This window comes from Leucopleurus acutus, assembly GCF_964270905.1.
Source record: "Leucopleurus acutus genome assembly, chromosome: 10".
NCBI classification, from domain to species: Eukaryota; Metazoa; Chordata; class Mammalia; order Artiodactyla; family Delphinidae; genus Leucopleurus; species Leucopleurus acutus.
The window spans coordinates 80,687,619-80,831,797 of record NC_139153.1 but is presented as its reverse complement, the minus strand read 5'-3'; the positions used below and the strand labels follow the sequence as shown (position 1 = coordinate 80,831,797).

The following is a 144,179-nucleotide window of genomic DNA, read 5'->3' as shown; positions in this document are numbered from 1 at the left end:
TACCCCGAAACTGTTGTCGTACACTAATCTGTACCCTAAACCGTCCCCGTTCCTGAACCCTATCCCTAACCCTAAACCTGACCTGAAATCTTACCCTAACCCGTCCCCTAATCCTAACCCGTACACTAACACTAAAGCGTACCCTAACACGTACGCTTACTCTAAACCATTGTCGTACCCTAACCTGTACCCTAAACCGACCCCATTCCCTAACCCTAACCCTAAACCTAAGTCTTACCCAAAGCCTTACCCTAACCCGTCCCCTAATCCTAACACGTACACTAACCCTAACCCATACCCTAACATGTACGCTAAACCTAAAACTGTGTTGCACCCTAATCTGTACCCTAAACCATCCCCGTTCCTTAACCCTAACCCTAACACTTACCTGAAGCGTTACCCTAACCCGTGCCCTAATCCTAAACCGTACACTAACAATAACCCATACCCTAACACATACACTAACCCTAAACAGTTCTCGTACACTAAACTTTACCCTAAACCATCCCCATTCCCTAACACTAAACCATACCCGAAACCTTACCCTAACCCATCCCCTAAGCCTAACCCGTACCCTAACACTAACCCGTACCCTAACATATATTCTAACCCTAAACCATTGTTGTACCCTAATCTGTACCCTAAACCGTCCCTGTTCCCTAACCCTAATCGTAAACTTAACCCTAACCCTTACCTGAAGCCTTACCCTAACCCGTCCCCTAATCTTAACCAGTATACTAACCCTAAACCATACCCTAATACGTCCACTAACCCTTAACTCTTATCGTACCCTAACCTGTACCATAAACCATCCCCATTCCCTAAAACTGACCCTAACCATAACCCTAACTCTAACCCTCACCCGAAGCCTTACCCTAACCCGTCCCCGAATCCTGACCCCTACATTATCCCTAACCCGTAATCTAACACCTATGCTAACTCTAAACCATTGTCGTACCCTAAACTGTGCCCTAAATCGTCCTCGTTCCCTAACCCTAACCCTAACCCTTACGTGAAACCATAACCTAAACAGTCCCCTAATGCTAACCCGTACACTAACAGTAATCCAAACCCTAACACGTACGCTAACCCTAAACCTTTGTCATACCCTAACCTGTACCCTAACCCGTCCCCGTTCCATAAACCTAACCCTAAACCTAATCCAAACTCTAAACCTTACCCTTAACTGAAGCCTTACCCTAACCCGCTCCGTAATCCTAAACTGTACACTAACACTAACCCATACCCTAATACGTACACTAACACTAAACCGTTGTCATATCATAACCTGTACCCTAAGACGTCCCCATTCCCTAACCCTAACCCTAACCCTTACCTGAAGCCTTACCCTAACCCATCCCCTAATCCTAACCCGTACACTAACCCTAACACGTACGCTAACCCTAAACTGTTGTCGTACACTAAACTGTACCCTAATCCGTCCCCATTCCCTAACCCTAACCCTAAACCTAACACTTACCCAAAGCCTTACTCTAACCCATCCCCTAATCCTAACCGATACACTAACACTAACCCATGCCCTCACACGTACGCTCACCCTAAACCGTTGTCGTACCCTAACCTGTATGCTAAACCATCCCCGTTCCATAACCCTAACCCTAACCGGAAGCCTTACCCTAAACTGTACCCTAATCCTAACCCCTACACTAACACTAACACTTACCCTAACACGCACGCTGACCCTAATCCGTTGTCGTATCCTATCCTGCACCCTAAGACGTCCCCATTCCCTAACACTAACCCTAACCCTAACACTTACCCGAAGCCTTACCCTAACCCGTGCTATAATCCTAACACATACACTAAACCTAACCCATATCCTAACATGTATGCTAACCGTAAACCTTTGTCGTACACTAACCTGTACCCTAAACCATCCCTGTCCACTAACACTAACCCTTAGCCTAACCGTAAACCATCCCTGTTCCCTAACAATATCCCTAACCCTAACCCTTACACTAAACCATACCCTAACCTGCACCCTAATCCTAACCCATACACTAACACTAACACATACCTTAACACGTACCCTAACATTAACCAGCTGTCGTACCCTAAACTTTACCCTAAACCGTACCCATTCCCTAACCCTAAACCAAACCTAAGCCCAACTCTAACACTTACTCTAAGCCTTACCCTAACCTGGACCCTAATTCTAACCCATACACTACTACTAACCCATACCCTAACACGTACCCTAACCCCAACTTTTTGTCATACCATAACCTGTACCCGAAGCCATAACTGTTCCCTAACCCTAACCCTAACCATAAACCTAACCATAACCATTACCCTTACCCGTACCCTAATCCTAACCCATACACTAACACTAACCCATACCCTAACACATACCCTAACCCTAACACACTGTCGTACCCTAATCTCTACCCTAAAGCATACCCATTCCCTAACCCTAACCCTATCCCGAAACATAAGCCTTACCCTAAGCCAACATCACTAATTATTAGAGAACTGCAAATCAAAACTACAATGAGGTATCACCTCACACCTGTTAGAATGGACATCATCAGGAAATCTACAATAACAAATGCTGGAGAGGGTGTGGAGAAAAGGAACCCTCTTCCACTATTGGTGGGAATGTCAATTAATACAGTCACTATGGAGAAGTTTATGGAGGTTCCTTAAAAAACTAAAAATAGAATTACCTTATGATCCAACAATCCCACTACTGGACATATACCCAGAGAAATCCATAAATCAAAAAGGCACATTCACCACAATATTCTTCGCAGCACTATTTACAATAGCCAGGTAATGGAAGGAAACTAAATGCCCAGAGACAGACGAATGGATACAGATGTAGTACATATATAAAATCGAATATTACTCAGCCATAAAAAGCAATGAAATTGGGTCATTTGTAGAGACGTCGATGGATCTATTGACTGTCCTACATAGTGAAGTAAGTCAGAAAGAGAAAAACAAATATTGTATATTAATGCATATATGTGGAACCTAAAAACTGGTACAGATGAACCGCTTTGCAGGGCAGAAATAGAGACACAGATATAGAGAACAAACGTATGGACACCGAGAGGGTAAAGCCGTGGGGTGTTGGGTGGGAGGAGTTGGGAGATTGGGATTGACATGTATACATTTATATCTATAAAATAGATAACCAATAAGGACCTGCTGTATAAAAAAGTAAATAAAAATAAAAATTAAAAAAATAAATAAAGTTTAAAGAAACAGAAAAAAGTTATTCCCTTCACATACATGTATTTATAGGAACGAATTATTTCCATGCTTATATCTATAAATACAAAAAGGAGGAATAAAATCTAGCTTGAGCCAAAAAAGAAAAAAGAAACAAAAAGAACCTACCAGTTATACAGAGGAAAACCCTATCAGGGCACTTGCTCCAGTGGTAAACAATTCTGAAGTTGGTCAGAGATGGGGAATCGTCTCCCATGCAGCCAGCAGCACCCCCGCAAGGAGCATCCTCATTGCAAAGCTAGGGGACCGTGCCGAGGCGTCTGTGAGTAAACGTGAGCTGAGCCCCAGGCCAGCTGCTGCTGAACTGTTCCCACCCTTCCCAGGTAAAACACCTGAATATGTACAAGGACTTAAAAGCCTAGAGGAAGGGCCGTGGAGCCACACCAGCGACAGCACGCCAGCTGACTTGGTGCCTGCAGGCCAGCCAGGATTGTCCTGGCCCCGGGTGCTCTTCTGGAAGCTTTCCATTTCCCTGCCTGAGATACCCCTCCTGTCCAGGCCCCCACTGCTTTTTTCCTTCCTCACCTCTGCCCAGGGAGAAATTCCAGTGGCAGCTACGGGTGACACATCCTCTTCTTTAACAGGTAGCAACTTGGCAACTCCTGGAGAAAGTCCAGCAGAGCCCCACTCACACCAGGCCACCAACAAAGCCGTAGCCCCTCACTCCCACCCACCAGCCCGGCCCCGACACTGCTGACGGGGCAGAGAACATGGCGTCAGGCACAGCTGCAGGGGCTCTTGCTGCCTGGAACAGTGATTATATTGACCTCAACCCAGGCACACCTGGGGAGGGCTGGCCCGCATGGTCAGGCTGCCCAGTTCAGCCAATCCTCACCCCTCAGGGGCTCACAGTTGCAGGAAATGGACCTTGCTGAACTGGCTAAGTCCAAGGAACAGGGGTGGCTCCTGAGAGTCAGGATAGACAAGAGGCTGCAGCTCTGGTTTGTCTTGTAATCATTTTATCTGGCCCATGAGTGGGAGACAACTTCAAGAAGACCCTCTCCTAATGAGAGGAACCCAGGAGTCAGGGAGAGGAGGGGTGGTGGGTGGAGACAGAGGCCTGGTGCCCCAGCTGCATTGAAAGTCTCTGGAAGGCCAGGCGGAGGGAGGCCACACAGAGGGATGCCCAGGGTTACAGACCTGTCAGAGCTGCTGTTTGTTAGTTCAAGTCCTGCTCTGAGGTGTTCTGTGTCAGCCCTGAGTGACAGGTGAGCTGGGGTTGCTCTGCAATCAGGGCTATGTTCACAGTTCCTGTGTGCCCAGCCCTGCTGGGATACCTTCCCAGGGGAGCTCTGTATCCTGGGAGGGGCATGACCACGAGAGCCTCGTGGGCTGCTGGGTAGCTGCACAGGTGAGCTCCATATCCTGAGAGAGGCCTGACCACGAGAGCCCCGTGGGCTGCTGGCAACCTGCCACGGTGAGCTCCCTATCCTTGGAGGGGCGTGACCACGAGATCCCTGTTGGCTGCTGGGGACCTGCCAAGATGAGCTCCATATCCTGGGATTGGCCTGACCACGAGAGCCCCGTGGGCTGCTGGGGACCTGGTAAAGGATGTCAGAACAGTCAGTGAAGCCACCAAGTATACACATCCAGTAGTTCCTAATTCCTACACCCTGCTGGTCATTCTACCATCCACCAGGACATGGTATTCTGTATTAGACTTCAATGATGCCTTCTGTATTCCATTAGTCCCAGAGTCACAAGAAATTTTGGCTTGTGAGTGGCAGGACTCAACATACAACAAAAACAATACTGCTGGGCCGTCCTGCCCCAAGGGTTCAAAAACTCCCACAGCATCTTTGGGGAAACTTTAGCTAAACACCTAAAAGTTCTACCTCTGGAAAAGGGAACCCTCCTTCAATATGCAGATGACATTCTTATTGCCAGCCCTACTAAGGAGGCCTCTGAACTACCTAGCCAATAAAGGATAGAAGGTGTCCAAGAAAAAGTCTCAAATATCACAGACTAAGGTGACCTGCCTGGGCTTCATTCTCACAGAAGGTCGGAGAAGCCCATCCCAGGAAAGGGAAGAAGCCATTTGCAGCCTTACCCCTTCTAAAACTAGAAGACAACTTAGGGGTTACTGGGGAGGCCAGGGTTTGCTGCATCTGGATCCCTAACTACAGTCTAATAGCTGGGCCTCTATATGAAACACTGAAAGGAAAAGATGATGATCCTTTTGAATAGAAGCCAGAAGCGGCCTTTCAAGAATGGAAAGAGCAGTCAATTCAGTCCCTTGCCCTGGAACTCCCTAATTTAGCTAAACCCTTTGACCTTTACATCCGCATAGAAGGTGAATCACCCTTGGAGTATTAGTGCAAAAACTGGGACCACTTGAAATGGAACAACGCAAGAATGCCCTCCAGGTAGGATAAACTATGGTCACCAAGGGCTTGGCCCACTGCCCCATCCGGCCAGGGTACTGGGGGTATCTAAAAACCTGGAAATCAGCAGCCCACAAGGCCAGCTCCCTCCTAAGGGAAAAGGACCCCACGTGGTGATCCTAACCACCCACCACGCCCTGAAGTTGCAGGGGTCGCTCCCTGGGCACACTGACCTCGAGTGAGGAGGCCCTCCAGCTCCAACCTCCAGAGAGACAACCGGGGGCAACGGGCCCCCATGACGACTCGTGTGACCATCACATGACCTGGAGCTTCTCTCAGAAAACAACAAGAGTGTGCCCCAAAAGAGCAGACTACTGCTTGCAGGACTTACTGCACCCAGAGGGGAGCTAATAAGCTTGGCGGAGGAACCGTATATCACACTGTCACCATAGAAAAGCCTACAGACACCGCAGTGACGGCAGTCAATGAGACCAGCTGGACACCTGGTTACTTCAAAAGGCCGTTGATTCAGTGGCCGTCATGGTCGTGGATCACCACCGGGCCTGGACTGTCTGGGAGTTGAGTGGGCAGGGCTCTGACATCTGGTGCTGTTTGTACGTTAATTTAGGGGCCTAATTGATGAAAGCACAGACTACTGGTCAGAGCATCTAGGCTGGCAGAAACCGTCAGCCTAAGGTGGCCGAACAAATGTGGGGTGGGGTAAAACCGGCCCCCGCAGCGTCTCTGCGCATCTCTTTCCTGCACCCTTCAAGGTCATTAGAATCTATAACACTTCCAATGCTGGCGCTCAGGCGGACGAGCAGTGAGGCAGGAGGCCTGGGGACAATCAACCTCACCTGGAGGCTGCTGGGGAGAAGTTCTGCCCCTCCCCACGTGTATGAGGACTCCCAACTCAGCACGAAGCAGTTACAGAAGAGGGGTCTGCACCCACAGCGCACCAAGAATTAGGAATGGGACAAAAGGCAGAGGAGGGGTTTGTTACCGCCAAAGCCCATGAAAAATTCCTGGGAGATAAAAATAGAATCTGGGCAATAAACTAAAGTCTAACCTCTTTTTCCTTTGTGCTTTGTCTAATTTCACGTGCGCCTAGGGTTCCGCAGGCTGAGGCCCCACACCCGGCGCTTCAGACCCGATTTCCTAGTGCAGAATGGCTGGGTCGACACTTCAGCTCCCGGGGCTCCATGCACACTCCGCGACACAGAGCCTCAGCTGCAGCCAACCCAGCCCTCGAGAGCTCCTCCCCCTCCCTCCCGCTGACGCTGCTGCGATCCCTAAACAGCAGCTCAGCCCACAGCACGCGTGGGAGCGCACGCTCTCATCTCTCCATTCTCTGATCAAAATATAAAGTTTCCCTTGCTTCTGAACCAAACTCAGTCTCGATCTGTTGGCTCCAATGACACTGGGCAAGGGGAACCTTGTTGGGGCCCACTCTAGAGGATCAGTAAGAGAAATTGAGAACATTGTAACTTCAATGAACAGATGTGTGAGCCACACTGTAATTAATATATAGCAGTGTATAAGGCTCGGGTAAAATAAGATGTTTCTAACACTTCCATTGGATATTTCCATCACTTTATATGGAGCACAGGGGCACTGCAATTCACCTGTTCCCTAACCCTAACCCTAACTCTAACCCTAAGCCTAAGCCTAAGCCTAAACCTAACCCTTACCTGAAGCCTTACCCTAACCCATACCCTAATCCTAACCCGTACACTAACACTAACACATACCCTAACACATACGCTAACCCGAAACCATTGTCATACCCTAACATGTACCGTACCCATTCCCTAACCCTAACTGTAACCCTAACCCTAACACTAACACTAAACCGTACCCATTCCCTAACCCTAAACCAAACCTAAGCCCAACTCTAAGCCTTACCCTAACCTGGACCCTAATTCTAACCCATACACTACTACTAACCCATACCCTAACACGTACCCTAACCCCAACTTTTTGTCATACCATAACCTGTACCCGAAGCCATAACTGTTCCCTAACCCTAACCCTAACCATAAACCTAACCATAACCATTACCCTTACCCGTACCCTAATCCTAACCCATACACTAACACTAACCCATACCCTAACACGTACCCTAACCCTAACACACTGTCGTACCCTAATCTCTACCCTAAAGCATACCCATTCCCTAACCCTAACCCTATCCCGAAACATAAGCCTTACCCTAAGCCAACATCACTAATTATTAGAGAACTGCAAATCAAAACTACAATGAGGTATCACCTCACACCTGTTAGAATGGACATCATCAGGAAATCTACAATAACAAATGCTGGAGAGGGTGTGGAGAAAAGGAACCCTCTTCCACTATTGGTGGGAATGTCAATTAATACAGTCACTATGGAGAAGTTTATGGAGGTTCCTTAAAAAACTAAAAATAGAATTACCTTATGATCCAACAATCCCACTACTGGACATATACCCAGAGAAATCCATAAATCAAAAAGGCACATTCACCACAATATTCTTCGCAGCACTATTTACAATAGCCAGGTAATGGAAGGAAACTAAATGCCCAGAGACAGACGAATGGATACAGATGTAGTACATATATAAAATCGAATATTACTCAGCCATAAAAAGCAATGAAATTGGGTCATTTGTAGAGACGTCGATGGATCTATTGACTGTCCTACATAGTGAAGTAAGTCAGAAAGAGAAAAACAAATATTGTATATTAATGCATATATGTGGAACCTAAAAACTGGTACAGATGAACCGCTTTGCAGGGCAGAAATAGAGACACAGATATAGAGAACAAACGTATGGACACCGAGAGGGTAAAGCCGTGGGGTGTTGGGTGGGAGGAGTTGGGAGATTGGGATTGACATGTATACATTTATATCTATAAAATAGATAACCAATAAGGACCTGCTGTATAAAAAAGTAAATAAAAATAAAAATTAAAAAAATAAATAAAGTTTAAAGAAACAGAAAAAAGTTATTCCCTTCACATACATGTATTTATAGGAACGAATTATTTCCATGCTTATATCTATAAATACAAAAAGGAGGAATAAAATCTAGCTTGAGCCAAAAAAGAAAAAAGAAACAAAAAGAACCTACCAGTTATACAGAGGAAAACCCTATCAGGGCACTTGCTCCAGTGGTAAACAATTCTGAAGTTGGTCAGAGATGGGGAATCGTCTCCCATGCAGCCAGCAGCACCCCCGCAAGGAGCATCCTCATTGCAAAGCTAGGGGACCGTGCCGAGGCGTCTGTGAGTAAACGTGAGCTGAGCCCCAGGCCAGCTGCTGCTGAACTGTTCCCACCCTTCCCAGGTAAAACACCTGAATATGTACAAGGACTTAAAAGCCTAGAGGAAGGGCCGTGGAGCCACACCAGCGACAGCACGCCAGCTGACTTGGTGCCTGCAGGCCAGCCAGGATTGTCCTGGCCCCGGGTGCTCTTCTGGAAGCTTTCCATTTCCCTGCCTGAGATACCCCTCCTGTCCAGGCCCCCACTGCTTTTTTCCTTCCTCACCTCTGCCCAGGGAGAAATTCCAGTGGCAGCTACGGGTGACACATCCTCTTCTTTAACAGGTAGCAACTTGGCAACTCCTGGAGAAAGTCCAGCAGAGCCCCACTCACACCAGGCCACCAACAAAGCCATAGCCCCTCACTCCCACCCACCAGCCCGGCCCCGACACTGCTGACGGGGCAGAGAACATGGCGTCAGGCACAGCTGCAGGGGCTCTTGCTGCCTGGAACAGTGATTATATTGACCTCAACCCAGGCACACCTGGGGAGGGCTGGCCCGCATGGTCAGGCTGCCCAGTTCAGCCAATCCTCACCCCTCAGGGGCTCACAGTTGCAGGAAATGGACCTTGCTGAACTGGCTAAGTCCAAGGAACAGGGGTGGCTCCTGAGAGTCAAGATAGACAAGAGGCTGCAGCTCTGGTTTGTCTTGTAATCATTTTATCTGACCCATGAGTGGGAGACAACTTCAAGAAGACCCTCTCCTAATGAGAGGAACCCAGGAGTCAGGGAGAGGAGGGGTGGTGGGTGGAGACAGAGGCCTGGTGCCCCAGCTGCATTGGAAGTCTCTGGAAGGCCAGGCGGAGGGAGGCCACACAGAGGGATGCCCAGGGTTACAGACCTGTCAGAGCTGCTGTTTGTTAGTTCAAGTCCTGCTCTGAGGTGTTCTGTGTCAGCCCTGAGTGACAGGTGAGCTGGGGTTGCTCTGCAATCAGGGCTATGTTCACGGTTCCTGTGTGCCCAGCCCTGCTGGGGTACCTTCCCAGGGGAGCTCTGTATCCTGGGAGGGGCATGACCACGAGAGCCTCGTGGGCTGCTGGGTAGCTGCACAGGTGAGCTCCATATCCTGAGAGAGGCCTGACCACGAGAGTCCCGTGGGCTGCTGGCAACCTGCCACGGTGAGCTCCCTATCCTTGGAGGGGCGTGACCACGAGATCCCTGTTGGCTGCTGGGGACCTGCCAAGATGAGCTCCATATCCTGGGATTGGCCTGACCACGAGAGCCCCGTGGGCTGCTGGGGACCTGGTAAAGGATGTCAGAACAGTCAGTGAAGCCACCAAGTATACACATCCAGTAGTTCCTAATTCCTACACCCTGCTGGCCATTCTACCATCCACCAGGACATGGTATTCTGTATTAGACTTCAATGATGCCTTCTGTATTCCATTAGTCCCAGAGTCACAGAAATTTTGGCTTGTGAGTGGCAGGACTCAACATACAACAAAAACAATACTGCTGGGCCGTCCTGCCCCAAGGGTTCAAAAACTCCCACAGCATCTTTGGGGAAACTTTAGCTAAACACCTAAAAGTTCTACCTCTGGAAAAGGGAACCCTCCTTCAATATGCAGATGACATTCTTATTGCCAGCCCTACTAAGGAGGCCTCTGAACTACCTAGCCAATAAAGGATAGAAGGTGTCCAAGAAAAAGCCTCAAATATCACAGACTAAGGTGACCTGCCTGGGCTTCATTCTCACAGAAGGTCGGAGAAGCCCATCCCAGGAAAGGGAAGAAGCCATTTGCAGCCTTACCCCTTCTAAAACTAGAAGACAACTTAGGGGTTACTGGGGAGGCCAGAGTTTGCTGCATCTGGATCCCTAACTACAGTCTAATAGCTGGGCCTCTATATGAAACACTGAAAGGAAAAGATGATGATCCTTTTGAATAGAAGCCAGAAGCGGCCTTTCAAGAATGGAAAGAGCAGTCAATTCAGTCCCTTGCCCTGGAACTCCCTAATTTAGCTAAACCCTTTGACCTTTACATCCGCATAGAAGGTGAATCACCCTTGGAGTATTAGTGCAAAAACTGGGACCACTTGAAATGGAACAACGCAAGAATGCCCTCCAGGTAGGATAAACTATGGTCACCAAGGGCTTGGCCCACTGCCCCATCCGGCCAGGGTACTGGGGGTATCTAAAAACCTGGAAATCAGCAGCCCACAAGGCCAGCTCCCTCCTAAGGGAAAAGGACCCCACGTGGTGATCCTAACCACCCACCACGCCCTGAAGTTGCAGGGGTCGCTCCCTGGGCACACTGACCTCGAGTGAGGAGGCCCTCCAGCTCCAACCTCCAGAGAGACAACCGGGGGCAACGGGCCCCCATGACGACTCGTGTGACCATCACATGACCTGGAGCTTCTCTCAGAAAACAACAAGAGTGTGCCCCAAAAGAGCAGACTACTGCTTGCAGGACTTACTGCACCCAGAGGGGAGCTAATAAGCTTGGCGGAGGAACCGTATATCACACTGTCACCATAGAAAAGCCTACAGACACCGCAGTGACGGCAGTCAATGAGACCAGCTGGACACCTGGTTACTTCAAAAGGCCGTTGATTCAGTGGCCGTCATGGTCGTGGATCACCACCGGGCCTGGACTGTCTGGGAGTTGAGTGGGCAGGGCTCTGACATCTGGTGCTGTTTGTACGTTAATTTAGGGGCCTAGTTGATGAAAGCACAGACTACTGGTCAGAGCATCTAGGCTGGCAGAAACCGTCAGCCTAAGGTGGCCGAACAAATGTGGGGTGGGGTAAAACCGGCCCCCGCAGCGTCTCTGCGCATCTCTTTCCTGCACCCTTCAAGGTCATTAGAATCTATAACACTTCCAATGCTGGCGCTCAGGCGGACGAGCAGTGAGGCAGGAGGCCTGGGGACAATCAACCTCACCTGGAGGCTGCTGGGGAGAAGTTCTGCCCCTCCCCACGAGTATGAGGACTCCCAACTCAGCACGAAGCAGTTACAGAAGAGGGGTCTGCACCCACAGCGCACCAAGAATTAGGAATGGGACAAAAGGCAGAGGAGGGGTTTGTCACCGCCAAAGCCCATGAAAAATTCCTGGGAGATAAAAATAGAATCTGGGCAATAAACTAAAGTCTAACCTCTTTTTCCTTTGTGCTTTGTCTAATTTCACGTGCGCCTAGGGTTCCGCACGCAGAGGTCCCACACCCGGCACTTCAGACCCGATTTCCTAGTGCAGAAGGACTGGGTCGACACTTCAGCTCCCGGGGCTCCATGCACACTCCGCGACATAGAGCCTCAGCTGCAGCCAACCCAGCCCTCGAGAGCTCCTCCCCCTCCCTCCCGCTGACGCTGCTGCGATCCCTAAACAGCAGCTCAGCCCACAGCACGCGTGGGAGCGCACGCTCTCATCTCTCCATTCTCTGATCAAAATATAAAGTTTCCCTTGCTTCTGAACCAAACTCAGTCTCGATCTGTTGGCTCCAATGACACTGGGCAAGGGGAGCCTTGTTGGGGCCCACTCTAGAGGATCAGTAAGAGAAATTGAGAACATTGTAACTTCAATGAACAGATGTGTGAGCCACACTGTAATTAATATATAGCAGTGTATAAGGCTCGGGTAAAATAAGATGTTTCTAACACTTCCATTGGATATTTCCATCACTTTATATGGAGCACAGGGGCACTGCAATTCACCTGTTCCCTAACCCTAACCCTAACTCTAACCCTAAGCCTAAGCCTAAGCCTAAACCTAACCCTTACCTGAAGCCTTACCCTAACCCATACCCTAATCCTAACCCGTACACTAACACTAACACATACCCTAACACATACGCTAACCCGAAACCATTGTCATACCCTAACATGTACCGTACCCATTCCCTAACCCTAACTGTAACCCTAACCCTAACACTAACACTAAACCGTACCCATTCCCTAACCCTAAACCAAACCTAAGCCCAACTCTAAGCCTTACCCTAACCTGGACCCTAATTCTAACCCATACACTACTACTAACCCATACCCTAACACGTACCCTAACCCCAACTTTTTGTCATACCATAACCTGTACCCGAAGCCATAACTGTTCCCTAACCCTAACCCTAACCATAAACCTAACCATAACCATTACCCTTACCCGTACCCTAATCCTAACCCATACACTAACACTAACCCATACCCTAACACGTACCCTAACCCTAACACACTGTCGTACCCTAATCTCTACCCTAAAGCATACCCATTCCCTAACCCTAACCCTATCCCGAAACATAAGCCTTACCCTAAGCCAACATCACTAATTATTAGAGAACTGCAAATCAAAACTACAATGAGGTATCACCTCACACCTGTTAGAATGGACATCATCAGGAAATCTACAATAACAAATGCTGGAGAGGGTGTGGAGAAAAGGAACCCTCTTCCACTATTGGTGGGAATGTCAATTAATACAGTCACTATGGAGAAGTTTATGGAGGTTCCTTAAAAAACTAAAAATAGAATTACCTTATGATCCAACAATCCCACTACTGGACATATACCCAGAGAAATCCATAAATCAAAAAGGCACATTCACCACAATATTCTTCGCAGCACTATTTACAATAGCCAGGTAATGGAAGGAAACTAAATGCCCAGAGACAGACGAATGGATACAGATGTAGTACATATATAAAATCGAATATTACTCAGCCATAAAAAGCAATGAAATTGGGTCATTTGTAGAGACGTCGATGGATCTATTGACTGTCCTACATAGTGAAGTAAGTCAGAAAGAGAAAAACAAATATTGTATATTAATGCATATATGTGGAACCTAAAAACTGGTACAGATGAACCGCTTTGCAGGGCAGAAATAGAGACACAGATATAGAGAACAAACGTATGGACACCGAGAGGGTAAAGCCATGGGGTGTTGGGTGGGAGGAGTTGGGAGATTGGGATTGACATGTATACATTTATATCTATAAAATAGATAACCAATAAGAACCTGCTGTATAAAAAAGTAAATAAAAATAAAAATTTAAAAAATAAATAGTTTAAAGAAACAGAAAAAAGTTATTCCCTTCACATACATGTATTTATAGGAATGAATTATTTCCATGCTTATATCTATAAATACAAAAAGGAGGAATAAAATCTAGCTTGAGCCAAAAAAGAAAAAAGAAACAAAAAGAACCTACCAGTTATACAGAGGAAAACCCTATCAGGGCACTTGCTCCAGTGGTAAACAATTCTGAAGTTGGTCAGAGATGGGGAATCGTCTCCCATGCAGCCAGCAGCACCCCCGCAAGGAGCATCCTCATTGCAAAGCTAGGGGACCGTGCCGAGGCGTCTGTGAGTAAACGTGAGCTGAGCCCCAGGCCAGCTGCTGCTAAACTGTTCCCACCCTTCCCAGGTAAAACACCTGAATATGTACAAGGACTTAAAAGCCTAGAGGAAGGGCCGTGGAGCCACACCAGCGACAGCACGCCAGCTGACTTGGTGCCTGCAGGCCAGCCAGGATTGTCCTGGCCCCGGGTGCTCTTCTGGAAGCTTTCCATTTCCCTGCCTGAGATACCCCTCCTGTCCAGGCCCCCACTGCTTTTTTCCTTCCTCACCTCTGCCCAGGGAGAAATTCCAGTGGCAGCTACGGGTGACACATCCTCTTCTTTAACAGGTAGCAACTTGGCAACTCCTGGAGAAAGTCCAGCAGAGCCCCACTCACACCAGGCCACCAACAAAGCCGTAGCCCCTCACTCCCACCCACCAGCCCGGCCCCGACACTGCTGACGGGGCAGAGAACATGGCGTCAGGCACAGCTGCAGGGGCTCTTGCTGCCTGGAACAGTGATTATATTGACCTCAACCCAGGCACACCTGGGGAGGGCTGGCCCGCATGGTCAGGCTGCCCAGTTCAGCCAATCCTCACCCCTCAGGGGCTCACAGTTGCAGGAAATGGACCTTGCTGAACTGGCTAAGTCCAAGGAACAGGGGTGGCTCCTGAGAGTCAGGATAGACAAGAGGCTGCAGCTCTGGTTTGTCTTGTAATCATTTTATCTGGCCCATGAGTGGGAGACAACTTCAAGAAGACCCTCTCCTAATGAGAGGAACCCAGGAGTCAGGGAGAGGAGGGGTGGTGGGTGGAGACAGAGGCCTGGTGCCCCAGCTGCATTGGAAGTCTCTGGAAGGCCAGGCGGAGGGAGGCCACACAGAGGGATGCCCAGGGTTACAGACCTGTCAGAGCTGCTGTTTGTTAGTTCAAGTCCTGCTCTGAGGTGTTCTGTGTCAGCCCTGAGTGACAGGTGAGCTGGGGTTGCTCTGCAATCAGGGCTATGTTCACAGTTCCTGTGTGCCCAGCCCTGCTGGGATACCTTCCCAGGGGAGCTCTGTATCCTGGGAGGGGCATGACCACGAGAGCCTCGTGGGCTGCTGGGTAGCTGCACAGGTGAGCTCCATATCCTGAGAGAGGCCTGACCACGAGAGCCCCGTGGGCTGCTGGCAACCTGCCACGGTGAGCTCCCTATCCTTGGAGGGGCGTGACCACGAGATCCCTGTTGGCTGCTGGGGACCTGCCAAGATGAGCTCCATATCCTGGGATTGGCCTGACCACGAGAGCCCCGTGGGCTGCTGGGGACCTGGTAAAGGATGTCAGAACAGTCAGTGAAGCCACCAAGTATACACATCCAGTAGTTCCTAATTCCTACACCCTGCTGGTCATTCTACCATCCACCAGGACATGGTATTCTGTATTAGACTTCAATGATGCCTTCTGTATTCCATTAGTCCCAGAGTCACAAGAAATTTTGGCTTGTGAGTGGCAGGACTCAACATACAACAAAAACAATACTGCTGGGCCGTCCTGCCCCAAGGGTTCAAAAACTCCCACAGCATCTTTGGGGAAACTTTAGCTAAACACCTAAAAGTTCTACCTCTGGAAAAGGGAACCCTCCTTCAATATGCAGATGACATTCTTATTGCCAGCCCTACTAAGGAGGCCTCTGAACTACCTAGCCAATAAAGGATAGAAGGTGTCCAAGAAAAAGTCTCAAATATCACAGACTAAGGTGACCTGCCTGGGCTTCATTCTCACAGAAGGTCGGAGAAGCCCATCCCAGGAAAGGGAAGAAGCCATTTGCAGCCTTACCCCTTCTAAAACTAGAAGACAACTTAGGGGTTACTGGGGAGGCCAGGGTTTGCTGCATCTGGATCCCTAACTACAGTCTAATAGCTGGGCCTCTATATGAAACACTGAAAGGAAAAGATGATGATCCTTTTGAATAGAAGCCAGAAGCGGCCTTTCAAGAATGGAAAGAGCAGTCAATTCAGTCCCTTGCCCTGGAACTCCCTAATTTAGCTAAACCCTTTGACCTTTACATCCGCATAGAAGGTGAATCACCCTTGGAGTATTAGTGCAAAAACTGGGACCACTTGAAATGGAACAACGCAAGAATGCCCTCCAGGTAGGATAAACTATGGTCACCAAGGGCTTGGCCCACTGCCCCATCCGGCCAGGGTACTGGGGGTATCTAAAAACCTGGAAATCAGCAGCCCACAAGGCCAGCTCCCTCCTAAGGGAAAAGGACCCCACGTGGTGATCCTAACCACCCACCACGCCCTGAAGTTGCAGGGGTCGCTCCCTGGGCACACTGACCTCGAGTGAGGAGGCCCTCCAGCTCCAACCTCCAGAGAGACAACCGGGGGCAACGGGCCCCCATGACGACTCGTGTGACCATCACATGACCTGGAGCTTCTCTCAGAAAACAACAAGAGTGTGCCCCAAAAGAGCAGACTACTGCTTGCAGGACTTACTGCACCCAGAGGGGAGCTAATAAGCTTGGCGGAGGAACCGTATATCACACTGTCACCATAGAAAAGCCTACAGACACCGCAGTGACGGCAGTCAATGAGACCAGCTGGACACCTGGTTACTTCAAAAGGCCGTTGATTCAGTGGCCGTCATGGTCGTGGATCACCACCGGGCCTGGACTGTCTGGGAGTTGAGTGGGCAGGGCTCTGACATCTGGTGCTGTTTGTACGTTAATTTAGGGGCCTAATTGATGAAAGCACAGACTACTGGTCAGAGCATCTAGGCTGGCAGAAACCGTCAGCCTAAGGTGGCCGAACAAATGTGGGGTGGGGTAAAACCGGCCCCCGCAGCGTCTCTGCGCATCTCTTTCCTGCACCCTTCAAGGTCATTAGAATCTATAACACTTCCAATGCTGGCGCTCAGGCGGACGAGCAGTGAGGCAGGAGGCCTGGGGACAATCAACCTCACCTGGAGGCTGCTGGGGAGAAGTTCTGCCCCTCCCCACGTGTATGAGGACTCCCAACTCAGCACGAAGCAGTTACAGAAGAGGGGTCTGCACCCACAGCGCACCAAGAATTAGGAATGGGACAAAAGGCAGAGGAGGGGTTTGTCACCGCCAAAGCCCATGAAAAATTCCTGGGAGATAAAAATAGAATCTGGGCAATAAACTAAAGTCTAACCTCTTTTTCCTTTGTGCTTTGTCTAATTTCACGTGCGCCTAGGGTTCCGCAGGCTGAGGCCCCACACCCGGCGCTTCAGACCCGATTTCCTAGTGCAGAAGGACTGGGTCGACACTTCAGCTCCCGGGGCTCCATGCACACTCCGCGACATAGAGCCTCAGCTGCAGCCAACCCAGCCCTCGAGAGCTCCTCCCCCTCCCTCCCGCTGACGCTGCTGCGATCCCTAAACAGCAGCTCAGCCCACAGCACGCGTGGGAGCGCACGCTCTCATCTCTCCATTCTCTGATCAAAATATAAAGTTTCCCTTGCTTCTGAACCAAACTCAGTCTCGATCTGTTGGCTCCAATGACACTGGGCAAGGGGAGCCTTGTTGGGGCCCACTCTAGAGGATCAGTAAGAGAAATTGAGAACATTGTAACTTCAATGAACAGATGTGTGAGCCACACTGTAATTAATATATAGCAGTGTATAAGGCTCGGGTAAAATAAGATGTTTCTAACACTTCCATTGGATATTTCCATCACTTTATATGGAGCACAGGGGCACTGCAATTCACCTGTTCCCTAACCCTAACCCTAACTCTAACCCTAAGCCTAAGCCTAAGCCTAAACCTAACCCTTACCTGAAGCCTTACCCTAACCCATACCCTAATCCTAACCCGTACACTAACACTAACACATACCCTAACACATACGCTAACCCGAAACCATTGTCATACCCTAACATGTACCGTACCCATTCCCTAACCCTAACTGTAACCCTAACCCTAACACTAACACTAAACCGTACCCATTCCCTAACCCTAAACCAAACCTAAGCCCAACTCTAAGCCTTACCCTAACCTGGACCCTAATTCTAACCCATACACTACTACTAACCCATACCCTAACACGTACCCTAACCCCAACTTTTTGTCATACCATAACCTGTACCCGAAGCCATAACTGTTCCCTAACCCTAACCCTAACCATAAACCTAACCATAACCATTACCCTTACCCGTACCCTAATCCTAACCCATACACTAACACTAACCCATACCCTAACACGTACCCTAACCCTAACACACTGTCGTACCCTAATCTCTACCCTAAAGCATACCCATTCCCTAACCCTAACCCTATCCCAAAACATAAGCCTTACCCTAAGCCAACATCACTAATTATTAGAGAACTGCAAATCAAAACTACAATGAGGTATCACCTCACACCTGTTAGAATGGACATCATCAGGAAATCTACAATAACAAATGCTGGAGAGGGTGTGGAGAAAAGGAACCCTCTTCCACTATTGGTGGGAATGTCAATTAATACAGTCACTATGGAGAAGTTTATGGAGGTTCCTTAAAAAACTAAAAATAGAATTACCTTATGATCCAACAATCCCACTACTGGACATATACCCAGAGAAATCCATAAATCAAAAAGGCACATTCACCACAATATTCTTCGCAGCACTATTTACAATAGCCAGGTAATGGAAGGAAACTAAATACCCAGAGACAGACGAATGGATACAGATGTAGTACATATATAAAATCGAATATTACTCAGCCATAAAAAGCAATGAAATTGGGTCATTTGTAGAGACGTCGATGGATCTATTGACTGTCCTACATAGTGAAGTAAGTCAGAAAGAGAAAAACAAATATTGTATATTAATGCATATATGTGGAACCTAAAAACTGGTACAGATGAACCGCTTTGCAGGGCAGAAATAGAGACACAGATATAGAGAACAAACGTATGGACACCGAGAGGGTAAAGCCGTGGGGTGTTGGGTGGGAGGAGTTGGGAGATTGGGATTGACATGTATACATTTATATCTATAAAATAGATAACCAATAAGGACCTGCTGTATAAAAAAGTAAATAAAAATAAAAATTAAAAAAATAAATAAAGTTTAAAGAAACAGAAAAAAGTTATTCCCTTCACATACATGTATTTATAGGAACGAATTATTTCCATGCTTATATCTATAAATACAAAAAGGAGGAATAAAATCTAGCTTGAGCCAAAAAAGAAAAAAGAAACAAAAAGAACCTACCAGTTATACAGAGGAAAACCCTATCAGGGCACTTGCTCCAGTGGTAAACAATTCTGAAGTTGGTCAGAGATGGGGAATCGTCTCCCATGCAGCCAGCAGCACCCCCGCAAGGAGCATCCTCATTGCAAAGCTAGGGGACCGTGCCGAGGCGTCTGTGAGTAAACGTGAGCTGAGCCCCAGGCCAGCTGCTGCTGAACTGTTCCCACCCTTCCCAGGTAAAACACCTGAATATGTACAAGGACTTAAAAGCCTAGAGGAAGGGCCGTGGAGCCACACCAGCGACAGCACGCCAGCTGACTTGGTGCCTGCAGGCCAGCCAGGATTGTCCTGGCCCCGGGTGCTCTTCTGGAAGCTTTCCATTTCCCTGCCTGAGATACCCCTCCTGTCCAGGCCCCCACTGCTTTTTTCCTTCCTCACCTCTGCCCAGGGAGAAATTCCAGTGGCAGCTACGGGTGACACATCCTCTTCTTTAACAGGTAGCAACTTGGCAACTCCTGGAGAAAGTCCAGCAGAGCCCCACTCACACCAGGCCACCAACAAAGCCGTAGCCCCTCACTCCCACCCACCAGCCCGGCCCCGACACTGCTGACGGGGCAGAGAACATGGCGTCAGGCACAGCTGCAGGGGCTCTTGCTGCCTGGAACAGTGATTATATTGACCTCAACCCAGGCACACCTGGGGAGGGCTGGCCCGCATGGTCAGGCTGCCCAGTTCAGCCAATCCTCACCCCTCAGGGGCTCACAGTTGCAGGAAATGGACCTTGCTGAACTGGCTAAGTCCAAGGAACAGGGGTGGCTCCTGAGAGTCAGGATAGACAAGAGGCTGCAGCTCTGGTTTGTCTTGTAATCATTTTATCTGGCCCATGAGTGGGAGACAACTTCAAGAAGACCCTCTCCTAATGAGAGGAACCCAGGAGTCAGGGAGAGGAGGGGTGGTGGGTGGAGACAGAGGCCTGGTGCCCCAGCTGCATTGGAAGTCTCTGGAAGGCCAGGCGGAGGGAGGCCACACAGAGGGATGCCCAGGGTTACAGACCTGTCAGAGCTGCTGTTTGTTAGTTCAAGTCCTGCTCTGAGGTGTTCTGTGTCAGCCCTGAGTGACAGGTGAGCTGGGGTTGCTCTGCAATCAGGGCTATGTTCACAGTTCCTGTGTGCCCAGCCCTGCTGGGATACCTTCCCAGGGGAGCTCTGTATCCTGGGAGGGGCATGACCACGAGAGCCTCGTGGGCTGCTGGGTAGCTGCACAGGTGAGCTCCATATCCTGAGAGAGGCCTGACCACGAGAGCCCCGTGGGCTGCTGGCAACCTGCCACGGTGAGCTCCCTATCCTTGGAGGGGCGTGACCACGAGATCCCTGTTGGCTGCTGGGGACCTGCCAAGATGAGCTCCATATCCTGGGATTGGCCTGACCACGAGAGCCCCGTGGGCTGCTGGGGACCTGGTAAAGGATGTCAGAACAGTCAGTGAAGCCACCAAGTATACACATCCAGTAGTTCCTAATTCCTACACCCTGCTGGTCATTCTACCATCCACCAGGACATGGTATTCTGTATTAGACTTCAATGATGCCTTCTGTATTCCATTAGTCCCAGAGTCACAAGAAATTTTGGCTTGTGAGTGGCAGGACTCAACATACAACAAAAACAATACTGCTGGGCCGTCCTGCCCCAAGGGTTCAAAAACTCCCACAGCATCTTTGGGGAAACTTTAGCTAAACACCTAAAAGTTCTACCTCTGGAAAAGGGAACCCTCCTTCAATATGCAGATGACATTCTTATTGCCAGCCCTACTAAGGAGGCCTCTGAACTACCTAGCCAATAAAGGATAGAAGGTGTCCAAGAAAAAGTCTCAAATATCACAGACTAAGGTGACCTGCCTGGGCTTCATTCTCACAGAAGGTCGGAGAAGCCCATCCCAGGAAAGGGAAGAAGCCATTTGCAGCCTTACCCCTTCTAAAACTAGAAGACAACTTAGGGGTTACTGGGGAGGCCAGGGTTTGCTGCATCTGGATCCCTAACTACAGTCTAATAGCTGGGCCTCTATATGAAACACTGAAAGGAAAAGATGATGATCCTTTTGAATAGAAGCCAGAAGCGGCCTTTCAAGAATGGAAAGAGCAGTCAATTCAGTCCCTTGCCCTGGAACTCCCTAATTTAGCTAAACCCTTTGACCTTTACATCCGCATAGAAGGTGAATCACCCTTGGAGTATTAGTGCAAAAACTGGGACCACTTGAAATGGAACAACGCAAGAATGCCCTCCAGGTAGGATAAACTATGGTCACCAAGGGCTTGGCCCACTGCCCCATCCGGCCAGGGTACTGGGGGTATCTAAAAACCTGGAAATCAGCAGCCCACAAGGCCAGCTCCCTCCTAAGGGAAAAGGACCCCACGTGGTGATCCTAACCACCCACCACGCCCTGAAGTTGCAGGGGTCGCTCCCTGGGCACACTGACCTCGAGTGAGGAGGCCCTCCAGCTCCAACCTCCAGAGAGACAACCGGGGGCAACGGGCCCCCATGACGACTCGTGTGACCATCACATGACCTGGAGCTTCTCTCAGAAAACAACAAGAGTGTGCCCCAAAAGAGCAGACTACTGCTTGCAGGACTTACTGCACCCAGAGGGGAGCTAATAAGCTTGGCGGAGGAACCGTATATCACACTGTCACCATAGAAAAGCCTACAGACACCGCAGTGACGGCAGTCAATGAGACCAGCTGGACACCTGGTTACTTCAAAAGGCCGTTGATTCAGTGGCCGTCATGGTCGTGGATCACCACCGGGCCTGGACTGTCTGGGAGTTGAGTGGGCAGGGCTCTGACATCTGGTGCTGTTTGTACGTTAATTTAGGGGCCTAATTGATGAAAGCACAGACTACTGGTCAGAGCATCTAGGCTGGCAGAAACCGTCAGCCTAAGGTGGCCGAACAAATGTGGGGTGGGGTAAAACCGGCCCCCGCAGCGTCTCTGCGCATCTCTTTCCTGCACCCTTCAAGGTCATTAGAATCTATAACACTTCCAATGCTGGCGCTCAGGCGGACGAGCAGTGAGGCAGGAGGCCTGGGGACAATCAACCTCACCTGGAGGCTGCTGGGGAGAAGTTCTGCCCCTCCCCACGTGTATGAGGACTCCCAACTCAGCACGAAGCAGTTACAGAAGAGGGGTCTGCACCCACAGCGCACCAAGAATTAGGAATGGGACAAAAGGCAGAGGAGGGGTTTGTCACCGCCAAAGCCCATGAAAAATTCCTGGGAGATAAAAATAGAATCTGGGCAATAAACTAAAGTCTAACCTCTTTTTCCTTTGTGCTTTGTCTAATTTCACGTGCGCCTAGGGTTCCGCAGGCTGAGGCCCCACACCCGGCGCTTCAGACCCGATTTCCTAGTGCAGAAGGACTGGGTCGACACTTCAGCTCCCGGGGCTCCATGCACACTCCGCGACATAGAGCCTCAGCTGCAGCCAACCCAGCCCTCGAGAGCTCCTCCCCCTCCCTCCCGCTGACGCTGCTGCGATCCCTAAACAGCAGCTCAGCCCACAGCACGCGTGGGAGCGCACGCTCTCATCTCTCCATTCTCTGATCAAAATATAAAGTTTCCCTTGCTTCTGAACCAAACTCAGTCTCGATCTGTTGGCTCCAATGACACTGGGCAAGGGGAGCCTTGTTGGGGCCCACTCTAGAGGATCAGTAAGAGAAATTGAGAACATTGTAACTTCAATGAACAGATGTGTGAGCCACACTGTAATTAATATATAGCAGTGTATAAGGCTCGGGTAAAATAAGATGTTTCTAACACTTCCATTGGATATTTCCATCACTTTATATGGAGCACAGGGGCACTGCAATTCACCTGTTCCCTAACCCTAACCCTAACTCTAACCCTAAGCCTAAGCCTAAGCCTAAACCTAACCCTTACCTGAAGCCTTACCCTAACCCATACCCTAATCCTAACCCGTACACTAACACTAACACATACCCTAACACATACGCTAACCCGAAACCATTGTCATACCCTAACATGTACCGTACCCATTCCCTAACCCTAACTGTAACCCTAACCCTAACACTAACACTAAACCGTACCCATTCCCTAACCCTAAACCAAACCTAAGCCCAACTCTAAGCCTTACCCTAACCTGGACCCTAATTCTAACCCATACACTACTACTAACCCATACCCTAACACGTACCCTAACCCCAACTTTTTGTCATACCATAACCTGTACCCGAAGCCATAACTGTTCCCTAACCCTAACCCTAACCATAAACCTAACCATAACCATTACCCTTACCCGTACCCTAATCCTAACCCATACACTAACACTAACCCATACCCTAACACGTACCCTAACCCTAACACACTGTCGTACCCTAATCTCTACCCTAAAGCATACCCATTCCCTAACCCTAACCCTATCCCAAAACATAAGCCTTACCCTAAGCCAACATCACTAATTATTAGAGAACTGCAAATCAAAACTACAATGAGGTATCACCTCACACCTGTTAGAATGGACATCATCAGGAAATCTACAATAACAAATGCTGGAGAGGGTGTGGAGAAAAGGAACCCTCTTCCACTATTGGTGGGAATGTCAATTAATACAGTCACTATGGAGAAGTTTATGGAGGTTCCTTAAAAAACTAAAAATAGAATTACCTTATGATCCAACAATCCCACTACTGGACATATACCCAGAGAAATCCATAAATCAAAAAGGCACATTCACCACAATATTCTTCGCAGCACTATTTACAATAGCCAGGTAATGGAAGGAAACTAAATGCCCAGAGACAGACGAATGGATACAGATGTAGTACATATATAAAATCGAATATTACTCAGCCATAAAAAGCAATGAAATTGGGTCATTTGTAGAGACGTCGATGGATCTATTGACTGTCCTACATAGTGAAGTAAGTCAGAAAGAGAAAAACAAATATTGTATATTAATGCATATATGTGGAACCTAAAAACTGGTACAGATGAACCGCTTTGCAGGGCAGAAATAGAGACACAGATATAGAGAACAAACGTATGGACACCGAGAGGGTAAAGCCGTGGGGTGTTGGGTGGGAGGAGTTGGGAGATTGGGATTGACATGTATACATTTATATCTATAAAATAGATAACCAATAAGGACCTGCTGTATAAAAAAGTAAATAAAAATAAAAATTAAAAAAATAAATAAAGTTTAAAGAAACAGAAAAAAGTTATTCCCTTCACATACATGTATTTATAGGAACGAATTATTTCCATGCTTATATCTATAAATACAAAAAGGAGGAATAAAATCTAGCTTGAGCCAAAAAAGAAAAAAGAAACAAAAAGAACCTACCAGTTATACAGAGGAAAACCCTATCAGGGCACTTGCTCCAGTGGTAAACAATTCTGAAGTTGGTCAGAGATGGGGAATCGTCTCCCATGCAGCCAGCAGCACCCCCGCAAGGAGCATCCTCATTGCAAAGCTAGGGGACCGTGCCGAGGCGTCTGTGAGTAAACGTGAGCTGAGCCCCAGGCCAGCTGCTGCTGAACTGTTCCCACCCTTCCCAGGTAAAACACCTGAATATGTACAAGGACTTAAAAGCCTAGAGGAAGGGCCGTGGAGCCACACCAGCGACAGCACGCCAGCTGACTTGGTGCCTGCAGGCCAGCCAGGATTGTCCTGGCCCCGGGTGCTCTTCTGGAAGCTTTCCATTTCCCTGCCTGAGATACCCCTCCTGTCCAGGCCCCCACTGCTTTTTTCCTTCCTCACCTCTGCCCAGGGAGAAATTCCAGTGGCAGCTACGGGTGACACATCCTCTTCTTTAACAGGTAGCAACTTGGCAACTCCTGGAGAAAGTCCAGCAGAGCCCCACTCACACCAGGCCACCAACAAAGCCGTAGCCCCTCACTCCCACCCACCAGCCCGGCCCCGACACTGCTGACGGGGCAGAGAACATGGCGTCAGGCACAGCTGCAGGGGCTCTTGCTGCCTGGAACAGTGATTATATTGACCTCAACCCAGGCACACCTGGGGAGGGCTGGCCCGCATGGTCAGGCTGCCCAGTTCAGCCAATCCTCACCCCTCAGGGGCTCACAGTTGCAGGAAATGGACCTTGCTGAACTGGCTAAGTCCAAGGAACAGGGGTGGCTCCTGAGAGTCAGGATAGACAAGAGGCTGCAGCTCTGGTTTGTCTTGTAATCATTTTATCTGACCCATGAGTGGGAGACAACTTCAAGAAGACCCTCTCCTAATGAGAGGAACCCAGGAGTCAGGGAGAGGAGGGGTGGTGGGTGGAGACAGAGGCCTGGTGCCCCAGCTGCATTGGAAGTCTCTGGAAGGCCAGGCGGAGGGAGGCCACACAGAGGGATGCCCAGGGTTACAGACCTGTCAGAGCTGCTGTTTGTTAGTTCAAGTCCTGCTCTGAGGTGTTCTGTGTCAGCCCTGAGTGACAGGTGAGCTGGGGTTGCTCTGCAATCAGGGCTATGTTCACGGTTCCTGTGTGCCCAGCCCTGCTGGGGTACCTTCCCAGGGGAGCTCTGTATCCTGGGAGGGGCATGACCACGAGAGCCTCGTGGGCTGCTGGGTAGCTGCACAGGTGAGCTCCATATCCTGAGAGAGGCCTGACCACGAGAGTCCCGTGGGCTGCTGGCAACCTGCCACGGTGAGCTCCCTATCCTTGGAGGGGCGTGACCACGAGATCCCTGTTGGCTGCTGGGGACCTGCCAAGATGAGCTCCATATCCTGGGATTGGCCTGACCACGAGAGCCCCGTGGGCTGCTGGGGACCTGGTAAAGGATGTCAGAACAGTCAGTGAAGCCACCAAGTATACACATCCAGTAGTTCCTAATTCCTACACCCTGCTGGCCATTCTACCATCCACCAGGACATGGTATTCTGTATTAGACTTCAATGATGCCTTCTGTATTCCATTAGTCCCAGAGTCACAGAAATTTTGGCTTGTGAGTGGCAGGACTCAACATACAACAAAAACAATACTGCTGGGCCGTCCTGCCCCAAGGGTTCAAAAACTCCCACAGCATCTTTGGGGAAACTTTAGCTAAACACCTAAAAGTTCTACCTCTGGAAAAGGGAACCCTCCTTCAATATGCAGATGACATTCTTATTGCCAGCCCTACTAAGGAGGCCTCTGAACTACCTAGCCAATAAAGGATAGAAGGTGTCCAAGAAAAAGCCTCAAATATCACAGACTAAGGTGACCTGCCTGGGCTTCATTCTCACAGAAGGTCGGAGAAGCCCATCCCAGGAAAGGGAAGAAGCCATTTGCAGCCTTACCCCTTCTAAAACTAGAAGACAACTTAGGGGTTACTGGGGAGGCCAGGGTTTGCTGCATCTGGATCCCTAACTACAGTCTAATAGCTGGGCCTCTATATGAAACACTGAAAGGAAAAGATGATGATCCTTTTGAATAGAAGCCAGAAGCGGCCTTTCAAGAATGGAAAGAGCAGTCAATTCAGTCCCTTGCCCTGGAACTCCCTAATTTAGCTAAACCCTTTGACCTTTACATCCGCATAGAAGGTGAATCACCCTTGGAGTATTAGTGCAAAAACTGGGACCACTTGAAATGGAACAACGCAAGAATGCCCTCCAGGTAGGATAAACTATGGTCACCAAGGGCTTGGCCCACTGCCCCATCCGGCCAGGGTACTGGGGGTATCTAAAAACCTGGAAATCAGCAGCCCACAAGGCCAGCTCCCTCCTAAGGGAAAAGGACCCCACGTGGTGATCCTAACCACCCACCACGCCCTGAAGTTGCAGGGGTCGCTCCCTGGGCACACTGACCTCGAGTGAGGAGGCCCTCCAGCTCCAACCTCCAGAGAGACAACCGGGGGCAACGGGCCCCCATGACGACTCGTGTGACCATCACATGACCTGGAGCTTCTCTCAGAAAACAACAAGAGTGTGCCCCAAAAGAGCAGACTACTGCTTGCAGGACTTACTGCACCCAGAGGGGAGCTAATAAGCTTGGCGGAGGAACCGTATATCACACTGTCACCATAGAAAAGCCTACAGACACCGCAGTGACGGCAGTCAATGAGACCAGCTGGACACCTGGTTACTTCAAAAGGCCGTTGATTCAGTGGCCGTCATGGTCGTGGATCACCACCGGGCCTGGACTGTCTGGGAGTTGAGTGGGCAGGGCTCTGACATCTGGTGCTGTTTGTACGTTAATTTAGGGGCCTAGTTGATGAAAGCACAGACTACTGGTCAGAGCATCTAGGCTGGCAGAAACCGTCAGCCTAAGGTGGCCGAACAAATGTGGGGTGGGGTAAAACCGGCCCCCGCAGCGTCTCTGCGCATCTCTTTCCTGCACCCTTCAAGGTCATTAGAATCTATAACACTTCCAATGCTGGCGCTCAGGCGGACGAGCAGTGAGGCAGGAGGCCTGGGGACAATCAACCTCACCTGGAGGCTGCTGGGGAGAAGTTCTGCCCCTCCCCACGAGTATGAGGACTCCCAACTCAGCACGAAGCAGTTACAGAAGAGGGGTCTGCACCCACAGCGCACCAAGAATTAGGAATGGGACAAAAGGCAGAGGAGGGGTTTGTCACCGCCAAAGCCCATGAAAAATTCCTGGGAGATAAAAATAGAATCTGGGCAATAAACTAAAGTCTAACCTCTTTTTCCTTTGTGCTTTGTCTAATTTCACGTGCGCCTAGGGTTCCGCACGCAGAGGTCCCACACCCGGCGCTTCAGACCCGATTTCCTAGTGCAGAAGGACTGGGTCGACACTTCAGCTCCCGGGGCTCCATGCACACTCCGCGACATAGAGCCTCAGCTGCAGCCAACCCAGCCCTCGAGAGCTCCTCCCCCTCCCTCCCGCTGACGCTGCTGCGATCCCTAAACAGCAGCTCAGCCCACAGCACGCGTGGGAGCGCACGCTCTCATCTCTCCATTCTCTGATCAAAATATAAAGTTTCCCTTGCTTCTGAACCAAACTCAGTCTCGATCTGTTGGCTCCAATGACACTGGGCAAGGGGAGCCTTGTTGGGGCCCACTCTAGAGGATCAGTAAGAGAAATTGAGAACATTGTAACTTCAATGAACAGATGTGTGAGCCACACTGTAATTAATATATAGCAGTGTATAAGGCTCGGGTAAAATAAGATGTTTCTAACACTTCCATTGGATATTTCCATCACTTTATATGGAGCACAGGGGCACTGCAATTCACCTGTTCCCTAACCCTAACCCTAACTCTAACCCTAAGCCTAAGCCTAAGCCTAAACCTAACCCTTACCTGAAGCCTTACCCTAACCCATACCCTAATCCTAACCCGTACACTAACACTAACACATACCCTAACACATACGCTAACCCGAAACCATTGTCATACCCTAACATGTACCGTACCCATTCCCTAACCCTAACTGTAACCCTAACCCTAACACTAACACTAAACCGTACCCATTCCCTAACCCTAAACCAAACCTAAGCCCAACTCTAAGCCTTACCCTAACCTGGACCCTAATTCTAACCCATACACTACTACTAACCCATACCCTAACACGTACCCTAACCCCAACTTTTTGTCATACCATAACCTGTACCCGAAGCCATAACTGTTCCCTAACCCTAACCCTAACCATAAACCTAACCATAACCATTACCCTTACCCGTACCCTAATCCTAACCCATACACTAACACTAACCCATACCCTAACACGTACCCTAACCCTAACACACTGTCGTACCCTAATCTCTACCCTAAAGCATACCCATTCCCTAACCCTAACCCTATCCCGAAACATAAGCCTTACCCTAAGCCAACATCACTAATTATTAGAGAACTGCAAATCAAAACTACAATGAGGTATCACCTCACACCTGTTAGAATGGACATCATCAGGAAATCTACAATAACAAATGCTGGAGAGGGTGTGGAGAAAAGGAACCCTCTTCCACTATTGGTGGGAATGTCAATTAATACAGTCACTATGGAGAAGTTTATGGAGGTTCCTTAAAAAACTAAAAATAGAATTACCTTATGATCCAACAATCCCACTACTGGACATATACCCAGAGAAATCCATAAATCAAAAAGGCACATTCACCACAATATTCTTCGCAGCACTATTTACAATAGCCAGGTAATGGAAGGAAACTAAATGCCCAGAGACAGACGAATGGATACAGATGTAGTACATATATAAAATCGAATATTACTCAGCCATAAAAAGCAATGAAATTGGGTCATTTGTAGAGACGTCGATGGATCTATTGACTGTCCTACATAGTGAAGTAAGTCAGAAAGAGAAAAACAAATATTGTATATTAATGCATATATGTGGAACCTAAAAACTGGTACAGATGAACCGCTTTGCAGGGCAGAAATAGAGACACAGATATAGAGAACAAACGTATGGACACCGAGAGGGTAAAGCCGTGGGGTGTTGGGTGGGAGGAGTTGGGAGATTGGGATTGACATGTATACATTTATATCTATAAAATAGATAACCAATAAGGACCTGCTGTATAAAAAAGTAAATAAAAATAAAAATTAAAAAAATAAATAAAGTTTAAAGAAACAGAAAAAAGTTATTCCCTTCACATACATGTATTTATAGGAACGAATTATTTCCATGCTTATATCTATAAATACAAAAAGGAGGAATAAAATCTAGCTTGAGCCAAAAAAGAAAAAAGAAACAAAAAGAACCTACCAGTTATACAGAGGAAAACCCTATCAGGGCACTTGCTCCAGTGGTAAACAATTCTGAAGTTGGTCAGAGATGGGGAATCGTCTCCCATGCAGCCAGCAGCACCCCCGCAAGGAGCATCCTCATTGCAAAGCTAGGGGACCGTGCCGAGGCGTCTGTGAGTAAACGTGAGCTGAGCCCCAGGCCAGCTGCTGCTGAACTGTTCCCACCCTTCCCAGGTAAAACACCTGAATATGTACAAGGACTTAAAAGCCTAGAGGAAGGGCCGTGGAGCCACACCAGCGACAGCACGCCAGCTGACTTGGTGCCTGCAGGCCAGCCAGGATTGTCCTGGCCCCGGGTGCTCTTCTGGAAGCTTTCCATTTCCCTGCCTGAGATACCCCTCCTGTCCAGGCCCCCACTGCTTTTTTCCTTCCTCACCTCTGCCCAGGGAGAAATTCCAGTGGCAGCTACGGGTGACACATCCTCTTCTTTAACAGGTAGCAACTTGGCAACTCCTGGAGAAAGTCCAGCAGAGCCCCACTCACACCAGGCCACCAACAAAGCCGTAGCCCCTCACTCCCACCCACCAGCCCGGCCCCGACACTGCTGACGGGGCAGAGAACATGGCGTCAGGCACAGCTGCAGGGGCTCTTGCTGCCTGGAACAGTGATTATATTGACCTCAACCCAGGCACACCTGGGGAGGGCTGGCCCGCATGGTCAGGCTGCCCAGTTCAGCCAATCCTCACCCCTCAGGGGCTCACAGTTGCAGGAAATGGACCTTGCTGAACTGGCTAAGTCCAAGGAACAGGGGTGGCTCCTGAGAGTCAGGATAGACAAGAGGCTGCAGCTCTGGTTTGTCTTGTAATCATTTTATCTGACCCATGAGTGGGAGACAACTTCAAGAAGACCCTCTCCTAATGAGAGGAACCCAGGAGTCAGGGAGAGGAGGGGTGGTGGGTGGAGACAGAGGCCTGGTGCCCCAGCTGCATTGGAAGTCTCTGGAAGGCCAGGCGGAGGGAGGCCACACAGAGGGATGCCCAGGGTTACAGACCTGTCAGAGCTGCTGTTTGTTAGTTCAAGTCCTGCTCTGAGGTGTTCTGTGTCAGCCCTGAGTGACAGGTGAGCTGGGGTTGCTCTGCAATCAGGGCTATGTTCACGGTTCCTGTGTGCCCAGCCCTGCTGGGGTACCTTCCCAGGGGAGCTCTGTATCCTGGGAGGGGCATGACCACGAGAGCCTCGTGGGCTGCTGGGTAGCTGCACAGGTGAGCTCCATATCCTGAGAGAGGCCTGACCACGAGAGTCCCGTGGGCTGCTGGCAACCTGCCACGGTGAGCTCCCTATCCTTGGAGGGGCGTGACCACGAGATCCCTGTTGGCTGCTGGGGACCTGCCAAGATGAGCTCCATATCCTGGGATTGGCCTGACCACGAGAGCCCCGTGGGCTGCTGGGGACCTGGTAAAGGATGTCAGAACAGTCAGTGAAGCCACCAAGTATACACATCCAGTAGTTCCTAATTCCTACACCCTGCTGGCCATTCTACCATCCACCAGGACATGGTATTCTGTATTAGACTTCAATGATGCCTTCTGTATTCCATTAGTCCCAGAGTCACAGAAATTTTGGCTTGTGAGTGGCAGGACTCAACATACAACAAAAACAATACTGCTGGGCCGTCCTGCCCCAAGGGTTCAAAAACTCCCACAGCATCTTTGGGGAAACTTTAGCTAAACACCTAAAAGTTCTACCTCTGGAAAAGGGAACCCTCCTTCAATATGCAGATGACATTCTTATTGCCAGCCCTACTAAGGAGGCCTCTGAACTACCTAGCCAATAAAGGATAGAAGGTGTCCAAGAAAAAGCCTCAAATATCACAGACTAAGGTGACCTGCCTGGGCTTCATTCTCACAGAAGGTCGGAGAAGCCCATCCCAGGAAAGGGAAGAAGCCATTTGCAGCCTTACCCCTTCTAAAACTAGAAGACAACTTAGGGGTTACTGGGGAGGCCAGGGTTTGCTGCATCTGGATCCCTAACTACAGTCTAATAGCTGGGCCTCTATATGAAACACTGAAAGGAAAAGATGATGATCCTTTTGAATAGAAGCCAGAAGCGGCCTTTCAAGAATGGAAAGAGCAGTCAATTCAGTCCCTTGCCCTGGAACTCCCTAATTTAGCTAAACCCTTTGACCTTTACATCCGCATAGAAGGTGAATCACCCTTGGAGTATTAGTGCAAAAACTGGGACCACTTGAAATGGAACAACGCAAGAATGCCCTCCAGGTAGGATAAACTATGGTCACCAAGGGCTTGGCCCACTGCCCCATCCGGCCAGGGTACTGGGGGTATCTAAAAACCTGGAAATCAGCAGCCCACAAGGCCAGCTCCCTCCTAAGGGAAAAGGACCCCACGTGGTGATCCTAACCACCCACCACGCCCTGAAGTTGCAGGGGTCGCTCTCTGGGCACACTGACCTCGAGTGAGGAGGCCCTCCAGCTCCAACCTCCAGAGAGACAACCGGGGGCAACGGGCCCCCATGACGACTCGTGTGACCATCACATGACCTGGAGCTTCTCTCAGAAAACAACAAGAGTGTGCCCCAAAAGAGCAGACTACTGCTTGCAGGACTTACTGCACCCAGAGGGGAGCTAATAAGCTTGGCGGAGGAACCGTATATCACACTGTCACCATAGAAAAGCCTACAGACACCGCAGTGACGGCAGTCAATGAGACCAGCTGGACACCTGGTTACTTCAAAAGGCCGTTGATTCAGTGGCCGTCATGGTCGTGGATCACCACCGGGCCTGGACTGTCTGGGAGTTGAGTGGGCAGGGCTCTGACATCTGGTGCTGTTTGTACGTTAATTTAGGGGCCTAGTTGATGAAAGCACAGACTACTGGTCAGAGCATCTAGGCTGGCAGAAACCGTCAGCCTAAGGTGGCCGAACAAATGTGGGGTGGGGTAAAACCGGCCCCCGCAGCGTCTCTGCGCATCTCTTTCCTGCACCCTTCAAGGTCATTAGAATCTATAACACTTCCAATGCTGGCGCTCAGGCGGACGAGCAGTGAGGCAGGAGGCCTGGGGACAATCAACCTCACCTGGAGGCTGCTGGGGAGAAGTTCTGCCCCTCCCCACGAGTATGAGGACTCCCAACTCAGCACGAAGCAGTTACAGAAGAGGGGTCTGCACCCACAGCGCACCAAGAATTAGGAATGGGACAAAAGGCAGAGGAGGGGTTTGTCACCGCCAAAGCCCATGAAAAATTCCTGGGAGATAAAAATAGAATCTGGGCAATAAACTAAAGTCTAACCTCTTTTTCCTTTGTGCTTTGTCTAATTTCACGTGCGCCTAGGGTTCCGCACGCAGAGGTCCCACACCCGGCGCTTCAGACCCGATTTCCTAGTGCAGAAGGACTGGGTCGACACTTCAGCTCCCGGGGCTCCATGCACACTCCGCGACATAGAGCCTCAGCTGCAGCCAACCCAGCCCTCGAGAGCTCCTCCCCCTCCCTCCCGCTGACGCTGCTGCGATCCCTAAACAGCAGCTCAGCCCACAGCACGCGTGGGAGCGCACGCTCTCATCTCTCCATTCTCTGATCAAAATATAAAGTTTCCCTTGCTTCTGAACCAAACTCAGTCTCGATCTGTTGGCTCCAATGACACTGGGCAAGGGGAGCCTTGTTGGGGCCCACTCTAGAGGATCAGTAAGAGAAATTGAGAACATTGTAACTTCAATGAACAGATGTGTGAGCCACACTGTAATTAATATATAGCAGTGTATAAGGCTCGGGTAAAATAAGATGTTTCTAACACTTCCATTGGATATTTCCATCACTTTATATGGAGCACAGGGGCACTGCAATTCACCTGTTCCCTAACCCTAACCCTAACTCTAACCCTAAGCCTAAGCCTAAGCCTAAACCTAACCCTTACCTGAAGCCTTACCCTAACCCATACCCTAATCCTAACCCGTACACTAACACTAACACATACCCTAACACATACGCTAACCCGAAACCATTGTCATACCCTAACATGTACCGTACCCATTCCCTAACCCTAACTGTAACCCTAACCCTAACACTAACACTAAACCGTACCCATTCCCTAACCCTAAACCAAACCTAAGCCCAACTCTAAGCCTTACCCTAACCTGGACCCTAATTCTAACCCATACACTACTACTAACCCATACCCTAACACGTACCCTAACCCCAACTTTTTGTCATACCATAACCTGTACCCGAAGCCATAACTGTTCCCTAACCCTAACCCTAACCATAAACCTAACCATAACCATTACCCTTACCCGTACCCTAATCCTAACCCATACACTAACACTAACCCATACCCTAACACGTACCCTAACCCTAACACACTGTCGTACCCTAATCTCTACCCTAAAGCATACCCATTCCCTAACCCTAACCCTATCCCGAAACATAAGCCTTACCCTAAGCCAACATCACTAATTATTAGAGAACTGCAAATCAAAACTACAATGAGGTATCACCTCACACCTGTTAGAATGGACATCATCAGGAAATCTACAATAACAAATGCTGGAGAGGGTGTGGAGAAAAGGAACCCTCTTCCACTATTGGTGGGAATGTCAATTAATACAGTCACTATGGAGAAGTTTATGGAGGTTCCTTAAAAAACTAAAAATAGAATTACCTTATGATCCAACAATCCCACTACTGGACATATACCCAGAGAAATCCATAAATCAAAAAGGCACATTCACCACAATATTCTTCGCAGCACTATTTACAATAGCCAGGTAATGGAAGGAAACTAAATGCCCAGAGACAGACGAATGGATACAGATGTAGTACATATATAAAATCGAATATTACTCAGCCATAAAAAGCAATGAAATTGGGTCATTTGTAGAGACGTCGATGGATCTATTGACTGTCCTACATAGTGAAGTAAGTCAGAAAGAGAAAAACAAATATTGTATATTAATGCATATATGTGGAACCTAAAAACTGGTACAGATGAACCGCTTTGCAGGGCAGAAATAGAGACACAGATATAGAGAACAAACGTATGGACACCGAGAGGGTAAAGCCGTGGGGTGTTGGGTGGGAGGAGTTGGGAGATTGGGATTGACATGTATACATTTATATCTATAAAATAGATAACCAATAAGGACCTGCTGTATAAAAAAGTAAATAAAAATAAAAATTAAAAAAATAAATAAAGTTTAAAGAAACAGAAAAAAGTTATTCCCTTCACATACATGTATTTATAGGAACGAATTATTTCCATGCTTATATCTATAAATACAAAAAGGAGGAATAAAATCTAGCTTGAGCCAAAAAAGAAAAAAGAAACAAAAAGAACCTACCAGTTATACAGAGGAAAACCCTATCAGGGCACTTGCTCCAGTGGTAAACAATTCTGAAGTTGGTCAGAGATGGGGAATCGTCTCCCATGCAGCCAGCAGCACCCCCGCAAGGAGCATCCTCATTGCAAAGCTAGGGGACCGTGCCGAGGCGTCTGTGAGTAAACGTGAGCTGAGCCCCAGGCCAGCTGCTGCTGAACTGTTCCCACCCTTCCCAGGTAAAACACCTGAATATGTACAAGGACTTAAAAGCCTAGAGGAAGGGCCGTGGAGCCACACCAGCGACAGCACGCCAGCTGACTTGGTGCCTGCAGGCCAGCCAGGATTGTCCTGGCCCCGGGTGCTCTTCTGGAAGCTTTCCATTTCCCTGCCTGAGATACCCCTCCTGTCCAGGCCCCCACTGCTTTTTTCCTTCCTCACCTCTGCCCAGGGAGAAATTCCAGTGGCAGCTACGGGTGACACATCCTCTTCTTTAACAGGTAGCAACTTGGCAACTCCTGGAGAAAGTCCAGCAGAGCCCCACTCACACCAGGCCACCAACAAAGCCGTAGCCCCTCACTCCCACCCACCAGCCCGGCCCCGACACTGCTGACGGGGCAGAGAACATGGCGTCAGGCACAGCTGCAGGGGCTCTTGCTGCCTGGAACAGTGATTATATTGACCTCAACCCAGGCACACCTGGGGAGGGCTGGCCCGCATGGTCAGGCTGCCCAGTTCAGCCAATCCTCACCCCTCAGGGGCTCACAGTTGCAGGAAATGGACCTTGCTGAACTGGCTAAGTCCAAGGAACAGGGGTGGCTCCTGAGAGTCAGGATAGACAAGAGGCTGCAGCTCTGGTTTGTCTTGTAATCATTTTATCTGACCCATGAGTGGGAGACAACTTCAAGAAGACCCTCTCCTAATGAGAGGAACCCAGGAGTCAGGGAGAGGAGGGGTGGTGGGTGGAGACAGAGGCCTGGTGCCCCAGCTGCATTGGAAGTCTCTGGAAGGCCAGGCGGAGGGAGGCCACACAGAGGGATGCCCAGGGTTACAGACCTGTCAGAGCTGCTGTTTGTTAGTTCAAGTCCTGCTCTGAGGTGTTCTGTGTCAGCCCTGAGTGACAGGTGAGCTGGGGTTGCTCTGCAATCAGGGCTATGTTCACGGTTCCTGTGTGCCCAGCCCTGCTGGGGTACCTTCCCAGGGGAGCTCTGTATCCTGGGAGGGGCATGACCACGAGAGCCTCGTGGGCTGCTGGGTAGCTGCACAGGTGAGCTCCATATCCTGAGAGAGGCCTGACCACGAGAGTCCCGTGGGCTGCTGGCAACCTGCCACGGTGAGCTCCCTATCCTTGGAGGGGCGTGACCACGAGATCCCTGTTGGCTGCTGGGGACCTGCCAAGATGAGCTCCATATCCTGGGATTGGCCTGACCACGAGAGCCCCGTGGGCTGCTGGGGACCTGGTAAAGGATGTCAGAACAGTCAGTGAAGCCACCAAGTATACACATCCAGTAGTTCCTAATTCCTACACCCTGCTGGCCATTCTACCATCCACCAGGACATGGTATTCTGTATTAGACTTCAATGATGCCTTCTGTATTCCATTAGTCCCAGAGTCACAGAAATTTTGGCTTGTGAGTGGCAGGACTCAACATACAACAAAAACAATACTGCTGGGCCGTCCTGCCCCAAGGGTTCAAAAACTCCCACAGCATCTTTGGGGAAACTTTAGCTAAACACCTAAAAGTTCTACCTCTGGAAAAGGGAACCCTCCTTCAATATGCAGATGACATTCTTATTGCCAGCCCTACTAAGGAGGCCTCTGAACTACCTAGCCAATAAAGGATAGAAGGTGTCCAAGAAAAAGCCTCAAATATCACAGACTAAGGTGACCTGCCTGGGCTTCATTCTCACAGAAGGTCGGAGAAGCCCATCCCAGGAAAGGGAAGAAGCCATTTGCAGCCTTACCCCTTCTAAAACTAGAAGACAACTTAGGGGTTACTGGGGAGGCCAGGGTTTGCTGCATCTGGATCCCTAACTACAGTCTAATAGCTGGGCCTCTATATGAAACACTGAAAGGAAAAGATGATGATCCTTTTGAATAGAAGCCAGAAGCGGCCTTTCAAGAATGGAAAGAGCAGTCAATTCAGTCCCTTGCCCTGGAACTCCCTAATTTAGCTAAACCCTTTGACCTTTACATCCGCATAGAAGGTGAATCACCCTTGGAGTATTAGTGCAAAAACTGGGACCACTTGAAATGGAACAACGCAAGAATGCCCTCCAGGTAGGATAAACTATGGTCACCAAGGGCTTGGCCCACTGCCCCATCCGGCCAGGGTACTGGGGGTATCTAAAAACCTGGAAATCAGCAGCCCACAAGGCCAGCTCCCTCCTAAGGGAAAAGGACCCCACGTGGTGATCCTAACCACCCACCACGCCCTGAAGTTGCAGGGGTCGCTCTCTGGGCACACTGACCTCGAGTGAGGAGGCCCTCCAGCTCCAACCTCCAGAGAGACAACCGGGGGCAACGGGCCCCCATGACGACTCGTGTGACCATCACATGACCTGGAGCTTCTCTCAGAAAACAACAAGAGTGTGCCCCAAAAGAGCAGACTACTGCTTGCAGGACTTACTGCACCCAGAGGGGAGCTAATAAGCTTGGCGGAGGAACCGTATATCACACTGTCACCATAGAAAAGCCTACAGACACCGCAGTGACGGCAGTCAATGAGACCAGCTGGACACCTGGTTACTTCAAAAGGCCGTTGATTCAGTGGCCGTCATGGTCGTGGATCACCACCGGGCCTGGACTGTCTGGGAGTTGAGTGGGCAGGGCTCTGACATCTGGTGCTGTTTGTACGTTAATTTAGGGGCCTAGTTGATGAAAGCACAGACTACTGGTCAGAGCATCTAGGCTGGCAGAAACCGTCAGCCTAAGGTGGCCGAACAAATGTGGGGTGGGGTAAAACCGGCCCCCGCAGCGTCTCTGCGCATCTCTTTCCTGCACCCTTCAAGGTCATTAGAATCTATAACACTTCCAATGCTGGTGCTCAGGCGGACGAGCAGTGAGGCAGGAGGCCTGGGGACAATCAACCTCACCTGGAGGCTGCTGGGGAGAAGTTCTGCCCCTCCCCACGAGTATGAGGACTCCCAACTCAGCACGAAGCAGTTACAGAAGAGGGGTCTGCACCCACAGCGCACCAAGAATTAGGAATGGGACAAAAGGCAGAGGAGGGGTTTGTCACCGCCAAAGCCCATGAAAAATTCCTGGGAGATAAAAATAGAATCTGGGCAATAAACTAAAGTCTAACCTCTTTTTCCTTTGTGCTTTGTCTAATTTCACGTGCGCCTAGGGTTCCGCACGCAGAGGTCCCACACCCGGCGCTTCAGACCCGATTTCCTAGTGCAGAAGGACTGGGTCGACACTTCAGCTCCCGGGGCTCCATGCACACTCCGCGACATAGAGCCTCAGCTGCAGCCAACCCAGCCCTCGAGAGCTCCTCCCCCTCCCTCCCGCTGACGCTGCTGCGATCCCTAAACAGCAGCTCAGCCCACAGCACGCGTGGGAGCGCACGCTCTCATCTCTCCATTCTCTGATCAAAATATAAAGTTTCCCTTGCTTCTGAACCAAACTCAGTCTCGATCTGTTGGCTCCAATGACACTGGGCAAGGGGAGCCTTGTTGGGGCCCACTCTAGAGGATCAGTAAGAGAAATTGAGAACATTGTAACTTCAATGAACAGATGTGTGAGCCACACTGTAATTAATATATAGCAGTGTATAAGGCTCGGGTAAAATAAGATGTTTCTAACACTTCCATTGGATATTTCCATCACTTTATATGGAGCACAGGGGCACTGCAATTCACCTGTTCCCTAACCCTAACCCTAAGCCTAAGCCTAAGCCTAAACCTAACCCTTACCTGAAGCCTTACCCTAACCCATACCCTAATCCTAACCCGTACACTAACACTAACACATACCCTAACACATACGCTAACCCGAAACCATTGTCGTACCCTAACATGTACCGTACCCATTCCCTAACCCTAACTGTAACCCTAACCCTAACACTAACACTAAACCGTACCCATTCCCTAACCCTAACCCTAACCTTAACCCTAACCCTAACACTAACCCTAATCTGTAACCTAACCTGTACCGTAATCCTAACCTGTACACTAACTCATACCCTAACCCTAAACATTTGTTGTACCCTAACTTTTACCCTAAACCATACCCGTTCCCGAACCCTAACCGTAACCTTAACATTAACCCTAACACTAACCCTAAACCTTACCCTAACCCGTATCCTAATCCTATCCCGTAGACTATCACTAACCCGTTCTCTAACACGTATGCTAAACCTAAACCCTTCTCGTACCCTAAACTGTAACCTAAACCATACCAGACCCTAAACCTAAGCGTAACTCTAACTCTTACACTAACCCGTACCCTAATCTTAACCCGTACACTAACACTGAACCATATCCTAACACCCAAATCCTAACCCATTGTCGTACCCTACCCTGTACCCTAAATTGTACTTGTTCCCCAACACTAACCCTAACAATAACTCTAACCCTAAATCTTACCCTAACCCATACCCTAATCCTAACCCATACACTAACCCTAAACCGTACCCTAATACATACCCTAACCCTAAACATTTGTCATACCCTAACTTCTACCCTAAACCATACCAGTTCCCTAACCCTAACCTTAACCCTAACCCTAACCCTTATCCTTAACCTATCCTGTACCTTAATCCTAACCTGTATACTAACACTAACCCGTACCCTAACACATACCCTAACCCTAATCTGTTTTCGTACCCTAAACTGTACCGTAAACCGTACCCATCCCCTAATCCTAACCCTAACCTTAACCTTACCCTAAACCATTCCCTAATCCTAACCCATACACTAACACTAACCCATACCCTAACAAGTACTCTTACCCTAACCTGTTGCTGTACCCCACCTCTATCCTAAACCGTACCCATTCCCTAACCCTAACCCTAACCCTAATGCTTACCCTAATGCACGCCCTAATCCTAACCCTTTCATTAACACTAAACTGTCCCCTAACATGTACCGCAACCCTAACCCTTTGGCATACCCTAAACCATACCCGTTCCTTAACCCTAACCCTAACCTTAACGCTAACCCTAACACTAACCCTAAACCTTACCCTAACCTGTACCCTAATCCTAACCTGTACACAAACACTAACCCATACCCTACCACGTACCCTTACCCTATCCCCTTGTCGTACCCTAACCTGTACCCTAAAGAGTACCCATTCCCTAAGCCTAAGCCTAACCCTAACCTTAACCCTAAACCTTAACCTAACGCATACCCTAATCCTAACCTTTGTACTAACCCTAAACCATACCCGTTCCCTGACCCTAACCCTAACCCTAACCCTAACCCTAACCCTTACACAACCCGTACCCTAATCCTAAGCCTAACACTAACCCGTAGCCTAACATGTACCCTAAACCCAACCCATTGTCATACCCTAACCTGTACCATAAACCATACCCTTTCCTTAATCCTAACCCTACCTTAACCCTAAACCTAACACTAACCCTAAACCTTACCCTAACCCATACCCTAATCCTAACGTGTACACTAACTCTAACCCATACCCTAACATGTACCCTAACTCTAACTCGTGTCATACCCTAACCTGTACCCAAAACCATATCCATTCCCTAACCCTATACTTAACCCTAACCTTAACCCTTACCCTAACGTTTACCCTAATCCTAACCCATACACTAACACTAACCCATACCCTAACAAGTAACCTAACCCTAACCTGTTTTCATACCCTAACCTGTACCCTAAATCATACACCATTCCCTAACCCTAACCCTAACCCTAACCTTAACCCTAACCCTTTCCTTTGAATACTGGGTTGGGGATGAATTACTTGTTGTCGGTAATTTGTTGGGGGATTGCTACACTGACTTGGAGCTGGAATGATGTGTGGCATATCCAGTGTGTCAGCTGTCATGTTGACATCAAAGATAGGGTCTGTGAGTCAACATCCATTGAAAATAGCTCCCTCTGAAAGTCATCTTCAGTCTGGTGCTTGGGTTTGTCAGGTGATAATCTTTATGTCTTCTTCTTCTTTCTCTGGTTGCTTCCCAAGCACATTTCCATCCGGGGTGCACCAGAAGAGGAATTCTGCCTTTCTAAAGTGCTGCTTCCATAAAGGGTTGAGAAATCCTGGGCAGGAATATCTTTAAGAAGATTCATGAGCTTCGGGTGGTTCTTGGTGTTTCCAGCCTTCGAAGAGACAGGTGGCGGCATGTGATGAGGAGGGTCAGACTTGAGCCAATGGTAGACACCCCGTTCCCTGTTATTTGCAACAAACTGGTAAGAACTTGGTTCTGAGACACCTTGCTGAAGTCCTCCCCATGGCTCACAGACTCATGCCTATCTTTGATATTCATGCTCATATTAAACAAGGTAATATGGACCCCCAGAAATGTGTTGGTTGGTGTAGTGGTACCACTCATTGGGTTGTTGCCTGTGGTCATGCCATACCCTGGGCTGCTAGCCAGGGGCAGGTTCTTTTTCACCATGTCTTCAACTGTCTCTGCAATGAGGGACAGTGCTGGGGTGTTGGTCTGAATGGTTTCAGCTTTCTTCCAAATAGCCCTCATTGTTACAGGGATGGACATACATATTTGAACAACTTTGGCAATGAAGTCATCTGTGAAGATGAGTGCATCTGACAGTCCCTTGTAGAGTTTACAGCTCACATGTTTTGAGTCCTATATATCCATTACCACAGACACCAGGGAGTCATTTACAGGGTGCTGAAAAGATATGCTGAAACGGGACTCTGAGAGCGGACACACTTCAAATTGGAGGAGCCCAGGAGAATCTTCTTTCAGAATAGTTCTTTTGACACAGCTTCCAATTAGGGTGTATTAAGCCCCTTGGTGTCTGATCAGATTCAGGATAAGGGGAACCCAGCCAGTGTGCTGAAAGGTGATTTTGCTAACAAGGTTCCTGGTAGATTTCTACCATCTGGAAGTGGAGCATCCTTGTTGAGGAAATAGCAGTGTGGCTGACCTGGAACAGCAGCATAAAATCACATGTTGTGATTCAAAGGTACAAGGCCAGGGTCCTTTGACATCTCAAAGTGAGTGATCGGTTCATAGATGGGTACATAAGTTGCCTGGGTTTCAAACAATGGAATTCCTGTGCAGTTCTGAAGTTTCTGAACAAATGCTCTAGATACTGGGATTGGCTGGGGAAATTTCAAGAAGAAACAGGCAGGAAGATCCACACTCTTCGCACTGGTGATTGAGGAGAAGGAGGGAGTCCATTTGTTGTCAACTGGATGTGACCCCATAATTAATGGTGCAGTTGGGAGTTTATACATAATAGATGTTCCTTCAATTGTCACTGATGCATTCATGCCCAAAGATCAAGGAACATTATTCTTGTGCAAAACGATAGGGGATGTAGTCTTATCATCCAGCATGTCAGAAGGAGAGGCATAATACTTCAAGTTAATTAAATGACCCCCACTTCTTGGAGTGAGATAGCCAACAGTTCCATGAAGAATCTTATCCAAGGGACCAGCATTCGTTACTTTCCAATACATAACTGCCGTTTTAGATAGATCTTGTTCTAGGGATTGGAGAGCCAAGAACATTTGGTCTTCAGTTTGTTATCCCCTGGAAGAATATAAAGATTAACAAGACCCTTAAGTTGCTTAGAAAATTCATCAAAATTTTTCCCCCTTAGCTGCTGTACAAACTCTGGACAGATCACAGGATTCTCTCCATGGTGAGCCACTTTTACATCACAAACCTGTCCTGTAGGATCTAACTGCACTTCCACATAGAACATATCTGATGTGATGTAACATTCAGTGTCACTGGCACTGAGATGACAGCCCAGTCCATTCTGGCTTGCTATAGACTCCAGTCAGTCATTGCTGGTAAAGATGTTACATGAATTGATGCACAAGCTTAATGGTTTCACTCCAAGTTCTACTTTGGTTAAATTTTGCATGGAGCCATTCCAAGAGAGAACTCATCTTACTCACACTTTCGGACTCCTCGGTTTCCCCCTGAGCCCTCATCCTGACAGCAGGGAGAGCCTGAGTCCTACACAAGAGGATATGCCCTTCCCCACCACTAATTGAGGAACCAAGTTGGTTAGGGCTCCTGGGATGCAGGGCGCCTGCAGTCACCGCTCTTCCCGGGAAGGCTCAGTCAGAAGTCCCTGGCCGCAAGAAGAGAAGGGTGCTCTTGGCCGCTGCCGTCTTCCCCAACAGAACCTGTACCACATCTTCTTTATCCATTTGTCTGTTGATGGACATTTAGGTTGCTTCCGTGACCTGACTATTGTAAATAGTACTGCAAAGAACATTGGAGTGCATGTGTCTTTTTGAATTATGGTTTCTCTGAGTATACACCCAGTAGTGAGATTGCTGGGTCATATGGTAATTCTATTTTCAGTTTTTTAAGGAAACTCCATACTGTTCTCCATAGTGGCTGTATCAATTTACATTCCCACCAACAGTGCAAGAGGGTTCTCTTTTCTTCACACCCTCACCAACATTTTTTTTTGTAGATTTTCTGATGATGCTCATTTTAACAGGTGTGAGGTGATACCACATTGTAGGTTTGATTTGCATTTCTCTGATACTTATTGATGTTGTGCAGTTTACATGTGCCTCTTGGCCATCTGTATGTCTTTGGAGAAATGTCTATTTAGGTCTAATGCCCATTTTTGGATTGGGTTTCTTTTTTTTTTAATATTGAGCTGCATGAGCTGTTTATATATTTTGGAGGTTAATCCTTTGTCCATTGATTCCTTTGCAAATACCTTCTCCCATTCTGAGGGTTATCTTTTTGTCTTGTTTATAGTTTCTTTTGCTGTGCAAAAGCTTTTAAGTTTCATTAGGTCCCATTTTTTAATTTTTGTTTTTATTTCTATTTCTCTAGGAGGTGAGTCAAAAAAGATCTTCTGTGATTTATGTCAAAGAATGTTCTTCCTATGTTTTCCTCTAAGAGTTTTATAGTGTCTGGTCTTACATTTAGTTCTTTAATACATTTTGAGTTTATTTTTGTTTATGGTGTTAGGGAGTGTTCTAATTTCATTCTTTTACATGTAGCTGTCCAGTTTTCCCAACACCACTTATTGAAGAGGCTGTCTTTTCTCCATGGTATATTCTTGCCTCCTTTATCGAAGATAAGGTGACCATATGTGCATGGGCTTATCTCTGGGATTTCTATCCTGTTCCATTGATCTATATTTCTGTTTTGTGCCAGTACCATATTGTCTTGATTACTGTAGTTTCGTAGTATAGTCTGAAGTCATGGAGTCTGATTCCTCCAGATACTTTTTTTCCCCTCAAGATTGCTTTGGCTATTCGGGGTCTTCTGTGTCTCCATACAAATTTCAGGATTCTTTTGGTCTTGTTCTGTAAAAAATGCCATTGGTAATTTGATAGGGATGGCATTAAATCTGTAGATTGCTTTGCATAGAAGAGTCATTTTCAAAATATTGATTTTTCCAATCCACGAACATGGTATATCTCTCCATCTGTTTGTATAATCTTTGATTTCTTTCATCAGTGACTTAGAGTTTTCTGAGTACAGGTCTTTTACCTCCTTAGGTAGGTTTATTGCTAGTTATTTTATTCTTTTTGTTGCAATGGTGAATGGGATTGTTTCCTTAATTTCTCTTTCTGACCTTTCATTGTTAGTGTATAGGAATGCAAGAGATTTCTGTGCATTAATTTTATATCCTGAAACTTTACCAAATTCATTGATTAGCTCTAGAAGTTTGCTGATGGCATCTTTAGGATTATCTATGTATAGTATCACGTTATCTGCAAACAGTGACAGTTTTACTTCTTCTTTTCCAATTTGTATTCCATTAATTTCTTTTTCTTCTCTGATTGTCCTGGCTAAAACTTCCAAAACTATGTTGAATAATAGTGGCGACAGTGGACATCATTGTCTTGCTCCTGATCTTAGAGGAAATGCTTTCTATTTTTCACCACTGAGAATGATGTTGGCTGTGAGTTTGTCGTATATGATCTTTATTATGTTGGGGCAGGTTCCCTCTATGCCCACTTTCAAGAGAGTTTTTTTTTTTTTATCATAAATGGGTGTTGAATTTTGTCAAAAGCTTTTCCTGCATCTATTGAGATGATCATATGATTTTTATTCTTCAGTTTGTTAATACGGTGTATCACATTGATTGATTTCCATATGTTAAAGAATCCTTGCATCCCTGGGATAAATCCCACTTGATCATGGTGTATAATATTTTTAATGTGCTATTGGATTCTGTTTGCTAGCATTTTGTTGAGGATTTTTGCTTCTATGTTCATCCGTGATATTGGTCTGTAATTTTCTTTTTTTGTAGTATCTTTGGTTTTGGTATCAGCATGATGGTGGTCTCCTAGAATGAGTTTGGACGTGTTCCTTCCTCTGCAATTTTTTGGAAGAGTTTGAGAAGAATGGGTGTTAGCTCTTCTCTAAATGTTTGATAGAATTCACCTGTGAGGCCACCTGGTTCTGGACTTTTGTTTGTTGTAAGATTTTTAATCACAGTTTCCATTTCATTACTTGTAATTGGTCTGTTCATATTTTCTATTTCTTCCTGGTTCAGTCTTGGAAGGTTATACCTTTCTAAGGATTTTTCCGTTTCTTCCAGGTTTCCATTTTATTGGCATAGAGTTGCTTGTACTGTTCTCTTAGGATGCTTTGTATTTCTGTGCTGTCCATTGTAACATCTCCTTTTTCATTTCTAATTTTATTGATTTGAGACCTCTCCCTCTTTTTCTTGATGAGGCTGGCTAAAGGTTTATCAATTTTGTTTATCTTCTCAAAGAACCAACTTTTAGTTTTATTGATCTTTGTTATTGTTTTCTTTGTCTCTATTTCATTTATTTCTGCTCTAATCTTTATGATTTCCTTCTTTCTACTAATTTTGGTTTTTGTTTATTCTTCTTTCTCTAGTTCCTTTAGGTGTAAGTTTAGATTGTTTATTTGAGGTTTTTCTTGTTTCTTGAGGTAGGCTTGTATAGCTATAAACTTACCTCTTACAACTGCTTTTGCTGCATCCCATAGGTTTTGGATCATTGTGTTCTCGTTGTCATTTCTCTCTAGGTAATTTTTATTTCCTCTTTGATTTCTTCAGTGATCTCTTGGTTGTTTAATAGTGTATTGTTTTGCCTCCATGTGTTTGTGTTTTGTACAGTTTTTTTTCCTGTAATTGATATCTAGTCTCATAGCGTTGTGGTCAGAAAAGATGCTTGATATGATTTTGATTTTCTTAAATTTACTGAGGCTTGATTTGTGGCCCAAGATGTGATTTATCCTGGAGAATGTTCTGTGTGCACATGAGAAGAAAGTGTATTCTGTTGTTTTTGGATGGAATGTCCTATAAATATCAATTAAGTCCACCTGGTGTAATATGTCATTTAAAGTTTGTGTTTCCTTATTTATTTTCTGTTTGGATGATCTGTCCATTCGTGTTTAGTGGAGTGTTAAAGTCACCGACTCTTATTGTGTTACTGCTGATTTCCCCTTTTATGGCAGTTGGCATTTGCCTTATGTATCGAGTAGCTCCTATATTGGGTGCATAGATGTTTACAATTGTTATATCTTCTTGGATTGATCCCTTGATCATTATGTAGTGTCCTTCCGTGTCTCTTGTAACAGTCTTTATTTTAAGGTCTATTTTGTCTGATATGAGTATTGCTACTCCAGCTTTTTTTTTGACTTCCATTTGCATGGAATATCTTTTTCCATCCTTTCACTTTCAGTCTGTATGTGTCCCTAATTCTGAAGTGGGTCTCTTGTAGACAGCATATATGTGTGTCTTGTTTTTGCATCCATTCAGCCAGTCTGTGTCTTTTGATTGAGGCATTTAATCCATTTACATTTAAGGTAATTATTGATATGTATGTTCCTATTACCATTTTCTTAATTGTTTTCGGTTCGTTTTTGTAGGTCTTTTCCTTCTCTTGTGTTTCCTGCCTAGAGAAGTTCCTTTAGCATTTGTTGTAAAGCTGGTTTGTTGGTGCTGAATTCTCTTAACGTTTCCCTGTCTGTAAAAGTTTAATTTCTCAGTCAAATCTGAATGAGATCATTGCTGGGTAGAGTAATCCTGGTTGTAGATTTTTCTCTTTCATCATTTTATATATATCTTGCCACTGCCTTCTGGCCTGTACAGTTTCTGCTGGAAGATCAGCTGTTAACCTTATGGGGATTCCCTTGTATGTTATTTGTTCCTTTTCCCTGCTGCTTTTAATATTTTTTCTTTGTGTTTAATTTTTGTTAGTTTGATTAATATGTGTCTTTGTTTCACCTTGGGTTTATCCTGTATGGGACTCTCTGTGTTTCCTGGACTTCATTGACTATTTCCTTTCCCATGTTGGGAAAGTATTCAACTATAATCTCTTCAAATACTTTCTCAGACCCTTTCTTTTTTTCTTCTTCTTCTGGGATGCCTATATTTCGAATATTGGTGTGCCTAGAGTTGTCCCAGAAATCTCTAAGACTGTCCTCATTTCTTTTCATTCTTTTTTGTTTATTCTGCTGTGTGGCAGTTATTTCCACCATTCTCTCTTCCAGCTCACTTATCCATTCTTCTGCCTCTGTTATTCTGCTATTGATTCCTTCTAGAGTATTTTTAGTTTCAATTATTGTGTTGTTCATTACTGTTTGTTTGCTCTTTAGTTCTTCTAGGTCCTGGTTAAATGTTTCTTATATTTTCTCTATTCTATATCCAAGATTTGGTATCATCTTTACTATCATTACTCTGAATTCTTATTTTTTAAATTAATTTATTTTATTTTATTTTTGACTGTGTTGGGTCTTCATTGCTGCATGTGGGCTTTTCTCTGGTTGTGGCGAGCAGGGCCTACTCTTTGTTGCAGTGCACAGGCTTCTCATTGCAGTGGCTTCTCTTGTTCTGGAGCATGGGCTCTAGGCACACAGGCTTCACTATTTGTGGCACATGGGCTCAGTATTTGTGGCTCACAGGCTCTAGAGTGCAGTTTCAGTAGTTGTGGCACATGGGCTTAGTTGCTCTGTGGCATGTGGGATCTTCCCAGACCAGGGCTCAAACCTGTGTTGCCTGCATTGGCAGGCAGATTCTTAACCACTGTGCCACCAGGGAAGTCCCCGAATTCTTTTTCAGATAGCTTGCCTACTTCTTCTTCATTTAGTTAGTCTTGTGAGGTTTTACCTTGCTCCTTTTTCTGTAAGATATTTGTGTGTTCTCATTTTGTCTAATTTGCAGTATTTGAGGTCTCCTTTCCCTAGGCTACAGGGTTGTAGTTCCTTGTGCTTCTGTTCTCTGCCCCTGGTGATGGGGTTCTTCTAGTGTCTTGTGTAGGCTTCCTGAGGGGAGGGACTGGTGCCTGCGTTCTGGTGGGTGGAGGTGAGTCTTTTCCCTCTAATGAGCAGGGTCATGTCAGGTGGTGTGTTTTGGGGTATCTGTGAGCTTAGTATGACTTTAGATAGTTTCTGTGTTGATGGGTGAGTTTGTGTTCCTGTCTTGTTTGTTGTTTGGTGTGAGGTGTCCAGCACTGGGAGCTGCTGGCAGTTGGGTGGAACTGGGTCTTGGATTCAGATAGAGGCCTCCATGAGAGCTCTTGGTGGTTAGTCTTCCCTGGGACCGGGTATTCTCTAATCATCCAGCATCCTGGACTTGGTGCTTCCACTCCAGAGCCTCAGGCCCGACTTCTGGTCAAGGTACCAAGACAACACAAGTGGCTTGTCCTGGCAATAAAGGGGATTAAAAAAAAAGACTAACAAAATCCCAGGCAAGTGGTAAAAAGTAAAATCAAACAAACAGAAACAGAAACAAGGAAACACACACACACACACACACACACACACACACACACACACACACAAGAAACAAAAACAAAACCAAAAAGTCAAATAGCAAGGGAACAACCAGATAAACAAAAGAACCTAAGAATGAAATCAAACAATTAAGAAGAAAGCTGACAAAAACTCAAAATCAGAAACAAGACCAAAGCAGAGTGCCAACTGAAGAATGAAGCAAAGAAACAAAACTGACAAAAATGATATAAAAGAAAAAGAAATAAAAAGAGAAAGGGGAAAGAACACAGAACAACAGAAAAGCAATGCAGAAACAGAAATATAAAGATATATAAAATATATTGAAGAAAAAAAAAGATAAACCCCCAGAGAAATGGTGAAAACAAACAAACAAAAACAGAAACAAGGAAACACCACACATGTAAAAGAAACAAAAACAGAGCCAAATACAACAAAAAGCAAGAGAACAACCAGACAAATAGAAGTCAAAAATGAAATCAATAAGGATTAAAACTAACAAAGACACATAACCTAAAAACAAAACCAAAGCAGTGTGCTTACTGAAGAATAAAGCAAGGAAACAGAACAAACCAATAAAAAAGATTAAAAAGATAATAATAATAAAATTAAATTAAATTTTAAAAAGGCAGTACAACAGAAAAGCAAAGTAGAAATGGAAATTTAAAAAAGAAGAGAGAAATATATTAAAGAAAAAGAGGAAGAAAAAAATAAGGGAAAAGAACACAGAATGACCAAAAAGCAAATTAAAAATAGAAATGTATAAAAATATGTTATAAAACATGGAGATCCCAAAAGACTAAATTAAAAAAACTAAAACAATGACAAAAGAAAGAAAAAGAAACCCAAAAAAAGCTAGAACCAACAGCAGAATGAATCAAAACATAATAAAATTAATAGTCATAATTATCTTTCCCTGGGGTCTCCTCTCTAAGTGTCCTTGCACATGCTGTGAGCCACAGCCCACCTCCGCCTCCCCAAGAGGTTCTCCTCTGCCTCTGGGCTGGTCTCTAGATCTGTTGTGGGCCTGTGGGGACCACTCAGACTCTGATCTGGCCCAGTTCCTGTGTGTACTTGCCCCCAAAGTCCACAGCTGCCAGAGCTAGACCATTTTCATTTGTGGGAACAGTCATTGTCTACTCAGATATTCCATAGACACAGGGTCTACTTAGCTGATCATGCGGATTTAATCTGCAGCTTGTACAGTTGATGGAAAGATTTTCCATCCTATTCCTTAGTTGCCCCATCTCTGGGGTTCAGCTTTGGTTTTATCCCTACCTCTGCGTGTGGTCCACCCACAGGAGTCTGGTCCTGAGGCTGCCTTGGAGCTCTTGGGTCCGCCCCTGTGAGGACCGGGCACAGAGGTGGTATGACCGCTTGGATCGCAGGAGCCCCGGTGGCACCAAATGCAGAGGCAAACCGGTGGCCACAGACACAAGAGATATGGCCTGAGTGAGGGCCTTTTCTGGTGCCCAGCATTAAGGCACGTGAAAGCCAGCCCTGTCCGTGGATTTTTCTGGCACCTGGCAGAAGGCATGTGGGGGCCAGCCCTGAGGGAGCTTTTTTTTATTATTATTGCCCTGCAGGCAGTGTGTGAGGGCCAGCTCTGAGGGGACTTTTTTATTGCTGTCAGCCGGCTCACAAGAGCCAGCCCTGAGCGGGCTTCCTTTATTTTCATCAGTAGGTACCGGCATGTGGGGAGAGAGAGGCTACAATAGTGGCTCCTCCCCCTGCATGTGACTCAGCAGTAGCGCCCTTCTTCCATGGCAGTCCAGTCTTCCTCCATAGGCATGCCCTACTGCAGATGTCCTCCCTCCCGTCCCCTCAGTCCATCTCCCCACAGCCAACGGCAGTTCTCACTCTGGGCCTGTTCTCCAATTCCCACTCACCAGCTCCCAGCCCCTTTGCACACCTGTGAACACAAGTCCCAGTCCAGTAGGGTCGTGGTACGGACCATCTGTGAATTTCTTGTGTTTCTCACTCTGTCCCGTCTGCTACAGATCGGCTGCTTCACCCTATTCTGACCGCCTCAAATGCTTCCCTTCTGTACCAATCAATTTCCCCATCAGATAGGGGGTTTCCCTGAATTCGGGAATCTCTCCTCTGTTTCAGCTCCCCCGCCCTGGGGTTCAGGTCCCGTCCCACTTCCTCTCCTCCTCCTTCTCCCTTCTTTTTTTCCATTCTACCCAGTTATGCAGGGATATTTACAGTCCTTTCCTGTGTCCAACGTCTTCTTCTAGTTTTCAGCCAGTGTTCGGTGAGAATTGTTCCATCTATAGATGTATTCCTGATGCATCCGTGGAGAGAGATGAACTCCACATCCACCTACTCCTCTGCCATCTTGAATCTCTCTCTGTAATATCCTTTAATACAAACCTTTCCAGCTAAAACTTGCCAGAAATAGATTCTTTAATTCCAATTTATAATTTTGATGGAATCACAGTTTCCCCAGTCTTGAACACTTTTCTTTAAATCTCCTGCCCATTTTTTTACTTTGGAATTCTTTTCACTATTCAACTGGACTGAATCCACTTTCTTAGTTTAGGCTCTCATTTCTGTGGAGTATTATCTTCAATATTTTCCTAAGAGAGTGTGCAGTAGGAATAAATTTCTGAGACCATGCATATCTTAAGTATTATTTTTCTAAAATATTATTTATATTTTAGCTAAATATTAAATTCTTTATCGCCTCAGAAATTAGAAGGCATTTTTATTCCACTGGTTACTATTACACAATGCTGCTGATGGGAAACGAGATGCTAGTTTGATGCTAGTCCTTATACAGGTGATCTTTTCTTAGAGATTTATTTGAAGATTTCTTCAGGTTCTCCATTATTTTGACCAACTATCAACCCTTTTTAATCTGAAGAATCCTTTATTTTTCCTCATATCTGGAAGATTCTCTTCTGTTAGTTGTTGAATAACTCTTCATATTTCCTCATATATTTGTATCTTTTCATTGTTCCCATTTTCAATCAATTCTTTCTTGATTTATAAATAAGTTAATTAATTTAAGAATTGCAGACTCCACTATGTATGTGTTTATTTATGTATACATAAAAAAGTGAAAAGTGAAAAGTTCAATGGAATTCTTGCGATAAAAATAGAGTGTATTCATTTGTTATGGCTGCTGTAACAAAGGCAACAAACTAAATGGTTTAAAAAACAAATGTTTAGCCTCTTCAATAAGTGGTTCTGGGAAAACTGGACAGCTACACATAAAAGAATGAAATTAGAACACTCGCTAACACCATACACAAAAATAAACTCAACATGGATTAAAGACCTAAATATAAGGCCAGACACTATCAAACTCCTAGAGGAAAACATAGGCAGAACACTCTATGACATAAATCACAATAAATGCTGGAGAGGGTGTGAAGAAAAGGGAACACTCTTGCACTGTTGGTGGGAATGTAAATTGATACAGCCACTATGGAGAACGGTATGGAGCTTCCTTAAACAACTAAAAATAGAACTACCATACAACCCAGCAATCCCACTACTGGGTATATACCCTGAGAAAACCATAATTCAAAAAGAGTCATGTACCAAAATGTTCATTGCAGCTCTATTTACAATAGCCAGGACATGGAAGCAACCTAAGTGTCCATCATCAGGTGAATAGATAAAGAAGGTGTAGCACATATATACAATGGAATATTACTCAGCCATAAAAAGAAACGAAATTGAGTTATTTGTAGTGAGGTGGATAGACCTAGAGTCTGTCATACAGAGTGAAGTAAGTCAGAAAGAGAAAAACAAATACCATATGCTAACACATATATATGGAATCTAAGAAAAAAGAAAAGGTCATGAAGAACCTAGGGGTAAGATGGGAATAAAGACACAGACCTACTAGAGAATGGACTTGAGGATATGGGGAGGGGGAAGGGTAAGCTGTGACAAAGTGAGAGAGTGGCAGGGACATATATACACTACCAAACATAAAATAGATAGCTAGTGGGAAGCAGCTGCATAGCACAGGGAGATCAGCTCGGTGCTTTGTGACCACCTAGAGGGGTGGGATAGGGAGGGTGGGAGGGAGGGAGATGCAAGAGGGAAGAGATATGAGAACATATGTATATGTATAACTGATTCACTTTGTTATAAAGCAAAAACTAACACACCACTGTAAAGCAACTATACTCCAATAAAGATGTTAAAAAAATTTTTTTAACTGGAAAATTCACAATTATTTAGAAATTAAGCAACACACTCTTAAACACCAATGAGTTAAAGAAGAAGTAACAAAAGAAAATTTTGCAAATATCTTGAGTCCAATGAAAACAAAAATGCAACACATCCAACGTCTGAGATACAGTGAAAGCAGGGAAATTTATGGCTGTAAGCTATTAAAAGAAGAATTAACATACCAAATCACAATTAAACTTCACAATTTAAGGGGCTTTTAAAAAAAGAACAGATTTATCCCACAGCTAGCAGAAGAAAGAAAATAATAAATATTAGAGTGAAGACAAACAGTAGAAAAACAATAGTGAAAAGCAATGAAACAAAAAGTTGGTTCTTTAAAAAAAAAAGCTATTCACCATTTGATCTAAGATGGCTATTTTAACATTTTCAGTACTTATTCTGATTGCTGAATGTTAAGGACTTCCAATATATGAAAACAGCTTTTACCTTCTCCACAATTTTCTCCATTCAAAGCTAAATGTCATTAGTCCCTTTAAATTTTCAACTTATTCCAAGTGTTCAGACCCTTCACAATTCTGTATATTATACCTTTGACATACTCCTTATTAAATTTTTTTCAAATTCAATTTCCCAGCACTAAGCAAAGAACTCTAGCTAAAAATATGACCATAGAAAAGTACATTGACATCTCTTGCTTGGAGATTACTTCCGCACTGAGAAGCTCAGAATATGCTCACCTCTGTTCTCAACTCAAGGGTAAATTATTTTAAGGGGGGGTATTCCCTTTAGATCACAAGATGATTCTGACTTAACCATTTTCATGTGGCTTCTAATACATGAAATAACATGTGATTGCTATCAGGATTTATATACATATGGCCAGACTGATATTGCATAAATTATTCCAAGATGGATATCTAAAAAAATCCACTTCAGATGTGTTTATGGTGGACTCACTGATCAAACAATGTTACTTCTTAGTTCCTTCCTTTCAAGGACACTCTAGATACACAGCAGAGCTTGGGCCTCCCCCAGAGTTCAGGCAACCCCCATCTCTCTCCAGAAAGGAGACATTGAATTGATACTGGGGAGAGCTTGGGTAAATTGATTTATGAATTTGTGTGGCTATGAAGGATACTCTTGCCTTGGTGGACAATGAGTGTGTTACATCATGTGGACCAGAGTAAGTGAAGATAACATGTCTACTCTCAGAGGAAGCATCAAGCAGTTCACAGTGATAATCATATCCATAGAAGCAAAAAAAGTGTATAAATCTTATGTGAAGGTAACTTGAATGCCACCCCATTAATGGCAAGAAATAGCTTTTCTTATTTGGGTAAACCTTTCCTCATTCACCAGTTGTGCATGAACAGACATTGGTAACCTGTAAACTTTGTCAAATCGTTGTTTATCTTTCAAGACAGAAAAGGTTAATCATTTATTCAAAGTCTCATTTTATATACTTTTTCACTACTTAATATGAACTGGAGCTATAATCACTAGAGACTGGATTTCCACTCCACCCTTAGAACCTCCAAATAGTGCACATTAAAATGTTTTGATCATGCATATTAATATCCACTTAAAATTCCATATCAATATATTATTTTAAAGGTTTGATTTCATTATTTTGCAAGGTGCCCAGTATGAGAGTATTAGTTTTCAATTTTACAAGGTGATTTTTTTCCTACTTTTGGAATATAAAAATGAATGGATTAAAGTGAGATTACTCAAGGAGTTTGAATTGTGAGTCTGGAGTAGAGAGAAGATTCAGAATATGCAGGAAGCATATTACCAGAAGCATCACAGATATGAAGAGGAGAAATATGGGAAGAGTGATAGTATCCACAAATTAAAGTGTACTGAAAGAAGTGAGGTAGAAGAAAGAGGTGGAAGAAAAATCAGTATATAATGAGAGATAGATTGGTGAGGTAAGAACTATTTAAAGATGGCTAATTAGGGAATGAGAAGACAGGCTGACCAGACCTCAGAGTAACAGCTCCAACCCCTAGGCCTTGTACCCTGCGGTCTGCTCTATCTTTGTGGCCCAAATACTTTTACAGAGACTCTAGATACATAGATTCATATATACATATAAAAACAAACAATAACAGTAACAAAAAATCAAACTTAACTCTCAGAGTTTGTAAACAGTTTTCTAAACCAACTCATTGAGTCAGAAGGGCATTTGTTTCATGTCTGTCACTCTTGGTCCACAGGAAATTCCCAGCTTTATTCTGATCTGGATTGCCAGAGTTTGCAATGTCTTTGTGCTTCCTATACCAATACAGAAGAGAGGGACTATATCACCCAGGGCAGTATCCTTGGGGCAGAGAGCTTCAGACACGTGAAGCACGTTTCTTGCTCCTGAGCTCTGTAGCCAGGTAGAGTATGGAGTATCTCAGAAGCAGGGAAGGAGATTCTGGACTTTTGCCCTTGTAGGGTGATAAAACAATATTTTAGTTGAAGGTATCCATTTGCTCACTTGAATGCACAGACAAATTATCACATATACACACAAAGTTCAGTTGATAAGTGGCTTTTTTTTCCCTTCATGCAGATAAAGCCCAGTGAGACTATCTAGTGCTGGAAAAGGAAGAAATTTTATGTTCACTTGACAATCTATGAAAACCAATAAAACTTAAGCCAGGATTGTTACAGAGTAGGCAGTGATTCTGGGTTCCTTTCCTTTTTCCCCAAACTTTATCTGTTGATTCCAGTCCTTGCTCCAGGATTATACTTCTGCAGTCCAAATTTAGGACTAACCTCTATCTTTCTCAAATTCTGCCTGTAAATGTAAACCTAGACTCTGCTTTGTATATTTCTAATCCTTACATGGGTCCACATTAATTTTATGGTGGAAAAATGTGCCATTGTGTGGCTGTACCACATTTTGTGTATGCATTGATAGACATTTGGGTTCTTTCCACTTTTTTGGCCGTTGAGAAAAATGCTGCTATGAACATTTTTGTACACATTTTTTGTGAATATATACTTTAATCTCTCTTGGGTATATAACTTGGAGTGAAATTACAGAGTGATGGTAGTTCTATGTATAACTTTTTGAGAAATTTCCAGACTGTTTTCCACAGTGATTGTGCCATTTTTCATGCAACAAGCAATGTATAATTTTTTTTTAATTTTATTGGGGTATAGTTGATTTATAATGTTGTGTTAGTTTCAGGTGTACAGCGAAGTGAATCTGTTATATGTATACATATATCCACTCTTTTTTAGATTCTTTTCCCATATAAGCCATTACAGAGTACTGAGTAGAGTTCCCTGTGCTATACAGTAGGTCGTTACTAGTTATCTATTTTATATATAAAAGTGTGTACATGTCAATGCCAATCTCCCAATTTATCCCTCCCCTCCTTACCCCCTGGTAACCATAAGTTTATTTTCTACATCTATAACTCTATTTCTTTTTTGTAGATAAGTTCATTTTTGCTCTTTTTTTAGATTCCACATATAAGCGATATCATATGATATTTGTCTTTGTCTCACTTAACTTCACTCAGTATGACAATGTCTAGGTCCATCCATGTTGCTGCAAATGGTATTATTTCGTTCTTTTTTATGGCTGAGTGATATTCCATTGTATATACGTACCATATCTTCTTTATCCATTCCTCTGTTGATGGACATTTAGGTTGCTTCCATGTCCTGGCTATTGTAAATAGTGCTGCAATTAACAATGGGGTGCATTTATCTTTTCAAATTATGGCTTTCTCCAGATACATGCCCAGGAGGATCATACGGTAGCTCTATTTTAGTTTTTTAAGGAATCTCCATGTTGTTCTCCATAGTGGCTGTACCAGTTTACATTCCCACCAACGTTGTAGAAGGGTTCCCTTTTCCTCACACCCTCTCCAGAATTTGTTTGTAGAATTTTTGATGATGGCCATTCTGACCAATGTGAGGTGATACATCATTGTAGTTTTGACTTGCATAGCTCTATGAGATTTCTAATTTCTCCACATCCTTTCCAATACTTGTTATTTTCTTTTTTTTTTGCGGGGGTGTAGGGAGGGCATAGGACAGACATTCTAGAGGGTATGTGTGATATTACATTGTGGTTTACATTTCCCAAATGACTAATTGTGTTGTACATTTTTTCATGTGCTTATTGACCATTTGCACATCTTCTTCAGACGAATGTCTATTCAAATCATTTGTTAATTTAAAAAATTGAATTGCTTTGCTTTTTATTGTTTAACATTAAGAATCTTTATATATTCTTCATACTAAACTCTGATAAATAATTTGTAAATATTTTTTCCCTTTCTATGAGTTGCCTCTTCACTTTTTTGATAGTCTCTTTTTCAAAAATCTATTTATTTTATTTATTTTTGGCTGCATTGGGTCTTTGTTGCTGTGCACAGTCTTTCTCTAGCTGCAGCCAGTTTGGGCTACTCTTTGTTGCAGTGCGCAGGCTTCTCATTGTGGTGGCTTATCTTGTTTCAGAGCACGGGATCTAGGCACGCAGGCTTCAGTAGTTGTAGCACGCGGGCTCAGTAGTTGTGGTGCACAGGCTTAATTGCTCCTCAGCATGTGGGATCCTCTTGGACCAGGGCTTGAACCCGTGTCCCTGGTGTTGGCAGGTGGATTCCTAACCACTGTTCCACCAGGGGAAACCCCTGATAGTATCTTTTCAGACACAAAACTTTAAATAAAGTCAAATTTATTTATTTTTCCTCTGTTTGGTTGTGCTCTTGGTATAATATCTAAGAAGCCAGTGCCTAAGTCAAGATTTACACGTATGCTTACATTTAGATCTTTAATCCATTTTCAGTTGATATTCTATATATGATGTGAGATAGAGGGCAACTTTATTCTTTTGCCTGTGGATGTTTATTGTTTCTTCACTATTTATTGAAAAGGCTATTCTTTTCCTATCAAATGGATGAAGTGATTTTTTGATGCTTGTCAAAAATCAGTTGACCATAAAATTATGAGCTTATCCTGGACTCTCAGTAAATTCCATTGACTTATTTGTTTATCCTTATGCCAGAACCACACTGTATTGATCACTGCAGCTTTGTAGTAAGTTTTGAAATGGAGAGATGAGAGTTTTCCAACTTTGTTCTTCATTAAACCATCTTGAGATGGTTTTGGCTTTTCTGGGTCCCTTGAACTTTCATCTGAACTTTATAATCAGATTGTCTATTTCTTCAAAAAATTTGTTTGGCATTTTGACAAAGATTGCATTGAATCTGTAGGTCACTTTGGATAGCATTATCATCTTAAAAATATTAAGTTTTCGAATCCATGCACACAGAATATCTTTCCATTTATCTATGTCTTTGTTAATTTCTTCCAACATATTTTGTAATTTTCAATTTGTAATCTTACACTTCCTTGATTATATTTATTCCTAAGTATTTTATTATTTTGATGCTGCTATAACTAAAACTTTTTCTTAATTTTATCTTTGGATTGTTCATTGCTAGTGCGTAGAAATACAACTGAATTTTGTGTGTTGATCTTAAACTTTGCTGAATTTCTTTATTATCTCTAATAGTATGTGTGAGTGGGGATGTGTGTGTGCATACTGTATGTATTGTCTATATAAGAGGCTTTGAGTCTATAAATGATGTAGACTTCAGGAAGCTTTTTCATGTGCCAGGAGCTGCTCTGTAGTCCTTCCAGGTGCATAAGGCACAGGTAATATCTGTCACTGTAAAAGGATACTTCTGAATATATTCAGCTTAACAAGATGCATGTTCAATTTCAACTTAAGGAATTTAAAGAATTCTTATATTTAATAAATACATTATCTAGACTCCGCAGTTTTTATGAGGCCTCAATTGATGACCATAGATATTTTCCATATATTTTAAAATGTAACAATGTTTCAACATGTGGTTGTGAGATTGTAAAACTTTAATTCTTGTTCACCTTAATGGGATGCCTTCCTAGCCTCTAGAACTGTGAGAAATAAATTTACACTGTTTACAAACCACTGAGTCTATGGCGGTTTTTGTTATAGTATAGCAGTCTGAACAGACTAAGAGTGATTTTTTTTCTTTCTTTCTTTCTTTTTTTTTTTTTTTTTTTTTGCTGTGTGGCTTGTGGGATCTTATTCTCACAACCAGAAGTTGAACCTGGGCACCATGCAGTGAGAGCATGGAGTCCTAACCACTGGACCACCAGGGAATTGCCCTAAGAGTGATATTTGGATCTTGAGTTTATAATGATCAAATTTAGAATATATTTTAGACTCTCATTTTCTCAAATCTTTTTTCTGTCCACACACCTCTCTCTTCAAGGTCTCTAATTACTTTTGTTTTAGGCCCTTTAAAGTTTTTCATCAAATCAGTGATACTCTTCATTTTTTAAATTTTTTTGTGTACATTTCATTTTAGATAGTTTGAATTAATGTCTTCAAGTTCACTAACCATTTATTTATGCAATGACTAATCTACCATTAATCATATCCAGTGAAATTTTCATCTCACACATTGTACTTTTCATTTCTAGAAGTTCAATTTGGGTCTTTCTTTTAAATGTATATCTCTAGTGAATTGTTTGAACATATTTTAAACTATTTGGAATACAGTTATAACTTCTGTTTTAACATGTCTATAAATTTGAATACCTGTACCAGTTCCATGTCAATTTTAACGTATTGATTTTCTGTTCATTATATGTTGTATTTTCTTGCTTCTTTCCTTGCCTGGTAATTTTTGATTGAATGTCAGACAGTGTGATTTTTTTATCCTGTTGAGCTTTTCTCTGGAATGAATTTAAGATACTTGTAAACAATTTGGTCCATTAGAATCTTGCTTTTAAATTTGTTCATCAATATTGGATCAATATTTAGTCTAGTGCTAATTATTCCCCATTACTAGGGAAAGATTTTTGTGGGTACTCTACACAGTGTCCACTGCATTTACAAGGTTTTCTAGTCTGGGTGATAGGATGACATTCCCTTCTCACCCTTGTTTAAGTATTAGTTACTGTTTCCTCTAATCATTTCATTTTAACCCAATAGATAGTTTTGATTGGGGGGAGAGGAAGGGCCTTTCCTTACCTTTGCTGGTGGACATACTTAGAATTCCCCAGAATACAAAGCAGTCATTCTCCTTATTAACATCTTAAGCAAAGCAATCACCTTTCTCTCTCATCATTCAATAGGATAAATACCTCAATTTGCTCTCAGTTGATTCTGGTTTTCCCAGACCTCCATCATGTTCACATCACCACATTAGTTAGAATTGGATTGTGATTGATATTTATTTTTTTCTTTCTCAAATTATCCTTGCATTTAAGATATAGTTTAGCTTGTTATCAAATTACAGTTTAACTTTTCTACTTCAACATTTGAAAATAGAACTCTTTTGTCATTTTTATTCAGTGTTGAGAAATGTGAGGAAGTGTATCTAATTTTTATTCCTTGAGCAGTGCTACTAAAGTGTGATCCTCAGACCAGTGCATATTTATAAAACCTTTCTTACTAGTTCTTTATGAAACAAATACAGAAATATAGTATTACAAAACTTTAGAGCAAATTAACAGAAAACATTAATTATATTTTATCTAAAAATAAAATTACCACTTGTATGTCTGTTTTTAACTCACTTCATTATTTCCAGTAATTTATTCAGAAAAGTATGTCTGTGATATATAATGCAAGAAACATTTACAACAATAACCAAAAGAAAAAAAAAGATTCTTCTCTGTAGATTGTTTGAGAAACACTGCCTGATGTGGTTAGAAACTATGGTCATGCAGTTTCATGGAGCCTTAAGCCAAGAGGCCTCATAATCAGTGGTCCTAGGGCTTACAGAGAATGGGCTACTGTCTTCATGGTTTATAGGTTCTTCTTCTAGATCACTTAATATTGTACAGATGGGGAGAGCTCCATGGATTTAAGTTTGAAGTAAGGATAGAGTGACTCAAAGAAGTTGGCCTGGGTGAAAGAGAAGATGTGGGTTCTGTCAGTCATGTTATAGAAAGAAATGTCACTATCCTCATAATCCAAGAAAATCACAATCTTTCGTGGACACTTTTCTATCAGGAGAGGCTCTTCCAGGAAAATTTCTGGGGGAGAACAGGTGAGAGCCCTGTATTCACGTCCCTTCTTCTCTAAGACGCTGAACTTCTTTTGTAGATGGCTGAGTAACCCACTCCTCTCTGTGGGCTTCTCATAAATGCCTAGAGTCCACTCATCAGTGTCCTCAGTGTCCACCTCCCAGTAATGTCTCCCTGAAGTGAATTCTTTCTGACCAAGTTTGATAAGGTTGCCGTCTCCTTGCTTATTACATAATAATACCCGTGTTTCCTCTCTGATGTTCTCTTCTCTCTCTGGGTCAGAATTGTCCTGATGAAAGTTTTCATGATTTAGAGTCACAAGAGCTGGAAGAAAATAAAGGAAAGGAAAAGGCCAACATTGTATATTTCAGAAAACTGTTTCCCCTGTAACTGTTTTGTTACAAGGGAAACCTTAACAAAACAGAGCAAATGTGTAAGGAGTAGGGATAGAATGCATCCCCTCTGAACATGTGTGTTGGGGGAGATGGTGCTGGGAGGCGGCTGATGTGCTCTCATCTTGAGTTCTAGGCTACTTATCTTATCCTATCTATGCAGTTATATAGGTCAGTGTCTTGGCAGAATGCCAGAGTGAGCAGGTGACTTGAAGTGTTTATTGGAGAATGGTGTTCTTTCCGTGTCCTCTGCAAATTAGACCTATGTTCCTCAATTAGTAACAGGATCCAAGTGAGCTGACCTCTCTACAAAGAACAACTGAATTGCTATTTTGAGCACTTCTTACTTAGTTTGGGGTCTCCTCAGCTGAGGGGCTATCTTAATTTCTGTTTTAGAACCAAGTGGACCCCATAGATGAGGAAGCTGTGCCAATATATTGAAAATGGAATCACGACCAGAGTAGCTAAGCCTAGCAGCAATTTTCAGCTCAGGCTAATATTTAATGATTTTGATGTTTCTTCCCTCTCTTTACCAGAACAATAGTGCCCCTGTCTTTTCAGCGAGGAGATGATGTTAGGAAAGAAAAGCGGGGTCTCAGAGGGCAGGTTGGAAGGGAGCCAAAAAGATAAAGAACAACTTACCAGGTTGGAACTGTTCCTTCCTCCAGTCTGAAAAAGAGCAATACAAGTTGAAACTGGGACGGAAGCATACCCAGGGAATGAAAAGGAGGTAAGGTGCTTCCTTCCCTGACTCATCACCTTCTCTTGTCAACATTCTCACCTCCTCTAAACCCCTCAAGCTCTGGTAGTATCCAGAAACTACAGGACAAATAGTATGCTTTCTGCGCTCTGTCTCACACTAGAAACTATCACATATTTCAGCCCGAAGCTGGGGCGTATTCTCCAGTCTGAGCCAGGTTTGGAGACCCCTGGAGCACGGTCTAATGCTCTACATGTCCCTCTACTATGCTCTCAAGACCTTTATGGACCTCCTCACTATGAGAGCTATAAACTGTATTTTTAAATTTAATTTAATTTTATTCTATTCCATTTTATTTATAGTTTTTCTAGCCTGTGATCTCCTCAGAGTAGAGTTTAAGCTTATGACTAAGACATTTAAATGGGCCATTATTACTTTGACCCAGATTGTAATCAGATTGCTTATATTTTTCTCCAGGGACAGATTCCTCATGAGAAATAGAATTGCTTCTGCCTGTGGCCACTTCTCTTATGACAGGACTTGTGATTTTATTTAAAGATTGGGTATTCTCATAAAGTCTTGGGACAATAGGCAGATAAGGACATATCCATAATTCTTGATTGGAGCAGCACTGTGGTCTCTCACTAAACTGCGCTCCTGTCAGAAGTGTAGCACTCAGATGCATAGAATCTATGAGTCAAGGAGGACATCTGAGATCATGTATTCCAGTCTTTTTGTCTTAGAGATAAGGACACTGAGCTCAAAAAAGAGAAAAGAACCTGATTTCTCAGCTGTAATTAGTAGAGTTGGAACTAAAAGTCAAAAGTCATTCTTAGTACTTTGTTCACTCCTTTAGAAACATGGGATTATTTTTCAGTATCTCATGAAAGAAAACTCAACAGAAACTGCTTAATCAACTTTAATCCGTGGGAGGACCTCCTCTTATCAAAGCACTTATCAGGCTGTGTGTAGTTGCCTGGTTCCTGGCTTACTTCCCCCAATGGACTTTGTTTCACAGGGTTAGAGTATAATAGTTTGTACCACCAACATTTAGCACAATGTCTGGCATATAAAACTTGCACAGATACATATTCAAGAAATGACCTGGTGTGCTTTTGAGGTCCAACTCTATATTACACACACACACACACACACACACACACACACACACACACACACAAGTTATAAACCCACAGAATACATGGACAAATTTTAGAAGGTATAAATATAGCCAATTTCCCCACCACCAGATAAACATATTTTTGCAAATCATATTCAAATATTTTTAAAAGTTGTTTTTCAACTTTTTTACACATAAACCTTCTCCCTATATATTGAATTTTACTTTTTTATTTCAAATAGGTAAAATAAGTGAAATCATAGTTAATATATTTTTCCAAATATAAAATATAATACATTTCCTGCTCTTTTAAACTTTATTTGTAGAATAGAAGTGCTGATATAATATAGTCTTTATTGTTCCCAAATCTCTCTTTATTCATCAAAATCACTCTGAGTTCTGTCCCTTCCTTCTTCATAGTGGATGAGCTAACAATTCTTGCTGAGTCCTACCCTAGCCATGTGGTGGGACTGACCAGGCAGCCATTACTTCTCCTTCATCATTAGCTCTGGAAGACAACTGATTATTTGAGCCTCCAAATACAAAATACTACAGAGTGATACCAAATAAATTTTCACAACTGTCAAGTGTGTGTGTGTGTGTGTGTTTATGACTCTGCTTATTATGCTCAGAATACCAGAGGCACTTGGCAAGACTAGGTCCATAGAGTTACGTACCAGGATATAGCAAGGCCTTCTTCCAATCTAAAACAGAAAAAATAGAGGTAAGACAAGATGAGACATTAATCTGGGGCCTTGAATTTTTCTTCCTTCCCCTTATTTCTCTTCCACTAATCATCATTCAATCCTTTAGTCTTTTCCTCTAAGGATAGGGAGCTGAGAACCTGTTGGTCATCAGGACATCAATTGACATGACAGAGTCTCTTACCTTCATTGTATAATGCCTTTCGCCTTTCTGAAAGAAACAACATTCAATGAGAGACCCAGAACAGGTGTGAAAAGGGGAACAACTTCTACACAGGGCATGAGAAGAAACAAGACTCACCAAGCTCTGCCTTGAGGTTCACTGGAAGAGGAGGAGATATAAAATCCATGAAACTGGGTTTTAGCTGCTCCTAAGTTTGGTGAGTAGCTAAATGAATTCAATTTGACCTTCTCTTAAGGGTCCCATAGTTAAGTAGGTGAGAAAGATTAGCAAACATATTTGTCAAATGTAAAAGGACGGGCACTAAGAAACGTTAACATGGGAAGTATCATGGGGTCACACAGGAAGGAGAGCCCATGCTTCATAGGAGTTTAAGATTTCTTAGGTGTTTCTAAAGCCTATTCTTGAAGGACAAAAAGGAAGAGAAGTTAAGGGAAGACATTTCCACAAAGAGAAACAGGTTGAGGCACAGTGGTGTGAAAAGGCATGGTGTGGGTTGAGCCGCAATTTGGAGGCTTCGTGACCACTGCCCACAGACCTCCTAACTTCCCACATGATCTTCTCCTTTCCATAGGACTCCCAGCTCTGTAGAATTCTTGGTACCCTGCGTTTTCCTTGGGATCCTTCAGTAATCTTTTATTTCCCCATCCACCTTACACAACCTGTATCTGCAGCTTTTCCATGAACCTCTGATTTGACCTGCTGCCCTGATTTACTTTTGACTCTAAGTGCCACTTCTTTTTCTCTCTTCATCTCCTCTGTGTTATGAGATTCTTCCTGCCTTTTCTTTACTTCTCTCTCTTTGGCTTTATGTTCTCTCCAGCCAGTGTAGCTGATCCCGATGAGGAGAAGCACCAGCAAAGGGAGCGTCCCAGCCAGGGCTGTCTTCCACGGAGACGTCCTGGGGAAGAAGGGCTCTGACACAGGCATGTGGAGACACAGTGAGAGACTGACCTGGAGGAAGCCCTGCCCTCTCTTCAAGGCTCCCTTCAGCCTTCCTTCACTCCTACTTGCCCTTAATGCACCCAGCTCTGCCTTGGAGTTTGTGCCGTACTGACCTGGGAGGAAGATGGCTGACACTTTCTCCTGGCCAGAGAAGGGGTTCTGGATGGAGCAGGTCACATTGTCCAGAGAGCTGTCCGTGACCACAAGCGATGCCTCCACATAGAACAGCCCATCTCCATCTTGGGTCTGAGACTCAGAGAGGGATGGTAGCTTCACTCCCACCATGTTGCTCCACTGCACCCTGGGTTTTGGGAACCAGCCACCTGAGGAGCACAGAACTCGGATCCCGCGATCCTCAGGCCCCATCATGTAAACGTGAGGGGCAGAGCCCAAGCCTGAGGAGAGAAGACATGTGCCTGAGGGCTGTGGTCCTCGGGATTCAGGAGTCCCTGAGGCTGAAGGTGTAACTGCCTTTCACTAGGCTGATGAGCAAACTGAAGCTCAGAATTCAAAACTGCTCATGGCCAAAGTTAGGCTTACCTGTGATTCAGTTTTTAAATCAACTTAATGCTTTTTGCACTTTACTTGGACTGAGAGAGCTTTGGGATCATTCCAAGAAGAAAAAAGAACAGGGACAATGAAAGTTAGAAGAAAGGAGTTTAATTCTACAAGTTGTCTCTCTCTCCTGATTGGGTCAAAAATATTTGAAGGCCTCAGTACCTATCTGAATTAATACTAGTTAATTAATTTTTGTGATCTTTTGGATACTAATATATCTTCAGAAGGATTGCCTCCTTTATTGTTTAAAAGCAGAGTACATAGTCTTATCCTCACTGTACAGTTTAGGAAATTGACATTCTACAAGGCAAAATATTATATAAACATATGGAAGATCATAAGAAATGCCAAGTTAGGAATCCATATGTTCTCACCCTTCCCTTTGCTTTCCACCATGACACATACATTCTGTGCTCAGTTAACTTACCTATCACACGCAGCTCCACAATGGCTTCTTGGGAGATGTGACCATCCTTAAAATGACACCGATATTGGCCATCATCAGAGGCACGGATGTGTTGGATCAGCAGGGCCACCGCGCCTTTGCCAATGGAGTCCCCCACCAACTCTGTCCTGCCACGGTACTCCAGCATTTGCTCCCCTCCTTGTTCCTGTCCATTCTGGTACACAAGCACTGTGGAGGAGAGCTGGGCTCGGTACCACCGGATCTGCATGTGGGCTGCACTCTGCTCAGGAGACAGCTGGCAGGGCAGACTGGCATCTGCCCCTAGCAGGACCATGATGGGCTGAGCTGGTCCCTTCACGGAAAACCCAGACACTGCATGAAAATTAAAGACAAATTGGGGGAATGAATGGGGGTGGGGGCAGGATGAGATGGTAGACCCCCCTGCATTCTTTATGTAGGGACCCAAATGTATTTCTCTCTTATTTGTGTTATTTTTTGACCTCAAATTAAAGAGACAATAACAGAAAATGCCATTATCGTGACTTCATAGCTGGTTCTCTTCAAACCTGGAGTCTGAAAACTTCATCTTGAGGGGACCTTTTATTTTATGAAGAAAGGACTTATGTCCCAGAAAGAATAGATGGGTTGTCCAAGATCATAAGCAGATAGAGCTTAGGGATCCTGAGTCCAAATTCTTTGTACTCAGACTTGGGTTTTCTTGACAGTGAAAACATTACAAAGTATGGGAGTTTTATGGTTTTTTGTTTTGTTTTTTGTGGTACGCAGGCCTCTCACTGTTGTGGCCTCTCCCATTGCGGAGCACAGGCTCCGGACACACAGGCTCAGTGGCCATGGCTCACGGGCCCAGCCGCTCCGTGGCATGTGGGATCTTCCCGGACCGGGGCACGAACCCATATCCCCTGCATCAGCAGGCCGACTCTCAACTACTGCGCCACCAGGGAAGCCCTACAAAGTATGTTTTAACAAACAGTTACATCAAATTTAAACAGGCTAAAATCAGTAGTACGCAATAAAGACTTAGATAAATATTATAGCTATGAGTTTTGCGAGGTCTGCTCAAAGGATTAAGATGTGTTGATGTGAAGGAGATCACTCCCACCCTTCACCCGACCCTTCAAGCCTTCTGTTAGCAGCAGACACAGCCACAGTTTCCCCCAGAAATAACTCGTTTGAGAAGATGCAGAGTTGGGACTGATGGACCCATTATATGAGAAGAACCACTGAAAACACACCTACAAATAAAAAGTATGAGGGAGAACACTGACCTGGGGAGCACCACGTGGACACCTGGAGAAGGAGAAGAGTGGGGAGAAAGCCAGCAGGAAGGAAGCTGGGAAAACCCGCCATCTTCTTCAGAGCAGAAAGTGGAGCAGGTGGAAGCACAAAATGTTCACTCTGACAATGAGGTACTCTGTTGGAGAAGGTGCTGAGAAGCTAGCCGAGTGAAAGTTCTTGGAAAACAAAAATCCCGTGTTCAAAGACATACTTTTATACACAGGTTTTTGGCTATTTTCCCTCACAGACCTTGAGAAAAACACCACCAATGCCCACCCGTTCCCAATGGGTTTTGTTTTCTTCCCTCCTTCTTCTTCTTCTTTTTTTTTTTCCTGAAAACTGGTTCCCCAGCAGGTGTAGAAAACTGTAAACTGTTCTCTTGTGTCCTGTGGGCTCACTTGCTTATCTACAGATTCATCTGCTCACCGGGGCTCTCTTGAAACCGAAAACCCTGAGTTCAATGTTGAGAGATGAAGTCAGACACAAAATTTGTCCACTCCACTCAGCCAGACTACTTCCCCCCTTCATTCATTCATTCATTCATACATTTATTTATTTATTTTGACTGCAAATACTCTTGTGGCTTAACTTCTGAAAGGGAAGGGAATTTTGTTACCACATGACTCAGAGCTCAAGCCCTTCTTTTTCCAGTACCCACATGTCCCACAGACACACCTGCACATCACCATATGTTTCTCTCTCACCATCCAGATTGAGCCAAGGGGGGCTGCTGGAAGCTCCTGGAACCTACAAGACCTGGCACCTACAAGACCCAGCTCCAGAGACAATTTGCACCTGGTTGTTCTTGAGGTCAGCCTCCAATGGTGTGGCTTCAGGGACTGGAAACGGCCGGTTTCTAACCCATCCCTGGATTAGGAAAATATTCTTAGGAAGGAGGAAAAACAGGGTTGCCAATAGGCACTGGCATTTGAATGCCTCTCCTGGAATAGGTTTAACGAGAGAGTCACAGCCTGCCTGCAGCTCTTTTACTTACTTTGAAAGTGGAAGTAATAAAGGTCACCCCAGGGGACTTTGGACTGGGCTGAGCTATAGAATGATAGGAACTCTAAAGTTGCTTTGGTCAAAAATGCTCAGTGTAGCTCACCCCCCACCACCTGCAAAGGACTGAAATGACATTATTTGGGGAGAGGGAGTCATCTTCCTGTATACTACTCAGTTCGGCCGGTAATCCAAATGTCCATCTAACAAAGCTAGCTGATTTAGAGGATAAGCCCAGGAGAAGCATGCTTACTCTCACCACACCATGATTGATATTGGAAGCCACGTGCAGAGCTGCACAGGGGGAAATAAGAGGTTGAAAATGGAGGGCTCTCTGCTCCAAGAATAGGTCTGTATTTCCAAAAACCTTAGGGCTCCCCAAAGTAGAATAGATATAACTACACAGTTTTACCGTGCTAGATACAGAATGCTCACATGGCATTTTCTTTCCATTTCACACTCTTTCCAAGTTTGATTCATGTTTCTTCATGTCACACAAGGTTTACAGATAATCAGAGACACAAATAGCAATTGCACAAATATTAGTATGTAAGTCCCTAACTGTCTGGCTAAATGAATACCAAGATCCTAAACAAATATTTTCTAGAGACAATGAGGTACATTTGCCTTTTTAAGAAATCAAATGTCTTGAGATATAATTTGCATGCAATGGAATGCATGGTTTTAAAACATGCATTTGAATGAGATTTCACAAACGCTTACACTCATGTAACCACCACCTCCATCAAACTGTGGAATTTTTTTGTCTCTTGAAAATTTTCCTCATGTCCATTGTCCATCAATCCATTCCAGGGGGTGGAAAAACAGTATTCTGATATAAATCATGATAGCTTAATCTTGCCTATTCTAAAACTTCAACAAAAATGGAGTCATACAGTATGTATGCTTTTGTGCTTGGCTTCTCTGGCTAAACAAAATGTATTTTGGGATTCAACCACGTTGTGTGTATCAGTACATTAACATTTTTTATATTGTTGCATAATATTACATTGTTTGAATATAGGACCATATATTCTTTTTTTTTTAACATCTTTATTGGAGTATAATTGCTTTACAATGGTATGTTAGTTTCAGCTTCACAACAAAATGAACCAGTTATATATATACATATATTCCCATATCTCTTCCAGGACCATATATTCTTCCGCAGTTCTCTTCGGGGCTGTCTCCCCACCTCATGCATGACCTCTCTTTCCACTCAAATTCTTTCCCACCAAGCTGGGCAACCCTCCTCCATAAGGCCATCCTGTCTCATTTGGGGTCTGACACATACCGTATGGTTAGGGTCTGAAATATTGAGGAATGGGAAGGGAAAACTGAAGGAGAGAAGGAATGGGCTGAAGACATGACTTGCTTTTTTTGTTTACTTTGAAATGTATATATTTGTGTGTGTATTCTATCTCAAACTGTAAATATTCTATTCACAAAATAAATTTGAAAAATTTATATACATACTTATATATTTTTCCCAATAATAGATAATTGTTTGCGTAAAATCAGTTAACCTGTGGAGAATATTTTGAGGAATTTCATTGAGTACATACCAGTGTTTGTGTGAGAGAGAAAAGTGAAGAGGGAGCAAGAGAGAACTACAAGATATTATTGATTTCAAAGAGCAGTTTTTAAAACAGTGTAAACAGTATGATCTTGTTTGCAAAAAATAGGATAGACATCAAAATCACAGAAAAATAATGATATGGTATTCCTTTTATTTTGGAAAGTACTTTTTAAAAAAAAATTTAATTATTTTTATTTATTTGTGGCTGTGTTGGGTCTTCGTTGCTGCACATGGGCGCTACTCTTCATTGCGGTGCACGGGCTTCTCATTGTGGTGGTTTCTTTTGTTGTGAAGCATGGGCTCTAGGCATGCAGGCTACTACTGAGTTGTGGCACGCAGGCTCAGTAGTTGTGGCCCGTGGGCTCTAGAGCGTAGGCTTGGTAGTTGTGGCACACGGGCTTAGTTGCTCCGTGGCATGTGGGATCTTCCCGGACCAGGGATCGAACCCGTGTCCCCTGCATTGGCAGGCGGATTCTTAACCACTGTGCCACCAGGGAAGTCCAGGGTATTTATTTCTGAGTGGTGCAAATATGAGTGTTTCTATCTATTATTTTTGCTTATCTCTAATTTTCAGATTTCTCTAACATAAAAAGGTAAAGAATAGTGTGTGTATATGAAGATTTTTAATACAAATATGAAGTATATTAGGAAGGATTCCTTCATAGGAGATACAGGATTGAAGAAATAATCAGCATTCTTGGGAATGAAAAATTGGCTTAAAGTAGAAAACAAATGGAAATGTCAAATATCAGAGTAGACACTCCTGAAGGTCAAAATATCGGGTTAGGAAACTGGAGTTACTACATGGTACTTTAAATCAAAGAGATTTTAAAAATTAGGAAATATAAGTTAAGCAAATAGATCCAGTACTTCAACATTCACCTAGAACACTTTCCAAAATGGAAAGGAGATTAGGGGCAAGAATCAGAAGGAAGGGTACTTCACAAAAAGTTGGAGTATTGCAAAAAAAAAAAGAGTCATATATACATGAATTCTTATAAAGTTTTAGAGCTCCAAACAAACAACTAAACAAAAACCAAAAACCTCAAAGCTTCCAGAGTCCAGAAAAATGTGTTATGTAAAAAGAAAAAAATCAGATTCCATCATACATCTGTCATTCAATATTAATTACTAGAAAACAATTGAAATTAGTCTTTATTTTTGTCAACAAAAATTCAACTAACAATCAAGTTAAGCAAAAAAGGTGGAATTTTATTTGAGCCAAACTAAGGATTATAACTTAGAAGACAGATTCAGAAGCTCTGAGAACTGTTCCACCTGTTAGAAGTTGAAGGCACAGTCACACATATTTTTGAGACAAAGGATCACACATATTTTTGAGACATACTGACATTTTACATAAAAGTTCACCAAAGATACATAGTCCAGGTAAGCATGTACAAAGCAAGCAGAGAGTCTCCATGATCGCCTACAGAGTAGGGAAAGAATGCTATTCTTTTAAGAAGTTACATTGCTGTCATCACAAGAAAGAAAAAAATTGATCTTTACAATCAAGCGGGCATTCCCACCTTTGAGGAGGTCGGGTTAATGTATAATGCAGATACACATTGCATATTACAGGGGGAAGAAGGAGGCCCAAACAGACAGAGAGAGAGAATTTTTGTTTAAATTTTCTTGTCCTGCTTTAAAATATAAATTTTATTTCATCACTTTCCTGAGTAGAAACTAGAATTATCTAAACAACAAAACATTAAGTGTAAGAGCAAAAGAAAGAAAATTCTGGACAAGCAAAGAATCAGAAGTTTTCTCCTCACTAAACTTCTCTTATATGAAGAACGAAGGTTACAGGTTTTGAACACAGGGGATTGGAGCAGGGAAAAGGTACAAACTTTTGAGATACATCCCACATTCTGTTTATACCCGCCCTCTGTGGGGTACTGTTATTTGATTTGGAGTAAAGTGGAAGATAGGAGATTTCAGATATTGCGTCCTGGCATTAGTCACCTAGGAATGGAGGAATCAAGGACTGACTTATTCTCCTTTTCTGATAGCTCCTTCCAATAGAGTAGTTGCCTACAAGGAGACTGTGTGGCTTTCCTGTGGTGGTGATTTACTTCATAAATTTAAATCATTTTCCCAAAGTATGATAGTATTATTCATACTCATGTCAAATCCCTGCCTGTTTAGGAAACACAAATCCAAATCTCTAATGAGATTAGATACTTAAGCAAGTTTCAAAAGGAGTACTTAGAATAAGCAGATATTTTGGTATTAATTTTATAGGCAGACCTGGGAGAGGATTGGCATTCTAAGCACAGTGGAGGAAAGGGTTAGGTAAGTATCACACCGACTCACTCTACTAATCCATCTTAATTGCCTGAAGTGGATTTCTGTTAATCAAAAACTAAGAGAAACTGTTAGATCTCACCAAGTCATAAAATAAAAGATTTTATATAGCATAGTTGTTATATTATTTAAAATCTCTGGTTATACAGCAGAAACTAACACACCATTGTAAAGCAATTATACCCCAATAAAGATGTTAAAAATAAAAAATAAAGTAAAATAAAATCTCTATAACTTCATTTATACGTTCTGGAATGATTCTGTTCATTTCTGGTTAATTATAATTATAAAGTTTTTTGAGTTCCCAACTGATTTTGTGTTTTTTAATTCTGCTCTATGCCATTAGCACATGCAATCCTCGGAAGTTATATGCTCTTAATGGATGTCCCTATTTGAAGGCACAATCTTGTTTCTTTGAATGATTTCTCTCTGAACTTTATTTTTATTTTAAAATTAATACTACCATGTCTAAAATTTCGTTAGAATATATCTGGTTTATATTTGTTTATTTCTTGTTTTACTATGTCTCTTACAAGTTATACATAGATGTTCAATCTTAGATCCAGAATTTCAAAAAATGTAAATTAGAACTTTAATTTTTTCAGGCTCTAACTCAGAATGTCTTTCTGTCATTCTAAGTAAGAAAAACAATTATTCTAGAACTCATAGGATTTGAAGGATCTTCAAAACAAAAGTCAATTATGTAAACAGAGCACAGCAATCTCATCCTCACCTCTTCTCATTGTTTACAGTATGGAAGGAGGATGAAAGTTTGCAGAGAATCATTTTGGGAATTTTATACCGCTTTTCTTTCATCCTGGTTGAGATGGATATAACCGTCACGTCAGTGGAGGAAATTTCTATGTCTGGGAGAAGGTATGAATATGCCCATGTCTTTTCAATTCCCTGTCTAATGGAATGAGAGGCCTAACTGATAGGTGAAAATTTTCATCAGAATGGCAGATATATTGAGGTCAATTGAACAAGACATTAAACTAAAAATTGCCAACACTTACACAGAACGTAAAGTTACTGACACTCTTCTAAGTGCTTTGCATATATTAATTCATGTAATCCTTTCTTGGTGACGGGCAAGAGGGAGAATCTGGGCAAGGACCCTGGGGGTTGACAGAGGAGAAGCCAAGTTATATATGTTCCTTCAGCCCATAGGAATGTGTGGGGAGAAAATTGGTTGAGGCCAGAGTAATGTTTATGCTAAAGCCATCTCTCTCAGTGGCTGCTCATTGCCTTTGCTCTGTCTTTCCATCCATTGGATAAAATGTTCTTCTTGAGAGAGTAGTTTAGAGACATTGTGGTCAGATTTATCACATCAGAGCATGGCTACTGAGATAAAAACTGTTTTCTTGGAAAAGGGAAACAAAAGGTCTTTTTTGTGAATGTCAAAGTCTTCCCTGATGTTCCCTGAGAGAGACACTACAGTCATTTGAGCGCTTCAGGAGGCCATTTCTTAGAAGCACTGTGAACCACCTTAGCTATAATCTTTTTTACCTTGTGGATCCCATTTTTGTCTTCACTCCAGCTATTTTCAGGACCTCCCTCTGGGTCATACTGTTCTCTGCTCTGGGAAAGATGGTGTGTTCCCTGGACTTCTCTCTGCCAAGAGACCTCTTCTTTATCTTGCTTCTCCAAGTGTCCATATGGGGCTCAGGCGAGAATATTTTATATTTTCTATACCTGGATTCTCTTGCTCTCTGAACAGAAGCATTAAACTACTCCATCATGTCTCCAATATACCTAGGTTAATTCCAAATCTTTTATTTTGATACAATAATGTATTTGTCCATATACAAGGACAAATAAATCATTATATGATTATTTTATAGGGCAGGACCAGGTAGAATTACTTTACTGATGTCCTGTAATTCATTTAGATCTCAGATTCTGGAGGAATGCATTTTCTGATGCCCAAGACCTGATTAAAAACTCTATAGCTTCTTGATTTTCCAGCACTCTCCCCTCCTCCTTCATTGAATTTACCACCATGGCAATTTAAAAATCTTCTGTTTAATATGAGATCACTCTGTTGATTGTAAGCTCCACAGGGTGGAAATCCTCCTTGTCTTGTTCACTGCCTTCTTCAGTCTGCATGTGTGCTACAAATTATTGCTGTATGACTGAGAGAGAGAATGTCTATGGGGCTTTACTGGACCAATAATGATGCTGTACTCTAAAAGGTCCAGGCAGGGTATTCTGATATTCTTTTCACTTGTGGCTCTATTCCACAGATTCCTTTTTGGTGATTGGTCCCTCGGAGCCCATTGTGGCCATGCTGGGTGCAGACACGGTGCTGCCCTGCCGCGTGTCCCCAGCCATGAGCGTGGAGAATATGGAGATCCGGTGGTTCCACTCCCAGTTCTCAGATGCTGTGTATGTGTATCAGAATGGAATGGAGCAGGCGGGAGAACAACTAGTAGATTTCAAAGGGAGAGCAGATTTGGTAAAAGACTACATCACTGAGGGAAGAGTAGCTGTGAGAATCTACAACCTCCGGGTCTCAGACAATGGAATGCACAAGTGTATTTTTTAAAAAGGAAGTGATTTTGAAGAAGCCGTTTTGGAGCTAAAGGTGATAAGTGAGTAATATCTGAGAATACATATCACTCTAAGGGAAATCTAAGTGTTCTGTACTTGATTTGGGGGAGGAGGATGGTGAACAGGACAGAAGCAAAAAAGCAGTTATCCTTAGAGCTAGTCAATATCTTAGACAGTGGATTTAACCCCAAATCCTCTTCATCTATTTATACATTTATTGTGCTGTACTTTAAAATTAAACTATTTCCATAAATATCTACCATAAAAATTGATCATTTATTTCCCTCTACATTTCTCCTCACATATTTTGAAGGAAGGCACCATGATTAGCAAAAAGTACCATTACTCTAAGAGACCAGAATTCCAGCTGGGTACCATGATGGAAAGAAGCTTAACAGGGAGTGTTAGTGGTCCAGAACCAAATCCACTGTTTGGAGGAAGTGACTGTGAGGGTTTGACAGAGTAGATTGAGGTGCTGGTTAGTTTTTGTTGTTTTTTAATTTCACATTCATAGGCTCTTTTATGTCTGGCTTTTTTTGTTGTTGTTGTTCAGCATTATGTTTGAGATTTTTCTATGTAGTTAATTGAATGTAGCTGTAGTTCATTTCTATCTCTTTTTTATTGTTTTACTTTTTACATTTAGATCTTTCATCTATAGAAATGTATTTTTGGTATGAAGTTTAATGAAAAGCTCAAAATACTGTTTCATAATGTATATATTCACTTATCTCCATACCAGTAGTGAATAGTGTAGAAAATCTCCACCAGTTTTCAATGCATTGTTTCCCATAAACTTCTCATAGGTACCAGGGTAAGTCTAAATTTTCTGTGTGGTTATAATGATTTATCTGTCTATTTCTTTGGTGTTTCCATTTCTAAAGCTATATACTCTCTGCCAAGACAAACACGTTGTTTCTTTTTAGTTGTAATGTTTTTCTCATACTGTGATTATGTTGGGCCTACCTTAAATTAATACTTCTCATTTAACACCATCTGACAAGATATCGATATACTCATTTTATCCATCTTCTTTATGTATAACTTGAATGGAAAAAATCTAATCCATTAGATCTTGAAGGAAAGAGTGACAAACTCTCCTGAGCCATGTTACTGTGCTCTCACTTCAGTATCCTCCCAATAAGAGGTCAAAGATTTCATTGTCATGGAAATAACCTCATGCAGGTGACAGCATTTTTCAGTACCTTTCCCATAACAGTTCTTTGACTTATTGGTGTAAAGACAAGTCCAACCTTTAGAAGCAGTTGTTTGATTATATATCCATGCTTATCTTTCACTCATTTAAACTTTATCTATCTTACAGCCACTTCTAATGCTCAGAAATGGGTATTCCTTCTCTTTCCTCTTTCTCAACATAGATATAGGTTTCATCTGCTTATGTCAACTTGGAACTTCAATGATTATATTCTTCCAGGAAATGCAAGGTCTATTTGGTTTATTAGTTCTTGCTTCCTAGGCTTTGATCTGTTCCATTTTTCTCAGGAGCAGTTTATTTCCTTTTTTCAAGAGAATTGGCAGTTCCTTCAGGCAATTCTGAGAAGATAGATTGTCTTTCAGACTGCTTTCTGTTTTCCAGAAGTATATTCCCCCAGGAAGATCAGGGATTGATAGTAAAAATTATTAGCTCTATTATAATTTTTAGCCAAAAAAGATGATGTAGCTGAGGTTCCTAATATATTTCCCACAACTGAGAAACTAGAATAGAACTGAGCTTATGGTGGTTCCATACTTCGTGATATCAAGTTTTAAAAAGACAAAATAATATATAGTCTCAGAAGTTAGAATAGCCATCATTCTTGAATAGACAGTGAATTCATCTAGTATTCTGGTGCTGTTATATTTTGATATGGGTGTTGGTTATGTGAATCTACTAGCTGACCTAGCCTGTGCGGAGTTCAAGAAGAGGAGGGTAGTGGAAGGAAAAGAAAGGAGTGAGAATGGAAAAGTAAAAAGATCTTGACTCTTTCATGGACTCACTTCACCTTGTTACCTTCATGTTTTAGATAATCTTTACTCAGTGGAAGAAAGAAAATTTGGAAAAATGACAAAAGGAGATTGTTTAAGGAAGTGACTACATGTAGTCTCAATTTAAGCACAGAAGAAGTCTTCCTTGAGACTCCAATAAATGGAATAGATATATGATATAGATACAGAACAGATATAGATATAGTGGCAACATGTCTACATTGGCAAATTTTACTCTGTTCCTTCCCTATTATCCTTCTATGGCCAATTGCAGATATGCTTGTGTAGAGGAAATATGACAGGCATTGGTATAAGTTCCAGTATCAGCTTCAATGTTCTTGTAATTTTTGAACTTCAGATACCCATTTATCTCATGGGAAAAGAAAAGAACCCCCTTCCATCCACAGAGAGCTATGGTGCTTTGTCCATCTTCTCCCACTGGTGTAGCTGTGAAATCCGAGGACAAAAAATGTCCAAGTCTGACTGGACCTTGAAGATGGCGGAAGAGTAAGACGCGGAGATCACCTTCCTCCCCACAGATACACCAGAAATACATCTACACGTGGAACAACTCCTACAGAACACCTACTGAACGCTGGCAGAAGACCTCAGACCTCCCAAAAGGCAAGAAACTCCCCCACGTACCTGGGTAGGGCAAAAGAAAAAAAAGAAAAAACAAGAGACAAAAGAATAGGGACAGCACCTGCACCAGTGGGAGGGAGCTGTGAAGGAGGAAAAGTTTCCAAACACTAGGAAGCCCCTTCGCGGGCGGAGACTGCGGGGGCGGAGGGGGGAGCTTCGAAGCCGCGGAGGAGAGCGCAGCAACGGGTGCGGAGGGCAAAGCGGAGAGATTCCCGCACAGAGGATCAGGGCCGACCGACCGGCACTCACCAGCCCGAGAGGCTTGTCTGCTCACCCGCCGGGGCGGGCGGGGCTGCGAGCTGAGGCTCTGAGGACCGGGTTTCGGTTTCGGACGGAACGCAGGGAGAGGACTGGGGTTGGTGGCTTGAACATAGCCTGAAGGGGTTAGTGCACCACGGCTAGCTGGGAGGGAGTCCGGGGAAAAGTCTGCACCTGCCGAAGAGGCAAGAGACTTTTTCTTCTCCCTTTGTTTCCTGGTGCGTGAGGAGAGGGGATTCAGAGCGCTGCTTAAAGGAGCTCCAGAGACGGGCGCGAGCCGCGGCTGAAAGCGCGGACCCCAGAGACGGGCGGGAGACGATAAGGCTGCTGCTGCCGCCACCGAGGGGCCTGTGTGCGAGCACAGGTCACTCTCCACACCCCTCTTCCGCGGAGCCTGTGCAGCCCGCCACTGCCAGGTTCCTGGGATCCAGGGACAACTTCCCCGGGAGAACGCACAGCGAGCCTCAGGCTGGTGCAAAGTCACGCCGGCCTTTGCCGCCGCAGGCCCGCCCCGCACGCAGTGCCCCTCCCTCCCCCCCCCCCCCAGCCTGAGCCAGCGACCTACACGCACAGGCGGGGCCAAATCCAAAGCTGAGCCCCTGGGAGCTGTGAGAACAAAGAAGAGAAAGGGAAATCTCTCCCAGCAGCCTCAGAAGCAGCGGATTGAAGCTCCACAATCAACTTGATATACCCTGCATCTGTGGAATACCTGAATAGACAACCAATCATCCCAAATTAAGGAAGTGGACTTTAGGAGCAAGATCTATGATTTTTTCCCTATTCCTCTTTTTGTGAATGTGTGTGTGTATGCTTCTGTGTGAGATCTTGTCTGTATAGTCTTGCTTCCACCATTTGTCCTAGGGTTCTATCCGTCCATGGTTTTTTTTAAAAATTTTTTTTCTTAATAATCAATTTTAATTTTAATAACGTTATTATACTTTACCTTCTTTCTTTCTTTCTTTCTTTCTTTCTTTCTTTCTTTCTTTCTTTCTTTCTTTCTTTCTTTCTTTCTTTCTTTCCTTCCTTCCTTCCTTCCCTCCTTTAGACAACGAGTCATCCCAAATTGAGGAGGTGGTCTCTGACAGCAAGATTTATGATTTTTCCCCCTTTACCTCTTTTAGTGAGGGTGTATGTGTATGCTTCTGTGGAAGATTTTGTCTGTATAGCTTTGCTTCCAACATTTGTCCTAAGGTTCTATCCGTCCCTTTTTTTTTTTCCTAAATAAGAATTTTTTAATTCAATAATTTTATTATACTTTATTTTATTTTTACTGTATCTTCTTTCTTTCTGTCTTTTTTCCTTCTTTCCCTCCTTCCTTCCTTCCTCCCTCCCTCCCTCCTTTCTTTCCTTCTTGCCTTCTTTCCTTCTTTGCTTCTTTCTTTCTTTCTTCCTCCCTTCCTTCCCTCCTTTCCTTCTTTCTTTCCTCATACTTCTACTAATTCCCTCTACTTTTTCTCCCTTTTATTCTGAGCCGTGTGGATGAAAAGCTCTTGGTGCTCCAGCCAGGAGTCAGGGCTCTGCCTCTGAGGTAGGAGAGCCAACTTCAGGACACTGGTCAACAAGAGACCTCCCAGCTCCACATAATATCAAACGGCGAAAATCTCCCAGAGACCTCCATCTTAACACCAGCACCCAGCTTCACTCAACGACCAGCAAGCCACAGTGCTGGACAACCTATGCCAAACAACTAGCAAGACAGGAACACAACCCCACCCATTAGCAGAGAGGCTGCCTAAAATAATAATAAGGCCACAGACACCCCAAACACACCACCAGACGTGAACCTGCCCACTAGAGAGACAAGATCCAGCCTCATCCACCACAACACAGGCACTAGTCCCCTCCACCAGGAAACCTACACAACCCACTGAACCAATCTTAGCCACTGGGGACAGACATCAAAAACAGCAGGAACTACGAACCTGCAGCCTGCAAAAAGGAGACCCCAAACACAGTAAGATAAGCAAAATGAGAAGACAGAAAAACACACAGCAGATAAAGGAGCAAGATAAAAATGCACCAGACCTAACAAATGAAGAGGAAATAGGCAGCTTACCTGAAAAAGAATTCAGAATAATGATAGTAAGGATGATCCGAAATCTTGGAGATAGAATGGACAATAGAATGGACAAAATGCAAGAATCATTTAACAAGGACCTAGAAGAACTAAAGATGAAACAAGCAACGATGAACAACACAATAAATGAAATTAAAAGTACTCTAGATGGGATGAATAGCAGAATAACTGAGGCAGAAGAACGGATAAGTGACCTGGAAGATAAAATAGTGGAAATAACTACTGCAGAGCAGAATAAAGAAAAAAGAATGAAAAGAACTGAGGACAGTCTCAGAGACCTCTGGGACAACATTAAACTCACCAACATTCGAATTATAGGGGTTCCAGAAGAAGAAGAGAAAAAGAAAGGGACTGAGAAGATATTTGAAGAGATTATAGTTGAAAACTTCCCTAATATGGGAAAGGAAATAGTTAATCAAGTCCAGGAAGCACAGAGAGTCCCATACAGGATAAATCCAAGGAGAAATACGGCAAGACACATATTAATCAAACTGTCAAAAATTAAATACAAAGAAAGCATATTAAAAGCAGCAAGGGAAAAACAACAAATAACACATAAGGGAATCCCCATAAGGTTAACAGCTGATCTCTCAGCAGAAACCCTACAAGCCAGAAGGGAGTGGCAGGACATACTGAAAGTGATGAAGGAGAAAAACCTGCAGCCAAGACTACTCTACCCAGCAAGGATCTCATTCAGATTTGATGGAGAAATTAAAACCTTTACAGACAAGCAAAAGCTGAGAGAGTTCAGCACCACCAAACCAGCTTTACAACAAATGCTAAAGGATCTTCTCTAGGCAAGAAACACAAGAGAAGGAAAAGACCTATAATAACGAACCCAAATCAATTTAGAAAATGGGAATAGGAACATACATATCGATAATTACCTTAAATGTAAATGGACTAAATGCTCCCACCAAAAGACACAGATTAGCTGAATGGATACAAAAACAAGACCCATATATATGCTGTCTACAAGAGACCCACTTCAGACCTAGAGACACATACAGACTGAAAGTAAGGGGATGGAAAAAGATATTCCATGCAAATGGAAACCAAAAGAAAGCTGGAGTAGCAATTCTCATATCAGACAAAATAGACTTTAAAATAAGGACTATTAAAAGAGACAGAGAAGGACACTACATAATGATCAAGGGATCGATCCAAGAAGAAGATATAACAATTGTAAATATTTATGCACCCAACATAGGAGCACCTCAATACATAAGGCAAATACTAACAGCCATAAAAGGGGAAATCGACAGTAACACATTCATAGTAGGGGACTTAAACTCTCCACTTTCACCCATGGACAGATCATTCAAAATGAAAATAAATAAGGAAACACAAGCTTTAAATGATACATTAAACAAGATGGACTTAATTGATATTTATAGGACACTCCATCCAAAAACAACAGAACACACATTTTTCTCAAGTGCTCATGGAACATTCTCCAGGATAGATCATATCTTGGGTCACAAATCAAGCCTTGGTAAATTTAAGAAAATTGAAATTGTATCAAGTATCTTTTCTGACCACAATGCCATGAGACTAGATATCAATTACAGGAAAAGATCTGTAAAAAATACAAACACATGGAGGGTAAACAATACACTACTTAATAATGAAGTGATCACTGAAGAAATCAAAGAGGAAATCAAAAAATACCTAGAAACAAATGACAATGGAGACACAACGACCCAAAACTTGTGGGACGCAGCAAAAGCAGTTCTAAGGGGGAAGTTTATAGCAATACAAGCCCACCTTAAGAAGCAGGAAACATCTCGAATAAACAACCTAACCTTGCACCTCAAGCAATTAGAGAAAGAAGAACAAAAAAACCCCAAAGCTAGCAGAAGGAAAGAAATCATAAAAATCAGATCAGAAATAAATGAAAAAGAAATGAAGGAAACAATAGCAAAGATCAATAAAACTAAAAGCTGGTTCTTTGAGAAGATAAACAAAATAGATAAACCACTAGCCAGACTCATCAAGAAAAAAAGGGAGAAGACTCAAATCAATAGAATTAGAAATGAAAAAGGAGAGGTAACAACTGACACTGCAGAAATAAAAGAGATCATGAGAGATTACTACAAGCAACTCTATGCCAATAAAATGGACAATCTGGAAGAAATGGACAAATTCTTAGAAATGCACAACCTGCCAAGACTGAATCAGGAAGAAATAGAAAATATGAACAGACCAATCACAAGCACTGAAATTGAAAATGTGATTAAAAATCTTCCAACAAAGAAAAGCCCAGGACCAGATAGCTTCACAGGCGAATTCTATCAAACATTTAGAGAAGAGCTAACACCTATCCTTCTCAAACTCTTCCAAAATATAGCAGAGGGAGGAACACTCCCAAACTCCTTCTACGAGGCCACCATCACCTTGATACCAAAACCAGACAAGGATGTCACAAAGAAAGAAAACTACAGACCAATATCACTGATGAACATAGATGCAAAAATCCTCAACAAAATACTAGCAAACAGAATCCAACAGCACATTAAAAGGATCATACACCATGATCAAGTGGGGTTTATTCCAGGAATGGAAGGATTCTTCAATATACGCAAATCTATCAATGTGATAAACCATATTAACAAATTGAAGAAGAAAAACCATATGATCATCTCAATAGATGCAGAGAAAGCTTTTGACAAAATTCAACACCCATTTATGATAAAAATCCTGCAGAAAGTAGGCATAGAGGGAACTTTCCTCAACATAATAAAGGCCATATATGACAAGCCCACAGCAAACATCATCCTCAATGGTGAAAAACTGAAAGCATTTCCACTAAGATCAGGAACAAGACAAGGTTGCCCACTCTCACCACTCTTATTCAACATAGTTTTGGAAGTTTTAGCCACAGCAATCAGAGAAGAAAAGGAAATAAAAGGAATCCAAATCGGAAAAGAATAAGTAAAGCTGTCACTGTTTGCAGGTGACATGATCCTATACATAGAGAATCCTAAAGATGCTACCAGAAAACTACTAGAGCTAATCAATGAATTTGGTAAAGTGGCAGGATACAAAATTAATGCACAGAAATCTCTGGCATTCCTATATACTAATGATGAAAAATCTGAAAGTGAAATCAAGAAAACACTCCCATTTACCATTGCAACAAAAAGAATAAAATATCTAGGAATAAACCTACCTAAGGAGACAAAAGACCTGTATGCAGAAAATTATAAGACACTGATGAAAGAAATTAAAGATGATACAAATAGATGGAGAGATATACCATGTTCTTGGATTGGAAGAATCAACATTGTGAAAATGACTCTACTACCCAAAGCAATCTATAGATTCAATGCAATCCCTATCAAACTACCACTGGCCTTTTTCACAGAACTAGAACAGAAAATTTTGCAATTTGTATGGAAACACAAAAGACCCCGAATAGCCAAAGCCATCTTGAGAACGAAAAAAGGAACTGGAGGAATCAGGCTCCCTGACTTCAGACTATACTACAAAGCTACAGTTATCAAGACAGTATGGTACTGGCACAAAAACAGAAAGATAGATCAATGGAACAGGATAGAAAGCCCAGAGATAAACCCATGCACATATGGACACCTTATCTTTGATAAAGGTGGCAGGAATGTACAGTGGAGAAAGGACAGCCTCTTCAATAAGTGGTACTGGGAAAACTGGACAGGTACATGTAAAAGTATGAGATTAGATCACTCCCTAACACCATACACAAAAATAAGCTCAAAATGGGTTAAAGACCTAAATATAAGGCCAGAAACTATCAAACTCTTAGAGGAAAACATAGGCAGAACACTCTGTGACATAAATCACAGCAAGATCCTTTCTGACCCACCTCCTAGAGTAATGGAAACAAAAACAAAAATAAACAAATGGGACCTAATGAAACTTCAAAGCTTTTGCACAGCAAAGGAAACCATAAACAAGACCAAAAGACAACCCTCAGAATGGGAGAAAATATTTGCAAATGAAGTAACCGACAAAGGATTAATCTCCAAAATTTACAAGCAGCTCATGCAGCTCAATAACAAAAAAACAAACAACCCAATCCAAAAATGGGCGGAAGACCTAAATAGACATTTCTCCAAAGAAGATATACAGACTGCCAACAAACACATGAAAGAATGCTCAACATCATTAATCATTAGAGAAATGCAAATCAAACTACAATGAGATATCATCTCACACCAGTCAGAATGGCCATCATCAAAAAATCTAGAAACAATAAATGCTGGAGAGGGTGTGGAGAAAAGGGAACACTCTTGCACTGCTGGTGGGAATGTGAATTGGTTCAGCCACTATGGAGAACAGTATGGAGGTTCCTTAAAAAGCTACAAATAGAACTACCATATGACCCAGCAATCCCACTACTGGGCATATACCCTGAGAAAACCGAAATTCAAAAAGAGTCATGTACCAAAATGTTCATTGCAGCTCTATTTACAATAGCCCAGAGATGGAAACAACCTAAGTGCCCATCATCGGATGAATGGATAAAGAAGATGTGGCACATATATACAATGGAATATTACTCAGCCATAAAAAGAAACGAAATTGAGCTATTTGTAATGAGGTGGATAGACCTAGAGTCTGTCATACAGAGTGAAGTAAGTCAGAAAGAAAAAGACAAATACCGTATGCTAACACATATATTTGGAATTTAAGAAAAAAAATGTCATGAAGAACCTAGGGGTAAGGCAGGAATGAAGACGCAGACCTCCTAGAGAACGGACTTGAGGTTATGGGGAGGGGGAAGAGTGAGCTGTGACAGGGCGAGAGAGAGTCATGGACATATACACACTAACAAACGTAGTAAGGTAGATAGCTAGTTGGAAGCAGCTGCATGGCACAGGGATATTGGCTTGGTGCTTTGTGACAGCCTGGAGGGGTGGGATAGGGAGGGTGGGAGGGAGGGAGATGCAAGAGGGAAGAGATATGGGAATATATGTATATGTATAACTGATTCACTTTGTTATAAAGCAGAAACTAACACACCATTGTAAAGCAATTATACCCCAATAAAGATGTTAAAAAAAAATGTCCAAGTCTCAGATGAATGACTTTCCTCTCCAGGTTTGGGTTCTGGTACTCATATTTTCATGGTGGGTCCAGAAGATGAAGGAATAAGGCTGAAGTGCACAGGCAAGGGATGGTTTCCCCAGCCTGAAATACAATGGGAAGATGCAAAGGGAGAGAAGATCCCATCTCTCGCTGAGGACAAGACACAAGATAATGATGGATTGTTTCGGTTTGAGGCATCCCTTATGTGAGAGACAGGTCAAAGACAGAAGTGTCCTGTTCCATGAAGAACCCTTTCTTTGGACAAGAGCAAGTGGAAACCATTTTTATCCCAGGTCAGTGTTGCTCATTTGGGGGGCAGGACAGAAGTAAGGAGGGGATATTTATGACCTGGGTTGGGCTAGACTTGCTTGGTGTATGTTTTTAATCAGGTTTGGGGGGGGGTCCTGTGTCAGAACACTTCTTCCCTAGGACCTCTCCTTGGAAGGTAGCATTCATTGTGACTTTGGTGATACTTGGGGCTTTCATTGGTGCTGTTGTGTATTTGGCTCAAAATGAATGACAGAAAAAGAAGAAACTATCAGAAGTCAAGAAGGAAAAGGAGAAAGAAAGTAAAGCCAAAGGTAAAACTGTGAATCAGACTTGGTGGGGATCTGTGAATTTATGGGTTTGTTAACATGATTGTGCATGTGGATGGCATCTTTTGGGAACAAAGAGATATGTGTAAGGATGAGTTAGAGCGCCAAGACCTCCTATAAAACATGGAGCCCAGGACCTCCATGAGAAAAAAAAAGTATTATAAAGTCCATTGGAGAGAGGAAATATCACTGGTATAAACATAGAGGTTTTTTTTTTAATGGTCATAATAATTCTCAATTAAGGTAATTTTTTTGTTTTAGGTATATGGAAGTAGCACTTAGGATCTGGGCTTAGTAACATAGTCTAGAAAATATTTATTTTCTGTTAAATCCATTTTGTTATTTTCTTTCCTTTTTAGAATCATTTGAGAAAGAGCTTGGTAAGTCTTCCACTTTCTTTGCTCTAATAGAGGAAATAGAGTCATTACTGTATGCTGTATGTCTGGCCTCTCACAGGCTGTTATTCCTTTCAGCCAGAAGGAAGAAACTGTATCAGCAAGGTGAGTTATACTGATGTTATGGTTGGATGAACCATTTTATTGGCCCCTCTGTTCTGGCCACCTCCTATTTACCTTGTTGTTGAGGGAGGGATCCCATACCCTAAACAGTATAAGATGTTCAAACACATGACACCCAACACTGGACAAAAGAGATTGACAGCAGTTTTTTAGTCACATGTACCCACATCCTGGGGAAGAAAGACACCTCATGCCATGCAGGGCCACATGGAGACTGCACCTGGGAGCAGAACGAATTAACATGGTCTGTAGGAGCCAGGCTTTTCAGGAACAAGAGAATGAGGTGGCGCTGTTTTCTGTGGAAGTATGTAATTGGCTTGTTTGATATTTTTTGCAGGCTGACAGGGAGGTAAATTTCATTAGGTTGAAGACCAGCTGTGGTTCAGCTGTTTTGGCCAACAGGGAAATTAGCTGAGAAGGGGAGCTTTTCCTGCTGGGTGGAGGGCATACCTGGTGAGAGCAGGAGAACTCACAATTAGGCATTTGGAGCCCTGTGACGCTCAAAGGTATCAAGGCAACACATAGAATTTTAGGCTTTCCAATAACTCTCACAATTTAAGCCTACTTTTCCTTTCTTCCCGCAAAAAACCAGACCCTCATATTTTAACATAGATGTAGAATGTGGAAAATGTGAGAAATAAAACAGGAGATGTAAAAGAGGGCAAGTACATCAGAAATGTCATTAAGATAATGAATGCAGAAATATAGTACTATCATAAACCCTCAGATTTCTTGTGGTCACTGCAATTTCACACCCTGAAGTGGCATTCCAATGAATGAGAGAATCTAATTCCTTTGTTCTATTTCAGATTGGAGAAAAGCAGAGTTATATGCCGGTGAGTAACTGATGTTGTCTTGGGGCTTCAGGTACTTCAGGATTTCATGAGGCATTTCCAGAGAATTTTTCAGATAGGCGCCATCATCTGGAGATTTTACTTTGAACCTGGGAGTCCAAAAAAATACAAGAGGTAAAGGGATAAGCATCTCACTAGTTCGGAGGAAACGTCCTTAGCATATTTTCCCATATGATTTTCTTTTTAGACTGGAGAAAGGAATAGTTCAAAGCAGGTGAGTGCCCTTACTATTTTGTCTCACTTAATCTCTTTTATACAAATGAGAAACTACTCTATTTGTATAAACTCCCAGTAATACCTAACTGGTTTTTCATTTCATGGCTTTCATTTCAATCTCATGCAGAAATGTTAACAGATTTCTTACTGTTCTTACACCGTTCATTCATCAGCATAAAATTATACAACTATTTATTCAGTGCCAAATAAATAGAGTGGAGCTGGTCTCTAACTTCACGGGAGAGCGCATGTACAAACTGTGATGAATCTTATGGAGGAATAAAAGATTGCCATGAGAAAAAAAATCATGGATTAAAGGAATTACCCCGAGGAATTGATATTTAATCTGAGACTTAAGTGATATGGTAGATCTATTCATGTGAATAACATTGAAAGAATAGTTCAGTCAGAGGGAAGTCTATTACATACCCAGTCTGATACACAGAAGAGCTTGTTGCATCTCAGTGGAAAAATGGCCCCTGACCATCTTAGGGTCTTTCCAGAATTATGAGTCGACTCTCTATTTCTACTGCTTGCTACTTCACTCTGAATATCCCTGTATCCACACACATTTCCCAGTTAAGTTAATCCTCCAAAAATTAAAATATAATTGCTAACATAAAAATTCTTATGAGAAAACTTTTAATTATTGAAGATGTTTGGTTTGACAAAAAGCAGATTAATTACTACTAGTATTAGCACTATTGTTATTATGAGTACAGGTATTAGTGTTATTACAACCATCAGAAGCTAAAATTTACCAATTGTTCATCATGGACAAGATGTAGTACTAAGTTCTCTACACATTAGCTCGTTGACTTTTCACACTAGTCCTGTATGTACTGAGGTACCAAAATGATGTACATCTTCATGAGATTAAAGTGGGACAGAGAGAGACAAAGTAACTTCAACATCACTGCTACGAAAGACAGAGTGATTATCAAAATTCAGCTCTTTCTGACCACACAGCCTGGAATTTCAACCATTAGAAATATAATAAGAGTGTATGAGAAGTAGATGACTTAGTTTTTACATAAGCCTAGAGAAAAATGACACCAAAGAAGCTTAAATGAAAGTGGGTACACTGTGATTGGAAATAAGGCATGGCTTAACTATTAAGAGCAAGCAGTAGAGCAACCAGCATTTGCAGGAGGTTAGAGAAACACCAACTTGAAATATGTGATCCTGGAGATTTTCAGATGAGACAGACTTCTTGGCTAAATGGTCTCAGCCTGTCTGGAACACATGGTTACCCAAGGTCCTATCCATCCCTGGCCTTCTATGATCTACACATCATGTGTCTCCTATGAATGAACATAGGAGAGAACATGCATTGTTTTACCTAATCTTCCATTTCTCTCCCTCTTATTTTTCTTCATTCTCCTTTCCCAGTAATTTGCATCTTTCCTAAAACTAACCAGTCTCCACTGTGGAATGACCTTTATTTTTTTTCCCCATACCTACAGTGGTTTTTACTCTGGATCCAGCCACAGGTCTTCCCAACCTCATCTTATATGAGAGCAGAAAACATATTTATTCAAAAGAGAGTGTTTCTCAGAATGGTGATGCCCCAACACGCCAAGAGCAAGGGGAGTCTGAAGCCATCTTCAGTGTTCTGGGCAAGATTTTTCTTACTGTGGAGAGACAATACTGGGAGGTAGAAGTAAATATTGGGACAGAAGTTGGATCTAGAGCTAGATGGGCTCTGGGTGTTTGCTCAGACACAGCAAAGAGAGAGGGGTGGTTTTTAGAATGTCCAGAGAAGAATTTCTGGGTGGTGGTATACAAGGCAGGAGAATTCATATTTCCCACCTCCCAGAGAAAGCCTCTGTCACTGAGGCAGCACTCCTGCAAGATAGGAGTTTTCTTGGACTGGGATGCTGGGAATGTGTCCTTTTACAACATGATCAATGGGTCCCACATCTATCCTTTTACTGGAATCACCTTCTGTGGGACCCTTCGTCCTTATTTTAGCCTTCAGGGTGCTGGCACATCTTTGACCATCTGTGCAGCTTCAGATCACACTGAAAATTGTCCTGATTCTTCTCCAAAGACCTCTTTAACTCATTTAAGTAGTTGTGATACAAGCGTCCCCCAAGAAACTCTCTATTACCTCCATAAGTGAAGTGTCAGCACCTCTGCTGCCTCTGCTCAAGCTTCTTATATGTATGTTGTCCAAGAAAGCTCTTCTTCTTGAAGAGTAGGTCATTCTCACTAGGTATAAATCCGACCCCTTTCAAAGAGAGGTAGAGGGAGAAAGAGAAATGGCACAGCTAGAAAATGTCTGGGGGAATTTCCTCCAGTGCTCCCTTTGGGGAAATACTCTTTCTGGGCAGCAACGATTTGTCACGAGAAAGCTCCAAGTTAATTCATGAGCCTTTCTTCAGTTCTGGTACTTACTGTGTTTTGAAGTAAATATGTTTAAAGCTACATTTAAAGAGAAAATCTCTCTTCTTACTATTTTTGTTATCAAATATGGAAGAGGGAGTGATGTTTAAAGGGGAGGGTCTAAGTTGAGCAGTACTGTTGGAGATACCCACAGAAATCTGTTCAAGTCTTTTAAAAGTTAATGGCTCAGCTTGTTCTTTCTTCAGACTTTGGTGTCCATCAACTTCTAAACTTGGACTTTACCAAGGTGTGTTGAAGACTGATAAATAACTGTAAAACCATTTGAGGAGAACAAGCCTCCTGGGAAGGAAGAGACTTTTTTTAAAAAAAAAAAAAACAAGTTCTTACTGGTCAGCAAGTCCAGAACTGTATGTGAATAAAAAAGGAATGGATGTTACAATTTATGTTTTCAGAGAAAAAAAATCATCAAATAGGAATGGAGAAACATCCTCAGACTTCATGAAGAAAGAGTCATCATTAACATTGCCTATTTTTTTCTTTCTGACCAAGTTCTTCCTGCTGTTGAGGGTTTTTCCTTTGCCTTTAATGCAGCTAAGCCTTCTCCAGGTGTTTATCACAAAGCTTACGTTTTCAAGAATATAAAATATGAGCTTCTCCTGTTAAATGAACCCTCTCTTTCTGACAGTAGATGAGATCAACTTAGATCCACTTAGATTCTTCTGCACTTCTAGCAGATCTTTAAGTGACAAGTCCCTTTAACAACCTCTCTTGGAAGGTATACTGCCATAGCAAAAGTTCCCTAACACACAGCCACTAAGTGGCAGTCAGTATTTGAACCCAAGAAGAATAAATCCAGAGTCCAGAATATTAACTTTACTGACAATAAAGGAAGGGCTTAAATAACAAGCAAGATATAATAAAAGCAGGAGAGAGGTAAATGAACGGTGGGGAAAATATTAATAGGTATAATCAAATGGACATGTGGATGAGGATATGTGAGGGTAACAACAGAATGGGTACAAATGGTATTGGAAGTATGATATGGAACAGAAAGGACAATGCGTTCAGTTTGGGATATTTTACTTTTGTCATATATATATGTGTGTTTGTGTGTGTGTGTGTGTGTATATGTATATATATATCACACAAAATGTGAACCCTGATGTAAACTATGGACTTTAGTTGAAAATAACGTACCAGTATCAGTTCATCAGTTGTAACAAATGTACCACATCAATGCAAGTTATTAATAATAGAAGAAACTAAGGGGTGAGAGGGGAGGGATATGGGAGTGCTCTAGATTTTCCACTCAATTTTGTTGTAAACCTGAAACAACTCTTAAAAAATAAAGTCTTTTAATTTAAAAAAAAAGGATGCAGTACTGGTACATGCCACAACATGGATGAACTTTGAAAACATTACACTAAATTAAAAAAATACAGACACAAAGAAATCCATATATAGTATTTATGATTCCATTTATATGAAATACCCAGTATAGGCAAATTCACAGAAACAAAGTATATTAGGGGCTGGAGGGAGGGAAAAATGGGTGTAACTGCTTAATGGTTATGGAGTTTCCTTTTAGAGTAATCAAAATATTCTGGAGCTGGATACTGATGAAGGTTGCACATATTGTGAAGGTAAAAATACCACAGAATTGGACAGTTATTGTTTTCTTTAAATAAAATTCTAATGGATATGAAAATTAAATACACTTTGATTACAGTCCTTCCTAATTTTGATTGAACTCAGATTTGAGACATCATTTCAGTAATTATATATCTCTCTCATCTTAGTAATAACATCTTTCCCATTTTGCATTCTGCCATTGAGATTTCTCTCTTCAAGAAACTGTAAGATCAGAGTCTAAAAAGGCCTGAAAACTGTTCATGATTTTTGGTTCCCTTTAAGTTAAAACAACAATAAGAATTGGACACTTTAAAATGACTAAAATGACGAATTTTATGTGTATTTTACCACTACTGGAAAAATTTAAAAACTAAATAAAATAAATGTTAAAATACTTGTAAAATAATAATACTACAGTATTACACTACATAGTTTCAAACATAAGTTTATGAGTTTAAAAATAGAGAAAACATATCATGACCCAAAAGAGAAAATTCCAGAATGCCGCAGATGAATAATCCTCAAAGGACAGCTAAAACCGTGATGTCTGCCTTCCTAGAAAGCAGCAGCCTGTCATTTGCAGGTATTCCTCATTCACACTTCAGAAGATTTTAAGACTTCTTCCAAATCTTTATTTCTTCACATTCTTTCTTCTCCTATGTGTGGCTTCTCTCTTTTAATTCATTGTGACTTTTAAAATATTTTTATTTCTGTTGCATTTTATTACTTGTGTTGCATTAATTGCTTATGTTTATTCTATAATTGTTAATTTTAAACTGTGTGCTTTTTTTCACTCTAAAACAGAAATTGATATTTTCATAAACATCACACATAACACATTTTTCTCTTGGACTAAAATTTCTGAAAAATTTCCTTACTCCACATTCTTAATTAACTTTCTGAAAAAGTCTGGTGCAGGAATTACACACTTTATGTGATTTTCAAGATTATGTCTTAGTGATCAGATTTTTCTCCTTATATTCAGCTGTATTTTCTTTACCTCATTTTAACCATATTTTTTGTTTTCTCACCCCCACTTGGATAATTAATTGTCACTTTCCTAGAGAAACCGATCAAATATTTGATCATTCCTTGCACTTCCTCCTCTAGGCTAAATTACATTTCCTATTGGATTTTCTAAGGGTCTTTTATCACCAGATATCAGATTGTGATCCGTAGGCAGGATATCAGAGAGCTTGGGATATGATAGGTCACAGAAGGGATCAGTCTCCAGGTCAGATTTGATGCCAGAGTAAAGTTAAAGCCTCTTGATTAGGTAAATGGGTGATCGTGTGAGACCCCTTCAAGCGGTTGGTGAAAGGGGAAAAGAGCTGGGACTTAGAATATAATCCTGGTTTCCAGAATCCAGGGTTATTGTTTTCCTTGGAGGTGTTTCTGGGGCTCTCTTAGGTGCAGGGAAAATGTCAGGAGAACCTACAGTAGGGGACCAAAGAATGAAGGGGGTCCAGAATTTCAGAGAAGAAAATTAGGGGGGTATAGATAAGGCACTTGTTCATGTTATAGAAGGAGAGACATCCAGAAGTGTAGTCCAGAGAGATTCTAACCTGTCCCAGAGACATCTTCAGAGAGCGGAGGCTTAGAGGAGAGGAAATGGCCCAGTACTCATTTCCATAACAACTCACTGCCCGAACCCATTCTCAGTTGACACAAAGATGACTCCTTCACGACACCGTCCTTGACAACACTCAGGACCCATACTGTCCTGTCCCTAACCTCCGCTTCTTGTAACCACCTTCCTGAGATGAGCCCCTCCTGGCCCATCACAGTGAGGAGGCCGTCAGATAACTGTAGTAAGTCTGGCTGCGTGACCGTCTGTGGGCTACACGCTCATTTCCCTCAGAAAGGATCAGTTCTGAGTGAGCTGTATTTGGATCCAATGTCTCATTCACTGCAAAGAAAGAAAATCCATTCTGATAATAATCAATACAGGAATATTCTAAAATATCAATTTCATGATATTAACATCCAAACAGGAAAACAAAAGTTACAATGACTTAAGAAATTTAAAGTGGAAGAACTTTCTAGGGCACACAAAACAGCCTATCAATACATGAGAAGTCCTTCACTGGCAGAGCAGGAATAGCCAATAAGCAAGTCGCCATATTTGTAATGATCTTAGTGAAATGTTCATGCCAACAGAATCCCAGTTAAGTCTCAACTTCAAAGTGAGGATGGCTTTGCCACTTTTTTTCTTCCTCTCCCTTAACTAAATCACTTGGGAATGTGCACTGGGAGATTAAATTATTGTCTTTTAATTCTTTTGCTTCTATTATCACTGTAAACTGAGCTCTTTCAGCACTGATCCTCAATTACATGAATGTAAGCCATCAACTCTCATGTTTCATCAATTATTGCCTATCCCCTGAATGTCTCTGTGCTTCAGTGCCTGCTGAAAAGAGAGGTTAGGGAAAGTGTACAGTAAGGCTCCCATCACAAAGTGTGCTCCACACTGTTTCTGTTTCCCTAACTTACCTTTTCTACAGCTCTTCCTCCAGATCAAGCCTACAGCCCCAACAAGAGGAAGCAATCCCAAAATAAGCAGTATCTTCCATGAAAAAGTCATCCCAGGCTCTAAAATGGAAACCCCAGAATCACATTAAATCATGAAACTGGGAAATTTTCAAGATCGTTCTTTTCATCTGAGAGCTCCTAGACTGGAGAGGAAGGTGAGAATTAGTCCTGTCAAGAAGAAAGTGGGTCTGCTTCTCCCTGCTCTGCAGAGGCTGAGGAGAGGCTGGGGGTTTATGCTAGCTTTCTTGTTTGCTCCTCTCAGAAACACGCACACGCACACACACACACACACACACACACACACACACACACACACAGAGAGTTCTCCCCCTTCTCTTTTCCAATTATACCACCACAATCACTGGAATAATGAGGGCAGCAAAAGGATAAATTTACTGAGTCCACAGCCATGAAGATGGTGTTAAGGAAAATTAATTTCTAATCCAGAAGAAAACCCATCATGAGGGGGAAAAAATGATGTCATTGTTTTCACATTAGAAGAAAAGAGATTATAGATATAGTGATGATAGAGTCAGTTCTTGGAATTCAGTAGATAATAATGTAACCATATAACCTTAGGGCTTTAGTTGGGAATTTCAGGAAGAAACTCTAAAGAGTAGAATCTCTAGGTGTCCTGAAGACCAGCTTTGCAAGAGATAGCAAGAGACTTCATCAGAAAGAAAACATAAAAAACAAAAAATAGAAAAGCAATAAAATGAGTAAGTTTGGGTTGGTCTTCATATTTATTTCCCAAAGCTGAGAGGAGCACATGGAATCACTAACCTGAAGGAGAAAAAGTTGTCATTTTCTCCTCACCAAGAAGGGGGTTGCTGATGGAGCAGGTCACATTCACAACAGAGCTGCTTTTGACCAGTAGAAATGCCTCCACATGGAACAGGCCCTGGCTGCCTTGAGTCAGGTCCTGGGAAACTGATGGTATTGTCTTTCCTTCCATGTCCCTCCATTGCACATGGGGCTGTGGAAACCACCCTTCTGAAGTGCACTTCAGCTTTGTTTCTCCATCCTTCAGTGCCTCCATGGAGATCCGAGGGGAAGAACCCAAACCTGGGAATAGAGATCAAGGAAGGCAATTTAGAGTCTCTGCAAGTGGTTACACAGTCAGTGATTGCACAGAGGGGGAAGAGAAGGGTTCAGAGACTTGGAGAAGAAAGCAAAGCTTAGGGGGGACTTATACTCCACTCAGGAACGAGACTAGCTGGAGCCTTTACTTGTCTCCTTTTGTTTGCAAATTTTTATTTTTATGCTTTGTATTCCTAAAATCATTCTGGGACAGATTAAAGGATACAATACATTTCAAATCCAATTTTTTTTCTTCTATACCTGAAACAAAATAACTTTGACCAGGTAGGTCATGAGTCACATGGCCAGAAAAATAAAAAATAAAAAAGACAGAATATCCTCAAAGAACAAAATCTTATAAATACATGCATCCAATGGCAGAAAATGATGAAGTTCATTAAAAGTTTTAACATGTGCTCTCATGGATGTTTTCTAAACATATTTATTAATTTGAATACACCATCAATGGGAGAAACAAGTAGATTTCCCACAATTTAGGCAATGTCCTCAATGGCATTTGCTAACCTTGGAAAATCAATTCTCACCCACAAACATAGGCAGTGGGAAATCATGATGCAGGGATTGATTTTGTCTTTCCTCCTCCGTCCTGCCAATACTGTCAATATTTATGATTTTTGCTTATATGGTGGATCTAGTTTAGCCTTCAAATCATCATGCTTCCTAATAACTACATATTTCCCAGAATTTTAAAAACACACTGAAATAATGAGTCCTGTGTACTTATGGAGTAAGAATCTCACATTTTACTAGGTGTATGGCCACTTTATGGAGATCCTGGGAAGGATACAAATTTACACACAAAGGATCAAATCTGGTCCTTTAGGGTTTGTGGACTTTATGTATTTATTACAGCTCCTGCACATGGGAGAGTTTACTAAAAATTTGACGAGTGAATGGACATTAAGAAAATTTCAGGTGCCAGAGAAATTTTCCATGAACTAGCAAGTTAAAGCAGTGGGAACAAATGTTGATTTCAAAACATCTATCTAGAATCCTTACCTATGATCTTCAGATCCAAATCAGCCTCCTGGTAGACACCATCTTTTTCAAAAAGGCACCGGTACTTCCCATCATCTGAAGTCCTGGCATTGTTTATCTGCAGGGTCAGCCTCCCCTCATTGATAGCATCACTCACCAATGCAGTCCTCCCTCGATACTCGGCCATCTGCTCTCCAGCCACATTGTCCCCATCCATATAGACATAAACAGCAGGATAACGGTGTGATCGCACCCACCTCACCTCCATGCTCTGTGCATCAGTCTTTGGGGACAGGGAACAGGTTAATTGTATGTCTTCTCCCACTCTGACAAGGATGGGCTGGGAAGGTCCAATCACTTTTAAGGAAGCTGTTAAATACAGCAGACAAAACGCAATGGAAGATCCAAACTGGAGCAAATAGTGTCATCAGTAAGAACATCTTGAGTAGGGTTTAGAACCCAGGGACACCCCAGGGGAACCCTGAGGTTTAAGGTCATCCCTTGGAGAGGTAGAGGTTTGGTGGAATCAGGATAGAGGTTGTCCCTATTCAAGGCAGAACCATCCCATGATGTGTGTCTGTCTGAAAATTATCACTAACAGAACCCACACCTGCAGCCCCTACCTATAATCTTATTCAGTTTATAGCCCAATAAGAAAATAATTTTGCAATTAAAATCAAATTAAAATTTTATCATTTTAAATTTGCACAACCTTAAACTACTTCTTAATCTGTGTATGTCTCAGCTTCTTATACCATAAGACAAATATATCACTATCAAAATCATAAGTGTTTACTGGAGTTAAACAAAATAACCATATAAAGAGTTTGATGACCATGCAGTGTGAGTGGAGCCCTAAGATTATAAGACTTGAGGTCATTGGAGCCAATCCCACTCTAGACCTTGATAATGGGACGGGAACAAAACTGAGTCAGGTGGCTTTTTAGTAATGAAATGTGAAGAAACCTTCCCTAGTTTGTTTTATAATACCTTATAAGTCAGATCCAGCCACCGTATTTCAGTTTCCCAAGCTCCCACATATGTGGGGCGCTAAACACACAGCAGTCAATGTTCTCAAGTGATCTTGAGAAATGTTATAAGATCAAGAACTGGGGAGATTGGCAAAATACGAAGCACAAAGCAAGAATGAATACAGAAAAATGAGTCTAATTCCCCCATTATGAAGAATGGAGATTTTCTCTGACGGCTTTCCTGGCTTTTCCTGGACCCAACTTTCAGTTCTCATCAGGTCCTGGCCATGTTGATTATGCTCTATACTATATTTAGAGTCATCCTTTTCCATCAAATGGTAGAACGTTTTTACCATTCTAATGCTGAAGTGTAATGATCATTTATAAAGAAATACAAGCATAAATTTGTAAACTGTCTGGACGGGGAGTCAATGATCAAAGGCAAAATGTCCTCATTATGCATTTAGCCAAAATATTCTAGGTACTTCTCTAGAGAGGAAACTCGTTGCCAACATAATTTTAATTTTCAGATCATTTCATTCTATTCTTGCTAAAATTTGACTCTCAGTTATATCCAGCATGTTGTTTGCTTTGTTCTTCAATTTTACCTAAAACATATTATCTCTACTTCATATGTATCTGTTTAAATATAAAGACAAAAGTAGGAATCAGAAGGAAAAAAAGAACTAGTAGTTAGTTTGCTGCTATTTCTCCATCCATGTATCTTATAGTAATAAAGCAGACTGTTTCCTCATCTCTGTTATCCATATGAGGTTTTTTTTTACTCTTGTCCATGATCTGTGGTACAAATCAACTCTCAAACTGAATTACTCTTCCAGAGATTGGTAATTAAGAGCTAAAATTGACTGTTTCCCAACTGTAAAATGATGATAAATCTATTCACCTTTAAATTATTGTAAGAAAAGAAAATAATTCCTGAAAAGCACTTAGCATCGTCCCAGGCACGTTATTACCATTTCAAAAACTTAGTCATTATCTGTATAACCAACAACATTATTTGCCAGAGAAGGGAACTAGGATTTCAGTCTCAGGACTTCTAAGGAAATCTCGGTTCACCAGCAGCCTCTGAGCTCTAATTCACAAGCTCTAAAAACACGGAGGTAGCTGTGAATCTCCTACTCTACTCTCTATTAGGAGCTCACCCTCAAAGCTCCTGAGGGCACAGCCCTCCTCCTGACAGGGAACCCACGGAAGCTTTGTCTTTTCATATTGTTTCAATGTGGGCCCAGAAGGTGTGCACAACTTAGAAACAACAGGACATCAGATTGTATTTTGTGTGCTAGGTGTCCAATGGGCATGTCAATTTGGTTCAGATAACTTAGAGAAATGAGTCTTCACTTAAATTTTTCTTAAGGGACAGAGACGTGGGTCAACCTGCCCAAACACTGGCTTGGCTTTCTGATCTGTAACTAACAAGCTCTGCCAGCCAAGGTTTCTGTCCTATCACAAGCAGATGTCACCTGGGTGGGAGGGTATCCGACTTGGAAGGTAAGACTCGCAGATGTGCACTCTCTTCAAACTGTGGAGTTACCTTTGACCATCCCAAGGCCCTTTCCTTTATCTTTATGGTCCAAAGGGGTCCAAAGTGTCACACTAGACTCTGACAGAGATTGGGGTGTGTTCGCCACCCTAATTTTCCTCAAAAACTCCTACATGGGCCAAAAAGTGTGCTTAAACTCACCTAACATGTGCACAGGCACGCACCCACATAAGCATATATTCCTGTAACAGGTGACTTGAGGGAAAGCAGAGTACTGATGGAAGGAGAAAACAAGCAGGTAGGGGGCAGGTTGGTTGTCATGGGCTGGGAGAAGAGGTCACAGAAATGAGGAACAGGAGGAAGATGATAAGGCAACAAAGGAGAAACTGAAAGAGGTTCAAAAATCAGTTGGTTACTGTTTAAACCACTTATCTTAGGTACAGTAAAATCATACCTGCAGTCCAACAATTAAGTAAAGAAATAAAAAGGAAAATGATCACCCCAAGCACAGGGTCCCAGGCTGCATCTAAGAAAGTCACAGCTCCCTCCCGACAGTGACGGGGTCAGGCTTACTGGGGTGAAGAGCAGGTACAGAAACCGTAGCAGGGCCAGAGGTGGCAGGCGGTGGGTGAGGACCGCCAGTTATCATGACGGCCCTGCTTCCTCGCACTGGAAACTCACACTAGGGCCTCCAGAGCTGGGCCAGCTGTCCTTTGCCTTGCCCTACACACTCCCTTTCCTCCCACCCAGAAGGCCAGAGCTTAGGTCTGCACCCATTTTAGGCATCCATCTGAGGCTCATTGGGGTCCCATGAACACTGAAAGTGGCAGGTTACGAGGTGCAAAGGTGCCTTCAGGAAGCTGCACTTTGCTGGTCCCTCTACTACTAAATGTGAGACTTGGGAAGGTCATGCCTCAGTTCCTCATCTGGATCACGAGGTGTCACCTTCTCTGTGCACGCTTTGTCCAAGGAGCACCACCCTCCCCTGGAGAGGACAGAGGCTCGTGTATACTTGTGAGAGCCACCACCTCTACTTACCCAGCTCTGTCTGGAGTTTTTCTGGAAAAAGAATGAAAATAACATATCAAGGAATTTGGTCTAAGGGAAAGGAGAGAAAATATTTCCCAAAGAAAACCCCCAAAGTTCTACATCTTATGGAAACACTTGATTCATACGAAAAATAAAATGTAAAAAAATAATGATTTTTCCCCATCCACCTCCTGGTGGTCCAGCTGTTTTTCCCTTTCTCTGCACAACAAAAATGCTCTCATTTCTACCACCCCATGATTCTGCTTGTTTCTGCTTATATTTAACATATCGATATTTAACTATTTCATAAAAATAATAATATTCTTTTTATAAATGCATGAAAAGTATAAAAATATATGGACATAGACAATCATCACCCATAATTACAGACTGAGAGATATATAAATATATATGTATATGTTTTGCAATTATGTATATATATGTATTGTTCCTTTTAACATTAACATATAATATTTATTTTAACTTTTTTTCCTGTATCCATTTATATGAATAACTATGTACTTATTTCTTTATATCTAAATGTAGAGGGTGTCCCAAAAGTCTTAGTGAAATTTTAAGTTATTTAAAGCCAATAATCTTTCCATGATTGGAAATATCTATTTATAGGTAGATAGATGATAGATAGATAGATAGATGTAATCTTTATCATTTAAGTAGTCCATCAGGGGAATATTTTCAACCATTAAAATTATTTGAAAATACCATTTTTCATCAATGCTATAAGTAACATAAGACACTTAACACTCCACTGCTGTATTGGGTTTTGGGCTGTTGTTTTTGTTGCTATTTATAAATGAGGCTATGATAAAGATGCTGCTATGGAAGCAGCTGTCTCCATCTCTGATTATGTTCAGATGATAAAAGCTCCTAGAAGTAACTGGCACAAATACAGCACAAGAAAACATTTCAGTTGAAAGAATACAGTTGTATTTCCTTTACAAGGTAACACATACTTGTGAGTAAAGAAAATTAATAAAGAAAGAAGAAAAGGCAGAATCTGAAAGAAACTGGAATGCCATTAACAATAGCTATATAGTGTATATATTTCCAGCCATAAATGTTTTATAGTTTTTAACGCATATTACAAAATATTAGATATTCTTCTTGATTAAAAAATATTAAGTGCTATGGAACAGTCCCTGCAACCTTTCTTGCTAATCAGAGCATCTTGGTCCTAGAGGCAGAGCACTGACCTGGGATGGAGATGTCTGAGCCCCTCTCCTCAGTGAGTGTGGGGCTGTGGATAAAGCAGGACACAATCTCTGTAGAGACATTCCTGACCACAAGAGTGCTTTCTACATAGAACAAGCCATCTTCATCTTGGATGCTATGCTTAGAGATAGTCAGCAACTTTTCTCCCCTGATGTCTTGCCAAGAAATCTGAGGTTCTGGGAACCAGCCTTTTGCAGTGCACACAAGCTGGAGTCCGCTTTCCACAGATCCATCCATGTGGATGTAAGGGTCAGACCCCAGACCTGTGGTGGAAAGACACAGCCCTGAGTCCCGAAGCCCATGGAGGCACAAATCACAGAGGCTGGGAGTCCAATGACAGTGCATAGGGAGAGAGCAGAAGTTCAAGGTTCTGGGGAGCAAAAGATGGCCCAAAGTCCTCTTCCCATTCAAACTGGAGTTCACATATACTTTATTTATACCCCAGTCTGGATCCTTAAATTTTAGCACATGAGCAGTATTTTTATTCAGACCCAGACATGAAAATAAGAGAAAGGGACATAATAACATTTTGCTTGTGTCTCTAGCACGGCAAACTAAGATGTGTTAAAATTTACTCACGAACTCCCTCACGCCACAGACTCTGCCTGTTTCATCTTAATATTATTGTGTCAGGCACTTTGACTTGTTGGATAGTATCTTGACTCCAATTAAATAGAATATTTAATATAAAGTGAGACATCATTTCCAGGGAGAATATTCTTCTCATTTCTTTTGTTGGTGGTTGTGAACTTGGGGTGCAAACAGATAATCTGGGTCATGTAAAATGGGAAGCTTCATGTTGAGTTTCTGTATCTAAATATTCTATTCCATGGGAAAATGTTGTCAAGACATCCCAGTTTTATATAATCATGAAATTCTTTCTCTATTCAACACAACTCTCAAACCCAAATGAAGAGGATTCTATTTTCCATAGATGGTAGTTCTGTCTCTATCATTTGCTGGGGACAGAGACACCTTTTCTTCACCTAGAGGCTTAGAAAGTGCATGGTTTCTTTTCAAGTGTCCCTGATAGTGAAATGCCTTAGTACGTGCCCTCCCCACTCCACATCTCAGAAGTATGTGGATTCTTTCATCCATCTTGAATCAACTTGAACATAATAACATTAATAATCATACATAGGTGTTGAGACAAAATGTGTTAGGGAACAGAAAGAGGTCACATCAGCCAGAGATGTTAACATCTCCAGAGAACTATTTCCCTGATAAGGCAAGTGGATTTGCCTGATTTTCTCTTTAGCACATGGAAGTTATTCCTGCCAGGGAACCATACGATAGTTTACTTTTCAGATATTTGTTTCTCCACAGAGACATCCTTTCTTCAGTCTTTCCCTTCTTCTGACTCTGTCCTACTTTGCTAACACAAAAACACCATGCAGACCCTTGTCACTCACAATGGGTATGTCCCCAAAGCATCTGTGAACCCCCAATTCACTGAACACTAGTATACAGTAATCTCCATAAAAGCACCATGTTCTTAACGTCTTAGTCTCATCACTAACTTTCTAACTTGAGGTGGCGTTACACAAAGAAACAATGTGTTCACATCTCAGTGACTGTGTACTTGAGGCTGAATAGAGAACATGGATGCAGGGCAGTCCGCTAGGGTCGCTCACCCAGCAATTGACTTGCCCTTGTGCACTAGCATATATGGCACAACTTCTTGCCTCAGCAAAACTGCTAGTGACTACATGTCATCAATGTTAAATAATCCTCAAGAATAGTCAAAACTGTGTAAGTTAAATTTGGGGCAATTGTTTGTGAGTTCACTTTAAAGATTTCAGAACCACCTGCCTCCAAATGAATCAGGATAGAGGACTGGACAGGAGCAATTGCCTTGATGATTCAAAGGGAATTCTTCAATTGGAACCAAGCTTAACACAAATTAATATACTTCTTCTGAGCCCCTATGTCTTTTCTGAGATACTCACCTGCTACGTTGAGCAGCAAGCTTGTTTCTCCACAATAGTTTCCCTCTTGGAAACGGCACCAGTACTGCCCATGATCAGATGGCCGGATGTTGTGTATCTTCAGAGCCACACTTCCCTCAGTAACGTTGTCCTCTATCCACTCTACCCGGCCTCTGTACTCCTCCGTCTGCATCTCCGTCACCTCAGCTCCATCCCGATACAAAAACACAGGTGTGCTGAGCTCTGAGTGGTACCACCTCACCTCCATGTGCATCGTGGTCCTCTTAGGGAGGAGCTGACAGGTTAGTAGGGCATCTTCCCCGACCATGACCAGGGTAGGATGGGCAGAACCAATCACTCTAAAGTCATCTACAAAAGAGTGACAAAGAGAAACCGGGAAATGCCAACCGGAGGATCAATATGATTGCTTTGGGATGTCTACTCTATGAAAATGGGGGCACCTGGAGGAGGGAAAGTTTTATTTGCAATGTTTTAGAGAAACCCAGCATTATGATTTGCATCTTTGGTTGTACAGAGACAATCTTGTGTACCGAAAATAACATGCAGTTCAAAAATTTTAGTGTGATGGGCTTCCCTGGTGGCACAGTGGTTGAGAGTCCACCTGCCGATGCAGGGGACACGGGTTCGTGCCCCGGTCCAGGAAGATCCCACATGCCGTGGAGCAGCTAGGCCCGTGAGCCATGACCACTGAGCCTGTGCGTCCGGAGCCTGTGCTCCGCAACGGGAGAGGCCACAACAGTGAGAGGCCTGCGTACCGAAAAAAAAAAAAAAAAAAAAAAAATTTAGTGTGAGTGCTAAATCTATTACTTACCAGCTGTGTGATTCAGGGGCAAATCTATTATTCTCGATGAGATTTTAAGATTTGCAATCTCAATTTATTCATCTTTAAGATTTTAAAACCACCGTCTCTGGGTTGCTTTTATTCTCAAATAAGTTAATGTGTAAATTGATTTTTTAATTGGGAACTTTATTAGTTAGTGATTTATTTTATATTTTACAGTGATTTATTTTCTAGTTAGTAATTTCACTTTGGTGACTAACATTGTAATCACTTTTCCTAAAATTTAGATAATAGATTTATTCAATAGATTTTTCAGCTTTTCAGAATTGTTTTTGTCTTGTCCTATGTAACGAACTGGGTTTGTTTTGCTTTGTTTTGTTTCATTTTGTTTTTGTCTGGACCGGGCAAGACTCCAGTTACTGGGGCTATGTAAAATGCAGTTTTTGCAAGGACATTTTGTGGTGGATTAAGGGTAGTGATTAGTGAAGTAAGTCAGAAAGAGAAAAACAAATATCATATATTAATACATATATGTGGAATCTAGAAAAATGGTACAGATGAACCTATTTGCAGGGAAGGAATAGAGACGCAGATGTAGAGAATGGACATGTGGACACGGGGGGAAGGATAGGGTGGGACAAACTGGAGATTAGGATTGACATATATACACTACCATGTATAAAGTAGATAGCTAGTGGGAGCCTGCTGTATAGCGCAGTGAGCTCAGCTCCATGCTCTGTGATGACCTAGATGGGTGGGATGGAGGGGAGGGGGGGAGGGAGGTCCAAGAGGGAGGGGATATATATATACATATAGCTGATTCACTTCGTTATACAGCATAAACTAACACAACATTGTACAGCAACTATACTCTGTGTAAAAAAAAAAAAAGAAAAAAAGGCAGTGATTAGTATAAAGAGTTCAAGCCTTCCAATAAAATTTTAAGTCATGTTTGACGTCTTCTTTATCTACAAATTGAAGAGCTGTTTAATAATTCTGTATGTTCCTATGCTTAATAATTTCATATGTCATGTATATTATGTTTTTTCTCATCCTAAAATGCTCCAGGGCCGTTTGCACTTTGTGCAGATCCAACCCTCCTAAGAAGGAACTTCATCTCGTTTAGTTGATGCTCAACATCAAGTAGATGGTGCTCAAAAGGTCACTATGGAACATAGATAGACGTCTGCTTGCATTGTGTTGATGGAATCCGAATACAAAGCTAGAACTGAAGTCATACCATTTGGGTGACTTCTTTTACAGGTTAGGAAGGTGCATCCCATAGCAGGGAGGGAAGCCTCACCACATCATATAGTTTCTGACAGCCTCAGTCTGGAGCCTGTGTCTTCTGATGTCCTATCCAATGTTTTTTCCCACCTTGTAATCCTGCATTTTCCTTGGGGCTCTGATATTACCCACTGACATTGAATTTTCACAATCCCTTTTCAAGGTACAATATTTTGACCAACAAAATTCAGCTACTGAGATTTCCAACCCCATTTCTTAGAAGTCTCCTTCTAGTTCCTTATTTCCAAGTACTTTTATGCTGTTTAATTTATGGTAAGAAGCAGCCACTTTTTTCTCACCCCGGAAGTGTTGTCCTAAATAGAAGCAGGAGAATGGATGACTTACCATGTTCCAGGTACTGATTCAAGTGTTTTCTATGTACAGCCTGATTTAATCTTAAAGGCTGTGCTAAGCTTTGAGATGTAGGTAGGTTGTTATTCTTATCATGAAGATGAGAAAACTAAGGCAGAAGGTATTCAAGTAACTTTCCAAAGGTAACACAGCTGGAGGTGGAGGAGCCCTTTTTATAACACAGGTGCTTTGACCCCTGAATCCCCACTCTTAATATTGTACTAGCCCTTTTGAATTTAGAACTCTGCACCCAGACTGGACCTCTGAGACACTCGAATATGCAGTAAAGGGAAGAAGAGCATCCTACCTGACTGCTTCATGCTGAGCAGTACAAAGAAAAAGGAGGCAACTACACCAGACAGACTGTACCCTGGAAAATCCACCATCTTCCCTGGAACAAACACAAGAGAAAATATGACTGTACCTAAATGAGGCTGTAATACAGCAAGCACTTCTGTGGTTTCCAGTGGTTACGTAGACATAAAGAAAAATCAACATCAACACCTTCCACAATCAAATGATGAAATGGGCTTGGTTCCCTTTCTCTGCATTTATCGATCATTTCCAACCTCTTACTTACTGTGTTGTACTTTAACCTATTTGGGGTCCCCGAGGGAAGATTTCTGATTTAAATAAAAATGTCTTCTGGGCCAAAGGGACAATAATATTTAGATAATTTTTTAAAATCTCCTTAGACCCATTTATTCTGAGCATGCAGAATTTTAGAGACCTCCTTCCAGTCCCTCCTGCAAAGTCCTTCATCTCTACGGTCTCCAAGATGTAAAGGAAAGAGCAGAAAGGCTCTGCATCCTCATGCTATAGCCAGGAAGCCATTACTAGGGCCTCGGGAGGACCCAGGGACAAGGGATGCCTTGGAAAGGAAAGGAAAGAATAGTGGAAATGGTGATACAGAAGAAGACTGGCAAAGAAATGACTTGAATGACCTTTCAGTATCATCTAGAAGACGTATAGAAATGAATTTTTAAAAATAGCCCAACTGGCAGAGATGGGCAAACCCAACATGCCCATTGTACCAGCATTATAAAAATACTTCTACACAGGGCTTCCCTGGTGGCGCAGTGGTTGAGAGTCCGCCTGCCGATGAACAGGACACGAGTTCGTGCCCCAATCCAGGAAGATCCCACATGCCACGGAGCGGCTGGGCCCGTGAGCCATGGCCGCTGAGCCTGTGCGTCTGGAGCCTGTGCTCCGCAACAGGAGAGGCCACAACAGTGAGAGGCCTGCGTACCAGAAAAAAAAAAAAATGTTTCTACACAGATTTTAAAAAGTTTTAAAACTACCAGGAAAAAAAAAAAGAATGCTAACTTTAGTTTTGGAAAATGAAAAATTCAGAGTGAAAGACGTCTAAGACTTATTCTATCTGCTGTGTCAAGTGTTTATGGAAAGAAAAACTTGCTTCGCACCAAATAGAAGAACCTGCACAGGAGCAATGATAAGTTACTGCTTCTATCACCCCGTAAACTAATGTCAATACGATTTTATAGAGTGGGGCGGCGGGGGGAACAACAGTCATCTGAAATGGGGATGATGAACCATGTGGTTCAGGAGATTATTTTTACTCCATTATGACTATTTACTTTCTAAAGTGATGCATACTTTCATCTAAAATATCTCTAGGAAAAGTGATACAAACCCAGTCACAAAGCCACAATACCTGAAAGAGTGCTCAAATATTTACGGAAAATTAGACTGAGCATTAGAAGACAGCACAGAACAGTACTAGTTTGCCACTTGAAATAGATCAGTCATGTCCCCTCAGATGAAAGGAAATTGCCTTCTTGACTCCTTGACTCCTCCTGTGAAAAGCAGAAACATGTTATTCCACCAAGTAAAAGCAAAGAAAACCCACAAAGACCGTGCTAAGCTTCACTGCCCTTTCCTGTGAGATAAGAAGTACTCACACTTGCTACAAACCAGTTTATAGGTTTGTGTTCCTTTAGGCTGTTTATGTGAAAGCCAAGGGGAAACCTACAAATGCCCTCTAGAAATAAAGCTATCCAAATCATTGAAGCTTTTGAAGAAATTGTGAAAATGCATCTTAACCTTCAGTGATGCTCAGAAAGAGATTTGTGAGAGAGTATAAACAGGGTGAATAAATGCCTTAGACCAGGGTTCTCAACGGGGATGGAGATGGTTTTGCCCTTGAAGGACATTTGGCCAATGTCTGCAGACATGTTTGGTTGTCACACCTCAGGGGAGGGGACGCCCAATGGGTATTAGCCAGGGATGTTGCTAAACATCCTACAATGCACAGGAAAACCCCTACAGCAAAGAATTACACAGCCCAAAATGTCAATAATGCCAAGGAAAAGCATTGCCATAGACCATCAGCTGTCAGCGTGCTGAAAATCTTTGGCACTTTTTTTGGTAAATAAATAACTGGACTCACATTGTAAGCGTTAAATCAAAACATTTTAATCATAAGCTTTTGACATCTCCACGTTACGACTTGAATGTAAGCCAAGAATCTTCTGAAACCGCCATTGATATTAAATATGGTAAACGTTGATATTGTCAAGTGATATGACCTGATATGCATGTGTTTCATCAAATTCTCAAAAATCCATGTTTCATTTAGTTTTCTGGGTAAAGTGCAACTGTTAAAATGAGGTGATAAGTGGTGGTATTTAGGCATTGGGTAAATAACAATTCCAGATTTCAAGGTCTATGCATGCTCTATTAAAATTCATGCCAAAGAAAATTACAAGTTTCTACATGTCATGGGTTGTTAGAGGATTTTTTTTCAGTAAAAAAACCTCAAAAGTTAAATTCTCAAAATGCCAAGTAACCATAGTAATTAACTGGTGATAATGAATTAAATCAGTTCATGAAGTTTGAAGCTTGTTTACCTACATACACTTGAACAACAGATCCCCATTTTATAGAGAGAAAGCAAAGTAACATGAGATTTCTTGGAGCCAAGGTGACTTGGTATTTACTTCCATGACCTTGAGAATCTCACTCTATTTCCTTGAACCTCTCCTTTCTCTCCTCTCTGAAGGAGACAGTCATTCCTAAAATTTTTCCAGCTGTATCATCGCCATGTGACAGACAAGGAAGCAAGGCTCAGAGGCACAAGCACAACATCCGACATGACAACGGAGTCATGTGATCCTGGTTTTCTGAGGTTTAATCTAGAGCCCTTTCCTCACCCAGCCTGCTTCACAGCAATATTGTGAGGCTCGAATACACTATGGCAGCACTTTGAAAAATGTAAAATGGAGTTGAGTATAAAATAGAAGTAGGGGGACTTCCCTGGCGGTGGAGTGGTTAAGAATCCACCTGCCAATGCAGGGAACACGGGTTCGAGCCCTGGTCCGGGAAGATCCCACATGCCGCAGAGCAACTAAGCCCATGCGCCACAACTACTGAGCCCACGTGCCACAACTACTGAAGCCTGTGCTCTAGAGCCCACGTGCCACAACTACTGAGCCCATGTGCTGCAACTACTGAAACCTGCACTCTAGAGCCCGTGAGCCACAACTACTGAGTCCACGTGCTGCAACTACTGAAGCCCGTGCACCTAGAGCCCATGCTCCACAACAAGAGAAGCCACCGCAGTGAGACGCCTGTGCACCACAACGAAGAGTAGCCCCCGCTTGCCGCTACTAGAGGGAAGCCCGTGCACAGCAACGAAGACCCAACGCAACCAATATTAATTAATTAATTAAAAAAATACAAGTAGGTGATATGACGACAAGGGGCAGAGGGCCCCTGACAGGTGTCTCTATGCCCTGCTTCATCATCTTAGCCAACTTCCCTTTCCTCCCCAAGCTGTCCTCCACCAGAGAGTCTCCAAACCACTCACGTGTCCCCCTCTTTGCTTGGGGGAGAAACCTGGGGCTGCTGGGGCTTCTCCTCACTGCATCTCAGCTGTACCCTGCATCAACAGAGCAGATGTCCAAAGACAGGTCAGAGCTTGAAGTGCTGACTGGAGCAAGAATTGAGGGACAGGCAGATGGGGTGGAGGCAGCCCCCGTCCCCCAGGGCATTGGGTGGAGGAGGATTTAAGCCATCTCACCCAAACTGAAGGAAGAGCCCGATCCCTGAAGATGAAATTCTAGTCAGAATCGCATGTTAACCTCCTGGCTGTAATCCTCTGGAAAGTGAAACTGAGATGGTGAGTGAACTTTGGCTGGGTTTAGTTATGAGTTCTTTAGAGCTGCAGACCAAACCGTGACATTTGCACTCCTCACCCTTCCCCAGAAAGCCAGGTCCCATCGGACACCCATCTGTGCCATCTCATCAGGTCCTCACACAGCACCTCAGGCTGTCTGTCTGTCTACAGCATCCCCTCTACCTACACACACGTCAAGGATTTCCATCTACTGCCAAGTTTCCACCAGAATACAGTGCACATGGGGCTTAGAGTTGGAAGCACAACTGAACACCAAATATCCTTCCCCTCTTTTTTTTTTTTTTTTTTTTTGTGGTACGCGGACCTCTCACTGTTGTGGCTTCTCCTGTTGCGGATGTGGGATCTTCCCAGACCGGGGCACAAACCCGTGTCCCCTGCATCGGCAGGCGGACTCTCAACCACTGCGCCACCAGGGAAGCCCCCTTCCCCCTCTTTTTACTGATGAGAAAACAGAGGCCCAGGGAAAGGAATTACCTTCTCAAGGATCAGAGCGCCAGGCCAAGGTCTAGTCCCTGCTAGTTTATTGCTCTTTTAACTTTGGTTCTTTATCTTTGCTGGGTAATAAAGGGTTTAATTATTCTCAGACATTAAACCAAGGAAATTTAATAAGCTTCTCAACACAATGTTCAGGCACAAAAATTATAATGCTGGAAGTTATAGGTACATTTTGTGTGTGTGTGTCTGTTTTGGTTTAAGTTAGATTTTCCTTTAAAGTACACTTAAGTCCATTTTCTTGAATCAGAGTGCAAGTACCCCTGGGGGTCTGCAGATACAGGCATACTTCTTTTAATTATGCTTCCCAGATATTGCATTTTTTTAAAACAAATTGAAGGTTTGTGGCAACTCTAAGTCAAGCAAGTCTATTGGCACCATTTTCCCAACAGCATCTGTTCACTTCATGTCTCATGTCACATTTTGGTAATTCTTGCAATACTTCTAACTTGTTCATTATTATTATTTTTGAATGGTGATCTGTGATCAGTGATCTTTGATGCTACTCCTACAGCTCACTGAAGGCACAGATGATGACTACCATTTTTTAGCAATAATGTATTTTTAATTAAGATATGTACTTTTTTAGACATAATGCTACTGTACACTTAATAGACTACAGCACAGTATAAACATAACTTTTATAAGCACTGGGAAGCCAAGAAATTTGTGTGACTTGCTTTATTGCTATACTTGCTTTATTGTGGCGGTCTGGAATCACACCAGCAGTATCTCTGAGGTATGCCTGTATATTCTCAGGAATTCAAGAGTTCTCCAGAACAATTTTTTCTTTTTTAAATTTTTATTTATTTATTTATTTTTGGCTGCATTGGGTCTTCATTGTTGCACGAGGGCTTTCTCTAGTTGCGGCGAGCGGGGGCTACTCTTCGTTGTGGTTTGCGGGCTTCTCATTGTGGTGGCTTCTCTTGCTGCTGAGCATGGGCTCTCCGTGCATGAGCTTCAGTAGTTGTGGCACACGGGCTCAGTAGTTGTGGCTCTCGGGCTGTAGAGTGCAGGCTCAGTAGTTGTGGCTCGCAGGCTCTGGAGTGCAGTCTCCGTAGTTGTGGGGCACGGTCTTAATTGCTCCACAGCATGTGGGATCTTCCCGGACAAGAGCTCGAACCTGTGTCCCCTGCATTGGCAGGTGGATTCTTAATCACCACGCCACCAGGGAAGTCCCTCTCCAGAACAATTTAAATTTAATTTAGGCGTTCATTTCAATGTAAAATAGAAGCATATGCAACATTATGGTGTGGTAGTGTTTAAGCTGATTTTTTTCCCTGAAGTTTCTTCCTCTCCTCTGGTATGATCAGCCCATATTTGGGCCATCTAACTTGAAACTGCTATTCTTAATGAAGAATTTTTCCCTCCAATCTTCAGTGTAGATAAAGACCCTTCCCATTGTGGAGGATGAGGGGTTTGAAAAGGAGAAAAAAATAATTAAACATTGGTGAAAGTTCCTTTACCCTGTTTCTTTCTCTCAATGAGGGTAGAAGGGACCGTGCTCCACTTCACCTCTGATTCCCAGAATGGCAGCGGTGCCACAGACGTCTCTCTCCTACAACAGAACCAAAGAGCAGCAGCAAAGGGAAAGCTATCCAAGGCAAGAAGAATTGGGCCCTGGAAGCTTCAACTATTAGAATGAAAATTTGCTGCCTAAAATGCTGGCATGGGATGATACAGGAAGAGGAGAGCGATGGTATGGATATAACAGTCATCATCACCAACGTGGGAAGGGCAGGGACGAGCAGGGGCAGTGTGACCATGACATACAGTGGGAGCCAACGCTGTAAATATGAGGAGAGCCTTCTGCACCAGCCCTGCACCACCTCCTACCTGGGGACTTAGAAATAACCCTGGGCAGAGAGCTGTTTTTAAATTATTAATTGTTGTGAAAACCACGGAATTTTCTGGAAATTACTAGATTGACCCCTTTGCTCTAAGACATTATAGGGCTTGACATAAAAATTAGGATCAGTGGGCTTCCCTGGTGGCGCAGTGGTTGAGAGTCCGCCTGCCGATGCAGGGGACATGGGTTCGTGCCCCGGTCCGGGAGGATCCCACGTGCCGCGGAGCGGCTGGGCCCGTGAGCCATGGCCGCTGAGCCTGCGCGTCCGGAGCCTGTGCTCCGCAACGGGAGAGGCCACAGCAGTGACAGACCCGCGTACCGCAAAAAAATAATAAATAAATAAATAAATTAGGATCAGTAATAGGAAAACACAGAAATTTATTTTTTCACACCCAATTTTGTGGTATGAAAATATTCTACTCATGACACATATTCTGTATCATCTTCATGGTATATGCTGTCGGAAGTTTCCCAGGACCTTAGGACTTGTCTTTGCGCTTTTTTTATGGTCAGTCACATTAGCACCAACTGACCACTTAAAGAAGCTCTATTTAAGATTTTATGCATCTCTTCACAAAAGGTCCGTACATACACTTTTTCAAGGGGACCCCAGTTTTGAAATAAGAACTGTGTCCTGAATTATGCTGTGGATTATGGGTATTCATTTTGTGTAGGGACATGTTGGTATGTGGAAGAGAGAGGCATGAAAACAAGACAAATGCTCCTATCAGTGAGGAAACCAGGGAGAATGAGGATTCCAGAGAAGGCAGGAGGGAGGAGGGAGGGAAAGGGTGTCATACATCAATATGGCCACCAGAAGGCAGCAGAGACATGTTCACTGTCTGCCCCTCAAGGGCTTTTGTTCAAAACCTGATTCACTTCAGACCTTTCCTCCTCCAAATGCTACTGTCCTGTATGACACACATTCATGACTCTCTTAGCTAGTAGATGACAAAAGGAGCCCTGAGCTTAGGATGCCTGAGATTTAAATTCTAGTTTTGCTATAAATTTGGGCAAGCTTCTTCTTTGGATAAGTCTGTTCATTTCTGAGGTTTCAATTTCATTAGCTTTAAAATGTGCGCTACTCACATTTAAACATTTCTAAAGGGTATGTGAAAATATAACTGTGACACAAAATCCCTATTTAGGTTTCATTATTGGGAGTAGAGAGTCTTGGAAAGGCCAGAGGCTAAAACAATAGGGGAGATAAATGAAAATAAGAAAAAAAAAGTCTTATTGAGAGAGGACATCAGGACTCTGGCTATGAATTCAGAGAAATTCAGGTGATCACTGTCAACTTCTATTTGGGGGACCTGGTGGAAATCTATTTTGAGAGTTGTCAGGTGGACTCACCATAAAGGTAATAATTATTTCATGGAGTCCCCTAGCAATGGGTCTTAAAGATGTACAGTTCTCTCTGTGCAAAAGAAAGAAAAAGTATCAACTCAACTCTCATATCCTGGTGGCATAGCAGTCTATCATTCTACTGTCTTCTTCGTTTGTTTTCTGACTAGAGGGCAGAAAGCACTGGCAGGGCTCTGAGATGCCCACCCAAATGCTGAGGCACGTGTCTAATGGTCCCCAAAGCACAGAGTGGGGAGGGGGGTTGATGCTCAGAGTTGGACGGTGGCCTTTCTTCATATGTATGACCACAGTGCAGTTGGCACCTCGGGAAGGGTAACCTTCTATGTCTCTCTTCTCCATCACCCTTGACGCTCTGGAACAACTGCAGATAGGAAAGTCTGACTCTCACTATTGTTTGGAAGAAGACCGAAGCTCTCAAATCTTGTTTAAAATAACATTTCTTGGATCTGTTCCTCTCACAAATGTGTTTTTCTGACACAGGATAAAAGATAATTAGCTTTGATAGAGAGGGATGATTCCCTCACTTGAAGGTAATATTTGAGCCTCAAATGAGGAGTTCAAGCTACCCGTAACAGGGACAGTAGGGGGAGGAATTAGACCCACCAGGGGGCTTAGTGTGCAGGAGGAAGCTGACCAAACAGGTGCAAGTCAGCCACCCTGACCTCTGGGAATGTTGCACCCCAAAGGGTGGTGTGTTCCCAGGTATAAACAGCCTGAAGATTAACCCAAGTCCTGAAGGGGTAGAAGCAAGTTACTCTGTGTCCGTGGCCATACTGGAGGCCCTGCTGTGATATCTCAGGTCCATAGAGATGAAGGTGATGTGGTAATAAATGCTCGGGGAAGAGCTCTGAGGACTCCTTGGTGTGTATGCCTCCCTGTCCTATTCTACCTTATCCAGTGTCACCTTGGCCTCAGTAGGGGACACGATGGACATGGAATTGTGCTTCCCTTCCGGAGATCTGCAGGACTTAGGGCCATGACCATGTTCCTTTAAATCAAAGGGAAGCACGGCATTGCCGTCTGGCCAAAACCCAGGAGGAAAAAGAATCAGTGACAAAGTGAGATCCTACAGACTGAGGAATCATTTAAAGGAGAAGGAAGAATATAGTGATTTCTAAAGTTCCTGCCACAAAAATAGGGTAACTGCAATACTGTGATTAGCCCCAAGGACTCTCATTCAGATCCAGCTTTCTTAATAAAATCTCCCCATCTTACAGATTTTCCACCAGAAGTCAGTATAAAAATAAAAAGCAGTAGAATTTCTGCACGGCGGTTTAAAATACCGAAACATTTAGGGTTGGGGGACTGAGCTAAATCCTAGCTGAAGAGCTCATTGTACTGTTAGAGCCATCCCAGTCTTAGAATCCAAAAAGTGTCTGACAAACCAGTTCCTCCTCTGAAGTGTTTAAATTTTTTAAAATGTACTTTTAAATTTCAGTTTTTACTTTGAAATTTACTTTTGTGAGAAAGTTACGGAAGTGTAAACACAGTCACTAATTATCATCCATGACTTTTCGAAAGTGATAAAATTATGTAAAATTGATTCCGCTGCAGGTTTAGCCTGTAGGAGTGAAGCTCATGGGAAGAGTTGGTGAAACACACACTAACTCACTAGCAAACTAGCACAGATGCCTCAGTTTGGGAATTAGGAGGACCACAGGATGTGTCTTAATAACTGCAAAGTCCTCCCAGGACCCCAGAGAATGCACAATCACAGAGATAGCCAAGCATCTCACACCGGAAATAGGAGAACCTTCTGAATGTTGGGGAAAAGAGGGTTAAAGAAAAGCACAACAACCTAGCAAGCCTCCTGCCTTTGCACCCTTGTACCCTGCCATACTTCCTTGGTTCAAATACTGCGCTTGGCCCTCTGGCACAGTCCCAAGCAGGCTATTGCAGTTCCTCATGTGACCAGTAGATGGCATGTTTGTCCAAGAACGTGCACCAGGTTTCAAGGAGGCTAGCGACTTTCTGAGAGAGGTGGGGAGGGCTGAGAGCTGGGTCCTAAAATGTCCCAGATCCTAACTTCCAATCTCTGCCTTTCATAAACTTTCCGAAATGGGAGCAGAAATAGGAAAACTGATGCTGCTGAATCTGCTCCAGTCTCCTGGGGCTCCAGAATTCGGTGACTGAACCACCCTGTAGATACTGGTGGGGATGGGAAAAGAAGAGAAGGAGAGAAAGACACGGAAAGAGAGACTGAAGGGGAGGCAAAAGGAAAAAGGAAAGGTTTCTTGAGAGAGAGGCTGCTTCCTTATCTTACATTCACTGTTACCGTGTTTCATCATCAGGTACTCTTAAAGAAGCAACGATGAAAAAATTATAAATCCAGTTCTCAAGGGCATTTACAGTTTTAAGAGGAGAGAACATAGGCACTAAATTATAATCGTTCAGTGACGAATGAGGGAGTCAAGAAAATCTTCATGGAGGAGATGCTTCACGGGATGGAACATGAGGCATAGTTCATACTTCACTGAGAGCTGTGAGCCACAGGTGTAGGAGCTGGCGGGTGTGGAGCATCTATCAGGGACACGGAGCTTTCAATATCAGAGAAATATCTACTTGTGGACACATGTGAGAATAAAGAGTATTCCAGATATTGGCAGAGAGAAAGGAAATCTACACCCTGAAGGCTATGAAAATTATTTATACTGGAACATGGAAACAATTTGTGACTAGTTCCATGATCATGTCTAAGACATTTAATTAACTGTATCTGGTTGTAATTTAACATAAAATTGGGTATGAGAAGCAATCTTTAAAATATTCTTTAATGTTTTTGATTAATCAGGCTTTATTTCTCAAAATAATATTACTTTAAAGTTTAATATGAGCCAAGCAGATTTCCCGTTGTTTCAGACTCTTTTTGACAAAGAATGAACATTGCAGCCTGGAAAGCATTTTATATGATTACATAGAAAACCCTAAGAAAGTTATTAAAATGTCTAGAATGTGTGAATTTAACGAGGGCAATATACAACAAAACAATTGTAATCTTATATGCTAGCAGCAGAATACTGCGTATAAAATTAAAAAGCAATTCCAATAGCAATAAAAACATAAAATACTTAGAGATGAATTTAACCAAAATATGTTTGCTCTCTCTACAGTGAAAACTATAAAGCTCTGATGAGAGAGATTAATGAAATCTCAAATATATGGAGAGATAGTATATGGCTGGTTGTGGAAGAATTGATATTGTTGAAACACCAGTTCTCCTCAACATAGTCCTGATCAATGTTCCCAACAGGTTTGCTTTGTAGAAATAAACAATTCTAAAACTTATAATATGCAGGGTAAAAAAAAAAAGTGGTAAAGGCAAGAAGAAACATTCTACAGCAAAGATACCTAAATTATATACAAATATGAAAAGTTGTTCAACCTCCTCAGTACTAATCAGAGGATTACAAACCAAAAACACACTGGAAAAATAATAAAAATGTCAAAACATATCAGTTGTAAGCAAGGATGTGGAACAGTGTTTCTGCCAGTATACAGCTGATGGGAGTATAAATTGATGCAGTCATTTTGGAAGTCAAAATTACATAGTAACATTGAAAATATGTACATGCTGCATTATGTCTTAAATATACACCTAGAAAAACTGTTGAGAGCTCATAACAACTTTATTCATAAGAACAAAACATTGAAAACAACTTAAGTATCTGTTAACCATTGAATGGTTAAATAACTTTATATATCTTCATATAAATTATAGCTACATTCACAAACATAACTAAGTTTTTTAGGGCTATTGAAAGTGACCTTCACCTGGATTTTCGGAGTGCTGCATATTCGGCATTGGCTCCCTCCTGCTGGCCACTGTGTAGGGCGTTAGAGTCACTCTCGCACGGTAACCAATCACTTTCTGATAGTGTTCCGTGCTGACGGTCCTCTTAAGCAGCACAGTAATCATAATTCCCTTATGGACGTGACCACCCCCTGGAAGAACGCAGCAGTCCCACAATCCTCACTTCTTGCCTAAATAAGATCAGCTTAGCTGAAATTAATTCCTGGTACATGATGACTGGCGTGTAGTTGACATAATCAGAAGACATAAAAGCAGGAAACCACCAAGGAGGAGCATGTCCACGTGGGGAGAACACTGTCTGCAGCTGCTCACATGGTCAGATTTTTTTCTCTGGTCTGGAAACCATTCAGAGATTTTTATCATAAAGAAACATTTACATCAGCGGAGGAGAAGAGTGAGGGAAAATCCAGGAACCGTTGGTGAAATTAGGCAGCTCTCCACGATGAGCCCTATGTTTGGCTCCATGGTCCAGTGACGTTATTTCTTCTGGGAACCAGTTCCAGCTTCTGCCTTCAGTTGTAGCTTCTGCTGCTCCAATTACCGATACCTGCAAAGCCCAGGCCAAAAGTCCCTTATTCTAGGGCTTCTCTGCTTGTCCTCTCCTCCCTCATGATTACTTTTAACAGCTTCATTGCACTGTTGTGTGTCTGTACTTTATTCGTTCAACCTGTCACTTGAAATGGACATCTGAGCTGTTTCCAGTCTTTTCCTACTGCACATAATTTTGCAGTAACTAGACTCATATGCCCCTTGGGCAATTTTTCTTGGGGAGCAATAAGACTGGCAGGACCGAGGAGAAATAAATCTAAACAGAGAAGAGGAATGGCAAAAAAATTTTGTCAGGAAAGTACCAAAGCCCCCTCCAACCCTGGCCTGCACCCTAGCACATCAGAGCCAATCTGAGAGACAAACTTTATAGGCTTATGGACCCTGACCTCCTGCACCAAACTTGCTCCAACTTTCCAGAGCCATCACCTTGAAGCATGCTGGACATATAGGCAGATTGTCAAGGGTGAGAGATGCCTCCAGAACAGGAATATAATCCAAAGAACCTGCTTCTCTCTCAGGGCAACTCACAATAATATATCAGATCCTTCACAAAAGAAAAAAAATATGTATATCTCTAGGGCTCCTACCTTTTCTCCAGGGTCTTCTGTGTTGTGTACTGGACCTCTGGTGAGACCCATCCTTGTGATTTCAGATTTGGGGTCTGAACAGGCTGAGTGGGTATGGGGGCCATTGGCAGCCCTATCACCTCCCCTCCACCCTTATCTCACTGCCCAGCACCACACAGCCATCCCTACTTGAAACTTTACCCTTATACCTTCTCCAGGTGGGAGCCAGCATAAAGCAGAAATTGATTCTTTGTGCAGGGTAAGTGCCTGATCGTCACTCCTGGCTTTCCCTCTTGGTCTCCAGACATGCCCACAAGGCTCTGCATAAGCAAGTATGGGTCTCTAGCTGCTGACCATTAACAGCAGTTGCTCTGCTGTCTCGTCCAGGGCCAAACAGCCCATGCCGCAGCTGAATATGTTGAGTTATTTCCCCACATGTGACATCAGTTTCACAGAAGCCTGACCCAATTGCAACAGGAGTGCCACTGAAACCAGCCTGATGAGGGGAAGTCTACCCAATTGCAACAGGAGTGCCACTGAAACCAGCCTGATGAGGGGACACGTGGGAACAGTGTCATCCAGTGCCTGGTTGTTTAATGATGCCCAGTGAGTACACTGGTGCATGATCCAGGTGTGACATGGTGCAAGCAATATGAATGGAACATACCTCCACCATTCATGTGGGGTCACCATCAGGGACACATCCTAAGTGTCATAAAAGCTCCTACCCAAGCCTAGGTTTTCCAGATCATGGACTTTACATGCTAAAGGTTTAATGATGGTAACTCTTACCTCACTTTTTCACAGGAGACTTCCTGTTCACTGTATGCCCCACCCCTTTCCCCAGAATCCCAGGGATATCTGCAGAGTCCAGGTGAGCAACAATCCATGTGAGGATGGAGGACCCTTTGCCCACACCTTCCTTTGGGGGCTCTAGAGAGCTTTTTAAGGAAAGTCCCAGCTTTGTACTAGGGAGGAGGCTACAGCGGTGGTACATCTCCCCGGCACTGAGCATCAAGACGATCCCAGACAGGGTAATGCCAGAGGAAGGGGTGCTCTCCTGTGCTGTGAGTGCTTTCAGAGTAGACAGAAACATGTTTCCTGCAATCCCCATATACTGAAAACCTAAATTATCCATGCAGGTAGGAGCAAAGCAATTCACAAAGAGAAATGGTAGAATTTCTTGATTCCCAAAGCAGCGTTGACAGACAGCAAGAGTGACGCCATGCAAAAAAAATTTATGAGTCTAAAGATAGAAATAGCATCTTAAGGATATTCAAGTACCGATTCCAAAAGTATTATTAAAAAAAAAATTTTAGTGTTTTCACGCGATGTACATTGGGACAAATCAGAAGAAATACAAATATTAAATGTCACACGGAATTTAAACCCACTGGTTATTAGACTTAATCATGAACATATAGGGAAACTACCTGCCTCACACTTCCTGCCACTTTGATAAATCACAAAGTGGTGGTGATAAGGAGACTTGTGTGGGACTATGGTCCTACTACAGGAAAATGGGGGAAGAGTGATCAAAGCAAGATGGGACATTAGTAACCCCTTTATCTGTGTAAATGTAGGAGCAGACACTTCTTAGAGGGGGATCTCTAATAACACTGAGGATGTCTCATATACACATATTTGTGCAAAAACTAAATAAAACGAAAACGGTCCATGTATGAAGGCCCAGGGAATCTTCTTAGGTTTAATCAAATACTCAGGCTTACTTAGCTCTCAGATTCACTCAGAAGGAGAGCAGACAGAATCAAAGCATTTCAAGGGAGCAGCATCTGATCATTCTCTTCAGTGGGAGAAGTTCTTGAAACAGTCCATAATGCAGACCAGGTGCTGGTCTCTGCCCACCTCGTCCCTAAGTGACAGCTCAGGTGCAAGATGAATTTACACCTGTGAAAGTGGCAGCTACCCTGTGGTAGAATCCTCATCATTTTGGAGTCAATGCCTTTTGCATCAAGTTCATGTGCATAGCTTCCAGACCCCTGGTAAGTGCATGCCCAATTACAAGGGTCATTGCATTCAGAGATGCCCAAGCTATGTATGGGTTCCCACACTTGTTATAATTCATCAGATATTCCTCCTAGCCAATACAACTTACCAAGCAAAAGCCATTTTTACAATAGATAATTTTGTCTAGAAAGTTAGCTGACATTCTTCCTTTCTTAGGTTTCCTAAAAAGAGCTAGAGATTTAGTCTAAGATTAAATTTGTCCTGGAGAAATAGAAAGGGTATTAAACTTTTACCCGCAAGAATGAAAGTGATTTACAGTTACTTGTTTTCTTTATCAAGCATCATTTTATTTTTCAAATTACTTAAAAGAAACACATTCCATGTTTTGTTTGTGTGCTTATCCAAAAAAAAGCATTGTGATGCTTACTGTAAAAAGATTTTAAAGGTTTTTAAATTGTAAACCATTTAAGCAACCTAATTAGATCAAACACATCTGGGAATTTCTGAGTATGTACACGAGGAAAACATTAGTTAAAGCATCCTGACTTTTAAAATCTTGGATCATTCACTAGCTTTCTGAACGCTCAATGTCAAAAAAACTGATATGAAGAATTAAATACTATTGACCACAAGAGGGAAGCCTAGTCCCGCTTTCACTACTCTTTAGGAAAAAAAAAAAAAAAAAAAAAAAAAAAAACCTCAAAGGAAAGCCATGTTTATTAAGAACCTTTAAAATATTCACCAATAAACACAGTTTACAAGACAAAACAACTGTCATCCCCACCTGAGGCTGCATTTATGATGGGAGTGGTTTTAGTGTTTTGAATAGACTCATTCTTGGACTCCACATATTACTGGCTATAGAGTTAGAGACGTGATTTACAAAACTACCTTCCCACTTCCTAAGTGAGGCATTGACCAAAGGTCTAGACTTCTGTAAATCTTGGTTTCCTCAGAATAAATTGGAAATATAATGGTAGAAAATATAATGGTAATATTTAAGATGATATTTACTATTTTATTAGTAATATTTTAATTGGTAAGGGAGAAAGACCGCACCAAAAAAAAAGACTTTCAGTAAAACCAGTGACAGTTCTCTGGCCGATTTCTCACCTTTCTTTCTACCATAAAACTTCAAAGTTCAAAAGTAACCTTATATCAAAAATAGGTAATTCTCTCTCATCACAGTTAGATAAAAACTTTGATTTTGCTAAAGCATTTTACGGCATTGGTCATTTCTCATGTATTATCCTATCTAAGTCTTGAAATGCCCTGTGTGTTAGATGACATTCATCCACTCATGTTCTCCCGTGTTCTACTGTGATCATCTAACAAACTTCCCTCTTACACTGTACGCTTGACCTGTGCTATGTCAATGCGAACGAGAGCCACCTTCTCATCATGACCTCTGTTTTTTGAAAATTTCTTTCATTTGTCATAACATTCAGACTTGAAACCTAACTACAAGGTACTTTTTGATCATTTTCTACCACCTTCCTTATCCTAATCCACCCAGTAAGCAGTCCTAGGGATTCAGTCCTCACGTTTAACTTTGCCACGGGGTAGCAAAGATGATAGATGGAGCTGGAAATGGCTCTGAAAATAATTTGCCAAAACGTGGAAGGAACAGAAAGTTGAAGGAGTGAATCAGCCATTGTCCAGGCGCAAGGAGGCAGCTGGTGAAGGCAGCCACTCTCAGGCTTCACTGGTGATTTTTCGAATGAAACTTTTCCTTCACAGTCTCTCAACTACCAAGTTCAGCCTATTAGAAGAGACAAGAAAATTGGGAATTATACAACAATCTGACTCTAGATGCTCAAATCATAACAATGGGGCCTGTGGAAATATTCTGAGATGTGGATTTGAAGTTTCCAGCCCCTCTCCCCACGTGTGTGTGTGTGTGTGTGTGTGTGTGTCTGCAATTCCTTATTTACAAAAGCTACACAAAGAAAAGTGATTTCGCACCCCTGAGAGCCTGTACAAACTCAGACCTTTGAAACATCAGATTTCAAGTGGAGGTAAAGAAAAAAATGAATCAAACTCTCAAACTCTCATCCTCCCAGGGTAGAGATGAGCCCAAACACCACGGACCCCTTTATTCACACAGGACATCTTAGGAAGGTCCATTAACCCATCATCCCAGCACATTTGTTGATGTCATCAGTTGACAGTTTTCAGTCTGACACAGGTTTTTTTCAGCAGATTAGCCTTTGCCCCCTCTCAGGATGGAGAGGAGACATGATAGAGAACAAGGAGAGTTTTTTACATGGGGACTTGGGGAGGAAATGCCTAGATCAATATCCTCAAAGATCCTCTGGTAGGAAGTCCTCAGCAGGAGAAATACCATGAAGACTCTGAGTGCTAGAGGGAAAAGGAGGGAAAGGCAGATAAGGAAGGGGCTGGAGGCTCTCAGAGCTCAAACCACACAAACATGAAGCAAAGAGGTCCCAGACTTGACCTGGGTCCAAGGAGAAAGCGATCTCATTTCCAAGCCCTCGCCTTTTACTCCAAAATAACATTTTCTCTGGTTCTAAGTTTGGACTGTGGGGAGAACCCGAGTGAACTATGGGGGAAATAGAGATACAGAGCTAGAGGTAGAGAGATACATTTGCATTTAGTAGTTTTTTTTTAATTCCTATTTGCTTCTATGGTCTTGTCTGTATAGTAGGGAATAAAACTAAGAATATTACATTTCCCAGGCTCTCCCTACCCCTGGTTTCTGAATGTGGTCTACATTCTGCCAGTGAAACTTAGGAGTGTGAGATTCGGGAAGCAGAGACAGGCTGAAGGTTTCTCAGGTCGTGGATACAAGGGTTCACAGACAGGGATCTTGTGTTGGCAGCATCCTTGTGTTCCCAAGACATTCCTTCCCCCTGAGCTCTAAAGGAGCCATGATGTCAGCAGTGGCTCCTACAGGTCCCTCCCTCTCAAAGTTAGGGGTCTGTACTGACTTGTGCTCCTGCAGGCTTCCAAAAGTTTGGAGGTGTAATTCCCTATAATAGAGTAGAATTGTAATAAATAATCCCATTTAGGGTGTCCTCAGGGATTTCTACTTCCTGAATGAACTCTGACTAGTACAGAGGCTCCTCGCCTTTTAACGTTACCGAGACAACCTCACTCAGGTGCCCTCAGAAATTCCCTCAAACACACAGGAAGTTAGGGGTCAGGAGGAAACAGGGAACCATGATTAATGTCCAAATAGAAACTTCTTTCTCATCACAGAGAAAGGGAACTCAAAGTCTATTCTAAAGACTCCCCAGGTTAGTAATCTCGTGAGGAGAACCAATCGGTGTTTTAGGACTAAACGACATCATAAATTGCTGAGCAACATCTTGGGTTGAAGGTGCTATTACAACATGTAGAACACAGAGACATATATAGTCTCTGTGTTTACTGTACATATATTGAGCATCTCGTAAGAACAAGGCATTATGGCAGCCAGCAAAGGGCAAGCACAGAAAAATTATATTGGTTAGGTGTGATTAGAGGAGGTTAGGATAGAGGAGATGACAAACCTAAATTATAGGATCAGACTCTCAGCAGAGACTGATACTGTAAGTCTCCTCTGGCCCATTCCAGTGCCTCCAGGACACACAGTCCTCAACAATTTTAGGGCAGAACTGTGTGTGCGTCCTCCCAGGCACCCAGAAGTCAGGATCAGAGGATGTTCAAAGCCCTTAGATACCGGCTTCCCTGGTGGCGCAGTGGTTGAGAGTACGCCTGCTGATGCAGGGGACACGGGTTTGTGCCCCGGTCCGGGAAGATCCCACATGCCGCAGAGCGGCTGGGCCTGTGAGCCGTGGTCGCTGGGTCTGCGCGTTCGGAGCCTGTGCTCCGCAATGGGAGAGGCCACAACAGTGAGAGGCCAGCATACCGCAAAAAAAAAAAAAAAAAAAGCCCTTAGATACAATCCAAAAATCAGCCATGTGTAGAGTCTTGGCTCTTCTGAACTGGGAGGGGAGTAGTAGGGCAGGATGAGACCTCAGCAGTGTAGAAAACACTGTGGAAAACCCACCCTAAGTATATGTGTCATGACTGATCTTCAAGAGTAAACTCACCATCTCATGAGCCGCCGCACTGCCAGGTCTCTCCTCCTTGGAAGTATTTGGATTCCAGCCCTTTCTAGGGTTGGTTTAACACTTTCCTTTCTGTTTTGCTATATTTTCAAAAAATGAGGGTCAGTCAACATGTGCTAACTTTCAGTATTCTCAACAGTGAACATCAAGATAAATTCTTTGAATCAGAACTTTCATCATGAGGAAGTAATGGTAAAGCCCTCCTACTGGTTGTTATCTCTAGTCTTCCAGGTAAAATAAGCTCTGCCCCATTTACTCTCTTTATTCATCTATCTGATTCTTCAGGAAAGGTATGTGCCCAAAAGTCTTTTCCAATCTCAGGACATATTTAAGGTAATGGGAGTTAGGAATAGGTTTCCCCCTTTCCGGTCTACTATCTCCAGTAACCACTACCTACGTTCCAAGGTGTAGCTTTCCATACATCTCCAGCTTTGGGAGTGTTGGAACTCAGAGTTTCTCTTCTGATGTTCTCCTGAACTGTCAGGGATCCCAAACTCTTGGGTAGAGTTGGCCACCTTGGAGTGTAGGACACTGGAGGGAGCCTGAAGCAGTAAGAGGCGCCTTAAGGGCAGCTCTATCACCCAACACTGCCAAGATTCAGGCACTCCTCATAGCCTGACCATTTACCTTCCTTTTAGATGAACTACTGTCCCTTAAATAAATTCCCCGGCTGTCACAGCACAGAGACATGATCTGCCACTAACTCTTATCTTAGGATATTTCCATTGATTCTATTCTCACTAATGTGCTTCAGGGAGATCCATTTCTGGCACTTGGATTGGGATGGAAGAGTCTCTGAGTGATTGCCCATCATTCTTGAAAACTCGATTCTTTTGTTCTTTTTGTTTGGTTGTGAGTTTGTTTGATTGATTAAGAAGTTCCTTTTCATCTAATGAACAAAGCATCACCTTTCCTGGACCCTTTGCAAAAGTCCATCCCTTAGCAACAGCAGTGTCATATCAAATGATTTTTCTGATTGGCTGCAGCTCAACTGATTTTAAATTTTAATCAGTCAGGCTCTGAAACCCTACATTCTCTTTACTTGTATTCCAGTCTGTTGTGACCCACCTTGAGCTCTACTGACCCTCATCGAGACACCTAAAAAGAAAATGGCCATAATTGGAGTCCCAATACCAGGATTTTTCATCACTGTTCTGATAAGCCTTCAGGAATCATGGGCTATCACAGGTAAGTGCTGAAAGAATCAAAAGTAGGGATAAATAAGTTCTGAGAGCATCGGAGAAGTGAACTGTGGACATTTGAAAGACAATCTTTGGAGTGAAAAAGAAGAGTGACAGGTATTTTCTCGGTCTAACTCTAATGTTATAATAAATTGTAGTTAGAAGAGTTCTCTGCTCACCAGCAACTGAAGTAAAATTTAGATTAGAGAAGCAAAACTCAATTGTGTACTGATTAATACTATTGACTTTGATATAAGCCAAACTTTCAGGGAAATATTTTCTGACAGGCATTAACAAGATACCTTTCTGCTCTTTAACTTTTCATTCCTGGAAAATTAGTAAAAATTAAAAACCTCATGTAATTTCATGAGGATTAAATCAGAAAAAAGTATGAGATTTCTTGGCACCTGTTCTTAACTATTTTTGCCACGGTAGCTATCTTTTGGCCTGTCAATTCTGTCAGTCTATTTGGAGCATAGACATTATACTAAAGATCACTAGAAAGGAAAATCACCAAAAAGCAACCATTCACCCAAGGGAGGGGGAAGGGCAGCCATGCTGATATGAATTGCATTTAATTTACTGTCTCTTGGGACGGTGATAACCCCAGTTACAGTGGATCTTAAAAGGATCTTTGGTCGCTGTAACTTAGTAATATTCTTAAGAGAGTAGAAAAATTGAGTAAGGAAGTGAAGTGTCTGATATTACTCTCTACCATCTCCAGAGCAAATATTGTGCCGTTGTGAAGGTGTATTGTGAAAAAACATTCTTCGCCCAGAGTGACCCCCAAAGAAGGTGGCAGGTAGACTGGAAATAAGTAAAGTAATAACCTAGCTCCAAGACCCATGATGACAGTATAGGTTTCTATTGCCCAGAAAGAGCCACATACAAGGATGCCTTCCAGGAAAGATAGCTTCCCTTGGAGCTAAAAGAGGAAGTTACAATGTGTGTGTGTGTGTGTGTGTGTGTGTGTGTGTGTGTGTGTGTAGCTGCAAATGCTAAATAAATCCCTAGGTTTATCAATATACAGTCAGATTTTAAAACCCACCGCTCATTTACATGCACCACAGAGGAAGCATACTCTTCAATTGTAGCTTTCTTATTTCAAGTCCATTATTCCCTTGGTGTAGATTATTCTCACTATCAACCATAATAGAATATGTCCCTCAATGACAGTCTCAATCTAAAGATCTTTAAGGTGCAAGGGAATGTTGGTGAGGTCAATCCAAATATAGTACTTCCCTCAGAGGGATGCAGGGTGTGGGTGTGGATACAGGAAAGTGAGTGCTCCACAATGCTACAAGGTCTCAAACTTAATTATTTGGGTACCACAATCTCCAGTCATATAGTCCATGGGTCTGGCCCTTAAACATAAAGCAGTTTCTGATGCTAAAGTACTTGTTGTAATCCCGATGATATACTAAGAAATTACTTAAAACTAGTCTCATTTCATCTTAAAAACAAACCCAACATGGAAGCAAAACCACAGTAGAATATAATGGGAAAACTACATATAAATAGATAAAGTAATCTACTCAAGATCACTAGGTAGCTGAATGAGAATTCGAGATTTAATTTGATTCCAGAGTTCAAACCCAACCTTTTAAACATTGTTTCTCTCTTCTTAGAGTTATGGTGCTCTGAGACATGCCCTGGGATTCTGGCTTAAATTATTTAATTCCTAGGTCAAGAGAGTGAGAGAACATTTCTCTCCTAGGGGCTACTGCTGAAATTCTAAAGAGGGAATCATTTCTCAGGCAGTAACATAGAGACAAACAAAAGCTTCATGAGACTCTAGTTTTTCAGCCCTCATTTCCTCAATCCACACTCTCTACATTGAACCTTTGCTTGTCCACTCCCAGCTCTGTTGTACACGAATGTCCTTCACCCAGGCCTCATCTTCCCACTCATCCCTACTCTCCATCACTCCTCCTTTCCACTTGGCCCTCTCTTTCCACTACCCCTGCCCACATGTGTGTGTCTCACATCCTGGGTTCTTCTTCAACTCTCTCTCCTGGTTCCCACCCTAATTCCCTTTCTTGTCTTTTCAGAGGATCACGTGATCATCCAGGCTGAGTTCTCTCTGTCCCCTTATCAATCAAACGAGTTTATGTTTGACTTTGATGGTGATGAGATTTTCCACGTGGATATGGAAAAGAAGGAGACAGTGTGGCGGCTTAAAGAATTTGGAAATTTTGCCAGCTTTCAGGCTCAGGGTGCATTGGCCAATATGGCTGTGGGAAGAGCCAACCTGGACATCTTGATAAAGCGCTCCAACCACACCCCAAACACCAATGGTAACTCTCTCTGCTGCACTCCTAGGCTTGGGAATTGTAGCTTTAAATAGATACTTCAGCTCTTTGTGTTACGTTACTGTGACTGCCTTTCCCTCCCAGGGACCTGTTCTTGCCATATGCAAGCTCCAAATTCTCATGCCACCAGCCCAAGAACTTTATGAGTTTGTTTCTTTCTTGATGTGCTCACATCTCGTCTCTAGCATCTACAGTCTCTCATAAAGTCATTGCCTTGAATCCATGCCGGGAGAGCCAGGAATGAGGTCCTTGGGTATCTTACACCTCAATGTTGGTTCCCGATCATGGGGGAGGGTATCAGAGCTGGGTATCTGAGACCATGACACAGATTCTCAGGGCACAATTTCAGTTGCTTTTTCAGCCTTGGTGGGAGGGAGAAGGGCAGGGTTAAGCAGGGAAGGCTAATTTCTGTCACCTGTCCCCCAGTACCTCCAGAAGTGACTGTGCTCTCAAACACCCCTGTGGAACTGGGAGAGCCCAACGTCCTCATCTGTTTCATCAACAAGTTTTCTCCACCAGTGATCAATGTCACGTGGCTTCAAAATGGCAAACCTGTCACCACAGGAGTGTCAGAGACAGTCTTCCTGCCCAGGAATGACCACCTTTTCCGCAAGTTTCACTACCTCCCCTTCGTGCCCTCAGCCGAGGATGTCTATGACTGCAAGGTGGAGCACTGGGGTTTGGAGGAGCCTCTTCTCAAGCACTGGGGTAAGAACCATCCTTCAATCTCCTGTATTTTACGGTTTTCTCCTGTGACGCATGTGTCTGGCCCTTTGGGGCCACAAGTCCCCTAACTGTTTCATAACAGCTGCTCCAATTCCTGTTCCTGGTCTCCCATTGCTCAGCTTTCCCCACTTGAAATCTGTAATTTCCTTAATACGTCATCCTGTCTTCCTCTTATTTAGTTGATGAAAAAATATTCTTTTGACTAAGTACCCTATATTTGGTCCTAAGTGCTGCTCCCTACCACATGCATTATTTCTGTACTCTGATTTATTTTTCCCCAGAGTATGAAGCTCCAACCCCCCTCACAGAGACCACAGAGAACGCAGTGTGTGCCCTGGGCCTGGTTGTGGCTCTGGTGGGCATCATTGTTGGGACGATCTTCATCATCAAGGGTGTGCGCAAAGGCAACACTGTTGAACACCGAGGTCCTCTGTGAGGCACCTGCAGGTGGGTTTGATGTGGTCAGAGGAAGACATATATGGAATGATCCAGAGGAAGGAAACAGAGTGAGGGAAAGGACATGTGATGTCTTTAAGGGAAAACAAGTGCAAAAGTCATGGCCCTTGATTTATCTTTGCTGGACAAAATCAGACATTGCCGTCATCTGATATTCCAAAGCCTCACAGTCCTATGTCCCTTTCCATACATGTGCCCCTAAAACCACACCTCCTGTCTTAGAACTTATCTCCAGTGCCTAAAATAATTGTTTCACATTAGAATACTGAGTCCTGTGATCTGGGAAAGTCAACTTCAAGATTAAGACTCTTCCTGGTTTATATTTCCTGAGCAGGATATCTGTTCTGAAGCATTTCCAGAGCTTCACTCTTTGGGGTTTAGGGTAGATTCATTGTATGAAGTGGAAATCTCTTGGAGGCCAAAGCCTGTTTTTGCCCCTCCATTCTGAAAAATAGTGTCAGAAGGTCTAAGAGAAAGTAAAGCATGGTCTGCTCATTCATGCTTACTTGGAAGGTTTGAAAGGTTGTAATTACAAGAGGTCACACAAATACTGAGAGACTGTTCCAAAGTCAAAGGATTAAAGGTGAAGAGGAAGGAATCTGAAGGTGAGAGCTCAAAATATTCATCTTAAACTCTATAGTAACTGTGTGTGTCCTGCTACAGGTAATGGACTTTGTTAAAGAGAAGATCGGTGAAGATATTTCTGCTTTAATAGCTTTACAAACCCGGCAGTACTCCGATTTTTCACCTCGGTGACAGCAACCATCCTTCAGCACTTCCCAACCCTTTAGCTACTCTAAGAGTAAAGACGCCTTCTACAATCTCCAAATTCTAATGTCTAGTTATTTCCTGTCTATTGCTCCTTCTTGTATTGGCTTTCCCTCCATTTTCCACTGTCTTTTTATTATCACCATGTAATGCCTTTGGAATAGAGCCCATAGGATCCTTTCTCTGCTATGGAACCTTTTGAATGTTCTATGGGCTATCTCTTGTAAACTTATTATTTTGAGTTTCTTCTGACTGCAATTGTGATTTTTCTGAATACAATAAACTTTGAGTCGGTCTTCAGTGGAGTTTTTGGTATCTGAGCCAATTCTTCATGGTGGCTGGGGAGTATATGTGATCCTTTCATCCTGAAATGTCTGAATGTTAAATGTATCTTATAGGCTCTGTAGTTAATCAGAAATAGCCTGGTTCATTAGGACTCAAGTCCATTCAGAGGATCTTCCAGCAATCCAGTTGCTGTGGTCTGGTCCTCATATAGAAAACCCTAGAGTAGGGTTTATTTGTTGAGAGATGACTTAGCAACAGGTTCATAATCTGGTTTGGATTCTTCAGCCTCCAAATCAATGAGATATCTGGATCTTCAGGAGAGTGAATCTTAAATCCTAAGGAAGACTTCTGATAATGGATGAGACAGATGGTGGGGAACAGATGGTGGTGGAGCAGTGAGCAGAATAGAGGAGCGTTCATATACATAACAGGATATCCAAATCAACACCACGCATTTTAGACTTAAGGAGGCATGAGATTGACATTACCATTTTCTTCTTTTTTTTTAACATCTTTATTGGACTATAATTGTTTTACAATGTTGTGTTGGTTTATGCTGTATAACAAAGTGAATCAGCTATACATACACATATATCTCCAAACCCCCTCCTTCTTGCATCTCCCTCCCACCCTCCCTATCCCACGCCTCTAGGTGGTCACAAAACACAGAGCTGATCTCCCTGTGCTATGTAGCTGCTTCCCACTAGCTATCTATTTTACATTTGGTAGTGTATATATGTCCATGCTACTCTCTCACTTCATCCCAGCTTACCCTTCCCCCTCCCTGTGTCCTCAAGTCTATTCTCTATGCCTGTGTCTTTATTCCTGTCCTGCCCCTAGATTCATAGGAAGCATTTTTATTTTTTTTTATTCCATATATATGTGTTGTGTTAGCATGCTGTACTTGTTTTTCTCTTTCTGACTTACTTCACTCTGTATGACAGACACTAGGTCCATCCTCCTCACTACAAATAACTCAATTTTGTTTCTTTTTATGGCTGAGTAATATTCCGTTGTATATTTGTGCCACATCTTCTTTATCCATTCATCTGTCGATGGACACCTAGATTGCTTCCATGTTCTGGCTATTGTAAATAGACTTGCAATGAACATTGTGGTACATGACTCTTTTTGAATTAGTGTTTTCTCAGGGTATATGCCCAGTAGTGGGATTGCTGGGTCATATGGTAGTTCTACTTTTAGTTTTTTAAGGAACATCCATACTGTCCTCCATAGTGGCTGTATCAATTTACATTCCCACCAACAGTGCAAGAGGGTTCCCTTTTCTCCACACCCTCTCCAGCATTTATTGTCTGTACATTTTTTGATGATGGCCATTCTGACCAGTGTAAGCTGATACCTCATTGTAGTTTTGATTTGCATTTCTCTGATGATTAGTGATGTTGAGCATCCTTTCATGTGTTTGTTGGCAATCTGTATATCTTCTTTGGAGAAATGTCTGTTTAGGTCTTCTGCCCATTTGTGGATTGGGTTGTTTGTTTTTTTGATATTGAGCTGCATGAGCTGCTTGTATATTTTGGAGGTTAATCCTTGGTCAGTTGCTTCATTTGCAAATATTTTCACCCATTCTGAGGGTTGTCTTTTCGTCTTGTTTATGGTTTCCTGTGCTGTGCAAAAGCTTTTAAGTTTCATGAGATCCCATTTGTTTATTTTTTTTAATTTTCATTTCTCTAGGAGGTGGATCATAAAGGATCTTGCTGTGATTTATGTCATAGAGTGTTCTGCCTGTGTTGTCCTCTAAGAGTTTGATAGTGTCTGGCCTTACATTTAGGCCTTTAATCCATTTTGAGTTTCTTTTTGTGTGTGGTGTTAGGAAGTGTTCTAATTTCATTCTTTTACACGTAGCTGTCCAGTTTTCCCAGCACCACTTACTGAAGAGGTTGTCTTTTCTCCATTGTATATTCTTGCCTCCTTTATCAAAGGTAACATGACCATATGTGCATGGGTTTATCTCCGGGCTTTCTATCCTGTTCCATTGATCTATATTTCTGTTTTTGTGCCAGTACCATACTCTCTCGATTACTGTACTTTGTAGTATAGTCTGAAATCAGGGATCCTGACTCCTCCAGCTCCATTTTTCTTTCTCAAGATTGCTTTGGCTATTCAGGGTCTTTTGTGTTTCCATACAAATTGTGAAATTTTTTGTTCTAGTTCTGTGAAAAATGCCAGTGGTAGTTTGATAGGGATTGCATTAAATCTATAGATTGCTTTGGGTAGTATAGTCATTTTCCCAATGTTGATTCTCCCAATCCAAGAACATGGTATATCATTCCATCTGTTTGTATCATCTTTAATTTCTTTCATCAGTTTCTTATAGTTTTCTGTATACAGGTCTTTTGTCTCCTTAGGTAGGTTTATTCCTAGGTATTTATTCTTTTTGTTGCAATGGTAAATGGGAGTGTTTCCTTAAGTTCTCTTTCAGAATTTTCATCATTAGTGTATAGGAATGCAAGAGATTTCTGTGCATTACTTTTGTATCCTGCTACTTTACCAAATTCATTGATTAGCTCTAGTAGTTCTCTGGTAGCATCTTTAGGATTCTTTATGTATAGTATCATGTCATCTGCAAACAGTGACAGTTTTACTTCCTCTTTTCCGATTTGGATTCCTTTTATTTCTTTTTCTTCTCTGATTACTATGGCTAAAACTTCCAAAACTATGTTGAATAATAGTGGTGAAAGTGGGCAACCCTGTCTTTTTCCTGATCTTAGATGAAATGGTTTTAGTTTTTCACCATTGAGAACAATGTTGGCTGTGGGTTTGTCACATATGGCCTTTATTATGTTGAGGTAAGTTCCCTCTATGCCTACTTTCTGGAGGGTTTTTATCATAAATGGGTGTTGAATTTATTAAAAGCTTTTTCTGCATCTCCTAAGATTATCATATGGTTTTTATCCTTCTATTTGTTAATATGGGTTATCACACTGATTGATTTCCATGTATTGAAGAATTCTTGCATTCACTGGATAAAGCCCACTTGATCGTGGTGTATGATCCTTTTAATGTGCTGCTGGATTCTGTTTGCTAGTATTTTGTTGAGGATTTTTGCATCTATGTTCATCAGTGATATTGGCCCTTAGTTTTCTTTCTTTGTGACATCTTTGTCTGGTTTTGGTATCAAGGTGATGGTGACCTTGTAGAATGAGTTTGGGAGTGTTCCTCCCTCTGCTATATTTTGGAAGAGTTTGAAAAGGATAGGTGTTAGCTCTTCTCTAAATGTTTAATAGAATTTGCCTGTGAATCCATCTGGTTCTGGGCTTTTGTTTGTTGGAAGATTTTAAATCATAGTTTCAATTTCAGTGCTTGTGATTGGTCTGTTTATATTTTCTATTTCTTCCTGGTTCAGTCTCGAAACGTTGTGCTTTTCTAAGAATTTGTCCATTTCTTCCAGGTTGTCCATTTTACTGGCATATAGTTGCTTGTAGTAATCTCTCATGATCTTTTGTATTTCTGCAATGTCAGTTGTTACTTCTCCTTTTCCATTTCTAATTCTGTTGATTTGTGTCTTCTCCCTTTTTTCCTTGATGAGACTAGGTAATGGTTTATCAATTTTGTTTATCTTCTCAAAGAACCAGCTTTTAGTTTTATTGATCTTTGCTATTGTTTCCTTCATTTCTTTTCCATTTATTTCTGATCTGATCTTTATGATTTCTTTCCTTCTGCTAACTACAGGGGTTTTTGCTCTTCTTTCTCTAATTGCTTTAGGTGTAAGGTTAGGTTTATTGAGATTTTTCTTGTTTCTTGAGGTAGGATTGTATTGCTATAAACTTCCCTCTTAGAACTGCTTTTCCTGCATCCCATAGGTTTTGGGTCATTGTGTTTTCATTGTCATCTGTTTCTAGGTATTTTTTGATTTCCTCTTTGATTTTTTCAGTGATCTCTTAGTTAACTTTTTGTAGTGTATTGTTTAGCCTTCATGTGTTTGTATTTTTTCAGCTTTTTTCCTGTAATTGGTATCTAGTCTCATAGCATTCTGGTCAGAAAAGATACTTGATACGATTTCAATTTTCTTAAATTTACCAAAGCTTGATTTGTGACCCAAAATATGATCTATCCTGGAGAATGTTCCATGAGCACTTGTGAAGAAAGTGTATTCTGTTGTTTTTGGATGGAATGTCTTATAAATAATCAATTTAGTCCATCTTGTTTAATGTGTCATTTAAAGCTTGTGTTTCCTTATTTATTTTCATTTTGGTTGATCTGTCCATTCGTGAAAGTGGGGTGTTAAAGTCCCCTGCTATGATTGTGTTACTGTCGATTTCCCCTTTTATGGCTGTTAGCATTTGCCTTATGTATTGAGGTGCTATGTTGGGTGCATAAATATTTACAACTTATGGATTGATCCATTGATCATTATGTAGTGTCCTTCTTTGTCTCTTGTAATAGTGTTTATTTTAAAGTCTATTTTGTCTTATATGAGAATTGCTACTCCAGCTTTCTTTTGAGTTCCACTTGCATGGAATATCTTTTTCCATTCCCTCACTTTCAGTCTGTATGTATCCCTAGGTCTGAAGTGGGTCTCTTGTAGACAGCGTATATACGGGTCTTGTTTTTGTATCCATTCAGCCAGTCTATGTCTTTTGGTGGGAGCATTTAATCCATTTACATTTAAGGTAATTATTGATATCTATGTTCCTATTACCATATTCTTAATTGTTTTGGGTTTGTTTTTGTAGGTCTTTTCCCTCTCTGTGTTTCCTGCCTAGAAAAATTCCTTTAGCATTTGTTGCAAAGCTGGTTTGGTGGTGCTGAATCCTCTTTGCTTTTGCTTGTCTGTAAAGGTTTTAATTTCTCTGTCGAATCTGAATGAGATCTTTGCTGGGTAGAGTAACCTTGGTTGTAGGTTTTTCCCTTTCATCACTTTACCCATTTTCTTAACTTAGACTGAAACTAATTTTTATCACATTGAGTTATTATGAAAATTTCAAATTAAAATGCAAGCAAAATAGTTAGATATCATGCTTAGTGATATTATAAATTCCATTAGTTTTCTTCAAAATTTTTACAGCCTTTTGATAAAAATCTAAGGGAAGCAAAATAAAAATAAGCCAAACAAGCACAAATCATGGCAGCATGACCTTGAAGGGTAGCAGAATATACCACCACACAATATGCCTCTTTGGCATAAGGATTATTTTGACCTCACAGGTGGTTTTAGATAATAGAATTTAAATTACTTGTTGGCCACAGGAGTCTGCAAGACCAAATATCTCCTGCGAATACCTCTGGTATTATAGAAACTCAAATACAAAAAATTATTAAGGCACTTGGCTAAAAGAGACTAGTGCCTCTTCGTGTACACTTTTATTTATTTGGTACAGAATGGTTTGGTTCATGGGGCCTATGAATAGATGCCTATTTCAGCCCCTTGGTATTTTCCTTCTGATAGCCATCATTGTTGACTCCCTGACGAGCTGTGTTCTCTCAAGGGTTTTATAGGTGTTCACAGCACCATTAGTACATCAGATTGTCTTGCTGTGCTTTGAGAAAGAGAAACAAGATGAACAATGAGATGAACAGCAAAAACCTTCTTCAAAAGTGATTTCATAACCTGTAAGTTTCACAGCGAAACAAGTCACCCTGATGATAACTGAGTGTGCTAATAACAAACACATGAGAGGATGACCAAAAGGGGGGAATTGCTGAAGTAATTACACAAGGAGGCCATTAGACTGAGATGGCTTGAATACCTTGGTAGCCTGCATAAGCAAACCCAAACCCAAGCCAGATCTAATATCCGTTAATGCATTCGTATCCCAGAAAATGAATTTAAGAGCAACCAGTCAGGGCTTCCCTGGTGGCACAGTGGTTGAGAGTCCGCCTGCCGATGCAGGGGCCGCGGGTTCGTGCCCCAGTCCGGGAAGATCCCACATGCCGCGGAGCGGCTGGGCCCGTGAGCCATGGCCGCTGAGCCTGCGCTCCGGATCCTGTGCTCCGCAACGGGAGAGGCCACAACAGGGAGAGGCCCGCGTACCGCAAAAAAACAAAACAAAAAAAAAAACAAAAAAAAAAAAGAGCAACCAGTCACAAACACCCAACTAGGCTTTTGCAAGTAAGGCGGCCACTTAAGTTATAGCCAATCAAATAATTTCCTTTCTTTCCTACTGCCTCATTTTTATAAAAGTCTTTCCCACAGCTTATGTTGATGGAGTGCTCCTAACCACTTTCAGTTTGGCACTGCTGGATTTGAGTTGATATTCCCTCAAATAAAGTCTTGAAAAAAATTTGGTGGGTCTCAGTTTACCAGATTGTAAATGATATTGTATACTTAATTTTTGTTTAATGCCTTCATTGCCATATATAGAATACAAATCGATTTTTTGGGTTGATTTTGAATTCTGCAACCTTGATGAACTTTCTTATTAGTTGTAGCAGTGGGGTTTTTTTTGAGGGGGGAAAGCATTCCTTGGAATCAAGAAAATGATACCATTTGCAATAGCATCCAAAAATGTCAATTATCAAGGAATAAATCTAATAAAAGATGAGTGAGATTTCTATAGTGGAAACTACAAATCATCATTAAGAGAAATTAATAGAACTACATAAATGATGAGAATACAAAATTTGGAGATCGATCATAAGAGTAAATATTTTAAAGATGTCAGTTCTCTCTAAATTAATCCAAATTCAGTAAAAATCTCATTAACATCATGGCAAGGAATTTTGTTTGCTGGCTTTCTTGCTAGTTTTGTTTTGTTTCTTCACTGTTTTGGGGTTTTCTTGGTGGTGGTGGTGGTGGTGGTGGTGGTGGTGGTGTGGGAGGATTGCCAAGCTGAATTTAAAAATTCACATGTAAATACTATAGTCTTAGATTAGCCAAAAACATTTTGAAAAAATAAACTGGAAGAAATTCAGCACAAGATAATGAAAGCTATATGAGTTAACATTGTGTGATATATTAATTGATATAGTGTGGTGTTGGCTCAAGTATAGACAAACTGCACAACAGAACAAAAGAGAAATTCTAGAAACAGATCCCCTCACAAATGCAATGCTCTGGTCTACGGTGACACTGCAGAGAAATGGGGGAAAGATGGTCTTTTCAATAAATGCTGCTAGGTCGTCTGAAAGTCCTTTTAAGGAAATTTAATGTGACACCTACTCAAATTTCAATAAAAACCAATTTCAGATGGATTGGAAAAATTTAGTAAGATTTAACATTGAAGTAAACGGGGCCTTGGATTTCAATTGACAGATGATCTAAATTTCTTTACCAGATGTACCACTATACAGATTGTCTTTTTTTTTTTTTTTTTTTTTTTTGCAGCATGCGGGCTTCTCACTGTTGTGGCCTCTCCCGTTGCGGAGCACAGGCTCCGAACGCGCAGACTCAGCGGCCACGGCTCACGGGCCCAGCCGCTGCACGGCATGTGGGGTCTTCCCAGACCGGGGCACGAACCCGTGTCCCCTGCATCGGCAGGTGGACTCTCAACCGCTGCGCCTCCAGGGAAGCCCCCAGATTGTCTATTTTGAGTCAGTTTTGGTAAATTATATGGGGTAGATTAAAGAAGGGTACAAATTATTTGCATTTATCTCATGGAGACGTAGATTGTATATCCCCTCCCCTTAAATCTGGACTGACCCTGTACTCACTTAGACCATTATAATGTGATGGAAATTACTCCACACAAGTTCTGAGACTAAGTTTGAAGAAGTCTTGTAGCTTTTACTTTCCTTTCTCGGGAGTCCTGAGGCATCAGGCTTGTCTTCACAGCTGATGGGACCACATAGCCCACGTTAGAGGCACTGGAACTTCATGCAGAGGGAGAGAGTGTCTCAGTGTCCCAGATGAGCCTCCAGAGGACCCCAGCCCCAGCTACTGTCTGACTGCAGCCATGTGAGAGACCCTCCATGGAAACCACCCACTAAGTTCAACCAACTCTTAGAATTGTGAAAAATCATCAAATAGCTACAGTTTTAAGTCACTAAGTTTGGGGATGATTTGTTACACAGAAATAGATCATGAAATTTAGTGTTTTTCAATGAATTTCATCTAAAATATCAAATCTACTGGCATAAAATTCTTTATAATATCTTCTTAGTATCTTTTTAATGCCTGTAGGATCTTTAGGCATATTATCTTTTACATTCCAGGTGTTAATAATTTGTAATTTAGATTTTTTTCTGCTTTAGCAATCTTGTAGGTGATTTATTTAAAAAGTGAAAGAAAGAAAATCTTCTAGTTTTGTTAATTTTCTTTATTATACATTTATTTTCAATTGTATTAATTTTCTCTTTTACCTTTATTATTTCCTTTCCTCTATTTTTCAAGTTAAATTTACTTTTCCTAGATGCTTAAGATAAAAGTTTAGGTCTCGGGCTTCCCTGGTGGCGCAGTGGTTGAGGGTCCGCCTGCCAATGCAGGGGACCATGGGTTCGTGCCCCGGTCCGGGAGGATCCCACATGCCGTGGAGCGGCTGGGCCCGTGAGCCGTGGCCACTGAGCCTGTGCGTCCGGAGCCTGTGCTCCGCAACGGGAGATGCCACAGCAGTGAGAGGCCCGCGTACCACAAAAAAAAAGTTTAGGTCTCTGATTTTTATATATTTTTCCTTTCATAATATAAGCATTTAAATCTATAAATTTCCCTCTGGAGATTCCTTGGGTTGCATATCACATGTACTGAAAATCTATTTTAACATTCCCGTAGTTTTCTAATTTCTCATCTGATTTATTCTTTGATAAGCCATGGATTATCTAGAAGTGTATTACTTCATTTCCCAAAACCGGCTACTATCTCAGCTAAATATTCCTGATTACAGAATACAGAAAACTCGAGATAAAACAGAGAATGAAGCAAAGAAACCTACCAGACCCACATGTGACCAAAATTCAGGAATAAAAATAAAAACAATTATTGAAAACCTCTTGTTGGGGCTCAGGGAAGGCTATTCCCAAATATGCCACAATGGCATATTGATTATTTTGAACTAGTTACTTAAGAAATGGCCAGTGCAAGAGGGACACTCTGACCCTCCTTCTGTCTCCCTGAAAGCAGGAAATAATCTCTCATGTGAAAGACGCACTCCCTGCATCTGGAAGTACGACACACTTATCACCATTCAGACCAAGAAACCTATATAAACAAACCTTGTTGCATCTTTAATTTGTTGATACTACCTCAAGCCCAAACTTTGGTTAGATTCTTCACTATTAGAGCACCCAAAACCTAAGTTTCTTTGTCCTGTCAATTACTCACAAACTTATTGTTTCTTTGTCTAAAAAGCATAAAAGCTACCTGCTTTGGCCACTTCTTAGGTCCTATTTCTAGAGACCTCCATGCACGTGAATTAAAATTTGTTTCTTTTTCTCTTGCTAATCTGTCTTGCATCAATTTTATTAATAGTCTAGCCACAGGAACTCAGGAAGCATAGAGAGGGAAATTCTCACCCTCCCGCTGCCCACCCTCCCCAACAGACACTCCCTTTCTCTCTCTCTCTCTCTCTCTCTCTCTCTCTCTCTCTCTCTCTCTCTCTCTCTCTCGCTCTCTCGCTCTCTCGCTCTCTCGCTCTCTCGCTCTCTCTCTCCCTCTTTACGTTTTTGCCTACGTTTTTCCTTGAAGCTCTATCAGGCAGATGCTTCTCACTCCACGTTTATTTGAGCAAAACTTTGTAAAGAAATGTGGGTTAAAGATGTGTTCACATGAAAGGGAGGCCATAAGCCTTCAATATAAAAGGGACCAGGAAAGAATGAAGATAGGATACTGCTTTCAATATTCCAGATTTCCAGGTCAAGGGGCAGGGGCTGAGGAAGCCATCAGGGAGGAGATTTTCTGCAGGAGCAAACCAGATCTTGAGAAAGTACTCTCTTTGTGGATTAAAAGCCCAACAGGAAACACTTTCATGCTGCAAAGTAGCTAAGCCAGAAGGTTCTTTCTCTTATGAGTGTCATTATCTTCACTTCAGTTTAGGAGTCCTGCAAAAGACAGAAGATAGCGTTGTTTTTACTACAAGCTAATTCTACAAGCAGCTTCTTTCCCCCTCTCCCAGGGTCTCATGTTAAAGCAGTATTGTAAAAAGGGAAAAAAAAAATTCCTAGATCTCCCTGAGCCAAAGCTACTTTAGAGAACTGGCCTTTTGTTAAGTGGCCAGAAGAAGTTTAGAATTCAAAGTCTTTCCCATTATGTCTGTCTTGTCTTCTCTACAACCAGTTCTAGGAGACCAAATCTATCTCTAAAAGAGGATTAAAGGGCATTACCTGTTGGCTGAAGTCCAGAGTGTCCTGGGAAAGAGAAGAGAAGATATATATTTAAAGGATATGGAAGGAATTCTGTCCCCAGCCCCAGGCCCCCACCTGATATATCTCTACCCCACAACATATATCCCCTAATGCCAGGGTAGACAGGAGAGCAGACACTAGGAGCATGTGATCCATGAAGTTTCTGTCACACAAATCCAGTGTAATTTCATCAGCCTTTGTGTCTCTTCCCGCATTTGCCCCAGGATCTCCACCCAAAATCTCCATGCATGTTAACTCTTCTTTTATCTCTACAGGCCATCACCTCTTATTTTTCAACCATAAGTAACCATGAACTGTTGATTTCTGGATTTCCGGAAATTTGAGGTCAATAAAGGGGAAATAAAAGTTTTACACAGGGTCACCGATATACAGCGAACAAACTTGAGCAAAACCATCTTTCTTCCTCCAAAAAAGTCTGTGGGGCATCTCAGCTGCCAACAGGTTCCTTACCTTTCTGATTCCTGAAGTAGATGAACAGCCCCACCCCAAGGAAGAGCAGACCCAGAACAAAGGCCCCGATTCCACTCAGCATCTTGCTCTGAGCAGATTCAGACTGTGCCCCTGAGAAAAGAAGCTAGTTTTAGTGATTCTTATCCCAAATCCAACTTCTCTAATTGAGATTCTGAGATTGAGATCTTTGAGAATGGGGAAAGAAGGATGCCCTGGAAGAACTAGATTGACTGGTCATTTCTGGAAAAGAGGTTAAAAATACAGAGTAGCTACAAGGTTAAGACATTGAACCCATTTAAATATCACAGCCCTGACGTAAGGCCATGACTACAACATCTGATGGGTGAGGACCCTGGGGCTGAATGAGGTTAAGGAGCTTGTCTAGGGTGACAGAGCTAATAAAAGGCAGAACTGAGGTTGGACTCCCCTCATGTCAGGAAGGTCCCTATATTGTAGAGGATGTGCCCCTTCTCAGATCACAGTGAACATCTCAGAGAAACAGTGCCAGAAGTACAAGCCCAGCCTGAGGCAGAAGACTGGTGCCCAGGGCCATGTAGTGACCATGACCTGAGATTTCATGGAGGCTCAAAACAGGGACACCTCTTTTCTGCATGTCAGGCAGAATTGCCTCCCAGGGGGTGTAGGTACTTGTAGAAGATATCATAGGATATCTGTAAACTATCAGAGGATTTCTATCACAGGATATTATACGGTTCCTGTGATATCCTCAATAATAACCTCAGCTGAAGGAGAGGAGAACACAGAGCAAATGAACACATGCTGTGGGAGAGGAGAAACCTGTCACTCAGGGGTAAGCAAGCCCTTCCTTGGTAGGTGAGGAACTTATGAGGCCAGAAAGCTTCTCACTCCATTCCACTGTGACAGGGCTGGTCTGGCTGGGGTGCTCCACGTGGCAGGTGTAGACCTCTCCACTCTGAGGGACTGTTTCAAGCATCACCATGGTCTGGAAGGTCCAGTCTCCATTAGGGATCAGGCCTGTGGAGACCACCCCTGCCTCCTCTTCCTGGCCGTTCCGGAACCACCTGACTTCAATGTGGCCTGGATAGAAACCATTCACAGAGCAGACCAGGAGGTTGTGGTGCTGCAGGGGCTGTGTCTTTGCAGGATACACAGTCACTGTAGGTGCCACTAGGAGAGAAAAAGGTAGAGGGGATAAGTGAGGGAGACAGAGTAAGTCTTGTTGGTTGGCTGCCTTTCTGCCCCCAGTCTCCAGTCTCCGGCAGGCCTCCCTGAAAGCTGGCTATGTAGCCCAGCAGAAATTAGTGCCATAAGACTTGACTTTAATGCTTACAGTATGGGCCCATTAGATCTGACAGATGTTCAGGAAATTTGTTTTCTATTGTTTTGTTTTTCATAGCATGAAAGAGTTATTCATTGTTGAATTGATGTGTTTACAAATCTTTGCACAGTATATAGTGTATTATTAATAGCATGATTTCTGGAGCCAGGGTGCCTGAGTTCAAATCCAGGCTCTGCCTCCTACTGATTGATCCTAGGTGAGTTTTAAAATTCCTCTGTGCCTCAGGTTGCTCACCTGTAAAGGGGGATAATAATACTAACTTACCTCTTAGGGTTATGTGAGGATTAATGTACCTGAAGTATGTGAAACGATGGCTGGAACTTAGTCTTTAATATATGTTAGCTATTTACTATCTTCATTTACTTGGAGAGAAAATATGACTCAAAGCAGTGTGGATAAATTAGAGGACAGCTTGGGGTAGATGGGGAGACAGAAGATAAAATCCTGGGAATGCTACACTCACACCTTAGAACACCACAGAAAGGGTTCTACCCTGGGAAGCAGGAATAGACAAAGGTGACTCTTGAACTCTGAGTTGAGTTCCAAGGAAAGCATGATTCCTGAAAGGGAGAGAAAGGACCAAGTAAAGTCACTCATTAAAAAAAAACAAACAAAACCAAAACAAAAGCTTATTATTACACTCAGCTGATCAATTCTTCTGCTTTGCAAAACAAGCAGATCTATTACTGGAATTGTATCATTTTACAATTGTCTTTCTTTTTAAGCTGGCATTTCAGTTCAGGGCAGGGTCTGAGACTCATTAATATGTGTGCTTAGTTCCTGAGACAACCCTTGACACCACCAGCCACAATAAACACCATTATTATTTGCAAAAGAGAAACCTGGGGGAAAAAACATTTTTACAATAATGCAAAGTGGTAGATTTAAGATTGATGGTAAATCATCACTAACAATTTTGCAGTATATTTCATTAAATAAAAATGTTTAAATTCCTAACTTGGAATATAATGAACAGAATCAAAACATAAACCACAGACTGGAGAAAAAGCTAAATCAAATGTCAGCAACTTGTTACTCTTAATGCATAGAGAACTCATAAAATCACCGAGAAAACCGCCAGGACCCAGAGATAGTCAACAATAGATAATTCTTAGAGCCATAACAAAGGTCAGCCAATAAATATGTGAAAAATGTTCAAGAACCTTAGAAATCAAAGAAATTTTAAATAAAAACAAAAAGATATAAATTTTCAACTGTTTGGTAATGTTGAAAAAAGATCTAATAAAGGGGAATGTAAAGTAAAATGAGGTAAATTGTTACAAGTATGAAAAGGATAATATGTAACTACTCAAATACTACTAGCGTTATAAAAAATAGTAACATCAGCATATTAAGTAACAAAATTATAATTCAAAAAGTTGATTTCACAATCATTTCAACTATGTAAAATATATATACTAAGGAGGAAAAAAGCAAGAAATTTAGACCTGAAATAAGCTTCAGAGAGATCAGAGGTGCCACAGAGGCCCCCCTGCCCGCCCCTGTCAAAAAGTAGTCTGACACCTTTTTCTCAGTGAAGCGCTCCTACACACAGACAGACGCGGCACACTTATTTCCGGGGTGCCAGGAGTAAGAGGGTGTGTGCCCAGAGCACGCTGTGACTCTTCTCCTCACAGGCTCCCAATCCTTTCACTTTCCTCACCTCTCCTCCCCCAAACCTTCCCCCAACCATAGACACCTTGAAGTCCCTCCCGCATCTCTAACCGCCCACCCCAGTCGGGGTTTCCTCCCCTCCCCCGCCCCTCCCCCACAGGGACCACCAAGGACGCCCGGAGCCTCCCTCCTGCACCCCTCCCGCCACACCTCCCCTCCCTCCCGGGCCTCCCCACACCACACACGCTCTCTCCCCTCTCACAGTCACTGACAAAATCACACACGGTCTCCAGACAACAGGCTCTCACAGGAACCCGCCTAACTTGTACTTGCTCACAGCCCTACACACCCCCCGCCCCCCGAACGCAGTCTCCTCTGTCCCCGTCTCCGTGTCTCTCTGTCTCTGTCTCAAACACACACTCACACGCACTGCGCCCCCGCCCGCTGGCCGCCCAGCCCCGCGCTCACCTCGCCGCTGCACCGTGAAGCTCTCCACAGCCCCGTAGTTGTGTCTGCAGTACGTGTCCACCTTGGCCCGTCTCCGCTCCAGGAGGTCCTTCTGGCTGTTCCAGTTCTCGGCGGTTCGCCGGCCCAGCTCGGTCACCGCCCGGTACTCGCCCACGTCGCTGTCGAAGCGCACGAACTCCTCCCGGTTATAGATGTCTCTAACCAAGTACCGCACCCGCTGTGTCCCATTAGAGAAATGACACTCGGACTTAAACTGATACATGAAAAGTGCTGTGGGGACAGGAAAGATCTGATTACCTGGGCGGGCTCCTGGGAAGAGACTGAAGGCAATAACCACAAATGCAGGGCACCCAGACGGAGGACGGGACACTGACACTCCCTTATTGGCCCCACTGGCACCCCCAACTACCCCCGGGTTCATCTTTGATCTGCAGGGTCAAGAGAGACCATGGTGGGTGGAGGAAACCCCTCTGATCCTAAGGCA

At 42.8% G+C, this 144,179-nt stretch overlaps 4 protein-coding genes and 2 pseudogenes across 6 annotated transcripts in view; 2 read left to right on the top strand and 4 right to left on the bottom strand.

Moving 5' to 3' along the window:
* Positions 1-41,567: 41,567 nt before the first annotated feature.
* LOC309966843 (mediator of RNA polymerase II transcription subunit 1-like) lies at positions 41,568-43,427 on the bottom strand (annotated as a pseudogene). The gene is made up of 2 exons: positions 41,873-43,427; positions 41,568-41,681 (listed from the first exon to the last, which is right to left on the bottom strand). The product of its transcript is annotated as a mediator of RNA polymerase II transcription subunit 1-like (transcript).
* Positions 43,428-61,177: 17,750 nt separating this feature from the next.
* On the bottom strand, positions 61,178-67,748 carry LOC309967652 (butyrophilin-like protein 1; the record flags this gene model as incomplete). The annotated part of the gene is made up of 9 exons (XM_082848421.1): positions 61,178-61,698; positions 62,409-62,435; positions 64,264-64,290; positions 64,475-64,501; positions 64,592-64,612; positions 65,188-65,388; positions 65,530-65,811; positions 66,402-66,752; positions 67,667-67,748. 9 exons carry the CDS (start codon positions 67,746-67,748, stop codon positions 61,178-61,180), a joined length of 1,539 nt encoding a protein of 512 aa, XP_082704547.1.
* Positions 67,749-74,151: 6,403 nt separating this feature from the next.
* LOC309967651 (butyrophilin subfamily 1 member A1-like) lies at positions 74,152-89,453 on the top strand (annotated as a pseudogene). Its single transcript has 9 exons — positions 74,152-74,230; positions 74,808-75,155; positions 85,157-85,437; positions 85,558-85,725; positions 86,100-86,120; positions 86,214-86,240; positions 87,068-87,094; positions 87,300-87,326; positions 88,795-89,453. The product of its transcript is annotated as a butyrophilin subfamily 1 member A1-like (transcript).
* A 4-nt stretch (positions 89,454-89,457) lies between these two features.
* Positions 89,458-105,408, bottom strand: BTNL2 (butyrophilin like 2; the record flags this gene model as incomplete). The annotated part of the gene is made up of 8 exons (XM_082848420.1): positions 89,458-89,561; positions 93,803-93,901; positions 94,625-94,906; positions 95,942-96,289; positions 99,431-99,451; positions 100,636-100,917; positions 102,604-102,951; positions 105,330-105,408. The coding sequence occupies 8 exons, from the start codon at positions 105,406-105,408 to the stop codon at positions 89,458-89,460; spliced, it is 1,563 nt and encodes a 520-aa protein (XP_082704546.1).
* Positions 105,409-124,931: 19,523 nt separating this feature from the next.
* On the top strand, positions 124,932-129,605 carry LOC309968029 (HLA class II histocompatibility antigen, DR alpha chain). Its single transcript, XM_082849119.1, has 5 exons — positions 124,932-125,045; positions 127,090-127,335; positions 127,777-128,058; positions 128,358-128,523; positions 129,196-129,605. Exons 1-4 carry the CDS (start codon positions 124,967-124,969, stop codon positions 128,510-128,512), a joined length of 762 nt encoding a protein of 253 aa, XP_082705245.1. The 5' UTR covers positions 124,932-124,966; the 3' UTR covers positions 128,513-128,523; positions 129,196-129,605.
* Positions 129,606-139,195: 9,590 nt separating this feature from the next.
* LOC309968027 (DLA class II histocompatibility antigen, DR-1 beta chain-like) overlaps positions 139,196-144,179 on the bottom strand; it is an 8,449-nt gene continuing 3,465 nt past the window's right edge. The window contains exons 2-6 of the mRNA XM_082849117.1: positions 143,696-143,965; positions 141,160-141,441; positions 140,293-140,403; positions 139,801-139,824; positions 139,196-139,518 (exon numbers count right to left, since the gene is read on the bottom strand). Of these exons, the coding sequence (XP_082705243.1) occupies positions 139,505-139,518; positions 139,801-139,824; positions 140,293-140,403; positions 141,160-141,441; positions 143,696-143,965 (701 nt within the window). The 3' untranslated portion in view covers positions 139,196-139,504. The remainder of the gene's footprint in view (positions 139,519-139,800; positions 139,825-140,292; positions 140,404-141,159; positions 141,442-143,695; positions 143,966-144,179) is intronic.

What these genes read in the sequence shown, in the direction of transcription:
- LOC309968029 (XM_082849119.1), top strand. Translation starts at nt 124,967, where the DNA reads ATGGCCATAATTGGAGTCCCAATACCAGGATTTTTCATCACTGTTCTG. An exon ending in GGAATCATGGGCTATCACAG is followed by an intron (nt 125,046 to 127,089) that starts GTAAGTGCTGAA and finishes TTGTCTTTTCAG; the next exon opens with AGGATCACGTGATCATCCAG. An exon ending in CCACACCCCAAACACCAATG is followed by an intron (nt 127,336 to 127,776) that starts GTAACTCTCTCT and finishes CCTGTCCCCCAG; the next exon opens with TACCTCCAGAAGTGACTGTG.